General features: G+C 41.1%; 5 protein-coding genes across 8 annotated transcripts in view; 2 read left to right on the top strand and 3 right to left on the bottom strand.

Annotated features, from left to right (window-relative positions):
- The window catches only part of thbs2a (thrombospondin 2a), an 18,037-nt gene extending 9,967 nt beyond the window's left edge, over positions 1-8,070 (bottom strand). For both annotated transcript variants that reach the window (XM_041948237.1, XM_041948238.1), the window contains exons 1-9: positions 7,875-8,070; positions 7,530-7,601; positions 6,688-7,241; positions 6,146-6,230; positions 3,604-3,800; positions 2,055-2,195; positions 1,852-1,945; positions 1,275-1,445; positions 297-473 (exon numbers count right to left, since the gene is read on the bottom strand). In XM_041948237.1, the coding sequence (XP_041804171.1) occupies positions 297-473; positions 1,275-1,445; positions 1,852-1,945; positions 2,055-2,195; positions 3,604-3,800; positions 6,146-6,230; positions 6,688-7,241; positions 7,530-7,596 (1,486 nt within the window). In that variant the 5' untranslated portion in view covers positions 7,597-7,601; positions 7,875-8,070. The remainder of the gene's footprint in view (positions 1-296; positions 474-1,274; positions 1,446-1,851; positions 1,946-2,054; positions 2,196-3,603; positions 3,801-6,145; positions 6,231-6,687; positions 7,242-7,529; positions 7,602-7,874) is intronic.
- Positions 8,071-23,254: 15,184 nt separating this feature from the next.
- On the bottom strand, positions 23,255-63,978 carry wdr27 (WD repeat domain 27). Its single transcript, XM_041948076.1, has 24 exons — positions 63,841-63,978; positions 63,214-63,355; positions 62,792-62,916; positions 62,418-62,531; positions 62,216-62,267; positions 61,732-61,802; positions 61,529-61,637; positions 61,266-61,368; positions 59,334-59,425; positions 58,814-58,878; positions 58,201-58,313; positions 57,114-57,187; positions 52,872-52,941; positions 52,100-52,168; positions 51,890-51,993; positions 50,911-51,000; positions 49,920-50,041; positions 47,896-48,029; positions 46,624-46,721; positions 45,627-45,748; positions 43,258-43,355; positions 38,557-38,659; positions 35,707-35,805; positions 23,255-23,368 (listed from the first exon to the last, which is right to left on the bottom strand). The coding sequence occupies exons 1-24, from the start codon at positions 63,976-63,978 to the stop codon at positions 23,255-23,257; spliced, it is 2,421 nt and encodes an 806-aa protein (XP_041804010.1).
- Positions 63,979-65,174: 1,196 nt separating this feature from the next.
- psme4a (proteasome activator subunit 4a) lies at positions 65,175-92,011 on the top strand. 2 transcript variants are annotated; one of them, XM_041947585.1, is made up of 48 exons: positions 65,175-65,819; positions 67,311-67,451; positions 67,721-67,837; positions 69,132-69,188; positions 70,684-70,728; positions 71,877-72,026; positions 74,683-74,746; positions 74,837-74,911; positions 75,323-75,445; positions 75,541-75,633; positions 77,282-77,547; positions 77,697-77,883; positions 77,994-78,083; positions 78,183-78,247; positions 78,786-78,936; positions 79,062-79,160; positions 79,254-79,323; positions 79,445-79,512; positions 79,631-79,846; positions 80,776-80,933; positions 81,070-81,165; positions 81,603-81,658; positions 81,775-81,831; positions 81,977-82,032; positions 82,396-82,494; positions 82,670-82,732; positions 82,813-82,908; positions 83,107-83,238; positions 83,370-83,579; positions 84,684-84,820; positions 85,042-85,095; positions 85,195-85,324; positions 85,436-85,517; positions 85,647-85,800; positions 85,950-86,019; positions 86,130-86,255; positions 86,348-86,500; positions 86,712-86,816; positions 86,924-87,015; positions 87,098-87,229; positions 87,348-87,556; positions 87,711-87,796; positions 87,940-88,068; positions 88,606-88,761; positions 90,200-90,362; positions 90,459-90,592; positions 90,707-90,847; positions 90,946-92,011. In XM_041947585.1, the coding sequence occupies exons 1-47, from the start codon at positions 65,623-65,625 to the stop codon at positions 90,839-90,841; spliced, it is 5,544 nt and encodes a 1,847-aa protein (XP_041803519.1). In that variant the 5' UTR covers positions 65,175-65,622; the 3' UTR covers positions 90,842-90,847; positions 90,946-92,011. The 2 variants fall into 2 exon arrangements, with proteins under 2 accessions (XP_041803519.1, XP_041803520.1); XM_041947586.1 differs by lacking the exon at positions 69,132-69,188.
- A 1,429-nt stretch (positions 92,012-93,440) lies between these two features.
- Positions 93,441-95,084, top strand: gpr75 (G protein-coupled receptor 75). The gene has a single exon (XM_041948190.1). The coding sequence runs from the start codon at positions 93,441-93,443 to the stop codon at positions 95,082-95,084; it is 1,644 nt and encodes a 547-aa protein (XP_041804124.1).
- A 2,536-nt stretch (positions 95,085-97,620) lies between these two features.
- erlec1 (endoplasmic reticulum lectin 1) lies at positions 97,621-103,851 on the bottom strand. 2 transcript variants are annotated; one of them, XM_041947758.1, is made up of 14 exons: positions 103,550-103,851; positions 103,311-103,415; positions 102,504-102,584; positions 102,240-102,317; positions 102,105-102,168; positions 101,936-101,982; positions 101,613-101,836; positions 100,848-100,989; positions 100,591-100,752; positions 100,447-100,506; positions 99,799-99,923; positions 99,627-99,704; positions 99,462-99,537; positions 97,621-98,260 (listed from the first exon to the last, which is right to left on the bottom strand). In XM_041947758.1, the coding sequence occupies exons 1-14, from the start codon at positions 103,688-103,690 to the stop codon at positions 98,189-98,191; spliced, it is 1,455 nt and encodes a 484-aa protein (XP_041803692.1). In that variant the 5' UTR covers positions 103,691-103,851; the 3' UTR covers positions 97,621-98,188. The 2 variants fall into 2 exon arrangements, with proteins under 2 accessions (XP_041803692.1, XP_041803693.1); XM_041947759.1 differs by having other exon boundaries at positions 102,105-102,165.
- Positions 103,852-144,179: the final 40,328 nt, after the last annotated feature.

Raw genomic sequence — 144,179 nt, 5'->3', positions numbered from 1 at the left:
ATATCAAACAAATTTCTTCCAAAAATTGTTTGTTTCTAAATAAAAATATGTCAACACTCAAAGTATGAAATCTGAAGAGCAGCCAGAAAAATCAGAAGCCTGGAACTTAATACCCCAAGAGAAAACATATTGAGCTGATTTGAGTCAACATTTCCTGAAAGACAGTCAGGAGGTCAGTCCAAAACACATGGGGAATGTCGCCTCAGGGGAGCCATGAGGCATGAGGAAGTTTGGTTGTTCGACACGGGCACTGCTGTAGTGGAGATGCTGCTTTTGACTGCAAGTGAAACACTCACTGGGGCACGGCTTGGCAGTGCAGCGCTGAGTCTCTCTCCCGCTTCCCTCACAGTCTTTCCCTCCGAGTTGCGGCACAGGAGCGTTGCAGTGTCGTATTCTGGTGATCTGTCCTTCTCCACAGGTCACTGAGCAGGACGACCACGGCGACCACAAACTCCACCCTCCGTCCTGACGAACTGGGTATCAAACATCAAACATATCAGGCAGAGATCACCAAAACACATGTCATGTATTATCTTCTGGATTTCCACTCAGTCAAACGGTTACAGATATGTATAGTTTGGAAAAGTAACAACAGCAGAAAATGGACACCGCATTTTGTACAAGTAAACATTCTGTGGTGCTGGTGACAATGGCTCACTTTCAAAGATGTTCTAAGATGCTTGCGCCAGTATTTATGTCACTGTGGGTAAACTACCCGCCAGCGGTTAGACTGATTCAGTCACTCACACAGATGCAGTGTAATGCTAGCTGCAAGCAATAACACATGCTAATCCCACAATTCATGAAACACCCAATTCATCAAATTCATCAGTTTTAAAGCTAGCAAAATGTCCTGACATCCCACATCTTATATGGCACATCTAATGATCAAATTCATTAATATTTTATATTTTTGCATGACAGGCGGTGGTGAGTCATTGCATTGGTGTGGAACACCCTCTCAGCCAGTGATTTATTTGGAATTAACTGGACTGGGCACACCCTGCAACCCGACCATGAGATCCAGCTCTTCAGTGGGATTCAGTCTCACTCAGATGGATCCATTTTCAACAGATTTATGGAGGCGTGAACTCTGTCTTTTGCGATCTCATATTTAACTCAGTACTGAGTTTTAGAACGGTTCCATCATCCCTGCCATATGTCATACTGTTGTTTGTTTTAAATTATTGTGCAATTGTGGCAATGGCAGAGACATACTCTAACCAAGCACTACAGCAGTTACTACTTCATATTTAAATGAAAATACCACTCACCACGGCTATCGCATTTGCCTAGGCTGCACTTGCGGGTCTGGATGGAAGGTCCAGTGCAGGGGTTGCTGGTTGCATCACATGATCGACCCCTTTGTTGAGTTCCTGTACCGCAGGTGACTGTGCACTCGGTCCACTCTGACCATGGGGACCAGCCATCCTCACTGTCTTTAGCTGGCAGACATGAAAACACAAAGTCAACATGTTCCTTTTTTTTTATAGAAGAAACACTCCCATATCCACTCAGTGTTAAAACAGAATAATAAAAGCTCTAGCAAGGGTCAAACTACACTGTTTTTATTCTTTATGTCAGCCTGTTTATCACATGACCTCATCTGAAAAACCCACAGTAGCCATTCTGTGTGTCTTATATTTTGACCAATAAATATGTGGTTCGCTCACAAAGACAAACTGGCTGCAACAGTCCTGTGGTATTAAAATTTAATACGTGTGGAATATTGTTTTTACAGCACATTGAGCCATTAATTCAAAATAGCATGCATGCATAAAACTGCGTGTGTGTTTCTAATTGCGTTTATATGCTGGAAGCGTCGGCTAATAGGAAGTTCCGACTACTTACGCAAACACACGGGGCAGCACTCGCCGTCGACAAATGAGGGGCTGGCACAGGCCACTGGGGGGCATGTAATTTGGTGACACACGATCTTGGACTCCTGCCATCAGCGAATATTAGAGATACTGTATATCAGGGTCATTGGCATCGTAGATGCAGTAAATCTGAAGAAGTAAATCTGAACATATTTCCATATGACTTGGCACTACCTGGCAAGTACATTTGGTGCAGCTGTCCACAACCCAGTCCTCCTTATCGTCAAACAGGCGGCCATCCTGCCAGCACATGTTTTTCTCTTTAGAGTTCTTCATCCTCCCAAGGGTGTCCTTCATGGCTGTGTTCTCCTCCGTCTGAACATAGAGACAGATTTGCACTCAGAAAGCAGACCAGTCAGAAATGATTAGGACACATTCACGAGAAAGGTACGCTGCATTCCATTCAGCATGTGAAGGTACAATACACCTGCTGACAAGCCGGTTCTTTCAGAGAGCGCATGTGAGGAACAGTATATCCTGCGCCAGCTGGGATGCTGTTACTCATGTACGATCTTTATAGAAGTAAGATTAATTATGTTGAAAACTAGTCGCGTTAAAGCACAAACATTGCAGTCTGAGAAACACAACCACCATTATAGAAATCATCATGATTAAGGGCTAAATGTAGCACACAGTCATCCTTTCAATGAACCTGTCCCATCGACATATATCTTTCTCCAGCTTAGTGATGCATCATACCATTCTGACATCTTTCAGCCTGATGAGAGAAAAGAGGTCCAGAGAACACAGGCCAGAAAGATGAATGACTAATTTTTAAATGAACTCCAAAAAGTACACCTACACAAAAAAGCTACTCCATTGTATTAACGAGAATACTTGTAAAATGGTAATTTTAAAATGTGCTTCTCATTACGGCAAATTGCAAACACTAAATTTCTTTATATCTCAAATGTTTCTAGGAAAATATCCCATGGAAAAGCGTTGCTTAGTTATGCACTTTGTAACCTCCAACCCACTTGGAGACCAGGGGATCTCTGGCTGGACTCCTGAACACTTGGGAACTGTCAGTCGGTAAACTACTGCCAATGGTGTGTATGTGTGTGTGTATATGCATGTGTGTGTGTGCATGTGTGTGTGCGTTGTCCTCCCGTTTGGAAAAGGGAGGCAGCAACGTGCAGCACTAGAATCTAAGACACCACTCGGTCTGGAAGAGCCTCAGGGACCCTTCTCATCCCAGCCGTGTTTTTTTTCCCTTCCCAAGGTTCATGCCCAGACTCTCTTATTGCTGGGAGGCTCCCAGAGGAAACACATGGGCTGTTTAAACACAGCCAGAAATTAGACTGGACCCCATAGCTGCCAGGGGAACACTTCCTATATCCACATGTAACATGTCATAAAATCTGTCTGACTCACGCTGCCACAGATAGCGGGAGTCAAACGGGTTCAGCCATCGCAGGCGACTGTATAAACAGTCCTGCGGCTACTTACTGTTTGCTTTCAAACCAATGTAGGTTACCTAGTAACCTAATTCAAACCTCTTACCTCCTGGCTGGAGCTATGTGGATTGTATCATTTATTTTCCTAAAATGTCAATTTCCTCTAAAATGTGTATTTTCTTCCCTCACACAAAGACAGATTTTGGCGATTTCGCATTCATCACTGAAATTGGGCAGTAAAGTACAGCGGAACAGGCAGCAGCTTGTCTAAAACAAACACAAGTCAGGATTGTGTTGATTTACACTATGTCACTTCTGCTACTTACCACTTTTTGCAAGCCATCAATAAGGTTACTGACAACGACACGGAGGCCTTTGAGCTCCTGGAACATGGTGCTAAGTTCCTCACAGGAGCGTTCGCACATTTCTGCACCCGCCTCGTCCGTCTTCTGACCGATAATGTTTGTAGTGATGGAGGGACTCACGTCCACAATTTCTGTGCTCTCGCTCACAATATTATCATCTGGAGGGGCAAAAAAAAAAAAGAGACATTAGGAAAGCAAAATGAATGAGCAACACAGACAAGTGATGGAAAACATGTTGGAGAGATATGATGATTGAAACACAAGGACTCTGATTTCCTGTTTTCCTGTAGGCATCCCAAAGATCACAACAATGCAGTGATTACAATGTTTATTATGTTCCCAAAAACAGATGTTCAGTCAGCGGTGTTTTATTTGAAAAATGTATCTGTTTGAAATGGTGACAGTAACTCTTTCCACCAGAGATGACAGCAGGGTTGGCTGTGGGAGGGGGTGGCATTGCAGAGTTTAAAAAACAGAAATCTGGGTGTTCTTTGTGTGAAACCACGCTGTTGTCATAAATCTCCACGACCTTTCAGATAAGTGGACACTTCTAGTATGAACTGAACAGACTGGAGCGACCACACAGATGGATTTACAAGGAGCCTGTGAAGCTCACGGTCTTGTCCTTACAGCTGATCAGTAGCAGAGGCACTACAGATACCCTCGTCTAGATGTCAACACAGTAGAATAAAAGTGTGTGAAAATCCCTTAATCATACATTACTAACACCAAAGGTTTGACACTTGAAATTCCTTCAGTGCATAATGTAAAGAGGAAGGCAATCTGAAACTGCAGGTTTGTTTGAAGGGCATAATGAGGCTAAACGTTGAGTTTGTGCACATCTACAAATCTGCAGCAGGAAGTCCAGCCCAGAATAACGTGTCTGCCAGCTGTGCTCTTTGTGCAGCGCAGACAGGCGAAAATGCAAATCACTGAGCAGGACGGGGCATCTTGTGCGGGGCGGAGTTTGCATTAAACCGTATGAAATTATGAGTATTTATCCCTTAAATTAAACTTTATGAATTGTGATGCTGAAAACAAACACACAAGACACATATCAAAGCTCCATGGAATGCCTGTCATTCAGCCAGAGCACAGCACGTATCTGCAACTGGTTTGGATCTTGCTATGCAAATTGTTGAAGATTAATAGCAGGCCGGGGACTCTAAATCAAGAAGTCGTTCAAATTGCCCAATGATATCCCACTGTAGCCAGTGCTGTGTTTTCTTTCCTTTTCAGTCTGCTGGATTCATTCAAATCTCAGGAGGGCTTCACGCTGTGTGTGCATGTGAACGCGTGCTAGCTCGTCTGTGAAAGCATTTACACATTCTTCTCTCCCTGATAGGCAGTTTTCTCAAAGCAGATAGAGGAAAGACTTGAAGAAAAAAGGGCAAACAAGATCGGGTAGTTTTAATATTGCTCATTAATGTCCAACATGACAGCTTTTATGAGCGTGGGTTGTGTGGGTTTATGGGTTACTTTTGGCATTGAGATTGCTACCAGTGCAGAACCTCGACTGGTACCAGCCAGCATGGAGAAAACTTCCAGGCCTTGGTGACATTTGTTAAACAAATAAACTCATTCAGCTGGAATTCAACACCGCTTGTGGCAACAGAAATGAAACAACCTCTCTATCACGGACGAATACACACACGGCATATGGATTTGCTTTGTCACACTGAACCAAAAACACTGTTTCCTGGTCTGCTGCCCCTTCAGCTTTGCTTTAAAGGATAATTATCTACATATTTACTCGGATATCTGTGTTTTTAGTTGCAGCCGCTCTTCACGTGAGCCCCGCTGATGATCACGAGATACTATTCCTCATGTGAGCAAAGCTTCAGCTGAGAAAAGCAACCCAGTCAGCCAATTCATGACTTCATTGTGTGTGTGTGTGTGTGTGTGTGTGTGCAGCTGGAAGAGGAAGCTCCCCACTCCGCAGTATAGCATTCACTTTCTTTTTTCTATTTTCTTTCCCAAGGCATTATCCAGAGTCCCCTGCCAATGGAAATAAATGTAAGCATCTGTATCTCCTTTTGTTCACCACGCACATTATTCGACCTCAAGCCACCGCATGGACGCGGCTGTTTCCGTAAACATGAAGTAATGGTGGGAGATCTTGCCACATATCAGATCTGCAAGCTTTCTGACCCACTTACAATAAAGAAAAGGACCAAAAGAGTTAAATCCATACAAACGGAGTCAACTGAGAACGCTAAGCTGTTTGGTTTGTAGAGTTTCCATGGCCTGACGCTTAACAAAACACAGATACCATGCTTTGGAGGGTTGCATGTGAAAGAGTTTTCCAATCACATCTGCGAGGTATCGGGCTTGAAACGGTTTGCAAATATAATTGGTTTGACTCATCATTTGGCTCATAAAAAATCACATAAAAAGAAATGGTTCCCTCTGACAGAGTATGGCGGGAGCTTGAGGTTGAGAGCTGGTTTAACCACCTTGAAGATAACCGCAAAAGAAAAAAACTAAAGAAAAACACTCCCACCTTGTTTAGTGACCTCGCAGTCTCTGCTCAGCAGCACGTCTTCCACTGTGGTGTCAAAGATGAAACGCACGTTCTGCAGAAGGCCCTGTTGGTAAGATAAAATGTGTCGTTATTGCATATTTTGACTATTTCAGAACTGACTTGTGTTCATTTTCTCTACCCACTCACTCCTATTCATGCATGCATTGGGATAGAGTCTAACAGACAAACACACTCTTGACCTAGTCACACACATTCACACTCAGTTTTACACACAAGGGGCAATTTAGAGTCTAAATTTAGAGTCCTTTCCACTCAGAAAGGCCAGGGCAATGCTGAGCCTCTCTGCCATACTTTGATGAGGGAGTATGTTAGTCTCTGCTCCTGGAAACTTAGTTAAGACCACAATTCAGTTGCTTGTAACACAATATCGTAGGGCCATTTAACTCTCCCGGCACAGCTGGAAAAGTCACAAAGAGACTGAAGTAGGAAGGCAAATACAGGTCCCACATTTTGGGGAAATCCCTGGTCTAGCTACCAAAAAGCCACAGCCTCTGTCTTACCCTGAAGTGGTTCTCCCGAATGGATCCCTTTGCAACATACATGCGGCTTCCTTCAGCCTGCAGGTGCTCGTAGAAAGGCTCATCCAGGATGAAGCTGTCCATCAGGCTGCAGCCCACAAACAGGTTTGCATTTTCCCCATGAATATGAAGGGTGATATTCTTCCACTGCGAGTCAGACAGGTCCACGTCCTCGAATGAAACAATGTTCTGGGAGCCGTCCATCATGTATATCAGGTCCAGAGTGTTGGCCCTTCCGTTGGACACAATCTCAAACTGCCGGCGGCCATCGGGGCCCTCCAAACCAATCAGGGTGCCCCGCGAGGCGCGGTCCTGCCGTATGCTGGCCACAAACACAAAGCCCTCATTGTTTTGGATCTGTTGTAGTATTTGTTTTAGTATGGGGGGGCTCACTGGGGGCAGGTGGTCAAAACGGATGAAGCGGTAAGCAGGGGCATCTGAGTTTTGGCCCCTGAACTGTTTGGCCCCCAGAGTCTTGCGTGTGATGTGGCTGATTTCAAACAAATCAAATGACGTCTCATCCTCCTGCTCGCCATCTAGAAATCAGACAAGAGGAAAAGCAACTGCACCGTCAGGGGAGAGTTCAGAATGCCTTTTAGAAAATGGAGCGGCTGTTTTTAGGAAAATGAAAAGAGGGCAAATGGTAAACAAATGGCAAAATGTTCAGAGTGTTAAACTCCTCACTTTCACCTTTTCAGCGTCAAAACCTTCACTGCAATGGATGATTGCACCTCAAGATAATTTAAATCATCACCATCATCTTATCAATAACTCCAGTATTATTACTAGGCAACCTCACAGTCATGCAGAAGTTTTCCACTTACCTTGAGTTAATGCGTGGAGGAAATGAAATGATAGGAGCAGCAAGAAGAGACTTCTCCTGAGTATCATATCTCCTTTAAAAAAAACGACAGAAATGCTTTGAATAAGTTTTTATGTCCCTCTTGTCATCCCGGGTCATTCTCAAATGTGGAGTTTGCACACGAGCCTCTCAGCTACCCAGAGAATAATTAGAAATAAACACATAAATGAAGCGAGATAATAACGCTGCATTAGAAGACACACTAACGTCCCAGCATCATGTGGTGCTTTCAGAGCTCTCAGCCATGAATTACTCTCCACGCGAAGAGGTTCAAAGAGAAAAGCTGCTGCGCGTCCATGCAACTTACCTGATGAGTGAACTTTCTTTTTGCTTTTAATGCAGTCAGATATCCGACAACAAGAAAATGATTAAAAAAAAAAAGTTTGAAAACGCGGATTTATTTGACGATCTGAGCCGATGGTTAAATGAATGAGAAGCGGTATCCCCTGTAAACCCCGTGCGTAAAAACCGTACAGTCCACTTGGGTTCCCAACATCCACAGCCTGGAGGACTTGAGGCACAACACTGACTGCGGCACCCACCTCCCTCCTCCTTATATAGAGGCTCGCAGAGAGCCTGTCAATCAAAAATCTTTCGGGGTATGAACAGTTTGAGGACGGTTGTTAAGAGACAGAGTTACATAATTATCTTCCGATGGCGTAATTTTTCTTATCCGTGCTCACACACAGAGGCTGGTATGGGGGGTTCGTGACCCCTCCCCTCCACTCTCCCTCTCTCTCTCTCTCTCTCCTCGGGATGCCCACCATCCCCTCCCTACATCAAGCACACCTTCCCTCTGTGTCTGGGGCCAGCTCACACTCACTGGAGAGGAGAGATGGAGGGAAGTGGGCTGTTCAATGTGGAGGGACAAAGTGATGGTGGTAAAGGAACCTAAACTATCATTAGGTGCCCTTCATGCAGTTTATAACAGCAGAGTTATCATACATTCAGAAATTTGTGGAGCTTAAAACAGCTTTGACGTCCAAATCCCTGAATATGAAATGTGTTTTTTTTAAAAAGAACTTCACATCAGCGTAAAGACTGTGAATACATGGGTAACTGTATTTTGACTGTCAGCAAAATATAGCAATAACTCAAAGTGAGAATCCCAGCAATGTCTGCAATGTGAGACAAAAACAAACCATGAAAATGACCTCTAATACAATAGATACTTTGGATGCTTCCACTACGCTGGCAAGCAGTGTCACACGTCTGGAGATCGTCAGGCTTTTGCCAAGGCTTCCCTCTGCGGTGTCAGGGGAAGAAAAGCTGATACAACGTCTCTTTCTTGGAGCCATGCAGAGGGATCGCAGGGCTGGATGTGGGTAGGCCTTTGTGTACCAATAGGATACGTCTCAGGGATGGTTTGCGTCAATTGGAAATGTGCATTCCATTTAGGGGGGGAAAAAAAGAAGAGGGGGTGAAGAGCAGACGGTTTCTAACCAAGTGGGGCGACTGCCTTTCAGCGACATGGATTCACAAACCTGACAGAAATGAAAAACAGTAGTGAACGGTGAGTCAGACGTACAAGAATATGACAATGCTCGATGATGATAAAAGCATTCTGCAGTGACCAGAGACCATCAGATTAAAACTGTCACGGGTGGAAAAAGCCAAAATACTCCACAGACTTGCGCTCATGAAACGTGGTAGTGCAACTGTCAGTTGTACTTTCTCAAAATGGGTTTTAATCAGTTTGAATATGTTCCTTTTAAATCATCAACTGGGTCACAATGTCAGTTATGGAAAAAAGATCCTTCATTGGCTGTTTTAGTGTAATGTTGGATCTGGCTGCAACCTCTTTTAAAACTTTTAAACTACTTGTAGATTTTTAATTGCAAACTTTTAATACAATAACCATTAATCTAAGAATGTAATAATAACCAAAGTGCCTCCATGAATTCCTTTTTATTTCTAAAATCTCCATTTACCCAATAGCAGTACTGAGCAACGAGGCTTTTAAAAAGTGCAGGGTTACTGCAGACCAAATGTTGGCAGTGAAACTGTGATGTGGTTCATCTGCGCAAAGTCATGTCATATCTATAAATGAGAAGAGAAAAAGAAAAGGTAGCCACAAATCCATGTCAGACTTGTTTACACCAAACTGTGCCATAAAGAGAGTCAAGAACTCTCTGCTCGCATATCTCGCTCATAACACAATTTGCACAGTTCAAGTCTCCGTCACTTTAAAGATATTTTTGAAAACTTTCTGGGTCGTTTGGATCGCACCGTGAGCCAAAGCTTACCTAGCAGGCAGCAGAGACCCACACATGAACGTGGACTCCTCGATTAATGCTACGAATACCAGAGATCTGGAGAAGCCATGAAATGAAGGTGATGGATGTCAGTTAGGTTGATAAACAACTACAGTTTCCAGCTCTCTACTCCAAACTGTGACTTCACCATGGAGGTTTATGTGTTTTTAATAAAAAAAAAAAGAAAAAAAACGGGTTCAGTGTGACTCAGGAGCAGAATCCAAAAAGGAAATCTGGCACCTGAAATGTTTCACGTACTGAGAACTGGAGAAAGTGACACATGTAACATGCAAATCTCACATCATCTGTAAAATACAATAGTTTTGGGAATGATGAAAATAAGGGGTTAGGTGGAAATGTTTTTCTTAGTTAAGATTTACTTCAAATAGCCCCCTTAAGTTGATCTTGCCAAATGCTGAGTCATGCCAATGAAACAAATTTGGCCAGAATGGTTGGCATTGTAAAATGTCCTTGCATAATCTCCCAAATGGACTGACGGCTCTGTTTTCATGACAATTGCACTATAATGTACAGTTCGTATTTTAAATATCTGGAGAGAAGCAGCATTTTCTTTGGGATGTAACTGTTGTCACTGCTTGTTCAGTGGGCTCCTCACTTCTGCAGTAGTTACTGGTGTTAGTTTGCTTGTGGTTATGGCTTCAAATGAATCTGTATTTCTCCAAAGTCAAAGTGGCTGTAGCCTACTCTGGAGGTGAGTTTAAACATCATCATTGGTAGCCCCCAGCTTGCGAGTGCTTCTTTCAAAATGTTACAGAGGTCTGCAGGCCCAATAACTGGCAGTCTTGTCAAAACAAATCAATAAATCCATTTTTTCTTTCATATAGCACCTTATGTCTAAAATTGTAAGTTCATGTATATTTGTTAAGGGGGACTAGGTCTCCAGGCAGGACCCTTGTTGCAGCCGGATGCTTTGAGGCCTCCCTCGAACAGGAGCAAGCTTTTCAAAGGTAGTATTTAGCCATGCTAGCATTGTGGTTTTGGGGATGATGCAGTGTTGACCAGTTGCTCCATCGCTTTGGTTTTAGGTGAAATGTCTCAACAACTATTGAATGGATTGCCATGAAATTTGGCTCATGGATTCATGTTCATTGGCTCAAAACTTCAATGTGCCCAATACTTTTCTTTATGCTGCAAAAATAAAGACATCCCTGTGCTTTGTGTTCTTAGCAAATGTTAGCATGCAAACATGCCAAACTAAGATGAACATTATACCTGCACCAGCATATCAGCACATTAGTATTTAGCCAAAGGCACCACTGTGCTATAGACACAGCCACTGAGCCACACAGAGCTGCTAGCATGGCTGCAGACAATTGTTCAGTGATGCTGCCTAAAAAAGAAAGATTGCAGTTTCAGACATTGCCTTCAAGAGTTCTCACCATAGTAATTTTCACTGTCAAAATATTGTAGTGTTTCCATTGCCAAACACAGGTCAGTTAAATTTCACTGTCACTGACTTCATTTGTTTTTGTCTCTTCCCTAAATTTAAACACTTGTGTGCCCTAGCTTGTTTTCTTTCTGCAAACTTTAGTCCAAATGTGTCTTCCTACCATCCATGTTCACTTGACCTGATGATACAGTTTATTGTTTTTTAGCTGATGTATTGAGCCACATCAGAGCGTCTGGGCTGTGGAAAGCAATGGAAAGCTGAGTTCTTGTACAGAAATAGATCTTCACTAGCAAAATAATAAAAGTTTATGTGTGAACTAATGTCAGTTTTTACACGTTTCATGACAAAAGCACTGAAGTGTGCAGTGGTGCCATTTCATTACTTCAGTCTGTCCTTGAGTCTTCTTGATTCATGCATAAAATGACAGCATGATGATGCCACATCCCTCTGCTTCGGAGTATCACCAAAACGTTCTGCCTTAAAATCCTGCGTCAAAGTCCTGATCTTACTTCTAATACAGGATGTGCAGAGCATTTCCTCTCATACTGAGATGGATCGTTGCAGGTAGCAATTTACAATAACACTGGAGTCACTCAACAGGCCTCTTTTTACACAACAGAGATCCGTAATTTGTTCTCATAGGTTTGGTGAGGCAATTGAGAAGTCAACAGGGGAGCAAGAAAACTGGGGAAAACATTCAAGCTGATTTGTACACACCATTAATCATCAAATCGCAACACTGCAGGACTTCTACTTTGACTTTCTGGCTTTGAAGGAAATTTTAACTATCGGCACACTAATGCTGCCCACTTGTAATGCAACACTTTCAACAAACTGGGACTGATATGACAAGAAGGTAACTTTTACGGTGATCTGGAGCACAGGCATCAGAAAAGTGTGCATTGTAACCTGATAGTACATAATGTCTACACAATCTTGTATGTAACAACCAAAAAGAAGTTGCAAAGATGAGTACTTGTTTCCAGGATACTACATGTTTGCTTTCAAAGCATCCATTTCGAGTTTTCATATAAAAATGGCTAACATACCTTGGCTCAGACCAGGCGTTGCATCAAAGTGAGATAACCAGTGTTTGACTTGTACTCCTCTCAAAGGTTAACATGTGACCTCCGTGGGTGGGATCTGTTGATACGTGATTTGTAAATTCAACACAACTGAATATTTCCTGGGTGATAGTATGCTTGTGATCATAACAGCACCAGGGGAACACCTTGGTATTATTTTCACAAAGATTACAAAATCCGATCATGCTGCTCAAAATGTAGACCTGCCAAAGCTTTGTTTGTGTGCTTAGCCAATATCCTAAGCGGAAGGATGAACAGAGGGAATCTTGTGTGCTTCCTTTGTTGCCTGCAGGACTGTTGGAGGATGGCAGGCTGTGAGAACCCCATTAATTGCCTGCTGGTTGCTCATGTTTAGCGAAGGTCAAACACTGCCAGCTTTATGTAACCTTGCTTGTCACAGTGATGTAATCAGGCCTCAGTCAATCCAGTGGGCTAAAACTTATTCCCAGATGTGTATTTGAACTGTTGGACCTGAACACAAGCAAAATGTCCCCAAATTGCAGGTCTGAAATGCAAGGTTGAGTTCTGAACTTCAAATAAAAATGAGACAGCACATAAAATCAAAGGAAGGACTAGTAATAGGAGTGTTTTCCTAAATTTACTTTGACTCATACTTACCTACATTTAGGTTAATGGGTGGGGAATTACAGAACAGTGAGCATTTCACTTCCACCCTCTTTTCTCACAATTGCATTTTCATTTCTGAGATGCAATCGTTTGGTAATAACTTCCAGATTCCCATTTTCCCTCCGTGTGCTGATGGGATGCGTAGCATTATGGCAGAGCAGTAAGATATATTGAGCTAATTTATAAGAGCTTAAGAACTGGCAAAACTTCTGCGCTCATTTCACTGTTACTGAAAAGCATTGCAAAGAAATCTAGAGGGAACAACAACGCAGGACCTAGAGAAAGATGGATGTGTACGGACGGTGAAAGCAAACACCATGAACAGTGTTGTGAGAGAGAGAACAAAGTGAGAGTGAGGTCTCCTCAGTGTAGTGGAGAAGAGGAGGAGGAGGAGGAGGAGGAGGAGGAGCTCTGGCCTTGGGTCCCTGGGCACAGAAGGTGCTGCAGCGAAGCTGAGGCTCCGCTGCCTATACAAACTCAACCTGCATTGTTGTGGCTAACGGCGGCAAACTAAACAACTTAATAATTATGTTAAAGTACCACATCAGACTAACGCTCCCTGCATTTACTCAAGGACAGTTTTAAGGTACTTGTGCTTCATGAGTATTTCCATATTTCGCTGCTTTGTATTTGTACTTCCCCACATTTCAGGGGTATTTATCATACTTTTCACTCCACCTCATTTATTTGGCAGTTAGAGTTTCAAGTTACATCGCACATTAAGATTTCAAATCAATGTTTTTAAAGCCTAAATTGTGCCCAAAATGTGGTATTCATTCATGTGCTATCAAAATAACTTCACCTCAACCAGCTATGCCTTTAAAATACTGCTTACACATATACAATGCATTGGTACCAGTAATCCAACAATACAACACTGTCCGCATAATGAGTGCTGCTATAAATTCTGTACTTTTACTTACAGCTGCAGTAGTCAATATTTTGAAATTAACAACCGATCAAACAGCTTTGTATAATGTAAGAGGAGTCCCTAGTAATGACAAAAGCACTCTCTGCAGGTCCCATTAGTGCTACAGAGCCTTTCAGCATCTGTCAGCTCATTGTTTTAGTCTTTACAGCTCACAACTGGACTGTTAAGTTTCTCTCTCTCCGCTCTTATCAGCACTGTTTCCGTCCGCTGCAGGCAGCAGTTTGCAGAGGCTCTCGACAACGCTCTGGTGAACATGGCAAAAAAAGAGCATGAGACATTTTCTCAGACCAAAACAGGGCTAAAAGAGAGTGAATACTGGACTTACATCACATGGTCAAAATCAAACATTGTGCTAATGTTGCTCTCTGTGTTTGCTTTATCAGCTTTAGAAGGTATCATTGTTGAGTTGGCAGCTTGATGCGCTGCCAGCAAATGGTCCAACAAAATCACACACTGAAGGATCTAAGTTCTTCTCACACCATCACCCAGCACTCTCATCTTACATTTAACGTCTTGTCTCCCCAAAGTCACTTTATCTCTACCAATTTTTATCCCCTAAAATGGATGTTGTCTTGAAGCACATATCAAAACTCATCTACCTCGGGTCTCACAGTTTGAATTTGAATTGGCTGGCTAATGTATGCGACCAGCTGAAAGATATGTGTAACTACTTCAGCTTATGAAAGACCCTTCAAGATCCACCCTCACAGCTTTGATTCTGTCCAACAGAGATGATAAAATATAGCCTCTTGATACTGGACCCAGGTATCAGTGACAATAGCTTGTGTCCTAAACTCAAGACTGACTACATCACAACTCTGAATGCTTAACAAAAGACACATAAAAAACCTAAACAAAGCATGATCTGTACTGGCTTTTCTTATGTAAATCTGGCTTCAACCCATTCCTCTGAGACCTTTGTTGCCATAGTAAATAAACAGGCAGCCATTAAAAGTTCAGAATAAAAGCCTTAGCTCCTGCCTGGGCAAAAGCCAGACATGCACAGGACCCAGCCCGCTGGTCAGCTTTTAGGCTCCTATAAGACTAAATGCACGAAGGCTTTCAGAGTGAGAAGGTCAGGATACCACTCGACCCACACCTACTTACCAGCTCCTACTCAGACCTGGCTAGATCCTGGAAGACAGTCAATTGTGATAAAAAAAAACCCCTCCAGGCATTAACTCTGACAGTCAAAATGAGATCTGTTCAGTTCACAATAAACGCTTTTCTGCAGCTGGCTATTTATTTGACACGACAGGGTCCCTCCTCCACATAGCAACCACATGCACATGGTCACCTCCGGTTCTTTGTTCATTATGCATCTTTTTAGTGCACATGCTTTCTTCAGCTGTCTACATTACATATGTTCTAACCTCTTCATTCTATCTTTCACAGTCGTGTCTGGAATTCGGCTCACATGGCCATGCACAAAGGAGGAGATTGAAGTGAACCTAATAACTATTGTCCAATATCCAAGTTGTCCTGCCTGTCAAAAATCCCCAAGGCACCATTCTTGGGCCTCCTCTGATCAACATGGACACGCTCCCACCAGCTCCGAATATGAAAAGCATCAACGTAATCAAACCATGATTGTGCAGATGACACACAGATTTATATAATGATATCATCAGGGGACGATGGTTGCATACAAGCACTGAGTGGGTGCATTGAACAAATCAGTGATTGTGCCAAAATTCTCTTCAATTAAACAAAGCTAAAAAACTGAACTAATTGTCAGTGGAGCCAAGCAAGAACAAATAAAAGCCAGTGCTCTGCTTCAGTCGCTAACGTTAAAGACAACAAACCAAGCCAGAGTTCTTGGTGTGGTGATGGAGTCAGGCCTACATTATAGCTACTCTAGTAAGACAACTACAAAATCAGCCACTATCACTGTAATAATATATCAAGAATTAGCAGCATATCTCAGCAGGATTTAGAAAACCTTGTCCACGTGCTTATCTTCAGTAGGCTTGACTAATGTAATGCTGTCTTTACTGATCTCTCTAAAAAGTCCACCAGACAGCTGTGGCTGATTTCTCACTTAGACCAGGAGACTGGATCACATCACCCTAGTTCTCGGATCTGCGTGTCAAAGAAAGGACTTTAAATACTATAATATTGATTTTTAAAGCACTGAATGGTTCAGGGCCAAACTACATTTCTGATCTACTGCTCTGTTATGAGCCATCCATCCTCTCAGATCCTCTGGGACAGGTCTACTTGCTGTCCACAGACTCAGAACTAACAGGGAGAAGCAGCTTTCAGTTTATATGCACCACATATGCGGAACAAACCCCCAGAAAACTTCTGGTCCAACTCTCGGTCCTTTAAAATTGAGGCTCAACGGTGGGATGAGTCATTCTGGAGAAAGATTGTTGATGTTCACTGAATTTCAAATTCAGCGAATATCTCCTCACGGTCCACTAGCTGTCCCTTCTGTGTGTGCGCTGAAACAAAAACCCAGTTTATGTACCTGGCTCTGTAAATGGGAAACACACAAAGTGGCTCAGAGCCACACAACACTGTTCCAGCCAATCAGCAACAGGTGGCCTTCAAGGGGAAAGGGAAATGGGGGGGAGTGAGAGGGACGGTAAATCTGGCATGCTAATGTGTAATATCAACAATCTTTCTCCAAAATGAGTCATCCCACGTTTAAGACTTTTCTGTTTGCCACTGGCTTTAATTACACGGAATTTGGAAGTATTTTCTGGTGCTGCGCTATGATTTTTATTCTCATGTTTTATCGCTGATGCTTTTTTGTATTTTCTGTTTTCTTTTACTCTTAAATCCTACATGTGTCTTTTAATACTGCCTTTCTAATGCCTTTTATGCAAAACACTGTTGATTGCCTTGTTGTCGAGAGGTGCTATACAAATCAGCTTGCCTTGTCCAATCAGCTGTTGAGAAATTACAGCTCTCCTTTACGCGACTTCAAGAAGTCAATCTTCAAATAGTACTCCATCAGTTCTCAGTATCACTATTAGTTCTCCTCTGCACTGAGGGGATGTCATATATCAACATGCCACCACCTCCACTCTGAGGTCTCCAGACTCAATTTACCATTCTGCCCTCAAATCTGTAACTGGAGATAAATTACAACACCCACCACTTCATCTATATGATACATTCGGTTGGCCTTCCCTGTTCGTGAGAAGTAATAACCACTGGTACTTATTTATCTCCAAAGTCCTTATTGGAAAATTGCCATCCTGGATCTCATCTTCGCTGCTCTGGAACTACAGCTCATACTTAACACGCTCCAGTGATTGGTCTCCGGCGACCTCATGCCAGAAGTGATTTAGGAGAGATTTTGCTGTCAGTGTCTCATGGAATAGGCTGCCATTTCAACCAAAAATCAGAACCCTTCAAGAACATTTTCATTCACCCTGCTCGACCTGCTCTTCCTGCTCTCACTGAGCCTGCACGCTGCACGTCGTCTGATTTCAATTGTAAATGTGAATCTGTCTGTCTGACCTAATTAAATTCATTGAACTGTTACCAGGGTGTTGCTACATAACAGCGTGTACGCTCAGCCAACCTACTCTGTGTAAATAAAGGTTAGATGAAAGTAAAATAATACATTTGGTGTTTGAGTGAGTGCTATTTATGGCAGCAGGGTGATGCCAATGCAATGGCTTGGCTTGTTAATGTGTTTTTTAATTGTTTTTGGCTACACAGACAACTTCACGGTTATAAAATGAAGCACCTGAGAGTTACATATTGTCAAGGCAAGAAGACAATGTACTGCACGAAAGACTTTAAAGCAGGGGAACGCTCACTGAAAACACACTGACGATTAGCAGGGAGGATTTGTTGAAGAATATCAAATGTTCCAGGGGAGAATTTCCTGCTCATTATTGACTCCAGGTTTTGCAGCTGGCATCCTGCTTCTGTGCGTACACCGAAGGTTTTAAGCATTCAGGGTATGATGCAGCCATGGTGAAGGAATAACATTTGTCTAGGTCCCTGCGACGGCCAGTGCGTTCAGTGCCGAAGCGAACTCGAGTTTGAGACTTTTTCCCTGCTGCTGAATTGGAGTTCATTCGAGGGTATGAAAACCTGGCACAAAGCGAAATAGAGTCATGCCATAACCTCAAGTTATTGCTCAAATTTAAGTTAGTCAGGCAGGTGATAGCCATGGCTGGTTGGCAACCACACAACCTGAAAACTAAGTTCAAGAACAGAACGACAGATGATCTATTTGGGCTTTTATATTGCTCTCTTTGATGCTTTTCAAACGCTGCCGGCACGCATAAGCAGAGCAGGAACTCTGATCCCATCATTCTCCACAGAGCTGTTCTGTTTGTTCATTTTATGGCAAAAGTAAAATATCAAGAACCAGAGCTAAGTTTTATGCAACACCAGTCATATCACAAATTGATAGCAGAAAGATTAATAAGCTACACCCGGAGACATGTGTACCAATCACAACCATACCCTGGAGTGGAGCTCGACCACATGTGCTGTTAATTCTCCAGTTTGGTTAAACATGATTAGAGTGGAAAACATAAAATCGCCTTGTTGAGGAAATAAATTCAGTCATAAAATCACAGGAATTCACTAATGGTAGAGGTTGATGTTGAAATGCTATCTTCGTGTCCGTGAAAGGTTGGACTTTAGGTTGAGGGGGTGAGCTAATGGAGCTGAGAAAGATGCTTTATACTCAAATGCCAAACTATCATCTCATCGCACCCATGCACCTTGGCTTAAAGGAGCTAAAGAAGTGTCTTAACTTTATGAAGACCTTGAAGAAAGACTGCAGGCTCAGGAAAGTGGTTTGCTAAAGAGGACTAAAACAGAGTCGGGAATTAATGGAGCATGTTTCAGTTTTTCTAATTCAAGATTGTTCCTCAAAGAGTTTCTATTTGAAGGGATTTCGAAAGCACGACAGCTCCTAAGTGGCCCCGGCAATCGTTCAGCGATCTGGCACCTCGTGTTACGTGCTCCTGTTTTCCCCATTTTTCCTGCTAACTCCATGAGGGTCTCGTGTTGATTTATCTGAGTGTTAAGCACTCGAATGTTTATGCCTTGTACCCTGGATGACACCATCTGCTATTAATCGGTATTTCCGTCGCTGTCTGCACACAGCATCCCAGAACATCTCGGAACAGAGTCGAGCACAAAGACATTGATTTTCGTGTCTGCCTCTTCCCGAGTGGCTCCATCTCGATATTACACCAATATTAACCAGTCACTTTACAGCTTAGCATCCATGTTCATCCTTCACAGTTACCTTGTACAGTATACTGTAGTCAGAAAGCCTGACTGTGAGCGTTACTGATAACTGGGCCATGTGCTGTGCCATTCAAGCCAAAAATATGACTCTGTGTAATTTGTAGACCACATAAGGTGAAACACAGGCTGGCTAACACTTCAAGATGTAAAAGCTTTTTTTTCACATATGCACAAAGAAATGTAAGTGAATATTAACACGGACATGAGTATGATAAGATGTAAAATGTTCCACATGCAGACTTGTTGGGAGAAAGTGTTCTTGTATTCACTGGTTTGTTTCTCTGCCTTCAAGACTTCTGCTGTGGTGACATCACTGCTCACTGCTGTGGCTTTTCAAATATTTCTTTTGGGCGCAACAGTGACAGCACACTATAGCTTTTCTATGGAGTTTCTGTTGATGGAGTTTGACATTCTGCAGGTGGCATTTTTTTTCTTCTTTGTTTAGCTCCAGTGGCCATTGCCGCTCGTTCTAACGACGAGTTTCCAAGCAAACTGCTGGTGCTGGTGTTCGTGCTCTAAAATCAGTGGTGGAGGAAACGTACTAAAGTAAAAGTGCATACAGCATTTTATCAGCAAAATGCACTTCAAGTGTTAAGAGTAAAAGCACTCACTCTGCTGTATACGTTATCGTAATTAATACATGAACTAAACAGCATTCTTTTATTGAATTTGGTCAAGATGGACCTAATTGTGACCAGCATGATGTTTTTCTTGTCTTTCAAGATGATCATGTTAGATTCATCAAGTTCATCAAAGAGGCATAAATTGTTGCCATGAGTTGGCAGAGTGATGCGGCAGACTTCATGTTTGAGCCTGACCAATCATAGCTTGCTGTCTTTCATGACTCATGCGACACTGGATCAGAAAGGAAAAGGAAAGCACCACGGATCAACTCCACTGTTCATCACCAACATTATACTGCTTCTGATTCACAATGTGCACAGTTGTGGTGCATTAGTGCTCTGTGCTCCTGTGGGTCAGCGTCATGCTGTCCTATGCTGGTCTTTGGGACTGTTGGGAGGTGTTCCAGATGCTGCCTCTGGTGACTTCCACTATAACACACTACATGGGATTTTGGCACCTGTCGCTAAATTTTATTCCAGATGTTCCTCATGACCCTCATGACAGGCCATTATCGAGCTGACATATAGTCTGATCATTACTTTACAGCAGGTGCTTAAGGCAGTGTTTGAAAGCTCTCATCAAGTAGGTCATCTATAAACTGAACCACTATAAAAGCGTTAAAAACTATGCATGCTTCATGCCAAAGATGCTCACTTTAATATCCATCACTCTGGCTACTTCTTTTAAATAATTCATAGTACATTATATGATATTCAGAAAAGGTCTGCGTTAAGACCTGCATGAAGCACAGCTATGTGACAGCAGTGTTCGACACGTGTACAAATATTCCCCTCCTTTTACTGTGGCTTGCACTGGGTTCATGAAAGCAAAAGAGCAGAGATCCTCAGAAGTCTATGGGGGTTCATTAAACTGCACATGCATCATGGTGTATATGTTGGTTTTCTCATGAGGAAAAGTAAAGGCCTGCGCTCGGAGCTCAAGCCACAGGCCAGAGAACAACCACAGCTCTTAACAGGCAATGTCGCAGGCATGCACACACCATACTTGAGCTGAAGATGATGCTGAGATGGAAAATGAATGTCTTGATAGTGTTCTGCACATCTTCCCCCTGTGTGACACTCCGCTCTGTTCAGTGCTGCCATATTTCAAAGTTGGACGCAGACTAAGTTCTTTCTGTCAAAGTGAATGACAAAGTATTGTGAGGGATGAAACTTTGGACCAGGCTGCATTCTGATGTACGGGCGTGGCCATCCTCGAGATCCTTTTATTCGCAAGTATAAACGCGTCATTCTTTACTCGTGAGATCAATGCAGGGAGTGCATCCAGAACGACCTCACACAGGCGAGGAATGTGTGTGTACACCAATGCAGCCCTTGGGTTCGTGAATGTGTGCTCACTGAGTTCTAGAGTAGCAGGTTAATTCATTGAAGAGGAGATACTGACTCATAAGCACACACACACACACACACACACATTTCAGCACATTTAAAAAGGAGAAAGAACATGGCTACATAAATTTACTCCATAGACAATTTATTATGTTTTGTTCCAGTTGAAAGTCTCTGCTGCTTGCAGGAACACTAAAGCTCACCATGACAGGGCGGACTCAGCTTTGCCAGTACATAGCTATCTTTGTCGCATAAAAAAACACACACAAAAAAAAAACATGCGCGCGCACACACACACACACACTAGTCATGTTTCCATCACTTTTGGGGATATTACATAGAATCATATTCATTTCCTGGAGACTTACCCTAACCATAACCACTACTTGCTAACCCAAGTCTTCACCCTTAAATTTAACGATTTACATTGTGGGGACTTGTGTTTTGTCCCCACAACGTGACTGTGTAAACAGATTTATGTCCACACAAAATGAGTAATACACATCCACACACACAATGTATTGTATGACAAAAGAATCACCCCATAAATCCAACGCAGCCCTCACTCTGCTTTCGTTAATGTATAACATCGGTTTTTGTGATAGGAAACCTGGCAGCTGATACTGCGCAACTTCAAAGCTATATTTCATCTGACCTTGCTGAAGCTGGTGGTGCACAGAGAACAGTCTTCTGCCTCTGTATCAATTAGAGTACACCGTCCAAAAAGACAGAGAAAATCCAACACAGAGCATTGGACAGGGGACAAGGCAGAGACAAGCAGTCTTCTGAAAATTCACCATTTGAGGGAGTTAAGACAAGGCAGCCTATCAGTGGATTTATCATTCTATCAGGAGCGTCAACGTCAGATAATGTGTCAAATACAATATCTTTTCCGAATGGACGGGGGATGAGAGACGCTTAAAATTTCATTCCATTACAGATAGGTAGAGTTTTCCTTCAGCCTCTTTTGAGACAGCTGTGGGTTGGAGCATGTCAGCAGCGATAATGGCGGCATGGTGAATTAATAGCAGGAAGAGGTTTTTTTCTGGACAAGACATTAACAACATGAACTCAGTGACACAGCAAACCAGACCTGAAAAATGATAAAACTATGAGCGACAGCATCACTGAAAAGAAATGCAATTTGTTTTAAGGTTCAAGAATAAGACTGCTCTTACACAAGCCAAATGAAATCAAACAAAGCAAACATGTAGAGGCAAATTATTCCAGTTGGAAGGAGCAGTACAGTGATTTTCTTTACTAATTTAATTTACTAATAAGTTGAATAGATTCACTGCATACATTGTAATATTAGAAAAAATACTTCTAACATTCATGGACATGCAGTGACACAACCAAATACATAGCATGTAGAAAATAGACAAGTACTTTACAAGGAATAATCTACACAGGCATGTAGCCAAGATGTAACAATTTATTCATACTTCATAATGTATTCATACTTGACACAGTGCAGCCCTTTAAAATGTTAAATTTCAGTGTCAGAGTCCTACATTTTCAATCTGCTGTCGTACAGTCGAGTATAGCTGACATTTTGTGTGACTGGGGAAGAGAAGAGTAAATGTACAATGGACGGGTGTGTCAGTGTGAACAGTAGTAGCATCTGTGTGTCTGGCAGCCAAAGAGGTCGCACCCAGTTGATGTCATAGCTCTGTGTGCTGATCTGTTAAGTAGCGGCCGCAGCCAGTGATATAGAAGTGCATCTGTTCCACACAGTGAACAAACAAAATCTGGCGCTACGACCATCCAGAATGTGGAAGAATGGACGGTGTTTTTTTGGCAAATGTACCTACAATCATCTTTAAATGAATACATATAGCATCAAAATAATGTGGTCAAATGAACACATGTTCAATCAATCCACTGATATCACTTTGAACGTCAGTCAGAAGACATCCAGTGAGGTACACACTGGAAGGTCAACAAAGATGAGTGAGTTGAAATGGGCGGCTCCTTCTGACAATTTGAAAAGTACACAAAAGGCAACAAGAAATACAAAACCTCCTGAAATGTATATCTATTTTTGATCTTCATTTAACTACCAACTAAAAACAAACCCCTTGCGTTCCCCTTTCTCAGTGAAATCCTAGCCGGGGGGTTGGATCTGCGTTAATGAAACCTGCATGGTCTTTGCAGCAGCCTGCTGTCATTACACAGTCATGCTGGGGACGCTCTGCACAGCAGCACTGGTGTCGTGAGACAGACGGGCCCCGCTGTTGGACTGAAAGAGTCGCAGCTTCCCATCCAGGGTCCCAGTCAGGAGCTAAGGACAGACGGAGAAAAAAGATTACGTCATGTTCATCTTGTGGATGATATTTCCCAGGAACTGTGTCACACATCCCTCTCCTTTTTACAACTCTGTATTTAGGGGACCGAGTTGCATAACAGCACACCTGCTTCCAAGGTCAAGATCCATACTGTGTTTCTCTTAGAAATTCTTGATTTTCCATACCTGCCATTTATCACAAAAAACACGAAGCTGCCTGGCCTGAACTTTAAAAGTTATATAACTCTGTTTAATCAGAAGGGGAGCTTGGGGTTCTTGCCAGTGCTAGTCAGGGTGAGTCAACTGTTTACAGATTAATAAGGCACCCACATGTCAATAAACTAACATCAACTCACACACTGCACACCCTTTTAAACATAGGCATGTGCAAACACGCACGCCACGCTCTAACCAACATGTGGATGTGGCACAAAGACAAGCACGTGTAAACAATCATTTCTTAACTATATTTCTTAGTGAGAAGGGAGGATTATATCATCTGTTTCTATCAGCCAGTAGAGCAGATGAGTGTGAGGGAGCATTACCTCAACACTCTGACAGCCAATCAGAGGCAATAACAATAGGAAGCCCTCTACAGAATGAGGCTTGTTTCACATATTCATATCTGCAGCTGCTTAAAGGAAAGTATAGGATATGACGGAACAATTATAATTCAAGACAGTTGTTCCCTCTATTTTCACTTTATTTTCAAGCATATGTGATGTGTAAGACCAGGGCGAGTAACCCATTTCATACTACTTCAAGACATGGTTATTTGTATTACCCTTAATCCCACTTCAAGTCTTCAAGGACTTCACAAATCCTACATGATGAGAAATAAGTGAAAACAACTCAACAAATAGCAAGCTGAACTGGAAGGCTTGGGTGACTGTCCAGATCTGCTGTGGAGCATCAGTGTCACTTCTGGTGATTTCAGAGATTTTTAGGTGGTTGTAAAGATAGAGTATCTTTTTAAAGTATACTAACAGTGGGAATCTTGGGAAACAACAATTTGCCAAGCAGTGATAAAAAACACATTTGGTGCAACAATAGTCCAACATTTTTCCCATGTACTAAAGCTGTTTTATGCAGGAGAAATCATCTTTTACCAGCAAGCAGATGTCTGTGCTGGGAAAGGGAGTCACAATAGCTGAGGTCTGAGGATGACTAAAACACACAATGACTAAACTGGGGTGGATTCAATCGCCCTTTTAAGGATGATTGTTGCAGCCTCTCTCTTATAGACACACAGAGGATTTCCAAGTGTGTGTGGAACCCAAAGACAAGAGGAATAAGCACACGTTACACCTACATAAGCATGTGTTTTACGGGTGTTTTCTCATGTATAAAAATGTTTGCGACGTCGCCACAAAACTGTTTGATGGTCCTTTTCACTAGCTCTTCTATTTTCAAGCAGTCTTCTCTCGCCGTGACCTCCTGCTCATTGACCTTAATCAACAATAGCCAAGCTGTCTGAGTCCTGCCCCCGAGACGCAAAAATAGCCACTTAAAACTTAAGAGGGTCAGAGAGCAGCTCCATTAGCAACCACAGCTCTCTTCATCAACTTCCATCCAAAATCATTAGACTGTGTAATCTCCGAGGCATTACACTCCTCCCTGCAAACATACAGCACAGGGCTGAAACTGAATTAGATTTTCTAAAACGGTGATAACAACATTAATGGAATTTCTGCATCATACGCCTTCAGTAAACATCTGCAATCTGACACATTCCATCTGTGCAACCTTCAACCTCTGTTCACTGAAGCTGAAGCAGGCTAAAGCCGGTGAGGACCGGAGGTTTTGGGTGACCTTCAGGGTCAGAAGTCAGAACTTGTTGTGAGCCGATTCACTGTAGACATATTGCACGGGGCCATGATGGGCCATTACAAGTTAGGCATTTGGCTTTCCTCATCAACATCCCTCTTCTAAGAAACACAGTTTGAGCTCTGTTTAAAGATTTGTTTACAATGTCAGATGGCTTTATGCAATCCTGTCACCACTGATATGCATATCAGTTTTCAAGACTTTCAATAAGCATATGTTTGCCACTTTTTTAAAAGAAAAACATCTGACCTTATATAATCTCAAACACATTGGACAGGCACGAGACACAAAGTTGTTGTTGTTATGTGTAATATATTAAAGTCTCATTCAAAACTTTTTAGGAACTCTGGGATGACAAATCAGATAGAGAATTTGCATGGTTTGCAAGTTATAGTCCGGCATGCTGGCTCAATACCACGGAAAAAAAAGACCACAAATCAACTGTTCAAAGCAGTCTTCAGTGGGGAATGCTTCTGTTTAATACTGGCACACTGGACAACAGACCGTGTCCATCTGCACAAACTCGGTATGAACAATAGCTGAGACTTTGAAGATATGAGGAGCGATGTGTTTTTCCTCCCAAAGGATATCATTCATCAGCTGTAGAGCACAGACTTGACAAATGCCAACATAGCAGGATGTTCTGTACAGTACATGCTGAGAGGGGAAGGAAGATGTACATAAGTGTTGGAAAAAGAAGCAGACGGTGACCAGGGTCACCTATTTGATGAGCTTACAAGTCCACAGACTATCTGTTGCTAGTGGCGATAGTATTGGTGGTGACTCATGTATGTGATCCTATGATCAGATCATTTTAGCCATGTATTCATCTTTATGCATTCTTGGTATTGGTCTTTAAAGTTGTACATAAACATTCCAACTAAGTTTTTATTTCTGTTGTAAGGCCTCACTCCCTCTTGTTTGTAACAAATAGCAATTACTTACTCAGTTGGTGGTTGATAGTTGTCAAAATTGGCAACTGACAATGCAATGACAAATGACAATGACTTTTTTTTCATTCAGAAACAGTGAAATGGCAATAAAACCTTCAGGAACACGAACCACGTCACACTGGAGATATGAAATTGGGCATAATGTTGGCATTAATCTAACATTAGCTCTTATATATTCATTATTATTGAAAATGAAAATTATACTCTGTGGCTATTCATCTACCTGCCCTCTAGCCAATAGACAGTCTGAGTAGGTAGGAGGTATAAATAATAATATATTACTAAGGCCCTGGACAGGCGCATCTGGGGGAATTTGACAGAACCCAGAGAAGCACAGATACAATCAGACTCACAGCAATCCATGTGTTTGCTCCAGAGGCTGCATGTGGAAATTCTTTCTTCAAGAAAAATGCAGGGAACACCCAAAGATAAAAGGGATACTGCATGTTTGTTACGGCTGACACAGTCCCAGAACACATTATTATTTCAAGGTGACAGTGTTGGAACACTAGCTGTCAATATCTCCACCATTTTAATACCAAGTGCAACGCCATCATTAAAATGATTGTGTAACCAATGCAAAATACTGTCTTGAAACCAGGTTTGCACCTACAATTTCTGCTGTGGTAGCTTCAAGTTAGGTCAATGCTGCTCGACAATGATAAATATATATTCTGTATTTGTGTATCTGTCTGTTTTGAATGTAATGACACTTATTTGAAAAGAATAGTTTAACATTTTGGGAAATATAGTTTATTTGCTGTATTGCAAAGAGTGAAATGAAAAGATTGATTCCAATTGCTTGTATGATGTATATGTACTAGGGGCAGCAGCCGATTAACTTAGCTTAGTTGGAAACAGGGAAAACAATATTATTGTCTTTGGCGATGGTCACAGTGTCAGATCTAATGCTCACAGTGCCTTAAACCGTTGCCATGTCTTGGTCGGGTGGCTGGCAAGACTACAATTAGGGCCCCGACCAATCATAGCACGTCTTATTTCACGATCACGCACAAGTTCAGATCAGGATGATCAGGAGGTTCAGGAGACGGGTGAAGTAACTGTCAGTCATGGCGTCAGAAGCATTGTGTGTGATGCTGGGGTCTTGAGTATCAAAAGAAAAAGAAAAAGAAGGAAAAAACTGCTGTGGAAAAACTGAATGTATTAAAAGCAAAATAACAATTAGGACAGGTACGAGTTTCACAGATAATATTTTTATTTCTACATTTATTTATTTTACAAGGAGCAGGCTTGGCTGTGTTGCTACATCAAACAGGCTACTTTGACATTATATCTAGAATTAGCAGCTAGCTAACCATATGCTAAGGAGTAATGATAAGCATATTCCCGCAATTAAGACCAGGGATAAAGGTAACCAAATCCACCTCACAGTACCTTTAAAGCTCACTAAATAACACATTAAAGCCCAATTGTTCAATACTAAATTCTACGTGTTTTTTTTCCACAAGAATCCCTCAAGCTTTTACGAAATACAGTATGCTTGTTTGCTGTCTTACATGGAGTCAGATGTGAAAGTAGTTATCAATTTGCACTCAAAGTGCTCAATCATAAACCCCCAGGATGTGTAATTTTCAGTCATTAAAAACATAATATGAGCTATTTAATAATTCTGCGTTCATGCCAAGTAAATATGTATATCTAAGCCACCTTAATTTACTGAAGCAGCACAGACTATAAAAAATGCAGTATGTCATTCCAATTTCCTGTACTCAGTATCGCTCATATTTAGCGTTATACAGTCAAAGAAAGGAAAACACTATTAACTAACACCACGGCCAACTGAGAAAATGCTGTCTGCTGCAAGTGAAAGGTTGTGATACTTAAAAATGCCTCTTGCGAGTTTGCAGCTGGACCCAAACCCTTTATATTCTCACTTCCTGTTCATTGCCATTTCCAGCTGTGCTGAACACAGGCCAGTTGATTCCAGAGAGGCTGTCTCAGCTTTGTCTGTGTCTCACTCTAATGTGACATTCTGGAGCAGAGAGCAGAGTCCAGCTCTCTATTTGCTGTCTGGCCACTACGGTACGAAGAGAGGGTCCGGGGTCAGGCGAGAGGAAGTGAAGAGATAAATAAATAAATAAATATACACTAAGGAGTGTGAAATGGCCACAAATGAAAGATATCGTAAAAAGATCTAGTGGGACGCCAGCTGCCTTTTTTGCCGGCCTGCAAAGAGCAAAGATGATACATGCTGACATGCGGAGACAAGAGTGCACTGAGCTTGAAAGCCAAAGAGATGATTCACTCATTGTTCATCTTCCTATTTAGGACATTCGAACATGTTAACTTTTAGAGACAGCTGCTTGTGTCAGTAAGCGGTCACCGTCCTGCACTTACTCAAAATGCAAATTAGTGCAAATGAGGTCTAAAGTACTTGAGGGAAACAGTTCAAAAACTTCTCACTTAATCAGAAGACTGAAACTTAACACAGTATTGAATAGTTCTTCTTTCATTCTGATTCTACTGTTGAAAAAGGAGGACTTCTTTTCGTCTGCCACAAGCAGACACGTGTGTGCATTTAAATCGGCCAGATATGTCAGAGTGGAGACACTCTAAACACTTCTTAACTGGATGTTATTTTTTTATACAAAACATTGTTTTTTTTGGGTAGTTTTCAAACCTATTTTCTCTTGTCTCTCACTCTAAATTCTTCGTCAATCATCGAATTTTCTTTTAAACAAGAAACAAAAAAGAAGCCTCTTTGCTTTTTAATTTGATCTTTTTTGCAATTGTAGCCAGCAACTGAAGTGACAACTGAAATGACACAGCTAAGATGACAACATGTGCCAAATTCTTGATCATAAGCTGATTCAGTGAGCACTGACACTCAGTATAAATATGTTTAAAACTCTGCCTGGAAGAAGAACCACCTGGTTTAGGATATTTTCATTTGACGGTTCTGGCTTGTAAATGTCTCCTATTGCACCATCCTGTTCGTGTCTACCCCACAGGCGAAAGCTACAGCTTTTACAAATGTTCCAATTTGTGTAGTATGAGTCACATCTAATATGGACTGAGCCAACATATGGAGACTTTAACACCAATGTAAAGCTTTTTTCAATTGTTTTCCTACTCCAATTTGTAGTTTGTTTTTCTTTAAATTTGCTTAACCAGAAAATGGTCATTAAGTTTAAAAACCTCTTCTTACACAAACCAGGTCACAGAGTTGGACCATACAGAGAACAGTGACAGAAAAGGGCTTTGCCATTTGCGATTAAATGTGATTCAATATCCAAAGCCTCTCAATCATAGACACAAAGGTAGCACAAAAAAAATCAGAAATAGTTTTGCCAGCATTCAAAAGGAAAAAGAGAGGGCACCCTACTGTCCTCTCAAAGAAATCCACTCGCCTAATGAGCTGATCTTTGGCAAATTCCACAAAGATGTTTCCACTGCCGATGTGGAACAATGTAATTGGAGCTATCGACAGCTTGGAGTGACACAGTACAGAAATATGAGTAGCCTAAATACACCGCAGACCGATGACGTCTATTTCCCTAGTCTGACTTAGTAACCTGTTTTTCTGAAGTCACTGTTTATTTGTCTCTGGCCACAGCATTTTTCTTTGCCTTTACTTATGACCCTGAAGATTTGGAATTCCAATTGGAGGAAGTCACTTCAGATAGAGTATCACCACAGCCTTGTTTTCAGAAACTACTAAAATTAGACACAGCTTAGCTTGCCTCACACAAATCTAATCTGAAAAGTAATGAAAAAGAAGACATCCTTGTGTGTTGAACCTGCAGAGACAAAATCCCTCCTGTTACAAGTGTGAAAATGATTCTTCAAGTCAACTTTTATGGTAGCACATGCAGGTCCAAGACAGTGGAGCTTACAGAACTTTACAGAGGTATGCCGTGTGAAAGCCCACAAGATTTTACAAGACAACAAAGTGAAGTGACAGTAAAAGTTGGGATCTCTCATTACAGACTAAAGTACAGGAATAAACCCAAGGGAATGAACCCCGGAGGTAGATATGCCTGCTTGATGGTATTTTAAGTATCAGGATGGAAAACGTGAGAGAAAAATGAGTGGAAAAGGAGTGCTGTTCTCACAGCAGTAAATATAGTGAACATCTGGCCCTCAAATGTGGCCAAAAGGAAGGTGAGCACAGGTTGGGGACACTTTTGTCAGTATTTTTTATGTCTTGGTAAGCACAGGCTCAAGAAATACAGCATTGTTACCGATATGGTATCATATGCTCTTAACTGTCAGACTGACCAGCCATTTCCCAGGACTTCTTGAACTTCTTATCATTTTTTCATCTACACGTCTCTGTTTTGGCCACAAAAAAAAGAAAAATAAAGATAGATATGCATCCATTCCAGTCAGACATTAGATCAAGTGGATCAAGATTAACTAGAAGCAGCCTCACAAAGCTGAGCCAGGCCCAGAATATATCAGTAGAAGATCAACTGTCAGAGGGATAGCAAAGAAACACTACTCAGTTATTATGAAGGAGAGTTTTGTGTAACTCTTGATATATGTATGAGAAATCTTTCACTATACACTCTCTGTAACGTTAAGAAGAGTGCTCATATAAATGATTGGGGCTTCAGAGTTGAAAGTGTGAGATTCTGGACTCTGTACAGCTCAACTCCTCAGCATCTTGAAACACTTACGAATCCTCACGTTTTCACAGATACTGTACAAAACTTCTCTCTGACACAGACTGAACTATTGTTTCCCACGTCCAGCCACTTCGTGAGGCTGAAATGTTGCATAAGGAGTCTGAGATTATTTCATCACTGAGCTTCATCCAAGAGCAGTATAACAGGACTCAACCGTGTCTATCAGCAACATAAATCTAAGCAATCAGCAACATTTCACTAATTCTTTAAACTGCAGTATTTCCATCAAAAACAGGTTGGCCTGTCATAAACTGTAGGTTACCTTTCATTGGCAACCACATCATTAATACTTTATTACAAACTGAGTAATGAAAAAAAACTTTGGTTAAAAGTCAATGGAAGATGTCTTTATATGATTTTAGTATAGATACGATGGGTCAGGAGGAGATCTTCCATCTTAAAATAGTCAACCTACATGACAAGTAAGCAAACTGCGTGTGCTGATGAAGAGCTGGTGCTATAACTCTGGAGAATGTTTGGGAGTGGACCCTGAGTTGGGACTGTTTTGTCAAACTACCATTTCCAAGGTAAAGAACGAGCTGAAGAATGAACCTATTCTTAAATTTAAGATACTGTAGATGAATCTGTGAATCTTTCAGTTTCATACAGTTTTATCTTAATTTGCTAAGAATTTCAGAGGTAGTCCCTCGAAGAGATCCTGAGAGACTAACTAGGCCACAGTGAATGTTGATTTAAGTCACTGATGAAGAACAGCTCAGTCCCTTTGGGTGGGCATACAAATGGTAGCTATGCACTGGTGAATGGACAAGACTGTCTCCAGCTGTGTGCTAATTGCATTCAGACAACTGCTTGACAATGACTGGGGCAGACAGTTTGACAATATAGAAATGCTTCAATAATTCAATAAACTACAGGATTACTGGATACTGGGTAATGTGACAAGACATGTTTATCTGAAATTTAAATGTGAAGTAGACAGGCTACAGTAACAAAGTAAACGTAAATCCTGAATAAATAGTAACAGTATATTGAAAGCATGAGGCCCATTAAAATCCTACTCACTCATAAGGCCCAGGTAGTGATTTTTATGAATCAGTGGCTTTCATTCAGTCAACATATGTCAACACAACATAAATATAACTTTTAGCATGCTTTGAATCAGAATCATGGGGACATCCTGATTTCCAGGGTGGGAAGACTTGTCATGGCTCTTTATTTAGCTGCAGACCCTCTGGAGCCCTGCAAATGTTTCATACATTTGTGACTTTTATGACTTCAATGTGGCCAAATCTTGGCAGGTTCTTGTAGTATGAGATGGTCAATGACACAAATCTGAGAACAGAAACAAGTAATGGCCAATAGGTGATGAAAAAAAATTAGATTGATATAATTTGATAGATGATATTACACTGAAGAGAAGGGGTTTCGCTTATTAGTACAAATCTGAAATAATTTCTCAAAGTACTACTGCAAGTATAGCAAGTGTTCATATTTGCGTCCTAATATATCATATAAATTTTCAGTTTGATTAAAATATATCTTTATTGATCACCTGACCCCTGTGGTGGAAAATACAAAAAAGGCTCAGCCAATGGTGTCAACTTTTCTTGATTTGTTAGAGTCTCTGCTTTGACCACATGTCCTACCAAACAAAGCAGAATGTGCAGCAGTAGGGATGGGGAGCGAGCATGCTCTGACTGATGAAGTGTGTCTTCAACTCTGCAGATTACTGTAAAGCAGCCAGTGAATGGCCTTGGATCAAACTTTCCACTTTGAAACTTGGAAATGTGAATGTATCATTGTGCTGCAAAGTTTAACTGAACGGAGTTACACAGATGGACATGCAGATTTAAAACATGTGCCTTGAGTCCAAAAGACAGTCAACAAGAAGTCTCAGGAGACGTCCAGCAGAGGATGTGATATTATATTTTAAAAGCTGTCTTTTTCAGATCAACTTGCTTTGAACGGTTCCAAAGGAAAATCATTAACTGGACAATAAAACATTTCCAAAGGGAATTGTTTCTCTGTAAGAAATGCTCGGGAGATTTTGTTGGAGAGTTGGAAAGGATGTGGGGTTGAAGCACTTTCACTTCTTATTTTCCTGTAATGGCAATTCAAGATAAACACAGGTCATTGTCCAATGTAAAGCTTTACTTAATGTTTTCCTTGGCAAGACTCCCTTCAGCCCCTGTATTTCTATGGATATCTACCAGTTTAGATTTATAGCAGGCCAAGCACAGAAAACAGTGAAATAAAGAGATTACAGCAACATACTGAAGCATTGGAAGAATTTTTGACATTTGACACTCCTACTACACCTACTACCATTAATACTGACCCCGTTGCTTCACTTTAGACAAAATGCACTAAAATAATATAACATTAAACTACAGAGAATCCAGTAAAAAGTTTGATAAACAGTCAACAGGAAAGTTGGAATGCTGCTCCTGAACTGAACAAGCACAACCCTGCATGCATCTTTTGTTGACTGTGGAATTGCACAGCCAATCACAGGCTGGACTAACCCTGCAGGAGCCAGTCATAAAAGCGGATCAACGCAGTGCATGAAGCGAGTCACTAGATCCCACAGGGTTATGGCATGGAAGAGCGGTAGTTATTATCTGATTGGACTATAAAGTGGCCACCACTGGTTAAACCCGCAGAGCGATTTGGGGGATATTCATTTTTAATGAAAATGGTATTGGTCCAAGAGGGTAACACTCAGAAAAAAAAGCACTGCTTGCAGATGCAAGAAGCATTTCTGTTTGTGTTTATACACACTGAAAGCCAAGGTTGTTCACATTTTTGAATGACAACAACGTGTTTTGTTTGCAATTTCAGTATACTGAGCCAGTACAAAAAGATACAAGCCTACACACTGAAACACCCACCAACACTATGCCTAATTACATTCAAGTACACTCTCCCACACATGTGAAATGCTACGAAGAGTTGAGATTCTTATTATTTCTAGCAAAATCTTTCCCGGCCACTAGCAGAAATTCTGTGAGGTCACTGACATACAGGTCCACCCACCCTGAACTTTGGGATGGTCTCACTAATCCCTGCTATGTGACCTGAGCCTGAGGATATCATTCCTTCTTTACAAACACTTCAGAGGAATGGTCCAGACCTGAGTAACCAACTGACTCTGAAATATTAGTGAAAACTATTTGTATATGACTTTTAAACCATGCAATGTGATTTCTTTTATCATGTCACATGAGGTTGACACAAAAACAATATACCAGTATTTCTGTTTGTAAATTACCACAAAGTGTTCGCACTGTATCCTGACTAACAATATTCACTTTGGAAGAGTGAATTTTACAACATTTCTGAAGTGAAACGTCTTAATTAAAACTCCTAAAATGAGATGAAGTAGTTTCTTGGACTGAAGAGAATGTGACCACTGGTTTTCAATGTGACCTCTTACTTTTGCTTTTAATACCTGTTTGAGCTGCTTGAAATAAAGAACAATGTTTGGAATTACATCAAGCTCCACACATTAGCATTAGGTGTGTTGTGGAGTGGTGCACTCTTACTTCTTATTAAGGCCAGTTTGTTGTTTGGCAAATGGTAAATGAAAATTTGGAAAATAAATGTTTCAAAACTCTGTCATCCATACGCTGCATTAAGCAGGCCTTGTGTACCTGCAACAATGGATGTGTATGCTTAATTGGGGTGTAGTGGAGGGTAAACACATGTTAATGTATGTTGCCTGTATGTACATCCTGTAGTGTGTTTATGGGCTAGGTAGATTTCAGAGGATCCATAGGCACAATCTGGCAGAAATGGAATAATAATATTTGTGGATATGTTTTCATTAGTGTATAATCATGTCGAAATAAGAACTGTTGCATTTCCGTTACCTACACCTATCACGCCGTGGTGAGGTTTGTCTCGTCTTGGGTTTTCTGTCTTGTCATTTCCTGTTTCATTTTCTAAGTCTAACTCTCCTCTCCTTTCAGAGCATTTGCCCTTCCTCATGTGTCACCTGTGTGTCTGCCCTGATTACCTATTGTCTCCACCTGTTCCTGATTACCCTCCACGTGTTAAATAGCCGGCGTCTCCCTTGTCTTGTGCCAGTGTGTCTTTGTCCGATCTTTGTCACCCGAGCCTGTCCTTGTTCCTAGCCCACGACCACAGAATATTGTCTATGTAAGCCTTGTTCCTTTGTGAGTCTGCCTTCTTGTTTTGTTTATTCATAGCTGATTCCAAGTCCTCTTTAAGAGTGTTTTTTGTTAGTTAGTCTTAGAGATCAGGTGATTGTAAGTCCTCCGTGTTTTAGGACTGAAGATTATTTTGTTATCTTTTCTGGTCAGGTTCTTTCCTTTGTGTTTGTCTTTTTCATATCCTTTTGTGTTCTTCCTCCCACTGGAGTGATTTTTGTTTAAGTTTTGTAGCCATAGTTGTTAGTTTCCTTATCCTCCGGAGCGTTTTTTGTTATATTGTTCTTTTCATTTCATTAAATACATTAAGTCCTCTCTTGTTTAGATCAATTAGCCCTAGGTTAATTTCATAGCTTTTGTTTCACACTCAGCTAACAGGTCTCTGGGTTGCGTGTTAATAAACCTGTGTTGTTTGACATCTCTGCATGTGAGTCCTGGTTTGAGTCCCAGCCTGACAACACCATCATTCTTCTACAGTAGCCCACAACAGACAAACCAAAGGGCAAGGAGAGGGTTTGGTTGCAATCAGCAACCTCACAGCTAGATGCCACCAAATCCTAAACACTCCCCAAATCCCCAACACAGCTGTTTGATATCTGATGCCAGTTAATGAAAGTGAAAGTAAGACTTTTACTGAATCTGTACAAAATGCTGTGCTTACTCTGGTCAATCGCTTACTGGGATGTGGAGAAATTGGATTGATACTATATTTAAGATGTCTTTCAGTTTTGGTATATGGACAGAGAGAAAAGGTAAAGAACTGTTCTCACCTCTGGTGTGGCAGGGTTGAAAGCCACACTGAGCACGGCGTTTGAGTGTTTTTGAAGCTTGTGGAGGTAGCTGCTGCTGCGGATGTCATACACATAAACCTGAAATAATTCAGATGGATTATGTGAACAAAAGTAGGCATGAACTGTAACCATGAAGTGATGTACAGATGTGGGACGACGTATATAACGTATATAAAATGAGTTAAGTTGACCATCCTAGTGAAGCTCATGATACATGTATAAAACCTTGAATACACAAGTGTGTTCAAAGCACATATCAGAAGTGGTATGATTACACACAAAGGTGACACATACACAAGCAGATGCAGAAAGATGCACATTTGCTATAGGGACATACAGGCATGGAGTCAGTGTGTGTGCAGCTAACATCCATACTGTCACATCCATTGGTTGTTTGGGGTGAACAATAGAGTATTCAGTCTCAATACGTCACATCATAGTTTACTGTTAATATCATCACCCTGATTAAAGCTTTCTTGATGATCACCAGGGCTTTGTGACTACGTTCAGATTGGCTAGATAGTGAGACTTGGCTCTTGTTGATATCAGTCATCAGACACATAAAATGATGGAATATTGTGCCAGAATCGGTTATCGCAAATGACTCTGGAGATAAGTTAAACAGTGTACTTAAAAAGAAATCTGGGCCGGGTATCAAACAATATTTGAGTGATAACGTCTGTAGCATTGGAAAATGTTACATATCAAAAGTTAATACCACACAGAAAGGTGGTTGAAAGTTTCAAGTGAGATGTATCCAACATCGCTGATGGACGTGGTAAGAGGTAAACTCTGTTGGACGCTCAAAAGTGATGTCACAGCATACTGACACACCTTGGAGTACACTTTTACACCACTGCAGCAAAGCGAGACGGTAACAACTGGAGAGCATAAACAAGATTCTCAGCTCATATATTAAAGTGTAAATTTAAAACACTAAACTCACAGCACTCAAAGACTGAGCACTTCAAAATTAAGTGGTCAGTGAGAGTGATTAACAATCCTAATGAACCGTTGCTGATATATAATTTCTGTTATTTTCTGCTTTGAGATAGTAGAAGCCTTGCCATGTAGATTTTGTATAATACTTGTGTACAATCTTAGAAACAACACTTAAATCTGAAATCTTAGAATTGATATGTAAATGTATTGTCAGCTTGTTAGCACAGTTTTTTTTTCCTAATTACAATCAGTGAGGTTTAGGATTGTCTGCTTCAGTGCCATGAGCACAGATAAAAACAGATGTGGGGATGTTTGTTACCAGACGACGACTCATCAGATTCCTGCAGCTGTTTTGTATTATGTTTCCCTGCAAAATGATTCAAGTGAGCTCTGTCAAATGGTCTATGGGTATAGTGTCTCTTGTCTAACGCACATGACGTGTGTGGTGCCTAACAGGGCATTAGATTCTTGGAAGGAACAATTTCTTTCAGGAATGCTAAAACATCACATGGATCTCCAGCTGTATCAGTTTATATTAACAGTAACTGAAGTGGAGAGCAGTGGCAATAGAGTCTGGGTTATGGAAACTGACTCACCTGGCATACGTCTCGATTAACAATTAAAAAAAGAAACTGCTGTCTTCTCAATAATCACTTTTTATGTCAGATGATAAGAGGGGAAGTCGAAACAAGTGAAAATAATATGTATTTCAACTGAACATACAACAGGTTAATATTGACCACACTAAAATTCTATTCCACTTAGATAGTTTTTGGCGTGATGTTCTTTGGAAAATGTGTAATATGATCTAGGGAGTCTTTTTAGAGAATTTGGGTTCTTTTTTTCCATGATTGCTTTTTGATATATTAAGACAAGTACAAATGCGTCTGGCTTATGGAAGTCTCAGGGCAGCTACAAATAAATATGGTGTAGCTCACTACCATACACTCTCCCAGTTTCCAAGAAATGCTGGAAATGTCCGATCTCGACAGAGATGCTCTCAAATGTCTGTGCTGTGCTGAGTCCCCATAATTAATAATAACCAGCAGCATGCATATATTATTCCACTGCTTTCAACAAGCACGCACACCAGAAGAAAAGAGAGGTGGATAAGGAGAAGGGAGGCAGTCTTCTGAAAATGTCTTGAAAGTAGGTATAAAGCACAGTCTGGAAAAGTAATTAAACAGTGCCTCAACATGAATGCTGAATTTGACTTCTATGGAAAAAGGCTTGAGTCCAAATAGAAATCTCTGTCAAGCACAAATAGTCTTCACCTTAAATGGAGGTGAAACTGATAAAGATATGCTGCTGTTTCCCTCCTCCTTTAGAGTCAAGCAAGATCTAAATAATACAAATTCTGTTGAAAATAATTCACTGTGGTAAGTCAGAATACTTATGCCTCAGCTGCAGCTACAATTTAACACACATGGCTGCGGACACAAAAATAACATAAAAATACTCAGACAGGGTGATCTGCCCCTTTGCATTATGGTATTGCGGGCATGACTTAGCTGTCAGAATTTTGTGAAAATACCACAAGCTGCTATGTTTTGTTGCTTTCTTGACAGCAGATTCACCAGAGACTCTAGACTGTAAACTGGCCACACACTGATACACAGTGACACATGATCAAGCCTATATTCAGTCTCTTGATGCTTTTGAATTGCCACATCAACTTTTGTGCAATTTTGTGATTATTACTGCTCTGAATTCAACACTGTATATACAGAATGTGGCATTGATGGACAGCCTCCTTAATTGCTTTGTCGTCCCTTTCAGTTTTACTTAAATAACCTGACTGTCTGAGATACAGTATTACTAGAGAAGCGTATACAGTGGAGAATGAAGCGCACACTGTATATGGACAACCAGAGTATTATAACTTACACAGTTATCCTCAGATCCTGAGGCAATGAACCGGCCACATGGTGAGATGGCTGACGAGCATGGGTGGCAGCGATTTAGATGGTTCTCATAGCGCCGTACACACCTGAGGAGGACGCGGACACAGTGTGAGAAATCAACAAGTGAAAAAGAGACTGAATAACTGAGCGTGATGTCGTAATACAGTCTTAGTTTTACTGGGTCTCTGTGGGATTGAATCAGCACATATCATTTCTGGCTTGTCTTATTGCAATGGTTATATTAAGGTGACAAAATATTATTCTGCCATTATCGTATAAAAATAATCTAATTTAATCTATTGTCAATTATTTTACACTGAACTCTGTGCGATATACTTTACTAAGATATATCATGAGCTAGAGCAGGACACCTTTAACATGAACAATGTTATCATTTTTTATCATTTATCAAAATAGTGCTTGAGAAGTAAGATGTCTTTGGCACGGGCATGATTAGTGTTTCATACATGAGTGCAGCCATTTTTCTGCTGAAGTGATTTGTTGGATCAAAAGTCTATTAGTGTACAATACTCGCTTTACAAATGCCTGAACGAGCTGTGGACACTGAGTTGAGCATGACTCAAGCAAAGCACAGGAAAGAGAAGGTAGTGGATGACGAATGGCCCCCTAATGCAACTTCTGTGCCGTTTATTTTGGTTTGCAACAGCATGTAATGTCTTTAAAATGCCAACAGCTAGCTGAGCTGGGGGCTCTATATGGGCGGGGTGTTGGCAGGGCTGGGCTTGTGGACAGGATCTGGTGAGAGCATGTCTTCGACATTCAAATGCTAATGTCATTAAACTAGACTAAAAGTAGGTCATTTTCACTGGTGGCCATAAAGAAATTTGATATACCCAGTACCAGTGAGCAAGTTAATACAATTGCTAAGCAATAAATACAAACCTTTTTAAGGCTATAATGTTGAATTGGTGTTAAGATTGTGTCAACAATTTTTCCGTTTTCCTTTGCAATGTTATATTTGATGGCATTACCGTATTTTGTAAGGTGTTCCAGTTGATAATGCTATCTACCCACACAGCCCTCAACACAGTAAGTCTCAAAGCCTCACTGGTTGCAACTGAACACCTCATTAGATTTACGTAGTTGGTTCAGCCAAAAACCTAGAGAGTGTTGACAATGCTTCAAAAAGGGCCACCTGACTGAAAAGCAAAGAAAACTTGCTGGAGGGGTCCTGAGGGGAGTGGAGGCAACACCATCCATCCATGCATGCTGGCAGGAGTTTTTGACCATACTATGGACTGATTTTTTAAGAGAGAAAACAGGGGCTGACAAATGAAAATTGGGCATGATTGATAGCTAGTGCAACCAATCAAATGGGAAAAAATAGAGGCGACAGAGCCTTGACTGTGGAGCTGATGGAAAAAAAAAACAATTGAAAAAAAAAAAAGTTTTACCGTCTGAAACAATTCCATTGCATTTTGTTAATACTTCTAAATGTGTCCAGATTAGCTTGGATTTAAGCAAGATGAATGAGTTTCTAAATCCCCCTCAGTACATCTGGACAGTCAAGTCTGCAGCTGAGCTGTCACAACCGGTCGCTATCATACTGATAAGAAGCAGTTTAACAAGTTACAGTAAATACTCGTCTGGTTTTCTAGGTCAGTATGTGGATCTAATGTTTTGACTGAGGGGACACAAGATGATGGGCCGAGTCTCCACACACACAACTCTCTGTGTTGTCTGAGTGATGACTACCTGGCATTTGCCTGATGACTAACACACACTGCAGATATTCCTGAGTGGGAGACTATATGGTTACTGAATCCACCTGGGTATTCAGTGTCGTCATCAAAGTAATCAGCAGGCTAATCATAGCTCATTATTTGCAGCCGATGTATTTCACCCAATTTAACCGTGTCAGTGCAAATCAGGTGAAAGCTTACTTTTTCTTGTACTATTTGATATTACATAATACAATGTATATAATGTACAGCTCTACATTAATTTATCAGATGGAAATTCCCTTAGATTGAAGTGGAATACATCACTGAACTAAATAGATCCATCTGCTCTCTCCATCCTTACAATCAGTATCTCTCTGGGTCTGATTTATGCTGGAAATGCTGAACTGGAAGCTTGTACACTTAAACACATCATTTGGAAACACAAAGGGTGAGTGAAAGGTGTGGGCTTGCAGTGGTTTACATTGCTTATAAAACTCTTTAAGTGTGGCAACCGTTCAAAAAACCTTAAATTACTGTCAGAAAGGAAGTACCGAGAGGTGCTGCTATTCTCTGGTGACAGAGCAGAACAAAATTAGGATTGAGTTTCAGAAGTTTCCACTGAGTGAAATGTACATTTCCCATTGTGTTTTTTTTTTTTTTTTTGGAAGTACTCTGGTTTGATCAAAGACAGAATACACTATTAACCCAATTCTGTCCCAACTTAGAGCTTTTGTCAATGGAGTTGTGTGCCTAATAAGAACACTATTCCGTTAACTGTGCTGAACAATGGCCATGGGTAAAAACGTCTGGCTTTCATCCAGACAGTCATTCATCAGCAGGGTTTATGGACAAGCACAATGAAGTCATAAAATAACTCAGTTAATGACTCTGATTGCAAAACAATTTATTACATTGTTCTTGATAAAATGGCAATGACCCAGGCAAAATTGGGAATGTCAAACTAAACTTGATTGTTTATTTAATCAGCCAGGTTTTGTGAGAGAGGGCCTGATCTCATTGATTTCCTGAGTGATTTTATGCTACTCTCTGCCTGCCAGCAGAATTTTTATGCACTTATGTTTAACTAAAAGGCATTAAGTTCCGTTTCAATTAAGTTTGCTCCTGGTTTGATTAAAATCATTACTATCACTAAGATTAGGGACAAACAACATTACTGTATCTTTATGTATCTCGTGCCTCAAGTTCATTTCAGAGTTTAAAGGGTCAGTTCAGCAAAATCACAAAAACACATTTTCTCTCTAATCCCTTACAATATTGAGCCATTCAAATGATTTTGTGTGCAGTGGAGATATGGTCTTCTTAATTCTCCAGCATAATAAGGAAAACTGAATTTTCATTGAAAATTTGTTTTTGGGGAAATATAACACCAACATGTATGAATGCACTTAGTAGAGATTTTGGTGTTGACAGATTGCATTGAAATGATCAGAAATTGAACCTCCAAGTAGACTCATTAGCTTGATTTTACTAATCTACCAGGAGTTTCAGTTAGTGTAATGCCACTAAGATTTGTTTTTCACAACAAATAAAACTTTCTTCACGCTCTTGTGGTCAATTCCGGAACAAAAAAATCAATGAAACGGTCACTGAAAGTACTGCTCCATTTAGAAGAAAAAGCTACTCTGAATAAAATAACCTGATTATCATGACGAGCAGTCTCATGAGCACTTTATGCAAACTCCGCTCATGCCACGCATTGTTCCAAACATTTTTATATTACCTTATTATATCACGTGGAGATTCCGATGAACATAAAACCTAGAGCTGACTAAACTAGTTCCATTAGCAGAAAGCCTCACATAAAAAGAAATTTATAGAAACGTTAATTTAGGGGAGCTGTAACTCTTTTTGCGGTTAGTACTGGCCACAGAAACAGACACATACGGTTTATCAAAGAGGGAAATAAAATTAACAGGGCCAACAAAATGAAAAAAGTGTGTCTACATATTGTTTTCATTCATCCATATGTTTCACCTCAGAGGAACTGCATCTGCTGAGGGATACTTGATGACAGCTCTCAGAACCAGAAGTTGACCTGGAAACCAGGCACAAATATTTTTCAGATAACAATAAGGTTTTGATGGAGTCTGGGATGAGGAGTTAAACATGGAAGGAGTCTCAGACATGAAAGAATGAAATACTCAATAATGCCTTCTACTGGGCCAAAAAGAACATTTTGAAATCCAAGAGAGCCTACTTGAATTATCAGCCTTATATGGATATCTGTTAGTAAGGGCCAAAGAAAAATATTCTTGGCTACGTGCTTTGGAAATTTAACAATTGCCGATTCACTCATCAACTGAGGAATGTTTGTGTAAGAAAGACTGTCTATGTAATTTGAATATAAGGCAATTTTGCACTTCCAGGAATAGCAGAGGAATAAAAAAAAAATCAATAATGGTTTCTTCGTTAATGTGCTCAAACATTTATTGCCCTTAGGTCATTTTGACTGATTTGATGAAGCAACCCTTCAGCCAGACTGGGGCCTGGGTTTAGAGATTAAGACTGTAAAGTGAGCAACTGGGGTACTTATTACAGTTTCATATAAGTTACTTATTACAGTAAATGTAATAGGTTTGTCAGGCCAACAGGTGTTACAAATCTGAATTCGTGCCAAAACACAATTATTTCATAATGGGGAAGTAAATTCAGAATTGTATGCTAGTTGCTCCGGATAGCACTATAAGCCAAGTGCCCAAAATGTCATCAGAAAAGTTAAAGTAATAGTTATTAGTCTTTTCGGTTTTCAATACGTTTTCATACAGTACTGTAGTGCCACCAATGTTTTGTTTAGGGGCTTTGAACACCTTCTGAAAAGCCTGAAGAAACAGAAGCAGTACAGGAGTATTTAGCATACATACATGTAGACACTTAAAAAGTGACTTGACATAGATGTTCGATGGCACCACTCTGGCCTGATTTTCACATCAAAGGTGCATTGGCTACGAATCCAACAAAATAGATTACATCAATAGTACCTAAGTGTGCGGAGGTCCCAAATCTTCACCCCATCTGTGACTGCACTGGTGAGGAAGAGGTTGTATGAATCCGGTGCCTGTGTGCTGAACATGGAGCCCTGTGAAATATGCATGAAAAAACAAAAATGACTAGTCAGCACATGCTTGACTGAAATAGGTTGTAAATCTGCTTCTCCTACTGTCCAGTACTGGAACATTTTGTTGCTGTATATCCTGTACTGGCAAATGTTATTATCATTATTCCAGGTAGCATTGTTAGTACTCAAAAGTAGGACATGGCATTTAGGACAATCTAAGCTTGTTGGGGCTGGAAAGAAAACTGCAATGGAAGCAAAATTCTTGTTAATTTGTCTTTAGGTGTCATTTTCCATCACTTATTTTCTACACTGAGATAGGCTTCAGCTATAAATATATAGAATTTCCGCTGCACATCTATACATAAATTCCATACATGACTTTCACACCAAGCAGGAGAGAGCAGCGGTGGGGTGTTTTTTGTTTAGATTTCCATTAGGAGTGTGAGAACGGGAGTCTGAGAGGGCATTTCCAGTTCCATTTTCCGAGAAGTCCTCTGCTCTGATGAGTTCCAGGTGAATTGTGCAGAGGAGGTGATGGAAATTTGAAGTGGGAAAAGCTGGTTCACATGCTGCACTTCCTGCTGTTTGGTCCGCATCGGGGCGAGAAAGCAAGAGGGGAGGGAAGAGTGATGTTATGAGTGCAGTCTCCAGGCAGGGGCAATCCCTCTGATCCGCAGGTATTAACCCTACAGGCATCCAAAGGCCCTCAGGCATCCAGGCGGAGGACACCACATTGACGCAACAGCCAAGCTGAAACAACACACTGCAGGCTTTCCACAATGTATGGCACACAATAGCTGGCGTGACAAAGACCAGACACCTCTGTGTTGAAGGAGTACAGGCAGCTGTGTGTAAGAGTGCATCGCAGTTGGATGGGTTAATGCATTTAATCCATGGCACTAGCTGCAGTGTGTCCAGCTAATCCAGGCTGGCCTGAGTGTCAAGTATGCACAGGTCAACATGCAGAAGTGACTACAGTCAATACCTCAGGGTCACTGGGTACAATCCTCCCCCGCACAAATACACACGTTTCTGTATTCCAAAAAGTTACATAAGCATCTGTAAGATAGGTCAACATTTCCACCGTTTTTATGATTAAAATGAATGGTTTTGTTGCTATTACAAAGATGGCAAACATTCATATGACTATATATGGAGAAAAACCAGGACCGTCATTTCTCTGTAAAAATGTAATGTGATAGCTATACAGAAACGTAAATTATATGCAGAAAACCCAGTCCTGAATGCATGAATTTATCATTGATATTTATAGTTAGATTTTGTGTGATGCAGTTCTACATTATTCATCAAACTAAAATGAATGTGGATACAGGCCTAAGCCGTCTACTTGTTAGACACCAGCAAATTGGGCCCACAATGGTCCAAGATACTGATGTGGGAGTAAGGCCACATAAACCCAAACTGCATCATGGAACAGCATTACTGTGAGGCCTTCATCCAGCATGGAATCTCCTCCTGCCATCTCCTATGGCAGTCTTAATCCTGATGCACCAGGGATTTACATTCAAACACTCAGCAAGATGAATGATACTGATGATGGCATGTCCTGTCTGTCTGTCATGGAAACTTCTGGGTAACCATGACATTTTTTTGAACCACAACCTTCTTTATTCACACCACAAACTAACACTTTTATTCCCTCAAAGACGATCTGTGCCTTATGTAACCCGCGCAACGCTCAATGATGTCTTATGTAACGCTATAATATCTGCCAAATAGTAGACCCTTCAAGAGTAAAGTGGAAGATGGGGCTCACACCACCAAATGATGCCAAGTCAAGCAAATTCTTCGTTGTGTGGGTGAGGTCGTAAATCAGTCTGCCTGTGGAGTGATGAGAGGTCTTTGCCTCTATTCATTCACAAAGGGCAGAGGTTATCGTAAGTTTCAGGTAAGCTATAAATGAGGAGAAAAAGTCTGTGAAGCAGTTTTTGCAAACAATGAACATGTATCTTTAAGAAATAAAAATGATTTTAAAGAACAGAGTTCAGGATACCAATGTGCAGGGTTTAAGGCAAACTTTCTCAGCTCTTCAAGCAATAAGACATTTTAAAATTTACATAATGACTCTGACCTTAAACTGGGAAACAATCAATCATAATAAAGATAATACACTGTCAAAGTCAAAGTCAGCCTTATTTTCGATTACACTATATGTACAGGACATATAGAGGTATCGAAATAATGTGTATAGAAGTAATGCATGATAGATGGAATTTTTAAATTCTTATTTGGATGATTTATTTTTTCATAGGAACATTTAAATGGCCTGACCTTGTTTTGTGTAACGCAGTGGACGGCTCTGCTATGGGCATCGGGCAGCTCCGAGGCAACTGTACCCTTGTTCATGTCAAATACTTGAATGGAGCGGTCTGAACCACACACCAGGACGATGTCTGAGACAGCTTTTAGGAAAAAAAAATTACAAACAATAGAACTGCTGCAGAGAAGCTGCAGAATATAAGTGTTTATGATGTAATGTGTCACTCTTCTAGGACATTTTTCTATAGGACCAGAATCTAATGTTATATATATATATATATATATATATATATATATATATATGCACATCTGACCAACTTTCCCTCATTGTTCATGGGCAAGCACTAGAAGCTAGCACTGAGTTGAGCAGATAGTTGAATCCATCAGTTTGCTTTTTTGCACTCAGCTTCTGTCTCTCCATGCTGAGGTGTAAATGTCAGCAGCTGTCTGCAAGGTTGCCTTCTAAATAGTCTCATTGCATAAATAGTGTCCTTTTAAATGGCATCCATTAAAAAACCCTTACTTTATGTCTCTATAACAATACACAAAGTACTCTTTCCTTATATAGAAAATCCAGAAAAATATCTAAACTTTTTTTGATTTTTTGTAATCACTTTGTATCCATCTTCCATTTGGCCAGTGCCAAGCACAGTGGTGTAAAATAACTCCTGACAGGATCTCACTCATCCCAACGCAGCTCAGTTCAGTGGAGTTAATGCAAAGTAAATGCACTGTAAACCCTAACAAGGGGTTGGAATGCAGACATTCCTGAAAAATTAAAGACACCTAAATGATTTACAGGTAAAGTCGGCAGTGGAAACCCTGAGGCAATATGTGTAGACTTTATGAAGCACAGGCTGATTGCTGTGGCTGACGTGAAAGTGGTCCAATAAGAAGCTCTGAGTAAAACTACTTAAGGGATAGGTTCACTTTGCCCTCCACAGCATCAATGCAGTAAAAACTATAACATTTCCTGCTGCAAGAATAATAATAACAAGAAAAAGGATACAAGAAAAGAAATCACTGATTGCAGACAAGGCAGTGATGTCTGTTGCTGATGTCATCTGGAAGCATTTTGCCAATTTGACGACACTCTGTTGCTGATACCTAAGAAGAAAAAGACATTGAATCATTCTCTAAACCGATAAAGGTTAATATACCGTCAAAATTTTAAGATTAACACTCTGCACACCTATCATTCTTGGGCTCTAGGAGAGATTACATTAAGAGGCACTACCCTTCAGAACTGATTCCTGATTTTGTTGTTACAAATAACCACCTCAAGAGGAAAACAGTGCACTACTAAAAGAGGGTATGGAGGCCATTTTTAGTTACTTCCCTGGCCTCCAGAATAAACCCTGACAGTTTACAGTGCACAGTAAAGAAGTTTGGGTGGTAATGAGTCTGTGGTACTGGGGTAGTAGTTAAATAAAGCCAGGCCCTCCATCAAATCAGTAACAAAGCCAGCTTAAGTAACAAAGCCTGCATTTGAGACACAAGTCTTAAAAAAGACCAATCCTTTGATCTATTTTCCCATTTTTACCTGCACTGCAGTGTTGTTGTAATAGGTGTACTTGCTGTAATTATTATAGTAGCTGGGTGACTGGAGACGTAAAGTGGGAGATGATTGGTTTAAATCTGTGAAATATGGCCTCTCTTCCCTGCAAGAAACCCTTGATGTGTGAACTCCGACTGTGCAGCTTTGAAGTTTGACTGTATGCCATTGTGATTGTGTAACACAATCTAATATAGAGAAACTGCAGTTGTCTGGACAAAAACACAATCTGTGAGGCCAGTACCATGCCCTGCATTTCTTTCAGCTGTGTTCTCCCTATGACTTCTGGGGAAGGTGATCTAATAACTACTAAATACAAGAAGCACAGGTAGTAAAAACAGTGTATTGATATATTAGTAGAATATTATAATTATATTACAATTATATATTATATTACGCACAATGTTTGTACAGCCCAAAAGCACATTTTGAGATCATAAGAGCAATACAACAACTAAGATGTTGACATTGTAGGTTAATGTTTGGTTTGAGGCATTATAATGAAAAAAATATTGTTGATTCCCCATTGATACACTGCCTTCAGTGAAAAAAGACACCTGAATTTTACATTTTTGAAAAACTGAGATTCAGCCTGACATCAAAAGAGTTTGCCCAAACTCTAGTGGTATTAGCATTTTCTTTGCATTGTGTAATAAATAGGTAGTTTATGCATCAATATCAACTATACATGCTGAACTGTTCTGTATAACACTGACTTGTAATTACCTTTTGATGTCGTCATGTGTGATGTCCACATTATACAGGTATAAGTATAAAGATGGACCAGATGCCAGAAGCAAAAATTTGTCAAGGTAATAAAACTGAGCACCTCTAATGGGTTTGGAGAACATCCTGTTGCCCTAAAGGAGGAAGTAAAAGACTAAAATCAAGCTCATCTCTTAAAATTTGTGAGGCATTCATGATGCAAAAAAACACATTTCTAAAACAAAAACAGAACTGAATTTAATAGGAAGATTAACTAAAAAAGATACCTTTTATCAAAGTTCCTCTCTTCCAGTTGTCTTTTTTTTATTATTGAATGTCATTGATGCTAACAAATAATAACTCCTAAATCCCAAATAATTTTGTCCAACTACGTACTCCATGTTGCCCAAAGGTACTGTAGACTTATATAGTTTTTTAATTGCTCAAAATGATACACACAGCACCCTCAGTTGTGGAGTGACAATCTGCTGCACATACTGTATTGTCTGTGTTATCCCACTAAACATATGGCCATTAAAGGTAGATCATGGAAATCTTGAACGTCTGCTCTAACACTCTAACAACCAACTTCTCCTCATCGTCATAGTTCATACAAAAGTATTTCACACAATGTTCAAAAGGGTACTCAAGACAATCTGTTCCACAAAAGGAGGGAGTGAACTCAATACCGAACATCCTTATCAGAAAAGTTCTGAATGAGACATTAACATCGTCCTTCTTAAACCCCAAACTGCATAGTTAGAGTCTAACAAGGTAAAAACAAGCAAACAGGTGGGCTGTCCTGTCAGATCTACCTACTATCTATCACCTAAGGGCTTCCAATGACAAGAAATTGCAAGAACACTACGTGGTCAATCGGGGTTATTTCCTTCTAGAGTTTTCAAGTATGATTGCATAAAGCTATGTGTACTTCTGGCTCACCCCAACAGAGCTCCTGTCCCTGACATGACTTAGTATTTGTTGCCAAGCTGTTTCACAAGAGCACCAAGCAGTCAAAGGCTGCAGACCCGGCCAAGCTCAAAACAATCTCAGTGAGTGGAGTAAAGCAGGTATGGTTAGTATCAGCAATGTGGAGACCCCAAAGTTTTCACTTGGCATGGGGAAGTAGACACACTTCTGACTGTCCCATTAAATGTGATACCCAATGAAGTAAGGAGCTTCTGCATATGATCAGAGTTTTGGATGTCCAGCAGATGCCTAGAATGACAAAGTCTCTGAGCCAAGAAACATATCATTTCATCATCTCAATTAATTTGGCTTTCTCTTCTTTAATTCCATTAGCTTATTTTCATTAGTGAAGGAAAAGGTTAATTTAGGAAGTTTTATATCAATGTTGCACTTTAAACATAACACAGAGCTTTCCCTGCAGAAGTTAATAAGGTGTGCCATGATTCACTTTCTAATGAGTTACGGACAAAACAAATCAGATCACTTTCATTTTAATCATAGCATCTCTTGCCTGCGTTGCAACAATATATTTAATAATGTGATGCATCCTTTCCAGCACCCTGAATAAACAACACATCTCTTAATACAGAACGTAAACATGAGACGTTATACTTTGAGAGCAAATGAAAACACGAGGCAAAACGTTGTGGATACAGTAGCAACCACTGTTTTACTGTCATTCAAGTGTGGCATCATTTACAACAATGCAATTAGGGACAAAATCCTTGCAGCAATCACGGCCGTCTTAGCAGACAGGAGTGAGAGTGAAAAATGTGTGCGGCATGTGTCTTTAGTTGTTTGGTCCTATTTCTAAACCAATTTGAGATTTTAGATCTTCAGAGTGAGGACATTTTTGCAATATGAGGTCACTCTGGCTGGTCCTCATTTCACTGCTTTTTTATGGTTCGGATTTAGGCTTAGAATAATGAGAGAGTGAAGGTTTGATTAAGGCTGAAGGTATGTAGGCATGTTGTGGTGATGGTTAAGATTAGGCTGACAGGGACTGAACAAAAATCCATAAAAATAGAAAAAATTATATGTACAAGTGTGTGTTAGTGAATGTATGGGGCATTTACCATGATAATAGCAGGCTCTGGACTGCCATGGGTCCAGATTCGGAGTGACCGGTCTTCTGACGCACTCAACCACCACTGTCTGTTGAGGCTCCAGCTCACACTGCTCACTAGCTTATCATGGCCTGCATATAAAGAGAGGTTTGAAACCAACCTCGAAAGACAGTGTGCGGCTGCAGCATTTCTTTTTATGGTACTGTTCAGAGAGTCAGGCAAAGTGAAGAGAAGGGGCTCTCTGTGACCCACTCGTCACCTCAACTTCTGTCCTCTTTTCTCTGCTGCCCCCTTGTGGAGACTGTGTTCCCGCTGTACTTGAGCCATCAAATGCGAAACAGATAATTGACATGCATGGATATACTTCCTTTACCTGTCGTTGTTTACGGGCCCAAGGATCGCTCTGAGTGATACTTCAACAGTGTGTATGAGAGTAAGAAATTTTATCAGTTCAAACCTAGTTGCTCTCAAAACACAATGTGCCCTTTTCAGCTTTCTTTTTCTGCTATCACCAAGGTTTTACTGACAAAAACAAAAACCGCATGTGCCAAATACTTGTGTTGGAATATAACCAAACCATGCTTTTCTGGTAAAACAGAACTCTTTATCTACAGTTTTTGACAGTGATAGCTGAGTAAGTGAATATTTGGATTTTCTCGGAGTCTTTCATCTTAAGCCATGGATCTATTTCAAAGTATGTTAATCGGAAAAGCCTGAATAAGGCTGAGGATGACCATCTTAGTATTTAAGTTATTGCTGTCTCTTAAAAACATCAGGAGTAAGATCTTAACCTTGAACAGCTCTAAAATGTGAGCAGAATTTGTGTGTCAATTAATAAAGCCCTATCATAAAAAACATCATGAATATTGCATAAAAAGAATCATTCTTTTATTCTTTTTGTTCAAATATACTGCTGACAAAAACACTGAGGTGACTGAGGGCAAATACTGTAGAACCCAGAGGTTTTTAAGGTATAATTTCTCATGTTAACTTCACGTACCTGTGTAGACGGTTGGATTGCCACTAAGGGAGGACTTATACAAAAACACTGAGCTGTCTCCAAGACCACACAGGACTTGTTTTCCATCACCTGGAAGAGACGAGGAAACAGAAAATCTTTGTATGAGGATTTTTCAGTCAACAGCTGAGTTATTATTACCAAAAACATGAAATGGGCTTTTAAACAGTGGGGAAGTGAAGATTTTGTCTGAAGCAGGAACATCAATAATAAAATGTAATATAATTCTGTAGCAACAATAAATTGTTCTTAACTTACTGCCAGTCATGATTCATATAATATTGTTTTACCTTAATTGACCCTTCCTGTAGAGGATGGACAAAGCTGAATTCAGTATATAACTGTTTCTGTTTGCCAGGCAATGTCTCAAACTGTTACTGCTGATAAAATATTAGGAATTCAGGCTCCAGTGGGTCACCACAATTTAAATAAATGCTAAATGCCTGTTGTATCATCATGGAGGACTATCCTGCGGTTCTGACACATGACTATGGGATGGTTCTGGGTAAAGTGAGAGCTCATGAGATTTTCAAGCAGTTCAGACTTTCCACAGACGTAATCAGAATCTAGTCCGTCTTTGGGATAGACAGACTATTGTAGAGCCCGAATAGTGTAGTTGCAATGACATTTACTGTGAATTCAGTAAAAGTATCCATCAAGCCATCTCTATTAGCGACAATTTACAGTCTCCGTATCTCACTATAAAACCTCAGATCCTCAAACATTTGCGCCTGTCTACTCACACTTCTTATTATTATTACTACCTTGGCTGAGTTATCAGTATTCACTATTGATTTATAATGTTTGAGCAGACGGTTACATATAATAATATATGGGGATACATTATTATGTTATGTTTACACAATACAATTAACATTACTCACAGACTACTCACATAAATATGTGATTATATTATGTTTTATAAATTATGGTCAGCGTTGCAGCAGTAAATCTGCCTGACCTGAATACTGAAGGCAGTAGATTGGTTTGTTGCCGGTGCTTAGATCAATGTGTGGAATAGTAGGTGCTGGACTGTCTGCTGGATAATCTCTGAGGAGTAAACCTCTAAATGACAAAAAAGACAAAAAAGAGGTTAGTATTTATACCAAAAAAAAAAAAAAACATTTGAAAACTTTCTCCACATTGCATTTTAAATGATGGGGTGGCTTACTTATCTTTGGTGGTCCTTTTAGAGGAAGGATTCTTCTGAGTATTTGTTTTAGGTGAAAACATAATTCTTCTAAAAAAAAACAAAAACAAAATGAATGTGAGGTTTTGTGTGTCTAGTTACATGATTCATCAAACCTCATTTCACACTGTATTATTTGGATTGTTGCATTAAGAAACGGGTGACAAGCCTGGAGAGTTAGCTAGGAATGCCGAGAGAACTCTGACCGCAAAGATTGTAACCATTGCTTCCAAATGTCTCCTGGCGAAGGTTAAATAGACCCAGTTCAAAAAACCTGTCACTGAAATAGCTGCAAAGTGCTGCTGGCTGAATGTAGTTGGTGTTCATCGTGATCAAAACTTAAGAACCTGCTAATGAAAACTGGCAATGAAGGAAGTCAGACCAGGAGGATCTCAGAGTCACATCTGCAGGAAGTACATCGACTAGCTAATTCTTTGAGTGCCTGAAAATCCTCAGAAGGTTGCCTCTGCACCCACATTAACCTGACCTGGATGAGTGTTAAGTGGCCTACACAAGTCAAGTGCTATGACAGACAGAATTTTGCGGCTACGTTTTAGACATTGAAACCATAACATTGGTGCAATGCTCCGCCTGGTGAGGTACGAAAATAAAGAAACCCAAGGAAAAACAAAATTCTGTCAAAATTCCGTTCCTCCTCTCGCTTAAATTTAGAGTTGCTCTTTACCCTCATCCATTTTTTGGACAATGCAGTGAAGCACTTGATTTTCTATTAAAAGGCTAGTTGTGAACTTACCTTGGGGCACTGGTATATCCAGATGACTTCACTTTCGAGTGGAAGACCAGAGGCTGCTCCTTTATTCCTCCTTTGTAAAACAGATAAGGTGGTCAAGTAGACATAGAATGACAAACACAAGTACCTGCATGAGTACAAATTGTCTACATTATGTATGCCCAAAACAAAGATTCCCAATTATAAAAAAGCAGATGTTACAATATGAGTCAGAGGTCCAAAGGGAAGTGCTGTTCGTTATTTTCCATAATTAGGATAGAACTACTCATTGCACTGTAGTGGGTTTACATTGGATTATACCAGGAAAGGAAGATACAGTATTACTGTGTGACCACTGCTGTGAGCATTAGCATTAAATGCATCAGCTGCGAACTGGGAGATGGTTCATTCTGCTCCCTGTTCCCTGTTGGTGCCTTCACTACACACTTCACAATGAGCTCACTTTTTCCACAACCATTAAAATGTGTGAGGCTCTCCAAAAACTGTTCTCCTGTCAAATACAGGCAAAGTAAGCAAGTCACATAATCTCTGCGAGGCAACCTAGGACTTTAGTTGCATCAGAAAAAAGTATGTAATGTACAGATTTGGTTTACAGCCTTGATTCCAATTCAACATGAGTTTATCACCTCAGCAGACCTTAACCTGTAACAATGTAATGTCCCTAGCACTTATCCCACATTATTTCATTAATGAATTTAGCTGACTAACAAAACTGCAAACCACAAGTAAACCTGGGCAAGTCAGCTGTGTGTTTGAGCTCTTAGGCATAGCTCTTGAAATTCTTTCATGCAACAGTATATTATTCACAGCCTTTGTTTTTCAGTAACAGTAATTCCTTTTGCAGTTTAGTGACAGTGTTACTGAACATGAGCCTGAAAAAACGGATTGGTTGATGCTGTAAACACAGTCAATGCAGCTAATCGGGCTCCCCTAATTGTGATGTACCAAGTGTTTGACTGCTAGGTACTATCAGTTGTCCTGCTTAGGCTCTTGTACAACTCAGTGTAGGCACGCTGCCAACATTATAATAAATTCAATGCAAGTGAAACCAACCAGTCAAAATCAAAAAGAAGCACATCTGGATCTCTTTTCAATCCTTTCTTATCTGGAAGTGCTTTTCATCTTTGAACAGCAGTGCCAATGTTCACTCGAGTTTTGGCTTGAAGGGTATTTTCCTGTAAAGTACACTTAAAAACCTCTGAACAATTACTGATGTTCCCTTTTCCTTGGATTTTGAATTGTAATTTGAGTTTTCTCTAGGTACATGTTGTTTCTTCATCTGTTCAGCCCCACAGGATATCACTGCTGACACTATTCATTTTGCCACTATTTTGCCTCTGTAAGCAATAGTGTTATATCCTTCCTTAGTTCAACTTTGTAACAGCTTTCGTGAAACTGGTATTTCACTTAGGTCCCATTGGTATTGCATGGTATCAAGCAGCAAAGACAGTATAAAAAAGAACATTTAGTTTGAGAATGAAAGGTCTTGTGACACTGGTTGCTCACATGTAGCACCATCCTCCACTCCCCCATTGCATTGTGTGTGAGGTGTTGTACCGGCAGTATATTCTGACACAGAACAGATTATACGTGTGCGGGAAACTAAGCATTTTAGGCCAGAAATTAAATTACCTGACACAATCACTTGGCAATGCTCAGCAGCCCTATTGACCCCCTGCTGATATATAATGGTCATTTTGTTTTATAGGGCAGTAAAAATCTCATAATTTATGCTGACTTGAGACTAGATGCTATTTGAAGCAAAGTGAGAGTTTCAGACAAATTTCCATGTCGAGTCATCTGCGTGAAATCACAGCAGCGCTCATTTTACATCTTACATCTCATTATATCAGACTTAGCCTAATCTGTCTTAACCATTGCAGTAAAAAGGTTTCACAATATTGAAATTCTTAGCTCAAAGTATAGACACTAGCTTCTGATGCAACACCATAAAGAGCAAAAAATTATTATTGCTATAATAAGGTGTGGCCTGCAGTCACAGAGATCACGAGGTAGGCTATCTGCTGTGATTGTATCGGCACCTGTACGACTAAAACCGGGAAGTGACTGTTAGGACGGATGTTAGGATCAACAAGATTTCAAATGTGCATGACTTTTTTGGTTTATGTGAATTTAAGAAGTGACAGTGATTCCTTTTACAGTTGGTTTGCCTGCATTAGAAGAGACAAAGCTCAGGCGAGCCCCAGAATTTATTCTAAAGTCAACCACTAACTTTTGCTCTCAGTCGGAGAAAAGGAGATGGCAAAAGTCAGACCTCCATCTGAGTTAGCTGCTGAATGTGGCCCAAGAAAAAGACCAAATAATTCAAGCTTCTAAAAGTGTATAAACCATAGCAGGTATATATGTCTTTAAGATATTATTTTGACTGTAACCAGACTCTCTGGTATGAATTATTGCCTTACTGACCTGTGAAAAGTGGGGCACACAGTAGGAGAACAGAGCGAGAGCAGAAGTAAAAAGGTATCAGAGGCACGGTAACCGAATACTGGCAGGAATTAGGAACATGGAGCCAAACTAAGGGTCTGACAGCAATAGAAATCATGTTTCACCTGAAGAATGTGTTGAACATGTGTATAGCACACTGTAGGGAAATGTAGAGAGGGCAAATAATGTACTACTACATGTAGCTACGCGAATAAAACACTAACCACAAAATCAAACTTTAATCGAGAGCTCGAAGTGAACTAGATTCACTAAACAATAAGGTACTCTGTACTGTAGTTACTGTAAAGCAGTGACTAATGGAATAATAGTTAGAAGCATGAAACACTGTCCTCTTTCATTCAAACTGGACTAGTCAAGAGCGCACAGTTGCCTGTTTTTCCCATCTCGCTCTATCCAAAACTAGCAAAGGAGCTCTTAAAAATGAGACTGATATTGATGCTTCATGCTCTATGTCATGTCAGAGTAGGTTGGTGTGTTGCAGCACTCATTCAGACGATATTGTAGATGAGCCGCCAGTGTTTTTTCACAAATTGTCAGTCCTTTCAGAGTCGTTTCACGTTTTTAGACAATGGTGACATTTAAGGACAAAGTGAGGAAATTGTTTGTTATCATATCAATTTCATCTGTTATTCTTACTGTTATTACTGACTTGATCACTTTAAAACGATTCAAAGTGAGTTCTGATAATGCAATCAAGGCCATTCAGCACTAATTGCTGCTTTAGTGGTCCCCTGATATCCTAACTATAAACAACTTAATCCAGGCAACTACACTTCAGACCAGTGACATCATGCAAAAAGTAATTCCAGCTGATTGTCATCATCTCAAAAAGCCAACAGTCCTGGTTCATTTCACGATTATGTTACAAGGCAGTTTGACATGACAATAGATATCTAATGTGCACTCACAGGTCTTTTAAAAAAGCTTTGTCAGACTTGTGCCAGACTTTACAATTTTCCTTTCCAGGAGTCTCAGAGGTTTATGGTGCTATTTGTATACAATTCTGCAGATATCCTCACAAATACAGAGATGCATGGGGAGCAGCATGGTGGGTTTCACTAGTCCGTAAATGTCTGTGGTTTTCGGTCTGACATTGCAGTCACGCAGCACCACTAGACTCCCCTGAAGATCTCCTACAGTTTGGCACTGGCAGCTCCCTTCAGTCCAGCTGTGGGGAGTCTGGCTAATACTGGCTTTCTCAGCGCTAATCTCAGTTAGAGCAACATTTAAACCACAGTATACTGCACTGTAGGTCTCCAGCAGAATAGTTCCAAGCTGCCAAATCCTAATGATACGCTGAAGAACCACAAATAGGCTCAATTTACCTCAGAATCCACTACTGCAGTAAGCAACCATACAACAAAATGGGCTAATTAGTCAGAATTTATCAATCTACTCAATCTACTCCTACTGTTGCATCATTTGAAGTACCTGCCCATGTGGTAAATGAAAACTGAAGGGCATCTAATTATGTCACATCAATACCCTCAACAATGCAAATGACCTTCTCCAGCCTCTGTATTTACAGATAACGAGGAGATCCTCAGTAGCGCTTGTAATGGCCAAACAGACCTTCTATAAACCTACAATAAGTACAATTTAAGAGAATCTTCTGTGTCCAAGCAAAACAACCACAGGCCAGACATTGAGTGAACTATAAAATGGGTCATAGTTTTAAAACCCAGAGTCATCAAACAGCAGTAGCTCCCTTTTTTATTTTATGTGCATGAGCATAAGTGAGAGGTGAGTGAGTGCTCAGACAACGACAGCGATGCTGACCTTTCTTTTTAGGATGGCTGGGCTCCTTCTTCTTAAAGTCAGCATTCAGAGGAGATTCAGGCACTGGAGGAGAACTGAAAACAAGGGAGGGGTGAAATGGGGGGGTTACTGGAAATAAGGGAGCACAGCATTTTCCACTGTTGTGGATTATTAGTCTTTCTAATTCTCAGTACCATGATATTGTTGACTCATGAAAAACCAGATGGCAAAAATGGTTGTAATAGGCCAAGTTAATATGGAAATGTCAGAGTGAAAAGAAGTTACAGGCAGGAGGCCAACTGAAAAACAGAGGCCACTCATCTGTCCCACTGCTGATGAGGTCAGGTGACGAGTGTCTGAGAGAAAGCAACATGTCTACAGTTGCCGTATTTTTGCGAATTTTAACAAGCTGACATGATTATGCTTTGGCTCATAAACTGCAAATTTGCTTAAGCAGAAAAATGCAGAACATTTATTATTATTTCAATTATCACTATTTATTGGTGCTGCTGGATTTTGCTAAATAATCATTTATGGAGGTACGGGTAATACCTTTCATTCCCTCCCCAGAGGACAATTCTAAATTTCTGGCATTTCTAAAGCAATGTTATTGTGAAAGTAATAACTATGATTTTCTGGATTAAGGAGCACATCCAGTGTGGGGAGCTTTATTAAAACTCATGTGGATTTAAAAGCTTATACATATAAAAAATGTTCACAGAGTTTAGTCATTCACTGGGCAGAGCAGATCGAGGCTGGACCCAAATGATTACGTGAGCTACAGAAAAAACAGTTGTGTTATCTTGTGTCCTTGTGTTTCATGATATAGGATGTACCATTGCCACTGAATAAACAAATAACAGAATAACATTATTTACAATACAAGCGACTGAGATATGCTCTATTGTATTTCAGGTAGTCCTTTAACAAGAAAACCTGTGTATACAAAACTAGGCTGAAGTGTCCCTGAGAAAATTAGACGTTTTACTAATTGAGCTGATTTCTTCCTTAGATTTCTATATGGAAGGAAGGAAGCAAAAAGGATAATTTGTCCTCTTGCGGTCAAAATGTAGCATCAATAAATATCTGCCTTTAACTCCAGGTTTACCTTGGGAAAACTGAAAAGCCTTCACCACAAGTCCAGATCTGCCTGAGGTCACAAAGACCCAACTCCAACAAGAGCACGCATGGAGTAAACAAAGCGCTCACTAAAAACACCATCTGTGTGACATGGAATTCCAGAATTAATTCATATCAAACAACAAGCATGAGTCCATAAATGTTTTAAAAAGAGAAATGAAAAACACAATGCTGTGACTAATGTTCAGGAAAATGTAGAAGACAGTAAATCAGGGTGTTTATGTGTTTATGTTACAATATAATACATAGTTGCTCCTGTGTAGGAACAGAAAAATACCACTTTACCTCAGGTAGCAAACCACAATCAAATCTTTATGCATAACCAAAACTTAATTCGCAGCGTTACAAAAATACCAATGTCTCAGTTCAGGAGCACCTTAAGACAGTCAAACTTTTTGAAGGAAATAAAATACACAATAAACAAACAACCTCCCCCCAGTTTCTTAATAGAGAGTGAGTTCAGTGGTTCACATTAAAGTGACATGGAAATTTGTATAAATTCAGTAGTTAAACTTGTTAAACCATCAAGTTGAATGGACAATTCAGCACAATGTCTTATTCTGGTTTATCAAGATACTCACAGAGTTATTCCACCCTGGAGAGACTGACCATGACCCAGCCACTGTGATGCTCAGGTTGGGGTAGTCTAGAAGAATAAACATCAGTCATGGGCTTGGATGTATCCAATTTCCAGTTCATATGCATCAGGTGCCATACATTATGCAAAGAAATTGACATCAAAAATAATTTGGAAAATCAATGCAAGACAAAACACAAGCTATTGTTACATACATGCCATTAGAAGATATAATGTATCTACCTTTGCAGAGTTTCCACTGTTGATTATTTGCTGAACGTCTGCAAAGTGTTAATTCCACACTAATGTTCAAGCTGTTGTTAGTGCATTATATTAAAATGTGTCTGTAATATGATGTCCAGTTGCATACATAAGGGTCACTGAGTGACATGAAATTTTCATGTAAGCTATTATCATGCAAGTCAACCAAAACGGTTCTTTCGTTAGCTCAACATGGGTTTAACTCAAGAGAAAGCACAGGTTTTACAGCGGGAAATTATTTGCATTATTAACCTAATGCATACCTTTGAAATATAGTACTGTTAGGAGTTCTGAGGTAGCCAGATCCACCACATACAGGCCATCAGAGCTTCCAATACATAACCAGCTGTTGTCCCTGCAGGGGCCCACACAGAAACGTATGGAAAAACAGTGTTAGAGGATTTCCCTGAAAAGCTTTTTTCAGATCGTTTGAGGAAAGATGGTGTAACCACATACTAAAGGAAAACATACTAATGTGATGGAGTGGTGAGGAATGCACACCATAGGACTATAGGCTTTCATTCAGGTTTCCTTTGACTTCATGTAGTCTAAACTATGTACATGCAGCGAGATGGAAACTACCGCCACACAGAGTAGAGAAGGAGAAGTTGAGTTGAAGGGTTCCTTTTCATCCACTTCCTGCACAATGCTACATGCTGAGGTTATGTTATTGTTAGACAAGTTCTACATTACAGTACATCATTATTTTCATGCTGGGCAGGATGGTGTCAATTAAATTTATGTGTGGAATTTTTATGTGATTATTGCATCGTTCAAACTGTTCTGAAGGTATATGTTTATGCTTGTAAAAAAACGTGAAGCATTCATTGCTGAATGCCACTGTGTCTTTTTTGATTCTACCACAGGGGGAGCCAATGTCTAAACTTTACATTTTACACACGCCACCATTAGCAATGGACCTGATAGTATTTTGGATGAAAGGGGTTATAAATATTTAGATGACAACAACAGACACAAAAGTAGATACTGAAAATATCATGTTGTCGGATGGTTTTCTGACTTATTTGAAACATCAGAACCATGTTTAGTCCTCGGGCATATCCAAACTATCATGCACTGATACTCTGTTATATTCCATTTTAACAGTAAGAGCTCTGTTGGGCGTGAAGCCAGTAACTCTTCCAGCTTCATAATTACTCCATCACACACCGGAGCAAAATTATTTCATTTATTAAAGCCTGTCAGATGGAAACCAGTAAAACAGTATTTGCACACAGACATCATGCAGTTGATGAACTAGATTTTACGCTAAAACGTGCTTTGGTCAACAGGTAAAATGATGCAGCTCTGAGATCATGTGCTTTCTGTAGAGCAATGAGGAATCAATGTCCATTTCATTCCAGTGGTCCACAAAATACACAGAGTTATGTCTGTGCTTTTTAAGTACCTGCTTCCTGTCATAACATCAAATATTTTAACAGCCTGAAACAGTTTATGATACGAGCCTGCAAAGTTTCCTGTGATGTGTGAAGTATCCTGTGACTGTGTGGACATGTGCAGCAATTAGTCAATAAAGATGCAGCGTTTTTTCCAGGCTTTTAACACAGTACAAAATCAATATAGTGTAAATGGCAGAAACGTGCAGCTTTTGTTGTTGTTTTTGTTGTTGACACTGCAAACTGCGTTTGTAATATTTTCCTAGACGCATTATTTTTCCCCTTGTGGAAATAAAAACAAAATGGAGCTCTTGAGAATGGCCACAGTAAAACAGTTCTTCCTCATGGTGAAGTCACATGATGAGGTCCATTAATCCATTCGAGCACTTGAGAGTGAGACTAGTCAAGTCCACCTTGGACCTTGTAATTTCCTTTCACTGACGAATAAAGTAACAGTTGTTAAGCATAGCAAGAGCCACCCCTCTATCTATCTAACCATCCATCCACATAAGATCTATCTGTCCTATCCAGATAAGATTTAAGGTATGTGGCCTTCCATATCAGATTATGAATTATGCAATTACCCCAGACAAACATGGAGTAATGGGGCTTAAAGCCAGCACTGAGTCAGGAGTCTCAATTGTTTATTAGGCCCAGGAACCCTCCCTCATTAGTGATGTAAGAACCTGCAACCCAACAATAAGTGAGTTATTGTGTTGACCAAATGATGTCAGACATCATGTACCTACTATAAACATGTGACACTGTTTATGAATGCTATGGAAGTTATTTACTTACTTTTTATGGTCACTACTGGTGTCAGTCGATGAGCTACAAAAAGTCATCTTGAGGACAGGTTTTGAAGTCTCCACTTTATCTACAGCTGATTTTTCTGTGACACCTGAAAGAAAAAGTAGCACAAAAGGGATACATCCTACTCAATTTTCTCTGTCAATAAAGAGGTTTAAGATTTATGAAAAGTTGTTTGATCGAAGCCATATCCACAAAGCCTGTATTGCATATTATCTGTTGCTGCTTGTCTGACCGATCAGTAACGTCACCTGCGTGATGATTCCCTCGGTGCATTACATGACTTTTTTCCATCTTGTGAAGGTCCATTTTGGTCACCAGGTGACACTTGTGATCCGCAGGGAGAGAAAAACACCACACCTAAACCCAATACAAGTGGGTTACACAGCTTGTGGAATTTCAGTCTTTGATAGTCATTATGAGCAATTAAGGGCTGTGTGCCTTAGTCACTAACCTGTCCATCAGTTGAGCCAGTGATGAGATGCCTGTTCTCCTCCAAAAAGAACACACTGAGCAGTGGAGAGGCTAAAGAATTGAATATGATTTAGGCAAGTTGGCAAAGAATATGATGTTTTCAATCATTTTGCAAGGCCTCACTCCTCTACAGCAGTTACTATAAAAATAAATAAATATTTTTATTTCTTTCTTGTAAATTTCAAAGAGCTTGTATTAAGCTTTACAAGTGCTTAAATCCAAGTCTTGACACCTACATTTGGATAGTTGTTACTAATTTATATACTAACAGTTTCTGATTGCAAATAGATCCCACTAAACTTTTTTTTTACTTTTATTTTACCACCTCTGCTGTCCAGTGTTAATGGAAGGATTCAGGCCTTTACGTGTCACGTTAAAATGAATGACTCTTATTGTGGAGAAGCAAATTAATTAGCTCCAATAAGAAATCTACATAACTATAACAATAAAGAGCAGTATCATACCTGAAAGCACAAAAGATTGATAGCAAACAGCTTTAGTTTTTAAATCCCACACCTGAAAAGAGACAAGGCAAAGCACTGTATAGTAATTACGCTGTGTGTAATATTTGGTATTTGCTCTGTATACCAATACACATCATCATCACTAAATCAAAAGTGTGACAATAATCTTTGAATCTATGGTTTGTGAATCTTGAGTCAGGACCTTAAAAGTGCGGTCCTCTGATGTGGTGACAAGAATGTCTTGATTCCAAGGACAGAACTCTGCTGATGTTAAAGGTCCGAGGTGACCGGTCAAGGTGGAGATCACTTCATGGCTCTGATGTGGAAAACAACAATGAAACAATGACCTTTGATGAATACGAAACCATCAGGAAGAAAGATTACGACACATTTTTTTGACCGAGGTGTGTTGTGATGCACATCGGATAAATCAGAGCAAAGTACAACAAAGCGCAGTCTTTAACTCAAATTAGCAATAGAAACTTACATATTAAGCCAAACCAGTAGCCTGGTCACATATGGCATAAGTGTTAATGTGAACCAAGAGAAAATGAGAAAACATGTCTCTTCTTGTACCTTTGAGCTGAGAACATATACAGTTGCTCCTGAGCATGCAGCCACTCGTTCATCAGAGAAACAGAATGAAAGATGGACGACTTCACCCAGCAAAGTCCCAATGACTGTTCCAGCTGCAACTTTACCTGCAAGAGAACCAATAAGTCTGTTCATATTCAAGGCAGAAGAAGTTCATGAGCAGACATGAGTGACCTATCTGGTAATATTTCACTAGATGGCAGGCTTGTCAAGATTTTCACTCAGAAAATGTATCACCCTCAGAGCATATCATATGAGATATGTGCAAAGGTGTCCTCTACAGTTTAATGTGAGCAAAATAAACAACAGTGAATTAAATTCGTGCTGAATACAACAGGCCAAACTCTGACCATGGGAGCAAATGCACTGCACACGCATGAGCACACACAGAGCTAATTCCTTACCCTCACGTGCTCTCTGCTGGCACTGCTCAATGTCCCAGACAATGATATAATCAGCAGAGGCAGAGCAGAGGAGAACAGGTCTGCTTCCGTTTCCAAAAGTCATGGCAGTGACCTCACCATGGTGGCCAGTTAGCAGCAGGGGCTGTAGACAAACATTTAGCAAAATAAACAATACATTATAACAAATGAATCCTGCCTGTGGTTCCTGTATGAGCCTATAAAGTATGAACAAACTATGCTTAAGGTCATACGGGATTTTGGTTATGATTAAACACGGCACTGTAATTGATAGATTGATCCTTTATTTCCCTACCTTAAAAAATCTATATAAATTATCACATTGTAAGATGTTTTGTCTTAACGTTGCCAGGTTGTGGTCCATGTTTAATATGACATACAAAATAGTCTATACTAAACAAATAGGCTATACTTAATGTTCAGATGCCTACTACACATGAGGAGTAATACTTAGATACAGAAATCTTATGCAGGTATGAGTCACTGTGGCCCGCACGCCTTCAATGCTGTTTACGCTTACAGTGCAACGAGCTAGCTAACTAATTGATGACATTCTTAATACCTGGGAGGTGTTTTCTGCACACACCAAACAAAACTTTGTTAACAAACCTTCAGAGCTGTGTCCGAATTACTGTAAATCAGCATTTCCTTGCCATGCACTGGTAGGCCACAGTAAGAGTGGCAGCATGCGAGTTGCCGGTGAGATAGGAGTCGATCACAAGTCAAACTAAGCTTTTCAGTCATCATCTTCGCTCCTGCCAGGCCGGACCGTTTGTGTGGTTTGTTGCCGCTAGTGAATATAATGCTAATTAGGTCAATTAATTCCCGTTAAACGAGACGGAGGAGTTATCCTTTAGTTCAACAAAAGTTGAGTTATGCTGGGCTACAGTTGTTTAGAGAGGGGCTTTCTTCGACGCAGAAGTTTCAGGTGGACAAATGTAGCAGGTTGCTAGGATACCGACACCACACCAATTTCCGTTACAACAGACTGTTTACGGAAAAGCGACGTTTCACGCATAAGTTAAAAAATTAACCTTGGTCAGGTAAATGTATGCGCTGCCCCTCAAATGCTTTCTTTCATAAACTAGGCATCATAAAATCTTCACACTTCTCTAAAGGTAAGCGGTACATGTTTTTGACGGATGCTATGTAGTATTTGACCTCAGCGATACTTGGAAGTACAGGCAGAGTGGGACTTCCCTCTGACTTCTTGCTTCTTGTACATCTGCGTTTAACCGCAAGATGGCGGTCACTGTTCACCTGTAGCACCATCTGTACCACTGGTCATGGACATGTTACTATTTGTTATTGCCATACAAGACAAGTCTACAGTAATTCATAATAACGTTCTTCTTCACCTTCTTCATAATAATAATAATAGTAGTAATGTTAATAATACATGATAATGCTATGAGAGAGTCGGGGAAGTGCTGCCTATTAATTCCTCTTCTTGTTGATTTTCTTCTTATTAAATCATGATAAAAACATTTTCACAAATATTTACTTTAATGCTAATTTACTGGCCTATTTTATGCGTGTATAGCCTACGTATGCGTGTTTTGTGATTACTTTGGCAGTTTGTTATAATACCAGTTGCAGTCCTAGATAGCAACGGTTAGTCTGTCACTGATAATTTATTTGCCAGACTATGTCCGATAAAATACCTTTTCAAGATAATATTTTTTTCTTGAGTTTTTGGCCTAAACGAACAGCAAATTAACTCCAGTAGAAAATACATCCGATGACACGATCTCTTAAGTGGATTTCAAATTATCCTGTTCGAGTGGCTAAAGGATAAGCTCTTATAAAAAGCATGAATGGAGAGGGCGATGCTGGGAAGTGTAGTTCTCCCTGAAGCTAGCGGATATGACGAATGTGTTGTGTAGGTTGTAGCTGGGTGTCGTCTGCAGTCTGCTTTGCCGTAGTTGGATGAATCAGTCGACGTTGACAGTCCTTGGGATATGACTGTGCTTTTGTAGTAGAAAGCTAACTTTAGCTAGACGGTTAGCTGGTTGTCAGGTTTTTAGGATTACGTTAGCCGAAAGAGAGGAATCCGAGTGCCAACGCGTTCTCTGGACGAACTCGTGTTTTTCGTTAGCCTTAATATTTTTATACGATGACACCGATAATGTGAACGTTAATGTTTTCCGGCAAAGGAATCTAACTGAACTTAGGCTAGATGGCTAGCTACCGTGTCATCAACTTGTGAATCTCTTAACTTAGTCACTGTGCGGGCCATAACAACCTTGCGATTAATCAGAGAGGGTAGCTAGCTGGGGAATTGCTATCCGTTGTATTAGCCAGGTAGCATAACAACGTGCACCGGGAACCCGAAGTTCAGAAAGAATCAAATTTGCTAGCTTATTGAAGCTAGCCAGGTGGAACTGTAATATGAAAAAGGCACAGTCTGACATATTGGGATTTGTTCCTCAAAAAGATATTGTATACAACAAACTTCTACCGTACGCGGACAGGCTAGATGATGAATCAAATGATATTTTGAGTAAAATCAAAGGAAACTTGAGCCGAGCTGTTCAGCTCAGAGAGATATGGCCCGGTGTGCTGTTTTGGACAAGGAAACTTTCCACGTAAGTAACACTAATCTTTGGTATCCTAACCTAACATTAACAGTTGATGCTCACTTCGTCATGTTTTTCAATCTTGAGCCTCTTAAGTAACTAAACTTCTACGCATTATTATTACGTATTATGCAACGTTTCTGTATCTCCGTTATTTATTTGGCAGCAGGGCAACACTGAAGATACACCGTTAGGAAAGCTAACAATTTGTTCTAGTTGCAACTGTACACACGTTATGATCAGAAACTCTCTACCGTTAGCTTATCTTTTGAAAGTCTGTATTGCTTAATAGCCTGACATGTTTTTTATGGGCGATTAAATGTTAGCTAACCTAGATGTTTATGCCGAGGAACTACAAACAGTCTAGTGTATCTGATTAGGGACGCTCTGGGTTTCATAATCGGCGCAATAGAGTCAGATTCACAACTTGACCCAGCCAGTGCAGCACAAGAGTAGGTCATTGTCATTGCTGTTCTGCTTGAAATTTTCACTTTGACTTTTTCTTTTTGAAACAGCGAGTCAGATGATAACTTACCAAATACGTCAAAGTAAAAATACCAAATCTTGATTTTATGGTGGCATGAGTTTCCTGTGAAGGGTTTCGTTTTTGTTTGTAGAGATGGTTACATTTGTTTGAACTGGTTTTAGTTGTGCTGCAAGTTTACTGCCAAACACATAAGTTAAGTTATACCTAGTATTTAAAACTTGACTACATCCAGTATATTGCAGCATTATATTTTACCCCCTTTGCATTTACCTGTCAGGTATTTGGTAATGAATCACACAGCGGCAACAGACACACTGACAGTGTGTCTGTTGCCGCTGTGTGATTCATTACCATGACTAGTAGCATGACTAGAGCCACAACCATAATTTGACTAGTTCTCAACTATTTTTCAACAAAAAGAAGTGCACATTCTCTGATTCCAGCCTCTTAAATGGAAATATTGTATGGTTTTTCTTAACTCCTCTAAGACAGTAAACTGAATATCTTTGGAATATCGATCAAGCAAGAAAATAATCAACAGAATAATTGACCATGAAAATAATTGTTAGTTGCAGCCATAAATACTGTATGACTGTGGATTACTAAGAGTGCTGTTTCATTTTGTTGTACTTGGTTGCTGGGCTGCTTTTAATCCGTTTCAGTCCCGAATGCTGGCGCATTGCTCTGTCCAAGAGTGAGTCACTGCCGGCTCAGAGAGATGGAAAGTTTACTGTGGGGCTGACCCAGATTCTGTTCACTGGTATTTTGGCATTTTAACAGCGATACAGACACTTTGTAGTGGTCAATTTCAAATGTCTCAACAAAGCTTATTGAGCCGTGGTTGTGTTATTTAAAAGTTGGATGCCTGAGTTTGTTATAATAATCCTCCCTTTTTTTACGCAAGAGAGGACATAAGCACCTTACGTTTGTGTTCATGATGCTCACAGGGTTACTGACCACTCATACATATTGAAATTGGAGCAAGTATCTCTCAAACTGTACTTGTTTTTTAGGTACATGAGGCTGTATGGGCGGAAGTTCAGCAAAGAAGACCATGTGCTGTTCATCAAGTTGCTCTATGAGCTAGTGACGATCCCCAAACTGGAGATCAGCATGATGCAGGGCCTTGCTCGGCTTCTTATCAACCTCCTCAAGTAAGAATGGGCTCTAGGTGTTATACTGAAGGACTTGTCCACCTGTTAAGAACTGATTTATTTCACACTTTAAATGCCACAGTAAAATATCATGTTGAGCAGTTTTTGTTTTCTCCAAGGGATAAATTAGAGGTGCTAACAATGTTTCTATCTCACTATTTGATCATAAATTGTGTGATCTTGGGGCTTTTTTCAGTAGGACGAGGCTATGATGAGCTAGGATCTGTGTGTTTATTCTTATCTCTCTGTATGTCTGATTCATCTTATAGGAAAAGAGAACTACTGTCAAGGGAGGACCTTGAGTTGAGATGGAGACCACTGTATGAGCTGCATGACAGGATCCTTTTCTCCAAGACTGAGCATCTGGGCCTCAATTGGTTTCCCAAGTATGCCTCTGTTCTTTACTGTACTGCTGTTATTGCTTTTATTGGTATTGTTTATTTTCTAAAAGCATGCTTAATTATAGAAATTTAGGAAATGCCACTGAGATACACAATGAGGAGGGCACACTCACTACATTTACATTTCACGTAGGTGGTTGTGTGGTACATCAGATAATGTTTAGTAGCCACAGTTGGCAATGAAAGTGTTTTCATTTTTCATAATGTTAAAGGTAATTAATGAAGAAAAATACTGTTGAAAACAGAACAAACATTTTGGCAGGTCTGTACTGTCCCACAGAGAAAACAGGTGTCACATATCAAACGACAGAATTCCTTTTCCTGGAAAAAACTAATGGTGATATGAGTAAGACTAAAGTCACCAAAAATGAAATGTCATAGTGGGTAAACAGTATTTAATCTTGGACCTGATCAAAAACAGGGATTACGGCCTTGTTGGCCTTGCACTGTGTTTCCTAATTCCTGCATTTCCTTTTTGTCCAGATTGCTTTTAGAGTATCGTATAAAGGCCCTTTCATTTGGACTGGGTTAGCTGCCTTTTCATCCTAATTATAAGTTTGCCAAATCTTTTAATTTAAGGAATCCATCACCGATGACATAAAACATTCCATTGAATAGCAACTATAATAATGCCCGAGTGTTAAAATATAAGGTTGTCCAATGTTCACTTTTTTAACTTTATGCTCTGAAAACTTTACTTAAATGCGAACAGAATATTTTAGTCATCATAGATTTATTTATATTCCAGGGGGGAATTATTATATATATTTCCACAAACTCATTTTGTTATAACTTAGTTTACTCTTCAAATTGCATTTGTGTAATTGGACCAGTTGTTGGAGAACAAAAGGAAGTTGTTTTTTTTTCTTTTACACCACATACCCTTCATAGCTGTACTTTTGACAAGGAGCAAGGACCTTTACACTTACCACAGTTATGGAGAGGAGTTTAAATGTTGGTATACCCTGTGCAACACCCTTAGAAAGTCCCCATGAAGTTCTTAGCAAGCAGTGCGAGATGCTCTTTTATGGTGCTATGGCAACATTGTTTGTCACATGAATGCCTTGCTAGCACATCACTTTATGTTATCGAAGCAAGCTGCTTTGGCTGATTGCCAGCTCACCTCAATCAAAACTATACTAATGCACACAGAACATTGTACTCTGAGCACATGATAAATTGTATAAATTGATGCATAGTATGTTCATATTTTTGAGTGATTGGCACTTTGTCGTGTGCTGAATGTGTTCTTTATGCCTTTGTCTCCTTTCACATTCAGTTCTCCACGGCCTCGTTCATCCTCTAAACTCATAATGATAAAATTGGTTCAGAGGTGGTAAGGACAATACTTCTCTTTGTGTTTTACTTTGAATTCATCTTTTGAGGCACTTGTTTTTTTTTCCATTTTTTATTATTTTGAATACATTGCATGTGAAAACAAAAACTGGACACCCCATATGCAGCTTGTGACAGAAGAAAAATCAAGATTTAATCAATGTTAACATTTCACTCATATTGGAGACTGTCGCACTGCAGCTAAAAGGTTTTTTGTTTTTTTTTAACCCTTCTCCTGTCCCCATATCAACTATTAGAGAGTGACAATAGGCTGTGTAGTTTCTTTGATATATAAATATATATATTGGTTGGTTGTGGTTCCCAGTATTTAATCAATGGTGGAGTATGTGACAGCAATATAGTAACAAAATGATGCTGACCATATTTGGAAGTAATATTTTATATACATTCTCAACAATTATCTATGTTTTGGCCCATGTTCAGGGGAGTTTTTGGTGTTGAGTATCCCTCCTCGCAGCTTGCTTTAAAAGTTAGCCACACCTTCACTACTACTCAGCATTTTCAAGAGTCACAGAGGAGCTCAAGCACTTGTCACGTTTCCTCCCCTCCTGGAATGTGTTGGGGTGAACGTGAGGGTTCACTTGAACTCAGATGTAAAGGTCATGTAGTGTCGTTTGGGGTTCCCTATCCCTGAGTGCCTCAGCTCTTTGTAAAGGGACACTCAGTTTGCCTAGTTCTCGTTGTTGTTGGATTTGCAGTGCATGAGTTTGACCCTGCTCTGTGGCCTGTGTGTTGTGGACTTACGGTGCTAAGCTCTGGCCTAGGAATATGCAATTAGATTGTCAGAGTATTAAATGTGGAATATGTCAGCTACAAAAAGGCTTGAATGATGTGGAGCTAAATAACCAGTTGCTGAGTGGGATTGGCAGGGCATTTCCAACAAGGCATGGCTTGAGCTTGCATGCGAGCAGATAGGTGGGATTGTGGGTGGGGAGCTCAAAAGCTGTGGTTATATCGGTCCCAAGCTTTCAACACTGTTATGTGACCACAGCCCTGTGTTTCCAGTCTATATGTGAAGATAATCATGTCAGGAGTGTGCGATGTGTAAGATGTTGTATTCTTAGTTGCAAATCCCAAGCCTCCTCTAACAAACTTTCAAAGCAGATTGAATGATTGAATTCAAAGTGACAAGTTGTGAACAAACAGTTAGTGGAGCTATAAACATAGAAATGTGGATATTGGCATGAGGCCAGCCAGGGAGGCCAACCACCATTGGCCACAATTACAGTGTTTAATTTCATTGAATTTAATAAAAGTTATTGATGCGTTATTACACTTTCCTCACTACACACCAGCCCTTTAAGGTTTTCGCCCTCACTTTACACCAGTCAGGCGTGTGAAGAAGTTTCTGTGTGCATGCAATCAAAGTCAAGTTGCATTGGTGTGAAGACTGTGTAACTCTAACATCAGTGTTTCAATGTTTTTTATGTTTTTTAATATGCTTTGACATTCTGTTTCGGTTTTGTTTATTACAGCTCTGTGGAAAGTGTGCTGAAAACACTTGTGAAAAGCTGCAGACCGTAAGTACAATTGCTTTATCATTTATATGTCTTTGTCTGACAATGTAAACTCCTAGGGGGCTTTAATAAGATACTGGGGATTTCTTTCTAATATTTCATTAATTGTATCAATAATTATTTTAATGACCTGACCAAAGATTAAATAATACAGAGAGGGATATATAGAAAATTAATATTATGTTGGTAATATTTTGGATGCTGTAGTGGGTGACATAGTAAATGCTTATTAGGCTTCACTAAATTGCTTTATCATGTCACTGCTTTGCTTTCACCAGGAGGTCCCCGATCGTGTTCATGCTAGTTGTACGCGTGCAGATATCTTAGGCAAGCACAGGGACTTGTCCCTCAGTTTGCACTTAGGGAGATAATCCTATTATCTCATCTAATTCTGTCTTGTGTGAGAGTTTCCTGTTTCTGTGTGAGGGGAGAATGATTTGTGGTCAGCTGCTGAGACACTGTGGATCAGCACTGAGGCAGAGGGAAGTGCCCTTGGTTGGAAGTAACAATTTTTTCAAGGCCTCCAGTGGATTTGGAATCTCTGAGGAGGCAAGGCGACCTGAAATAACCTGCGGGGTTTACACAAGCACTTAATGAACCATGAAAATCCCCCTGTGGGGCTGTGAGCCCAGTGGAACCACAGGATTTACCCTAACAGCTGAAATGTGCCAGGTGTATGAGTTGTAATCTCCCATTTGTGGAACATTGCGCTCCAACATTGAAATTTTAGTTGCTGCTGGTTCATGTGTATTTGAGTCTCCTTTCTGTAATGTGAACATAACACAGCCATTCTGAATAGAATAGTAACTAAATGATTCCTATATGCTGTTGCTTTGCAGCTATCAAACACAGTCTTGCATATTGAAATGAATGTACTTTAGGGTTTTCTTGAAGTCTGACCATTAAGTGTGGTCGTCAGTCTTCGCACCTTCTGAGTGTTCAGGTGTGTTAGGATTTGATCTGTAAGGGACCTAAGAGGCTTGTCCATGTTTGTGGAGCTCTTTAAGCTGCTCTGCTGGTTGAGATGCCTCAAATGTCTATATATACCCATTCAAAAGCTGTTGAATGATATCCCTAACATTCTTGTCATCACATGTCACTGGCTTACTTCACCCAAAGAAATCTAATTATTATTGTCTCTGTTCATACAGATACTTTTCAGAGTCTGCTACTCAGGAGATGCTGGATGAGTGGAGGCCACTCCTCTGTCCCTTTGATGTCACCATGCAAAGAGCAATCAGCTACTTTGAGCTCTTCCTACCCACAACTCTGCCTCCAGAGCTGCACCACAAGGGGTTCAAGTAAGAAACTTCTTATCCTCTCCTACGTACGGTTGTGATCCAAGATATTGCTCCAGTCTGAGAGCAGTGGACCAAGTTAGCCGTGAGATCTGGTAAAGAATAGCTTGCCTTCTGAGGAGAACAGATGAATGACGAGTGCCCCTGTGTGAGCCATATACAGTAAAAAGGCAGAGGGATCCAGCACAGACGTCACGACTGTAAGCCACGCAGTGCTGGCAAAATATAATAAGTGACTCTGAATATGTGAGTGGGTGTATCCCATAGTGACACACTGAAGTGCTATAAAAGAGAACAAGACCCAGTTCCAGTTTTTTTTATGTTTTCCCAACCAATAAGATTAAAAAACATGCATTGATTCCTGTTATTGATTCCCAGTATTTTTACTAGTGGAGTAGTGTTCTATACAGGCAGGGTATCCGTTACTATGTCACCACCCACCTACCTAATGCCTGAACAGTATTGCCAGGTGCTGACCAGATGCATCCCTTCATGGGGAACAAAGCAAGTGATCGCTCCAAGATTTTTCTGGGATCATGAAAGTGGCTTCAGAGTACAGTTCAGATCTCAACTCAGCAGAGCTCATTTGGGATGAGCAGCCATTAGCAGCAGGGATGCTGGGCCAACACTGTGTAATGCTTTGGAGTTAGCATGGACATGAATTTCTGTGCAGATGTTTTTAGCATCTTGCATGCCTTGAAAAATGTTGGTGTTTCTGGAGGAAAGGAGAGTATGTGCTTGAGTATATCTTTGTTTTATGGGCCCATAGTTTCCTGATGATTTCCATAAAGAACTACGTGATATGCATATCGGGGAAATAGAAGTTTCCTTCAAAGAACTGCTTCATTTCAACCTCAAAGCAACTACAAGGATCTTTTCATTTTGTATTTATTTTGGTGGCCCCTGTGGTGTGAACACTACCGCCTTGTGTCATAAAGATCTTGATCTGGCCTAGTGGGAGCATTTGTTTTCATTAGTTTTCCTTTCTTAAACACAGTTGTTTGCAGGATGCATAGTGATTATATAATCTGTTTGTGGCTGTCTAAGATTAATGTCACTAACATGACAATGGTGAAACAAAGTAAACTTTATTTTAGTATCGTTCATACACCTGGGTTACATGTAAGCCTACAGCGAACAGGTTTCTTGGTAATTGTAATTTTGTTGAGAAAGCTAATGTTCATCAACATTCCCCATATTACGTACCTGCCTATGAGGAAGAGGACCAATTCAGGATTAGTCAGAATCCATTCAAATCCCACAATTCTTTCCATGCCGTGCTTTATCACTGTCCGTTTTTATGTCTCCACGCTGGTGATGGCTGTGGCTTCAGACATTATGTTTTCGGGTTGTTCGTCCGGACGGACAGATGGATGTACAGCAGGGGTACCTTCCTCCATCTGGCTGTCCCCTTAGTGAATGCGATATCTCAGGAATGCCTTGAGGGAATTTCATTACATCTGGCACAAACGTCCACTTGAAATTAAGGGTGAACTGTGTAGATTTTGGTGGTGAAAGTTAACTGATGTGATCTCACAAAACACAATTTTGACCATAACTCAAAAATCCTTATGCTAATTATGATAAAATTTCACACAAATGTCTCGTAGGTTAAAATGTGATGAAATTTTACATCCAAAAGGTCAAAGGTCAACTTTACAGTGACATCATAATGTTCTGAAAAAACACTAGTCTTGGGTGTCCACCCTGAAGCTGTGCTGATTATGTAGAGCTTCTGTGCTGCCAGGTTAAAGATGTGTGTGAAGCACCTACACTTTACAATTTGTAGCTTCTTTGCAACAACATCCATATCTGAATCATTGCAGTCCACCACAAACTCATTGGTTTTACTGATAGTGAGCTTCAGGTGATTGTTGTCGCAGCATGTGATGAAGCTCTCCATCAGTCCTCTGTACTCCTCTGCTAATATAGTCTCCTAGTGAAGACAACATGTTTCTCACTGGAAATTATTCACTGGAATCATGTAGTTTAATATAATGATAACTTCTGTTTCCCCCAAAAAAACATTTAATACCTTTTATTGAGTCTTCTCTAGATATATGAGTCTGGAGAGACATGGATACAGACTGCAACTAAATAGAAACAGGCACTTTTCTTGCTGATGTATTACTTATGTATCTCGTATAGAGGCAGGAATCAATGCAGACTGTTTCATAATCATTTCAAAACTCAACTAAGTAAACATTAATGTCTCATTCATTTGTTTTAGGAAACTTGATTTTCCATGTTCAGTTGGATGCCAGCCCATAAACACATTTCACATTTTAGCATCTTATCTGCTGTGCACTGAATAAAAATCTCTAAACCTGCTCAAACTATCAGTTAATTGTAATGAATCAATTGTGAGTTTACCTGTTATAATCAACACCAAATTACAATAAATCATCACAGTTATGGACCCATAAAATAAAGTGCTACCCTAACTGGTTTTACGCAGGTGTACCTATTAAATAAGTCAGTGAGGAGTGTAAATGAGAAGAAACGCACTCATAAAGGAACTGAGTTTTCCAGCCCCAGTCTTCCCCACCCTTAACCCTGCTTTTATTGAAATTTCCCTCGGCAACATTCTGTTAAATATCACATGTATTCACTTAGTGGGATTTTCTTCTGCCATCGTAACCATTTGTTTATGTGACAGGTTGTGGTTTGACGAGTTGATCACCTTATGGATGTCTGTGCAGAACCTTCCAAGCTGGGAAGTGGTGAGTAGCCTAATTTGTTTAAAAATGTCGAAATGTGGAAAAGTCAGTATTTCTGTGTGTAGTGTAACATGTTGTCTTACATCCTTCTAGCATCTGGTCAATCTCTTTGCTCGCTTGGCCAATGACAACATAGGCTACATTGACTGGGACCCTTACATCCCGAAGGTTTGTTGCCTTTTTTCTTTTTCACCTCCACTTCACAATGTAGTGCTCATTTGTTTCGAGATTTGTGGAACATTTGTGGAGCTCTCAAGTGATCATCCTTTCTGGTACTGGCTCATGGTGTGTGTTTCATGGCCGCCGCTGCTTGTCAGAGAAACAAACTATCAAGTTTCCTTGTTGATCTTGCTCTTGGTGGGGAAGTGACTTGCATCATGCTTGCATTTCAGCTGAGTGACTGTTTTGATCCATGCTTTTTGAAAACACCAACATGTGTTACTGATAAACATAAACATACACCCTTGACCTGGTAAGCCCAATTAAATGTAGTGGGCTTTTGATCAACAAATAAGTCCACATTAAAGTAATCATGACATGGAGTATTCCACCATAATTGATCTGTTTTTCACATTTCAGATTTTCACAAGAATTTTGAGGAGTTTGAATCTGCCTGTGGGGACCAGTCAGATGATGGTACCACGATATGTCACCAATGCCTACGACATCAGCCATGTTGTGCTTTGGGTCTCATCCCTCCTGGTTAGTTCATTCTTCAGAACATATGTGTTTGGTAAATAATTGCAGGTGCAATTAGTATAAGAATTATTGTCATGGTGACCATATGTTGATTTCAGGGAGGACCCAGCAAGCAAGCTCAAGCACAGCTCAGTGGCCTTTTCAACAGCATTGGATCCTTCTTCCACCCATCAAACCATGGCCGCTGGTTGGTGAGTCACTTTGTACTTCTTTTGGATGATTATGGAATAAAAGAAACCACAAAGAATGTGGATTTTTTTATTAGGCCATCTATTAGAAATTCAGTATTCAGGAACAGTAGTTCAGTATAATTGCCAGCTCAGCATCAACAACTTTTTTAATGACCCAGTAGAGTTAATAGGTCAGACGTCTACTTTTGTGGAGCATATAGATGGTACAAAAATAGTTTAATGTCTGTATTATTTCTACATACATTTAGATATCGAATTTAAACTTTGAAAGAAAAAAATATCCTAAATATTATTTATTGTGTGTAAGAGTTTAATACTACAAAACTCAGCCCCTCAGCTTCATCAGAACTGTATAGGTGTGGTTATATTAGGTTTGCTTTACAGTGGCGGCAACATAACCTAACAACTCCAAAGGGTCGTCACCCTTTGATTCAAATATAGCTCAACTTTTCAATTGAGGCCAGGCCACATCAAAAACTAATAAGTACGAATAAATACAGAAATCTCCTAATAACCAGTCGTGACAGAGAACCTTATGTTCATGTAGGACCCCATCACTCATAGTGAAAGGGTTATTAAAAAAAAGATTTTCAGGGCCTTTTAAATTACATTCTGTACTATTACCAATATTGGAAGATAAAAATATTGATTTCATCAACACACAGCGTGGGAATATGTTAAACCATTTGCACTTTACATTTGAAGTTATGCTGTGAAATAGTTAGTTGACTCGATGTCTTACTGAGTATGCGCGAGAAGCGTGAGATTTATTATAAACAACTAAAGTCATGGCAGTTTGCGTTCGCACCAGTGAGTTTAGATCCATCACTCATACAGCTTGTTCCGGCATTAATTCCTGCATAATGTTAACACAGCCCTCCTCGGCACACAGCAGCAGCATTTACAATGACACACCGAGTGCAGTCACTCGTCATCAGTTTTCTAGGAGGCTTCCTGAATCGTGTCAGCCGTCAGGGTTCACGTCAGTACTGACTTCAGAAATGACGAGAGGACATGTGAGTGAGACGCTTGCAATGCCATTAAAGGTCACTGGGCACCGGCACGCATGCCTTTCTGTTTTGAGGATGCCCCTGTACTAGATTTGAAGCACCACAGGCAGCAACGTGTCCTCATACACAAACCTTTATTTTTGGCACGAGGGGGATAAGTTTGTGTGTATTCTAGGCTGTTGCTTGGATACACGTGAGATATTCAACCGCTTGGCTGTAGTTTCATTGCACGTAAACAGTGTTTAGCAATCAGCTAAGACTAAAAAGTAATACTGGAGTAAGGTGATATATCATGGGGTGCACAAGCACGCTCATCTCTTTTCAGAGCCTCAGCCTTGGCACTCAGTGGAGGACAAGTGAAAATTATTGACTCACAGTGTAACAAAAATAGTTTTTTGTCTCATGAAATCTCATTCATGAAATCCAAGTGACTGAACTTAACAAAGCTGTGTTCACAGTGTAGTGGTTTGTGTGTGTGTGGTTTGTGTGTGTATGTGCGTGATGTCATGTATGTCTCTAGATGCTCCAGACACCCTCTTCCTCTCCATTTGTCCAGGCCACATGGAGGCACATGGTCCACCTGTGTGTGTCCTCTTTTTCATGTATCTGTCTTTCTGTCCCCCTGTCCTCATGTCCAGATGAAGCTGATGAAGCTGCTCCAACGTCTCCCGGCCAGCGTGGTGCGTCGGCTGCACCGGGAGCGCTACAGGAAGCCTACTTGGCTAACACCAATACCAGACAGTCACAAGCTCACGGAGGAGGACATCACAGACTTCGTGGAGAGCATGATGCAGCCGGTTCTGCTGGCCATGTTCAGTAAGACGGGCAGTCTTGATGCAGCCCAGGCCCTGCAAAATCTTGCTCTAATGAGGCCTGAATTGGTCATTCCCCCTGTGCTGGAGAAGTAAGTTTGCACTGAGCTAAAGAATTTCATAGACACAAGTTCTGCTTCTCCCAAATATGCAACGGATTTGCTCGTTTTCTGCTTTAGATAAAAGAGGCCACATTTTGAAATGAACACAAAGGGCTTATTGTTCTCTGTCTCTACCGTAGAACATACCCCGCTCTGGAGACTCTAACAGAGCCCCACCAGCTGACAGCCACTCTGAGCTGCATGATTGGTGTGGCACGGAGCCTAGTGTCAGGTGGGCAGCGCTTTCCTGAGGGGCCCACTCACATGCTACCCCTGCTCATGAGGGCTCTGCCCGGCGTCGACCCAAATGACTTCAGCAAGTGCATGGTGCGCTCCAGCGTTATTCACCTCTATCTGTTTACTGCACTCTTGCTATATTTTTTGTGTTTCTGGTAAACTTCCTAAATCTGACATAAACACCATTGCTGTCCCTACAGATCACATTCCAATTCATTGCTACGTTTGTGACTCTTGTGCCTTTGGTGGACTGTTCGTCTGCCCTACATGAAAGAACAGACTTGACAGAGGTGAATCACTATTATCTTTCCTCCCCTTGTCGTAATTAAGTGCAAGGTGTTCAATGATCCTTGTATATAGCTTTTTCCTAACTTTCATACGACTTTTAGGTGGAGAGAGAGATGTGCTCAGCCTCAGCTGAGTTTGAAGACTTTGTGCTTCAGTTCATGGACAGGTATGTGTGGAGTTTTCTGCATCAAAAAAAATCATCAGCACAAGTTGCAGCTGATTTAAACCTTTCTTATCAAAAATTCATTGACTAGAAAATATTTACATTGTATTTTGTTAATGTGAACATCCATATTTTCACAATTTTTAGTTATGATTTATGGTTTAGGGGATTGACACTGCTCTTTTGTTCAAGAATAAGTAAATACAGCAAAAGTACTGCTCTGTAAGACTAGTTTATTTGAGTACACATGGATATGGCTCGAGGAGAAACCAAACACTTCATTTTTCACCTCAAGTTTCACACCTATCGCAGGAACAAATTCATTTAGTGACTGTCAGGATGTGTTTTAAAATTATTTATTGGTCTGTTCAGGTAAGTGATGATTGATGGATGTAAACAAATATTACAATATTTACATATTTCATAGCATTTTGTAGCATACTTGGATCAAGTCTCATTACTAACAATATTTTTTCTGATCAGTATTTGAGTGAAATAATATCTGAACATTTTAACATAAGGGTTTTTTTTATCTACACAGATGCTTTGCCCTGATAGACAGCAGCACTCTGGAACAAACACGGGAGGAAACAGAAACAGAGAAGATGACTCATTTGGAGAGTCTGGTAGAGCTCGGCCTGTCTTCCACCTTTAGCACCATCCTCACACAGTGCTCCTTGGATATCTTCAAGGTTAAGACTTCACACACACGAGTCTCATTTCACATTTTTCATTCTCTCATTTGTGTGTGTGTACAGTATATGTAGTAGCTATGTACACATGTGCACGTGACACACGTGTCACCTTGTTTTAACAGGTGGCTCTGGAAAAAGTGTTCAACTTTGCGACCACCAACATCTTTGAGACACGAGTATCTGGGAGAATGGTGGCTGACATGTGCAGAGCTGCTGCAAAAGTGAGTCTTGTCTATTCAAACTCTTTATGTGGACCCAAAGCATCAACCTCTTGTAGCTTTATCAATTCACCATTGCTGTGCTTCTGTTTTCAGTGTCACCCCGCAGAGTCACTCAAGGTGTTTGTGCCACACTGCTGTAATGCCATAAACCAAATCGCTGTCAGTAAGTGTTAACCACACAGGGACAAGTATTTCCATGAGAGAAGGTTTCCAAATGCATGACACATGTTTTCTTCCATAAGCCTTTGTCATTTGCCTGACATACACTTTTCTCTTTTGAACAGACGAGGAAGTGTTAAATGAAGAGGAGCTTGACAAAGAGTTGCTGTGGAATCTCCAGCTGCTGTCTGAGGTGATTTAGACCACTTATGACTAACTAACGTAACCCCTGTGTGCCCATATTTACCAACACCTCTCATTTTAAAACTGTACTTCACTATACCTTCCCCTCTTTGCCATGTGCCCCTCAGGTGACTCGGGTAGATGGCGACAAGGTCCTGCCCTATCGTTCAGACCTGGTCCAGATTTTGCAATTGACGCTGCACCTCAAATGTAAGCAGGGCTACACTCTAGCTTGCAATCTGCTGCACCACATCCTGCGCTCCTCAGCCCTCATCTACCCCACAGAGTACTGCAGTGTGCCAGGAGGCTTCCACCAACCAATCAGTGACTACTTACCCATCAAGGTACTAGTATTGATTGGTTGTACATTTTAGAATCATAATCAGTAAATGAGGATGACCTTTTTTTAAGTAGCAAACAACAGTCTTGCTTCAGTTATGTGTTCCAGGTAAGTACTCGTATCATCTGCCCAAACTAGTGAGATTGACATTGAGTGACATTGATCCTTAAACCAGGTATACAACTGTCTGTGGTGCTTACGGTGACCTGGTTTGATTAATTGCTCCTCTCTTTAGGCTGTTAGTCAGAGAAGACAGCCTTTACTTTGATCCAATTAAGTATCTTCCTTGGTAGAGACATGGATAGTAGATCACTTGGCTGGATTACTGTATCCTATAAAACAGGACACAAGAGATGTCTCACTTGTAGTTGCTACAGTTGCCAGCACTTGTGCAGGCCTGCAGGAATTTGTTATGTGGTGCATCAGTCTTTTAAGTGGTCTTTGATTAATTCCACATGCATACATCGATTTCTTTTTAATGCAGCGATATGCCTTGTACCTTTTACTCTGGACACTAAAGGCTCAAATAGTAGTTTCAGTTGAGATGTAGTTTGGTAAATCATGATTTGATTCATCAAACTGTTAGCCAAAGCTGTATTAGAATGAGTGAACAAAAATAAAAATGGCCCTCTCTAACTGGTGGGAATGCCCGGGGTTTTCTTTTTCTCATATTAAAAATTTGCACTGAATATATGAGTTGTGCCATGAAAAACAAATGGGTTCACTTTTATCAAGTAGTGTTAATGTAGACTGATATTTCTTAAACTAAGTCAAGTGAGTTTTATTTATAGAGTAACAATATACAACATCCTGTATCCTTAAACCCTTGATTTGGAGAGAAACTCCCTTAAACAACCCCTTTAGTATGTTTTTGCACAGAAGAGCAATATAGACTAAGCAATAATTTTTGCTCATTGTGTTTATCCCATGTAGGACTGGGGTCGACCGGGGGACCTGTGGAATTTGGATATCCGGTGGCATGTGCCCAGCGTTGAGGAGACCTCCTTTGCGTTTTATTTACTGGACCTGATCCTCCAGCCTGAACTTCAGCGCCTTCAGAGATTTGCACAGGGAGAACAGGACATGAGCAGGTGAGGAGGAACAAGTCTGAGTGTTCACATGTGAAATAACACTCTGGTTTCTGCTGAAGCCACCAGCTGTTGGGCTCTAATGTTTGTGTGTGTCTCTGTGTGTATATATGATAAATGCTGATTTTGTGTTTTTCAGAGATGATGTTCTACAGAGCCTGACCATTGTTCAGCACTGCCTCCTAGGAGCTGGTGGTCTGATGCCTCCACTGAAAGGAGAGCCTATCCCTGAGCTGTGAGTAGTTGCATTCACACACGAAAAATCTGTCCTGACCAAGACAAGAGAAGAGACACTGCTGGATAAAAAATGTCTCCTTTAGGAATATGGGTCTTGGATGTGTGTATGTGAGTTCTTTGTAAGGGAGGAACCAAGGAGCGTTTTGATTTCACATTTGATAAGAAAGTAGTAGAAGTAGAAGTAAGTGAATCAACCAGTGATAGCTCTTATTCCATTGAAATACATGGATGGAAGTCTACTGGATTTGCACATTTGGATACTGAAATCAAAGAGAAATCCCAATTAAATGTATGAGTTACTCTTAGACTTATACTAGTTAAATTGAAATCTTACTGATAAAGACTGCATGAGGGATGTACATTTTTATTTGTACTACATTTGTTTTGAGACAAATTTCAAATGTTAAGTGGCTTTGAACCTGCTTTTCCCCTCAGGGTCCGTAGCATGGTGAATCTAGATGAGACCACCCTCTATACAGGAATGGAGTATGGTGCGTGCATCACTTCTTAAGAACTGTTGGATGATAAAAGTTTTGCTCATGATAGATGCACATTATCAGGTTTGTTGGAGTATAATCTGACACTGTAATATCATCTCTACCTGCAGATGAATCCAGAGAGAACTACAGAGATGCTGTCTGTGGCGTGATGAGACAGCTGCTGCGTAAGTGTTCACTCGCTTGTAATCTATCTTTATTCTACAACCGCATCCCTAAACAAGTTGTAGTCACTCTCAGTTCAACAGGCAAACTCACAATACAGTGGAGGTCTGTGTCCTGCCATCTGAGTTCTTTTACCTCTTCTTGTAGATTACATCCTGGAGCACTCTGAAGATGACACCAAGTCTCTGTTCTCCATCATCAAGGTGAGCAGCCAGTAACACAATAGCTTGTAAACATTTAAGTCTTAACACTAATTTTTTTTTAATAATATGCTAATATTAGGGATCAGACTATATTTGACTCATGTCTACAAAACCGTTGTATACCCTATCCTTCACACAAACCACACACACACACAATAATTTTTGAAAAGCTACACTGGAGTGGTGTGTGTGGTTATGTGCTGGGTGGGACTTTGCACAGACATAAGCTATTGCTGATTTTATTTTAGTCACGTTTGTCGTCTTGAATCGCACTCTTCAAATCCACACAGGCTGTTGCTGTAGCTGATGTATTGATCCTATCGTCCAACATTAATCAATATTTTTGTCTGTGATACCTCCCAGATTATCAGCGACCTGTTGCACTTCAAAGGTTCTCACAAACATGAGTTTGACTCGCGCTGGAAGAGCTTCAACCTTGTGAAGAAATCAATGGAAAACAGAGTAAGAAATCTCACATTTTATTGCACTTTGGTTACTTTTGTGCAATCATTGCCCTGAGAAGACATCATGCACTCTCTCCCTCAAAGCCTGCATTAAATGCATTTGTGATGCTGACATGTGATGCTAATGTTTAAAACGGACCATATAACCGTATAACGCCTTGTCGTATTTGCAGCTTCATGGAAGAAAGCAGCACATCAGAGCTCTGCTGATAGACAGAGTCATGCTCCAGCATGAGGTACGTTGTTAATAGAGAAATTGCTGTTTTTTGTATCATTGTATTTTACCATTTATAACTTTGAATCTTTATTTCATCAGCTGCGAAAGCTGACAGTGGAAGGATGTCAGTACAGGAGCATTCACCAGGAGCTGATGAGAGATCTGTTGAGGCTCTCCACAAGCGCCTACAGTCAAGTGAGTTCCACAGGACACTCCACGACAATGCATTATGTACATCTAATTAAGGCATTTATTATCTTCCGGTTTTGTTTTTGCCATACAATCACAGACAAGCCATTACATGTCCTAAATCCAAAAAGACATTTTACTCATGTGCTTAGTACACCTGAAGTAAAATAATGCCACAAACTGAGACTTTTTATTACCTTCCAGGTTCGCAGCAGAGCTCAAAATGTTTTGTTCACTGCACTGGGAACCTACAATTTCTGCTGCAGAGATCTAATCCCCCACGTCCTGGAGCTCCTCAACCCGGACAACAGCAGTGTCACACAGCAGCAGTTCAAAGTATGACTGTCCTCTCTGGCATGGCTGTGTCGTGCTCTTCACTTTGAGCTCACAGAAACTAAATGAAGTTTTCACATTTTCAAGAATTCAAAATTCCTATTTTCTCATTAACATTCTCTGTACATCTCCAGGGTGCCTTGTACTGTCTTCTGGGGAATCACAGCGGAGTGTGCCTGGCCAATTTGCATGACTGGGAGTGCATCGCTCTGACATGGCCCGCCATTGTACGCTCTGGCCTCAGCTCAGCCATGTCTCTGGAGAAGCCCTCCATTGTGCGGCTCTTCGATGACCTCGCAGACAAAATCCATCGCCAATATGAGACCATTGGCATCGACTTCTCCGTAAGAAAACCACCAAGAACCCTTTCACAAAAACATCCATAGAATCAGAGACAATGTGATATCTGCCTGCTGAAAAAGTAGAAGCTCAAAATCGGTTTGCTCTGAGTGACTGCATTGTTAATTTAAACACAAGATACTTGTGCTCAAAAAGAGGATTCATTCTCAGTGAAGAACCTTGGAGCTCTAATCTGCCTCTATACCTGCCAAAGAGCAGTGATTCCTAACACGTCTCTGGGGGTCATCAGGTGGAAACCTCCCTTCAACAGTGTTTCGCCTACTTAGTCCCACTACACCTCCAGGAGGTTAGGCAGTGAACTCCGGCGTCCCAGAGTCACCCCCCCTAGTGCCAGTTCACACTGCTCCTACACAATCCAAACAGCACCGCCACGTTCAACTGACCCAGAGATGCTCCAGGTAGTGGCCAGTACCGATGCTACCATTTAACTATTGCTAATGCTAATGCTAACCGCTAGGAAGAACAGAAGAAGACAATACAGTTCCGATGCTACCATTTAGCTAATGTTACGTGCTAACCGCTACCTGCTAAGAGGAACAGAAGAAGACAATAAAGCTAGATTCACCTATACTGTTAATGTTAATTGCTAGCTACCAATACTAACTGCTAAGATACTATCATACTCTCACCGCTTTAGCTATTGTTAGCTGCTACAATGCTACCACAGGCCTAGATGCCACATGTAACTGCCGATTGCCACACTACCATCATCTACCACTGCCTCTCACCAACTGCACCAAGAAAAAGCGGGGTGGGAATACAAACCCTAAAAAATAAAAAATAATCTATGTAGATTAAAGACCATTATCCTATAATTTCCATTGTATTTTATAGACTCAAATAAACTGAGTCAAAAACCAATTAAAAACACAAAATAATGTAATGAAAATATGTTTTTATCCTCTGACTCTCAGCCTGAACCTGCACTCCAACATAGCTATGCGAGAAAAGGCATTATTTTATCAGTCCCCCCTTACACCCCTGTCTGCTCTCAGTTTCTCAGAATTTAAGAGATGACTTCATGTTCCCTTCCCTCTTACATATTTGAACATATTGTTTCTGATGTTTTATTTTTTTCACCCTGTTAGATCCCTGGTGAGTGCTGTGCTGTGGCCAAACAACTTATGATTACTGGCAATCCTTTTCCTGAGGATCCTGTTCCTTCTGAGGAAGAAGCAGCAGAGGGTCTGAAGAGGCAGGAGCTTAAGAACTCCGAGTCTGTGGAGTAAGTTCACGCCAGCAGCAAGACAAAAGAATCATCACCATGCCAAAGACCTTGAAGTGGCTTAACGTGGGGTCCCCACTTCACGTCATGGTGTTTTGTCGTCAGAGAATAAAATATTCACACATAACCAAACTGTAGAGATGGCGTGTTTACTCTGCATACGACCTTAATGTGAGCAAGATAGGTTGTGCAAATACTAACAATGTTCTATGTTTTTGTAGGAAATACAAACAGCTCATCGGTGATCTGCTGGACTGCATCAACAACAGGAACATGTAGGCTAATTTACATGGATTGTTATTAATATACTTAATCATATTCTGTTTCTGTGTATTTATTACTGTGTGAAACACCTGCTTTGTTTAACATCCCAGGCCTTGGAAGTTTGAACACATTTCAATTGGCTTCCTGTCATTGCTGCTGAGAGATGACCACCAACTCCCACCACCCGCCATCACGTTCTTCGTCAAGAGCCTCAACCATGACTCCCTCTATGTCCGCAAGGTGTGGCATACACTCATGTAGTGGTTCTACTGTGATCCTCAAACAGTATATAGATGCATTCCTGTGTTCTCTGTCTACATTTTGCTTGAAATGTCTTATTTTGTCCATTAGGTGGCGATATCAGCCGTGGCAGGGATAATGAAACAAATAAAGAGACCACACAAGAAAGTACCCGTCTGCCCCTCTGAGCTCTGTAAGCATCATGTGATTTTGTTTGTCTGGTGTATCTTGTGTGTGGAAGTGACAGCTTTTGCATCTTGTTTTCATTCCAGTTATAGTTTCTAAAGCTCATCTCAAAACTCCTCACGTTATCTTTTGGTAGGTGGAGCGAAGGAGCTAAGTGATATGATAGCAGGGGACCGGCAAGACAACCAGTGGCTCCAGTATAACAGCAGCAGCCTGCCGCGCACACAGCAGGACTGGGATGGTTGTGTGTTTGTAGAGAAGACTCACTGGGGATACTACTGCTGGCCAAGGTTCTCATTTTAGAATGCCTGTTCTGTCTTATTTTGTTTACTGGACTGTCTTTCTCTGTCTTGGTATGTTTGTCTGTTTCTTTCGATATCTGTCTGACAACATCTTTCGCCTTGTTTTTATTTACCATCGTCTCACTTTTGTTTTCCAGGAAACTGTTGATGTATGCACCACTGGAGGAGCAGCCCAAACAGAACCTGGCCAGAGAGGAAATGACAGAGGTTTGTGTACAGTCATACACACACTCACAAGAAAAATATAACACAGACAGTAATGTGAAATAATGCTGACTGCAGCTATTAAAATTCATTTTGCATTTGCATTTTAACAGCGGGAGCAGATCATCTTTGACCATTTCTCAGACCCGGTGTTCATCAACCAGTTCATCGAGTTTCTCTCTCTCGAGGACCGTAAGGGCAAGGACAAGTTCAGCCCTCGCAGGTTCTGTTTGTTCAAGGTGAGTGTCCCTGAGAGCACTGTTTAAATGCAGAAACCGACTTAAGTCAGCCAGTAAAGACATTAATCTGATCCCTTCTCCTGCCCTGCCAGGGATTGTTCCGCAACTTCAGCGATGCCTTTCTCCCTCTGCTGCGGCCGCACATGGAGCGCCTGGTGGCCGACTCCCATGAGAGCAAGCAGCGATGTGTTGCAGAGATCATTTCTGGACTGATCAGAGGCTGCAAGCACTGGAGCTACTCAAAGGTACATATTTGACACACTCACACAGTAATGTGGCTGGATGTTCCTCGTTCTTGGGGTCAATCTCTTGGCAATACCACTCTTGGAAAAGTCACATGAATTTGATAAAATAGTACAATAGTACGTATAATTTAATCTTGTCCTGGCATCTGAAGGTGCTTTCCAGACCTCACAATGCCAACAAACCAATATATACACTTGTGCTCTTTTCCAGGTTGACAGCCTTTGGGAGCTGTTGTGTCCACTGCTCCGTACTGCCCTGTCCAACATCACAATAGAAACATATGCAGACTGGGGTACCTGCATTGCCACAGCCTGTGTAAGCTTTTGCTCGTTTGTATCCATCATGTCTTTATGCTTCCATCTGTTCAACTCGTGTCGCTCATCCTTCCCTCTGTATGACTCTGTTGCGTCTGTCTCGTACAGGAGAGCAGGGACCCACGCAAGCTTCACTGGCTGTTTGAGATGTTAATGGAGTCTCCAGTCAACGGAGAGGGGGGCTCCTTTGTCGATGCCTGGTGAGTAGAAAGGTTGCTGCCTGAAGCGGAAGTTGCCGTGACTGACAAACTGTGATGATTGTGCTTCTTTTTCTCTTTGCAGTCGTCTCTATGTGCTGCAGGGAGGCCTCGCTCAGCAGGAGTGGCGCGTTCCAGAGCTCCTCCACAGGTTGCTACAATACCTGGAGCCCAAACTCACGCAGGTGTACAAGAATGTACGGGAACGAATCGGCAGGTGAGGGCCTTTTCACACCTCCAGTGTACATGAATGTGCTGTTCATCATTCTAAAGGTTTTTAAACTCTTTCTGTATTTTTTTTCTGTCTCATCCTCCCTGATTTGATGTCCTTCCAGTGTGCTCACATACATCTTCATGATTGATGTCAACTTGCCATACACCCAGCCGACCACCTCCCCGCGCATCTCCGACTTCACAGAGCGAATTCTGTTGCAGCTGAAGCCTCTAACCGAGGGTGATGAGGAGATCCAGAACCATGTGATTGAGGAGAATGAGGTGGGAGAGCAGGATGAGAGGACGCAAGCCATCAAGCTACTCAAAACAGGTGGGTCGAGCGTCTGTCATCTGTGCTCAGCTGTCACAGTGAATGCTTACTGCAGGAATGGAGTTAATTTTAAGTTGAATTCCATTTTTGAAGGAATTGAAACAAAGGATCATTTTTTTGAACATAAAAAAATCCTGTCTTCATACGTCTGCAGTGCTGAAGTGGCTGATTGCAAGTGCTGGCCGCTCCTTCTCCACTGCTGTCCCAGAACAACTACGGTTGCTTCCCCTACTCTTCAAGGTGAAACACTCATTCATTCAAAGCCTTGATCTGCTGGCTTCATCACTTCCGACTTTGATTTTTTTTCTCGTAATGTGCACACCATAATAGGAGTGACAATGACGCCTGGCTTCCCGTTAACCTCTCTCTGTCCTCTGTTCCAGATTGCTCCCGTGGAGAATGATGACAGCTACGATGAACTGAAGAGAGATGCAAAGACCTGCCTGTCTCTGATGTCTCAGGGACTCCTCTACACAGAGCAGATCCCCATGGTTCTCAGTGCCCTGCAGGAGGTGAGTTATCTGCCAGCTGTGGCTGTTATTCCACTTTTCACCTGCATCACACATGATTGGGCTTTTCACAGACCCTCCCACTTTATAACTCATAATATTGACAAGCAGAAGGATGAAAGGTTCAAGGGGAATGACAACTGGGTGAGAGTTTTGAGTCTGCCCTGCTGAATATTCATTTTTATATTAATCTGTGACATTATATATATTGTCAGTACAGTAGTGTGTAAATTCACCTGAAACTGTCTTGTGGATTCTCTGGGGATTTTCACAACTGGTTGTATTAATATAACAAATTTAATTTCACATGAAAATAAAAAGAAATAACACATGCAAGGATGGACTGCTTGGATTTGTTTGTGCTCAGAAATTCTGATTTTCAGTAGCTGTGTACAGTTTTTCAAAGTGGGTACAACTCTCCAAAAAAGGGAACTGCATTAATAAAAGCCTAATCATCCAGGGCATGGTCTCTTCCTCTTGTGGAACAAATGCTCAGAGTATGTTACTGATGTGGGATGGGTTTGTTGTTGCGCGTTGCAGATTGCTGGCAGCAGCTCCTGGCACGCTCGCTACACGGTGCTCACATACCTCCAGATTATGGTTTTTTACAACCTGTTCACCTTCATGAGTGACCAGAAAGCGGTGAATGACGTGCGGGCACTGGTCATACGACTGCTGGAGGATGAGCAGCTGGAGGTAAAAACAACCATTCACTCACAGCTGTTCGACATGAAAGCCATTCAGAATGTAAAGATGCTGTCAGTCTGGCACAACTGTCACTGGAAGACGGTTGAACGATGAACAAACATATGGCAATCTGATTACATAATAATCGCCGAGCTATTGTCCAATACATGATTGTTTATGCTAGCTGGCACTGTCGCTGTCTTTTCAGCTTCACTGAAGTGATTCAGCACTCTCTCCTCCTGGCTCTCCACTCTCTTCCCCCCTCTGGTCCTCTAGCTGTTGCTATGGAAACCACAGGCTGCAGTAATCTGTTGCTATGGAGATAACGTCCAGATTGAAGGAGGATGAGAGGGAGAGGGATGGAGTAGAGACAAAGGAGAAGTGGGGGATGGATTGAAGTAGCCATTTTTATTTGGCCTTTCAAACTGACCTCAGCCTGATTTATAGGCCTTGGCTGGGTGATACTTTCATCGCTCTCATTTATTCTGAATCACCTATTTTGATAAATACATATGTTCACAGAATTTGACTGGTGCCAAGATATATTTTATGCTACGTATCCTATGTTACACATAAGATACCCTCCTTTTTAAGAGCAAAAGCTGTTTATAGAAAACTGAAAAATGTGTAACTTGAAATAATGCACCTCAGAGGAAGGCTGTAACCACTTTGCCCTGGTGGTGGTCCTATTTAAGTAACCTTTCCTCAGGAGAACACTGCTCAAAGATCTGCATATTACCCATTTAAAAGTTTACCTTTCTTGCTGAGAATAGAGACATGAAATGTGCAACAGACCATTTTAGCTCACATTATAGAGAAGCACCCCCCCGACACACACACATACACACACATCCACCCCTGATCCCCAGCTGGCTGCTGTTTCCATCCAGCTGGCCAGTGTACACACTAGTGGAGCACCCTGCCTAATGACATTGTTGCTGTGGTGTGTCTTATGCATTGAAGCAAGAGGTTGTCAGTAAGGTGCCGTAAGGGCAGTAAAAAGATCAGACAGAGGTGCCAGCTAAATTATGCCATGATGAACTATAGAACACCTGTGTTTGGGAAACATTTTGAGGCTGAGAAATACTATGATCAAAGAAGGCAGATACAGTCTACATGTTTGACCTAATGCTAAATGCACTGTCACATTTAAGTAGTAATAAAATATAGTAAATCAGCCAAAATAAATCTATTAAATCTATTTATACACAAGCTTCATGTTTTCAACACACCACACAGCAAAGAAGGGCACCTCACTGCTGTAATTCCTCATTCCTGTCAGGACATTGTGTTCATCACTGGCAGCAATTTCCAGAATAATCATCTTTTAAATCCATGTACTCAATTGGACCATTATAGTGTGTGTTGAAATTAATACTGCACAGTGGTGACACAATGCACTTTGAATTTCAGCTTCCCGTCCCCTCATTCTGCCTTTGTTTTCCAGGTAAGAGAAATGGCCGCCACTACACTCAGTGGCTTCCTTCAGTGCAATTTCCTGTCCATGGACGCCCCTATGCAGGCACATTTTGAGGCTCTCTGCAAGACTTGCTTGCCAAAGAAGAGGAAGAGGGAGCTCGGCTCCATAGTGGACACTATACCCTCTGCTGGTAAGGAAATATAGTGAACTACTCGAGAATATGCGATGACATGTTCAGTACGTTGTTCTCTGTCATTTGAATGGAATCCTTCTTGTGTTTTTGTAGACCTGGTGCGGCGCCATGCTGGTGTTCTCGGCTTGAGCGCTTGCATTCTCTCCAGCCCATATGATGTGCCCACCTGGATGCCCCAGCTGTTGATGGACCTGAGTGCTCACCTCAATGACACACAACCCATTGAAGTATGTGCAATTGTCTAATAATCACCTTATATTGCTTCTGTGGGATTATTTTTCAGGTGCCCGGCTCTTCAACAGAACCTGTGCAATGTAACCACAAATTGTTTTTGATTCCAGATGACTGTGAAGAAAACCCTGTCAAACTTCCGACGGACTCACCATGACAACTGGCAGCAACATAAGCAGCAGTTCACAGATGACCAGCTGCTGGTCCTGACTGACTTACTGGTCTCCCCCTGTTACTATGCCTAAAACCTGGTAAAGCATTTTAACACTGTTCTCGACACATGAATGTCACTGAATGCGCTTACAAGCCCACATTTTTACAGTTTTGTTTGCTTGTGTTTACATTTCAGTCTGGGGTGAGCCCAGATTTACAGACACCAGCCTGCGTTGGGGAGGAGGCTCCAGTTCTGGACAGATGAAAGACACAGCTTCACCCTGGAAGAAGAGTGGCACACAAAGCAACTGAATTGTGGCACACGGAAGGATTGAAAAGTTGTGTATTTATGTATTTAGCTCATTTACATTTCTACTATACTTAATATTTAAGGATCAATCATAGCAGGGATGAATGACCTGCAGTTTGTAACATTATTGTACAGTTTTTTCCCCCCCTTCTTTTTTTGGTTTGTTTGAGTGCATGTGCACGGGTGTATGTGTGTGCGTGCGTTTATGGGATGCCTGAAGACATCTGCCAGTGTCCCACACATTTCTCAGGGTTTCTATCCCAAGTATCAACTCTGAGCCAACACGTTGTCCAGTGTAGGACACTTGACTATCTTACAATGGTGAAGTGTCTGTTCCAAGCCACAGAGAATTGACTATTTAACAATGGTCTCTTTAGGTTAGACTTACACCTGCAACACACAGTGTTTGTGTGGCTCTTTGCTCTATATATGATTATATGCATCAACTATGTGTATGTCATGGTACAGCAAATATGCACAAACATATTTATTTATTTATTTGACTTTTTTGAAGTGCTGAGTTTTAATTTTTTTCATAGAAAGTATGTCTGATGTTAAGTAGAGGACTGAGCTTTTAGCAATGGAGCCTGTTCTCATCTCCTGTCGCAGAGAAAGGGAGAGGACGAGCTTCCCCGCTGCTGTGCTGTGTGACTTGCTGTGAGGACCTGAGCCCAGTTTGATTAGTGTTTCATGTGTCATGGTGCAAGAGAAAACAACCAAACCGCCTGTCCATAACTGTGACCTCTCCTCTTAAAGTTACATTTCCCTTTTTCTAAAAACCCAGTGGTTTGAATCAATGACTTTGGTTTGGTGTATGTTTTCCCCTGATGACTTGAAATCGGTGTAAGCATTGAAGCATTTAGTACCTCACTTATGTATAGTGTAGTGCCAAAACTGCAGTGATTTTTTTTTTAGATTTACTGTTTGCTTATTGACTGAGATGACAATAAATTGTTTGTAACAAAACCTGCACTTGCTGTTTTGTTTTGAAGTCGTCTCACCATATTTCAAATCCCTTATGTAGTAAAATATAAAAAATGTGTTGACTGCTAGGTGATTTCTTTTACAGTTTATTTCATTAAGTCAGGCCTTATGAACATAAGCCTGCTGAAAGCGCACCTTGGCTCTCCATGGCACATGAATACTGTCCCTAAAATATTCTCAGAGAATCGTGACCATTACTACGCTGTTGAGCTGCTGCTCTCAAGGACGGCAGTGAAAATCGGGGAAAAAGGAAATTGAAATTATTAGAAGAGATTTTATTAGATTATTTTGCGAGTTCACCATGCCGAACCGCAGCCGTTATACAATCAGCGTAAACACCTATATGTTGCACCTTATCTGGCTATAATATATATAAATAAAGCCATTATTTGTCGTAAAAGCGACATTTCTTTGCCATGGTTTGGTGCAGTAATGTGTCACTGAATGTGGCGTTAACTGTCCTTTTCAAATCTCATAGTGTTGTGAAACTGGAGAAAAACGGCCTTTCTCGCTCTGTACAATGATTAAAAGCAGGTAGAAGTGAGTCTTCTTGAATGCGGTGCTTTTGCTCATGCCCAGAGACGTAGGCAGTGACTTCATACTCATTTTTCAGCGCACGTCCAGCGGCCGTCGCTCCTCTTTAAGAATGGATATATCGCCAAGAAAACGAATATGCTGTGATGTGTCTGCAACGCGGACGCATTAAAAATTCTTCCAGACATGTAAGGAAACGTATTTTGCGTCTGTGTTTGTCGATGGACTGCTCTGGCTCGGATGATTTTGAAATACGTGTGTTTTTTCCAACGCCGCGGTGCGTTCACTTGCTATCATATGGCTTTAAAATGAAGACGGGTTGTATCAAATGATGAAGACGATGGACTCACCATCGGCTACAGATGGTAGGTTATATTTACTCATCGTGTGTGGGCATTATCCAAGCTTGAGATTTAGATACATTAAGAAAACAGTGATTTGCATATTTCATCTGAATTTTAGCAGACGCTATGTGTGTGTGTGTACGTGTTTCAGCGCCCGCGCGCGCGTGTGTGTTGGGGGAGAGGGGTAGTTAGGTATAATTGGCCAAATGCAGTGGTGCATAGATACAGCATACTGTAGATGGTGTCTAACATGTAGTGCCTCACAGCTTCTTCTTAAATGCCCGCTCATTAATGGAAATTTAACTGTGCATTGCTCCCTTCAATCAGCTGTGAGTGTATTAAATGTGATCCACTGCTTTGTATAATCGCTAATCTGTGACTGTATCCTTTGAAAGGCTCTACCAAGGTGGCAGCAATGGCAGAAGCAGCAGATAAAGTGATCATCATGTACTCCTTCTGCGCAGAGGAAGAATGCTCAAATCGCTGACTTTGGGATGCTTATAAATAGTTAAAAATACAATGAACACCACTGTTTCACCAGCAGACCTGGTGGATGTGCCGAGACAGCAGAACTTCAATGGCACCCTGGGCACGCAGACTCCGTCAGGTTGGGCCGTGATCCACACTGCTACCTTGACCTTTTGCTCCCTCCTCCTCATCTTCATCTTCTGCCTGGGCTCTTACGGCAATCTTGTGGTGTTCCTGTCCTTTTTTGACCCAGTGTTTCGCAAGTTCCGCACCAACTTCGACTTCATGATCCTCAACCTGTCCTTCTGTGACTTGTTCATTTGCTGCGTGACAGCACCCATGTTTGCTCTGGTGCTCTTCCTGGATGCGGGCGGAGGGGACGGCGTGTCGAAGAGCTTCTGCTTCGCCTTCCACTTGACCAGCTCGGGCTTCATCATCATGTCCCTGGAGACGGTGGCTGTCATTGCTTTGCACAGACTGCGCATGGTGTTGGGGCAGCAGCCCAACCGCACCGCCTCCTTCCCCTGCACGCTGGCCCTCACTGCCCTGCTGTGGACATCCAGCTTCACCATGGCCGCCCTCCTCACCATGCGAGCGTACCCACGTAGAGATGGACCCTGCTTGCCCCACTTTGGCCTGGGAGGCGGACAGGCCAGGGTTGTGTTGTATGTGTACCTGGCGGACTTTGCCTTTTGTGTTGCTGTGGTGTCTGTGTCCTACCTGATGATTGCTCAGACACTGAGGAAGAACGCACAAGTGAGGAAATGCCCCATCATCACGGTAGATGCCACGTGCCCTCCACCCCCACCACCTCTCATTGCAGCTGGCTTTGAGAGCATGCAGTGTGCTGTTCAAGGCCCCTCTCTGTACCGTAACCAGACTTACAACAAACTGCAGAATGTTCAGACACACTCTTATGCCAACAAGACCAGCCAGCCTCTTGTTCCAGGGGCTGCCCAAGGAGCCACCTGCTGTCAGCTGGTGTCCACAGTCAACTTGGCCACAGCCAAAGACTCTAAGGCGGTTGTCACCTGTGTAGTTATAGTGTTCTCTGTGCTGCTTTGTTGCTTGCCAATGGGAGTTTCACTGGCACAGGATGTGTTATCACCTGAAAGTAGCTTTGCACATTACCAGTTTGAACTGTGCGGCTTTGTGCTCATTTTTCTCAAGTCCGGCATCAATCCCTTTGTGTACTCACGCAACAGCGCAGGCCTCCGCCGCCGTGTGCTGTGCTGCATTCAGTGGGCGGCATTGGGCTTTCTCTGCTGCAAGCAAAAGACTCGCCTGCATGCGATGGGGAAGGGCAGCCTGGAAGTCAATCGCAATAAATCCTCCCATCACGAGACCAACTCGGCCTATGTACTGTCGCCCAAGCCACAGAGGAGGCTGGTAGACCAGGCCTGCGGACCCAGTCACTCAAGGGATTGTGCGGGTAGTCCAAAGGCCACAGGTGTGCGCAAACCTCGCCCCCCGAGTACCTCTACACCTATCAACACCCGCATTGAGCCCTACTATAGTATATACAACAGCAGTCCCTCTGCAGGGCCCAGCTCCCCCACCAGCCTGCAGCCCGTCAGCTCTCAGACATTTGCCTTTGCCAAGTCTTACGTGGCCATGCACTACCACACTCACCAAGATGCGCTACAAGACTTTGAAAGCACCTCAGTGCACCAGATTCCCATTCCCTCAGTCTAATCAAAGAGCTGCTAAACGGAGAGGTTTGGACGAACTCGCCATGGCTTTAGATCAAACGTGAATGTGAAACATGAAAACAGCCTGTTCTATGTATTTGGACTCTGCATTAACTTTTTGTTCTCCTCTACAGTGGAAATACATGTTCAGTTTTCTTGAGTGGAAAAATGAAAGAACCAGAATTATAAGCCTTGCCATGGATACTAAAGCCAAGCAATAGATTTGTAATGCAAGTTGCTTCTATTGAATGGATGTATTGACTTTTTCTTTTACAGATACTGCATTTTCACATAAACCTGCCTCTGTGTTGTGCACGCACGTGCCATTATAACCCAAGACTCTGTAGGTTTCCATTGCAGCCAATAAAGACTGCAGTCTCTGGTTTCACTGCTGCCTCCCCTCTGGTCGAAGTTGCTGAGCGCTGATATCAGCTGCTGTAATGTCGGGCTGCTGTGAAACCTCGCACAGGCCCGCACATGGCTGCCGATGGCATGTGGTTGCACTTTGATGGACTTTTGCTGCTTACGAAAAATATATTTGTGAACCTCATACACTTTTCAACACAATAAATGTTTGGCAAGTGCAGTGGATGTGTGCTTTTTACTTTTTTAAAGGGTCAGTGTGTCAGATTTAGGGGATCTACTGCCACGACAGGGCAGAAATAGAATATAATATTAATAAATATGTTTTCATTAGTGTACAATCACCTGCAAATAAGAACTGTGTTTTCATTACCTTAGAAGGAGTGGGTCCTCTTCCACGGAGTCCACCATGTTGCACTGAAATGTTTCTACTGTAGCACAGAAGGGACAAACCAAAGAAGGGGCACGCGTCCTCACCGCTAGATGCTACTAAATCCTGCACACTGGTCCTTTAACTAGAGCTAAAACAGCTGATTGATGAGAGAAAACTAATGGCCTATTTTGATAACAGGTTAATCGTTTCTTCTAAAAGATGTCAAGCTTTCACTGGTTTCAGGTATTCAAATGTGATCATTTGATCCTTTTCTTTTTCATAAACGGTGGTAAACTTAAATTTATAGGTTTTACTCTTAGTCGAACAAAACAAGACATTTGAAGACATCACCTTGGGCCCTTCCAAAGTATTTTTATACTATTTTCTGACTTTTTTCAGCACAATTAATCAGGAAAATATTGACAGATTAATTGAAAATGGAAATAATCGTTAGTTGTGGGCCTAGTTTCGCTGGAGCTGAACATTGGAGTCCGAGTCACAGAATGTGAAAACAACATGCTTGTGTTATCTTAGACCTACAAAGGGACGATACCTCAGATGACACCTCAGTTTATGTCTCACCATTAATGCTGTATTTATTTTTTTTGATGTATTCATGTGAAAGCGTTTGAACTGAAATCTTTTGCCTCAGAGAGCATTTCAAAATATATCCACACTCTTAGAGTTTAGCTAATACTCTTGACATTATACAGTGAAGTTACAGATGAAGCTTTGCAGAGCTTCAGTCAGTCTGCAGTCTTTTCAACTATAAATGACTTGGACCAGGAATGCAAACAACTGCAGTGGCCTCTTCAATACCACAGTGTAAATTTGAACTTAAACACCCCTGCCAGATATGTTTTAATATGTATATGAAATACCTTGAATAATAATTGTGTCTGATATGGCTTTTCCACAAAAAAGAAGTTCAATTATCAACATCTACTCCTTCTCCTTCAAAATTCCAGAACCTGTGAATATGTAATTATTTTTCATGTCTTAAGTTGGACAGCTGGACGCTTGTATTTCACTGAAAAGTCTCAGTGTTTGTGCACTGGAGGATTCAAGTTTGTAAATTATGCTCGTGGACTGGATTTTCAGTGAGTGCAGAAGAACTTTCCACAGCTGAGGCAGATGAACGTGAAATCAGCCTTCTACTATCAAGTTCTGCACGTAGGTCATCCTGCACTGTGAAGCTCAAACACTCAGCAGTAAGAACAAGAAGAAAAATAGATTTAGTGAAGGGGTTTTCATAAGAGATTATACAATATGCATAGCATCAGCACCCTCTGGTGGACGTAAAGTTACCATGGCAGCTTACTACAGTGACTTTCCTTCAAGGGGAGGATCATACTCTATGTTCTTTCCAGGAGGAAAATAACAGTGTTGGTAATTAATAATAGTGCACAACAAAAATATCGCTTTAATTATTATGCCGATGCCATGATGTCCCGATGTATGGTAATGCAACACTATCAATGAGGTGATCATGTTTTAGTTTTATTTTTTGCTGCAAATGCATTGGTTTTTATCCCTGCGATTCAGCAGCGATCACGATCCCAGTGTGCATCTCCACAAAACCACAGAATACCTCTTCTAGGACCCCACGGACATTCCTACGAATGCATCCTACGAACTTTGAGGAAATTTTTAATCATTCAATTTTTGTTGCTATTCCACAGCACCCTCTAATGCATAAGTTACGCTCACTCATCCTGTAAATTAACACAGCACACATTCTTACAGCTGTAAAACATTATCAGACTTGCTCCCCCCCCCCCCCCCCCCCCCCCCCCCATCTACAGGTGCTACAGTCCAGCAGGTAATCATTTCATATCGCTTGCTCTCTGTCTGACACACACACACACACACTCACTCACTCACACACACTCACCTTAAAGACAATAAAACCACCATGAATATTGTTGATTCCCCTGATAATTACAAATCCCCTGATTCATGACTTCTTTGCTTGCAGTTTATCAACATAAAGTGAAGCATAGATATGACGAACACGCAATGGATCCACCGCCTTGTGGAGTGAGGCGTCGGCCCCTTTGCACTGTGTTTTCATAAAGTCTGAGCTAGCCTGCTGGTTTAGGCTGTGACATTGCTCACTGCACAGGTCAGGTCAGGGCAGGGGCCGGGGCCGGGCCGTGCTCATGGCTACATGAAGTGCAGCCTCAGGATCAAGTTTAACCTCAGTTTAACCTCGGTTTTGGCTTTTAGCGCAGTGTCATGGGCATCTCTCTTCCTCCACCAAACAGGCTCCTGTTTTCTGATAAATGTCCTCCATCTTCAAGTGCAGCCTCTCTCTGTCCGTCCTCTCATAGTCCTTCATGCGCCGTTGCTGTCCTTCGATCTTTGTCAGTTTAGCTGGAGATCGACAGAAGTCCGTGCTCATCAGCGGTGTCAAGAATCCTGCATATGACCGGAGACTCAACCTAGGAGAAAAAAAACAAAGCAGATGTCAAACACCTTGAAAGTGGAGCCAGGTATTTCTTGCCATTCATTGTTTTTATAGGAATATATATATATTAACTTCTATATAAACAACTTGACAGGCAGACAGACAGGCTAGCCATAGTTTCTTTAGGAGCCGAAAGATTTTAATGCAGCAATAACGAACCATAGCTGTGCCAAACTACAGCTAAACTAGCCGACCGCCGGCTCAGAGGGGAATAGCACCAGCATATCATAACAAAATATTGGAATATGAACGAGTTTCGCGGCAGATTATGCGTTATATAGAGGCTGCGCATGGATGCCTCGAGTACTTGCATTATACGGATATACGCGCCGCTCCTCTGGGGCTAATTTCTTCAAAACGACTCCAAATGCCACCAAAGTTGTCTGGGTGAGTAAATGGTTGTAGTTAATGCTAGAAATAAGTTGTAAAAAACGAAAGTTATCCTTTAAATATAGATGTTGCTGCAAATAATCTACAAACAGCCAGGCAGCACAGAAGAGCTATACGATCAGCAGTTTCAAGGTGGATGCCAAAGATTAGTGTCGCCAATTCAGTATCCGATAAAGTATTTGTGGACAGTTAACTTTACCCAAACAGCCATCAGAGTTTTTACACCCACATATTTTGGATGTGAACGACATGTTTGCCCGATGAGCATTTTTCTTTTCTTCTCTGTGAAAATCATCCATCCATCTTCTACTGCACGTCATTTTTACTGACATAAACCTTGACAGCTCTGCTAACATTATTGTTATCATTTCCAAATGAATAAACCCCATTCGCAGACCTGTTTCCATTCAGACATTCTGACTTGCAATACAGGAAAAGCACAGCTGGAACTAATCAACACTAATGATGGCTCGGTTCCGTCAATTATTAGCATATTAACAATGAAGTGCAAAAAATTAGTTACACCTGTCTTAGACAAGTTAAAATGTCTGCTGTGAAACAGGTCTATTCAACCAGTTTCACTTACTAGATATGAAGTAGTAGCAAACTGAATGCAGTTTGGAAGAGCACTTCCCTTTAAGTCAGCAGTTTCCTTTTATTTAGCTGAAGCTCAATAAAATTAAGAGTCAGCAGCCAAACTAAGGGTCTGCATTGACCTGATACACTTCTAGTATTTTTTTTTTTTTTTTCAGTGACTGTGTCTCATTGGTTACTAGTGAACTTACCCCAAGGATGTACTGACAAGTCTGAGGCTCTAGCATGTAGACAGTGACGGCATGGGGGGACTCAGACTCCTTACATCTGACAGAGAAGAGGAATGAGATGAGTCAATCTAATCTCAAACATCATATTCATGTGTTCACCCCCCCGCTCCATGACTGTTTACTCACTTGAGCTTGACAATGACCTGTCTGGGCTTCCCTGTCAGATCACACACATCCCCATGGCCGTAAAAGTGGGAAACCAACCTATCATGGAGAAAATACACAGAGAGAGAAAAATCAACAACAGTCTCAGTTTACTTTGCATCCAGGTTGGAGTTCAACAATATGAATGGCCTACTTGACTTTCTGCACTCCGTCATCTTTGAGCTGGTAGGATCGGGCGACGTTCTTCTTGGCCCAGTCAATGTGCTCTTTGGCGTTCCAGCTCCCGACCACCACAATGTTCTTTCCCTGCTCTTTTTCCTGGCGGAACCGAGGAACATTTTCATCACTGAACAAATGCTAATAATAATCTAATGAACCTGACAATCGTATAACCCCTGTTCCAAAAGAGTTGGGACACTGTGTAAAACATAAATAAAACAGATAATTTGCTAATCTTTTTTGACTTAATCGCATGTTCAAGACACTTTGTTAGGGTTGTATAAAGACAACTGAAATAGCCTCCTGTGCAATTAAGACTTTTCTGTCCACAATTTATCCCTTATGTGCCAGCCAAGAAGAGCTAAAACAATTATGTGATAAATCAATTAGCAGAAACTTAATTGTCACCTATTTAGTCATCTTGATGACAAAAGTTCCAGCTTCCCAGTTTGCAACTTTTCTTAGCTTATGTAATAATAAACTGAACATCGTTGGGCTTTGGACTATTTAGTCAGAAAATAATGATTGTTAGTTGCAGCCCTACAGCCAAGTGTAAAGTGATATGAAAAGTACATTTGATGGTTTAGGTATTCCATGTTAACGACCCAGCAGAGACCCTTACCTCATGGTACTGATGAACGTGCTTTCCATAACAGAATTCATATTTCCACCACCCTACGCCCTGAAACACACACATTAAGATGATTACAAGTCACTGAATAGTTTATTAGACACTGCTCAGGTGCTGTAGGTGAACACGTCTCACCCCGTGCAGACAGTACGAGCCGCTGAGGAACTCCTTGATCAGCTGGTCATCAGTCAGCCGAGAGATGTGCGTGGTGCCGACAGTGACCTGAGTCTGCCCTCCAACAGTTATGGGTTTGTGAGTGGAGGTGAAGGCCTCCTCTCTCACTGGTGTCACCTCCTCCTGTAACATGTCACAAAGACATAATTGAGCCAGGTGTCGTCGGTACGTGCAGCACCTATTTCTCTCCCTCTGTCGTTTTCTGTGTAAGTTCTCACCTCTCTGATCTCGGCAGGGGCGCTGAAAGGAGGTTTGAGCTGCTCCTCTTGCTCCTTGTCCAACTGGGCGAGCCGCTCAGGCCGCAGAGGGGAGCCTGCCAGTGCCTGGCAGAAGATGGCGTTCACAGGGGAGGACTTGAACCTGCAAGGGATATATGTCAGGTTTGGAAAGCGGAAGTGTGTAGGGCCCTATGAAATCTGTATTAATTTTTCTGAATTTTGTGCTTTACGATTTAAGCATTTTGTCATCAGAAAGAGTGTTGAATCATATGGTGGGCGAAAAACACCACAACAATTCAGTAAAAAAAATGACTCAAAATGTCCTGAATATCAATGAATTTGATGTAACACAACATTGCTTGCATGTTTTCAAACAGATCTTGTGCAGAACTGGCTCCATATGAAGCTCGTACACACCAGGACCCAGGTGGGTCTGACTGAGGCTACTCTCACATATGGGCAACGCTCTTCTTTTCTTAACAATAGTAGACAGGAAACAGACACTTTTACTTGTAGAAAAAACCCTGATTTTTATACATTGCATCCACATTTCTGAAATATCTGTGATATTCCACGCTTTACACTTGATTCTGGTTTTATCATGAAATTCTGCGATTCCATGCCTGTTTTCTACATTGCAGAAACCACAGGGCCCATGATGTGAGTAGGAATCTGATTTGCTGGAAAACAAAATTCCCTGCTTACTTTTAGCATCAGTATTCCTTTGAGCACAACATTTAAATGCAGTCATTGTGGCAAATCTACCTGTACTTCGGGTGTGAACAAAGCAGCGGAGTCAACACCACCACCTCGTATTCACAGGTTGTGACCTCGGCGACGGACAGGATCTCATGCTTGGCCTCTGGATGACAGACGTACAGCACAGACGTGGAGCGGGCCTGGTTCTGTTTCAGCACACATGGAGTCCCATTGCCCATCTCCAACGAGAAGTAGGGAGTCAGCTGTCCTTCTATATTCTTAGTGGGCACCTGGACAACAGCAGAGACAGAAAAGAGACGACACATGTGATAACTGGCAGGCACACGGGCAAATCTGATTGGTTATTTAAGCTTTGTTATAATACTTACTTCTATGTCAGCTGCTGATTTGACATTTTCTGCCTCTTCAACTTTATCTGAAAAATGTATTCCGTATAAGAGTTAGCACGATGAGGAAAAGACTAATAAATCAAATAACATATAAAAAAAATAACAAAACTCCACAAACAAACAAAACTTCATTCACAAAGTCCCTCACCTGTCTCTGTTGACTGGCTCTTTTGTGCCGTATTCCCCAGGAAGTACTCCTGAACACTTATCTTCTATGGACAAACACATGATTACCTTCTCATTCATTGATCTGAACATGATTTTACCCACTCAAAACACTGACCTGTCCAGTCTCTTTCTCTTCATGATACTGTCTTATATGCTTTCCATGGCATACTTCATATGTCCAGTACGACTCAATCTGCAATGTTGGCAAGCCCAAGAGCAAGTTTAAGGTTCAATCCAGCAAACACCACAGCAGTAAAAATAACATGTTCTCGGTTGCGCTCTGCTAACGTAGCGTAAACCCCATCTGAACGCAGTTTCCACCACTCTCCGCTGAGAGAAGGAGGGAAATTAGCTGAGAATGAAACCTGAGAAGTCTCACCCTGTAGGAGCAGCTGCTTAGTTTGAATAGTGGCTCCAGCAGTTCAGCTGGACTGGGCCCACTGTACTCCTTATCATCGTCCTAAGACAACAACACACAACAAGAGTGAGGGAGATAAGGCAGCAGGAGGAGAGCAGTGTCAGTGAACACAAGAGCACGAATTTAATAAAATAGCACAAGCCAGAATATAACTGAACTGAATAAACACCATCCCCAGCAGCACTTCTCTCTTTCACTTCTGTCACCTGCCACTCTCAAATGAACGATACAGTAAAACTTGTTTGAACTGTCTGACCAGATGAGTGCTATGATGCTTGCCGCAATGTTTTTTTTTTCACCAATTCCTTTTTTTGCATCCCTTTATATCAACAGATAGATTGTTGAGTGCATCCTTACAGAACAGATGTGAATGACAGCCAAAACTACAAATATATGACACGCATTGATGCTAAATCAATGGAAGGCATAGGCTGGTCTCATACAACTGAAGACGGTGTGCAGACTGTAATGTTTAAAGAATGAAGAGGTAACATGACATAGCTTTCTTTCTTTACGTGCACATGAAACTGCTGTGCAAACCAGGCAGAAAATGCCTTGCATTAACCCAGTGGGACAAACTGAGCTGCTTTGCCTGAGATGTAAATTACTTATTTATGATTATTTTATATGGGAGCAATAAAAGAACTGTTCAGGACTATCTCTGTGAAGGGAAAAACTCCTCGCCCAGTCACAGTCCCTCATGCACCAGTGTTTAGATATAAAGCTAACAGTCCTGCACCTGTTCCAGACATTGGAAATCCTGCTCACCTCGTCTCCAGTCGTCAGGGAAGGCAGGAGACATTTATACTTTTCCTTCTCTGTTGTTGTCATGATGACAAAGTCATCTTCTTTGTAAAGTGCACCTGACGTTGGCTGAAATCCACAGACAAACGTTTGTTACTTTAACTCAATGAGAGACAGAGCAAACCAGCTCACTTCACAGCTGCACAGGTGACAGTAACAGCTCTTACAGCAAAATTAAGTTTTACTGAAAGGAGGGTGCTTACCAGCGTGAATTCAGGGCCTGGCCAGGTGATTTTGAAAGGTATTTCGTCTGTGAAGGAGGGATATCCCCCTCTGTTAGCCGAGACGCCGCTGCAGACCTCCAGCAGCCCCCCGAGAAAGACCATAAGCAGCCCTTCCATCATCTCTCCTGTCCGGCTGCTGAGCTCCTATAACCCGCTCCTCATGTAAGAAAACAGCCTCCTCACCTCACGCTAACACCGGCCTGAGTGCCGAATTAAAGGCTACTGCTAGGTCCGAGGAAGTCCGGTTTCACAGACGTCAGGTATGCTAGTGAGACACGGATGTCAACACTACACTAAATACAGGAAGTGAACTATCTACTTGCCACGTCGTGTTCCGCCTGATCGGTGGGCTGAAATAACAACAGCGCCCTCTGGGGGCAACACGAAATACTGACAGAGAGTTCGATAACTGCAGAGCAAGAAAACAAATAAAAGCCCTGAAACTCCAGGGAGCAGAACTAACATCAACTTTTTACTTGCCAACATACACTAAGTCAAGCAAAAATTGTGGCAACACAACTTGAAATGGCTATGACCAAGGTTTCCCCCAGGAATCATATCCAACATTTATTTTACAAGACAAAGTCATGCTACACAGGCAAACATTGATCAAATCCACTGCATTTTGCAATGCAAGTGAAGATCCCCAAATGTCCGAAAATACCAAATATGTTAAGCTAGATGGGAGGGAAATATGTACAACAGCTGTCTGTTTCCATCTGTAAAGCTAAAATGGAGGGAAACGTTGGATGTTAAAGTGTTAATGAATGCTGAAGTATGTTCAAAATAATTCAAATTCCCAAACAAATACAGCACAATATAACTTGAATCAAATTGCGAGCCAGTATGAAATGTATAGTATAATAATATTAGTGAAGTTTGAATGGCAGGCAAAGGCAAAAAAGATACATCTCCATTTATTTCTTTATTTTTGTGGTGGAATGATCTGGAATGATGTTGGGGAGAGTGAACAGAGCCACTATCATCCTCAGAAGTCTTATTAATACACAAGGCGACTGGATGTAGATCACCAACATAAGTAATTTAAGGCATCTGACTGAAAATGACTATAAACAAAGTATTGTGTCCTTCTCTAGCTGATCAAAAGCAGATCAATAATGTATTTCAGAAAAAATCTTCATGGGTGTGTTTTCATGGGTGAAACACAATTTCCCCAATGTCTTGCTAAATCCAACCACATCCTCATATGCTGAGAACAGTGCTCATAAAGTTGTTATTAAACGCAGACCACTGCACGCCTGAAGCATTTGGCTCTTTTTGGGTTTACATGCTTGAGAGAGGTTTCAAGATCATGCACAAAGGAGAGGCAGGGTGCCTCATCGCTGCCTCCCAGTGGAAGCATTTGGAAGTTGAATTATGTCAGTCTGTGTGCTAAAAACGTAGAGCTGATGTTTTAGGGTGTCTCATAGTTATTTTTATAGGGACTCCATGCAGAACTGAAGATGGAGGGCAGTACGAAGACACAAAGTATAATAAATTGATTTGAGAAGCTGATTTACTGAGCATTCCCTGGATATTACGTTGCAGCTCTGTGCCAAAGTGCAGAGTCCTCACTCTTTTACTGTGTGACTGTTGATTCAGCATTGCTGTGTGCTGAGTGACAATAAATAATCTCCCCCCACCTGAACAGCTCACATGGAAACAGCTCTCAGTTAACAAAAAATTGAACGCAGAGACCTTGAGAATATGTGGTGTTGCCTTTCACTGCCTTGGACTGATGGAAACTGTGCGTGTAAACCTGAGGTGGGCATTTCTCCACCTGTTGGTGGAGCTGTTGATGTGAGAATGTGCTGCACAGGAGCCAGGAGAAAGGAAAGAGGTTAAAACTGAGATTTCGAGACAAAGAGTGAGGGGATTGGGAGGGGTATGGAGAAACAGTAGAGCATACAAGCAAGAGAGTGTCCCACCAGACCATCCACCCTCTAAAACCACCCTTTCTCTGCTTACATGCAGACAGCTTCTACTCACACCTGTCTCCCAAGTACACACAACATATAGATGCAAATTTTCTGTATACACCAACCTCTGTGCTTATGTGTGAATATAGTATGCTGTGTATGTGAGTTACATTAGATAGACTGAAAAAGTAAAAAGACCAGTAGATAGGCGGACAGACAGACTACATTTAGTTTCCATGGTTACTAATATTATGCCTTTGAATTACAGTGTGTTCAAACAGGATTTTTTTTTTTGTCTAACAAACAAAATTGGTTTGAGTGATTGTATTTCTTAAAGCTTAAACTTCAAAACTAGAAATCTTTGCTTTAGTCTCAAAAGTTTTTTATTTTTTAAAAAAGAAGAAGCTTAACTCAAGGTCCCTTTACTAGTTTATTCTGGAGCTTTTAACAGCATCTCACTGTCTTCCTCAGCTGTCATGTGTTTTGATCATTTGTCAGTTCTCACAATTGTCAATTTGCCATAATAACTGAGCAAGCTACACCTGCCGAGGAAGACCACGAAACGCAGTTGAAAGCTCTAGAAAGAGGTAGTGAGTTATAGTTATAGCAATATCCGGCAGTATTTTGGAAAATACACTTAATCATTTTCTTGCCAAGACTCAGAGACGATCGATACCAATTTTGTGTCTGTATGATCAACATGAAGCAACAGCCTGCAGCCGTTAGCATAGCACAAGGACTGGAAACGGGGATACAGTTAGAATAGCACTGCTTAACAGCTAATTGTAGTTTTTACTGATTGGTTATTGTAGTGATTAAACAAACAAGATGCAATGTGTTAACTGGGGGTGCAGATAGGTGGATTGTGTTACTTTTGGACACTGCCAGGCTAGCAACCCCCCCACTGTTTATGCAAAGCTAAGCTAACTGGCTGCTGCAGACTCCAGCTACAGATTTACATGAACAGATGACATATAGCTGCGCCTCATAAAAATGAAGGAATAATGGAACGTTGAATGATTTAATACAGAGCAAAGTGAAACCTCTTCTTACACCTAAAACAAATTGGTATTTGAGATACAACCAGCTAATGTGAGTGGAAAACTTTAATGTCTCTTCTTCGATGGACGTTCACAAACCTTTCCGGAGCCCGGCTGGTGGGAACTCACCTGAACTCACCACTTTGAAATGAGCATTTTCATTTATTTCACTGCTATCCATGGGGTGAGCCTGATTTGCATAGATTCCTTCCACACACTCTCACCTTATGCATAATTGATACAACTGTCATCTCCCCAGCCATAATAACATCATTCCAAAGGGAGCAGAGAGGAATGAATCTTGACATTTGAAGGTCTTGAGCGAGATTATGATATCGCCTGAGCTGTCACACAAAAATACACATAGAATATGTCAGCCGTCAGATCAATATTGTCACTTTTACTAGATTTTCTTAATGAAATTCAATAATGATTTGAGTGAAGAATTTCTACCTGTTGCATTTCTGTTGTAATCCACATAGGCTTCCTGTGCTACAAGTGATTTTTTTTACCACTTCTCTCCTCAGCACACACACACGGCACTTCTAATTAATCAATTATGGTCCACTGTAGTGTTCACACTATTACTACAGATGTTGTTGGAGTGATGAAAACGAAATGTTAGGACTATTCATTCTGATTCCTGAAGGAGAAGAACAAGGTACAACACATGTAGTATGGGACACCACGGCCTGACTGAAGACACGTCTATTCACGCCTTCAGGCAGATGACCTTTGATGATGAGTTCCCGCCTGCACACACAACATCTGTCACCATGGTCATCCCTCAGTTCGATAGCCGCTCTTAACCGAACCCAGCTGTGCAGCTGCACAACCGTGCACAACCAAGCATTGTACCTCTGTTCTCTCTTTCAGGGAATGGAAGTTACTTTCATCAACATTTTGTTCCCTTTAAATTGATTTACCTGGTACAAGACATATAATAAGGGACATGTATTCATGCTGAACAGAGGAGCCGCCGGAGTAAAACCTCCAGCACTCGAGTGCATCATAGACCAGCAGGACATGAGCTATGGAAGGGGCTGTAACATCTAAATGGTTAAACCGAACAAAAGCAATCAGCGATGACCAGCTGGCTGCAGCACAGATATCACTCACAGATACCCATTTAACCAAAGTGCATGATGTCGCCATGCTCCTGGTGGAATGGAAAGGAAGACCAGTCATTAGCAAAACACACACAACTGGTCACACAAATGCACACTCTGAGTGCAGTCTATATAGGTGCATACACACACGGAGCACAGGCAACCTCTTCTGCTCGGCCTGTCAAAAGTTCAAGAGGTCAAAAGCCACAGAGCTGTGGGCTGCTGGGAAAAGACGAATACACCTGGGCGCAGTGTAATCCTGGAGCCATCCAAAGTGAACTGGGTACAAGAGGGATGCACAGGTAAAGCATGTAGGTCGCCCACCCGCCTTAAGGACAAAAAGAGGAGCAGTGCAATCTTGTATGAAAGAAATATTCATACCTGCAGACTCAATACACTGAAATGGGGGCCTACAAAGCACCTCCAGCAACAAAGCCAAATCCCAGGGGGGATGCTGGATTTATCCTCAGGCCTTAGCCGGCAGACTCCCTTTGAAAAACACATGGCAAAAGGATGAGCGCCTGGTGTCATTCCACCAAACCCAATTTGACAGGCTTTAGTGATAGCTGCCAAATAGACCTTAATCGTGAAAAAGGAGAGACCCTTATTCAACAGCTCCTGAATGATCATCTAAACATCCACTTTAGAGGACTGAAATGGGATTACATTTCTGTCCTGACACCACCGCTTGAATGCCTGCCATTTCTAGGCATATAAGCCTCTAGTCGATGATGACGATGCCCTCGCAGTTTGGATCATTGCCACCACATTTAGGGGCAGACCCTTAGTCATCAAATTGGACCTTCCAGCAGGTAGACATTCAGCCACCACAATTCTGTGTGCAGATGGGTCACCACTCCCCCTGCTCAAGAGAGGAGGTCCCCGCGGAAGGAGAAGGAGGCTTCCAGGGCGTCGCAGCCAGCAGACTGATTATCTCAGCATACCACGTCTTTGCCAACCACGGAGGATCCACCAGGATCAGGGGCAGCGCTGGTGCACCCTCTCCAGAACAGGCAGCATCATTTCCACTGGGGAAAACGCATAAAGAAGTGTGTCATGAATGATGGGTGCGCTGGTGCATCTATTCACAGAGGACAAGACCAGGAGGCAGTGGGTACATGCCCCCGTGTAAATGCCCCTGGAGGCAAAGAGGCCCACCTCCATCCTGCCAATGTGGGATTCATTATTTGAGTTCCCACCAATGGGTGCAACCTCCTCTTTTTCACAAGACATCCCCTCCTGGAGAGAAGGTCTGCTCAGGTTTGTGACAAATGCATAGGATTTGGGCTCAGTAGATATTTTCCTGGACAATCCCCAGACAGACATGTTTCATGCTGGTCCTTGCTATATAAAGGAAATGCACACTCGTGAGGACAGGAGGGGATGGAGGACTTCTCTTCTTCTTGGGCCTCATATATGCCACCATATGCCACCATAGAGGCGTCTCCTGTTCGGCCATGCAGGGCGCGATGCCAAAGCCACTACATGTGTTGTACTGACTGAAACGATGGAAAGGTGTCAGAACACGGACTATGCTTCCTGAGATGCATCTTAAAGCACGCTTGAGCTAACTCTCCCAGTGCTCTCTGCTCTGCATATACACAGTGGTCACTCATGCACCTGTTGTGTTCGAGTCAAACTAACACACTGTGTAACAGGCTAAACAAATCTTGTAAGGGAGGTACTTCCTGAATAAATGATGCAAAGAAGCAAAGCAACAAAGCAAACAAAGTCGGTCAAACATGAAAGAAATGGATTTAACCGTGCCAGTGGATCAGAGCGCTGTTCTCCACATCCCTGCAGAGTGTTTTTGTTTGGATTGATCCAGAAAGGCTCCAGATATTCACAGAGCTGGTCCTCGCTGTATTTGCCTGTGATTTAGGCTTAGCTTTTATATGATGATATCAGACAGGCGTCAGTGGAGACAGAGCATCCCTGTGGCCCTGAAAGCATTGTAATGGCACAGAGAACATGATTACATTTATACTGCATGGAACCAGTAGCCAAAGTTTTACATCAATCAAATTTTGAGGTTGCAATATGAAGTATGTTTGGGTGTTCTTGGGTTGACCCGATCCTTACATGAATACTAACTCTGTCTCTTTTTATTTCGATGTGTTATGTTGTATTTACAGTCTGGCTTTTCCTCAAGAAAGCTCCCAGCTTCGGGGAAACCTCCAATTACAGCTTTCTTCGCAACTAAAGCAGCCCATCCAACCATGACCACTTTCAAAGGTGACCATGGATGTTTATGCAAATACGATTTGTATTGTCTGAGCTTTAAGCTGTTTCGGAGAGTCTTGAGACGCCACGCTCGAATACAAAAGTAAGTGAAACCCCAGAAGTACATTTTGTCTATGAGCAAGAGCAGAAAGTGGGTTAACTACTTGAAAATGCATTCTAAGCAGTGAGCATAAGCTAGAGGAGCTTAGGGAAGCTAGGGAGACTTTGAGACTGAAAGTCAGTGAGTGCTTCTTCACAGTTTGAGGGTGATTGGCACAAATACTGCAAGGTAAGGAGCAGAGCTCTTGTCGGACTGGATGGAGAGTGGATGGAGATGGAGAATGGATCAATATCAGCACTTCAGTGGCTAGAAATGCAGGGAAATCTGAGCAAGATTAGAGAGTAAGCCAGATAACTGTGAAAAAGATTATGCTGCATTCTGCTATTACTGGAATCTTAAAAACAATAGACGAATATTCTTCCACCTACTACTCTATAGTGCATGTTGGTATTTGCTAAAAAATAAACGAATGCACACATTATCTAACGTGCTCATCCAGCTTTGTTGGCTCCAAACAAACAACACCTGTGCAATATTGGATGCAAGATACTCTATCTTTTACTGTTTCCTGTAAATTATCATATCTAAGAAAGATCACTTTCAGCATCCACAACAACCCACGTAAACAATTGACAGAGCAGATAAATACGTTCCTGTCTCAACGCGGTTCTTTATCTTGCAAATGAGAAGTACAGCATGCATTTACTGAGTCAGTTGCTTTGGCTTTAGTGATGCAAAGAAACCGTACACAATCCATCATCACTTGAATGCGGTCACAATATCTCTTTGGCACCAATTTGGTTCGCAGATGGGTTTAATTGGCTCAGACATAAGAGAGATGATGGTTTCTTCCATTTTATGTATGAGTGCACTGTCTGCCACCTGACTGATGTGTAATGCATTCAGTACATAAGACAAATGGATGACAGCTGAGATAGAAATAAAGTTAAGGCTATTGTTTGATGTGTTTCGTACGCATTTAATTATCAAGAAAAACAAGCTACAACAAAATAGATATTTATACTGAATATAAAAAGCGGCCATAACACATGATTGAACATAAAGGATTGAACAAGCCTAGTAAACCTTCATAGTGTCAGGTTATGATTGGACGTTACTGATTCCCACACAGCTGATGAATGAGCCACTGATTGTGAAGCATGAATGAAACAGCTGATGTCAATCAGCTAATAACCTAAAGCAGCAGATGGTCTGTTACACAGAACTATCTGGGAAGTCGTCCATGGAAAGTGTTGGGAAAAGGGCAGGCCCTTTCAAAAAAAACATTTGGCAGGTGATTGGACGAACAGTCTGTCCATCACTGTCTATCATAGGCTTAAACCAGTCAGATCAAAGAACCATATGTTGTCGTTGAAATCTTTCCAAAGTCAGTCGGGAGAAGAACGAAAACATCTTTTACAACTTGAAAATCCTCAAGTGTCGTTCTTTGCTCTTCTTTCACTGAAGAAATACTCTCCAGGTCTTGTGCTAACCTCTCAGGAGCAGCTATTGTTGCTTTCGAACAAAAAGTCGTACTACTTAAGTTTGTAGAACTGAGGAGCACTTGACTTGAGGTCTGGTAAGATGGATTGTCAGATCCAGCTGTTTTGCAAGGCAAATCAAGTAAAGCAGCAAAACTTAACAAAACACCCAAAGTATACATATCGCAACCAAACTCTATATCAGGATCAGGACTCCCAATTAAAAGAAGTCCAATTCCAGTTAAGCTAACTATGAGTACCTGGTGCATATTATTCTACCCTTTTAGATGCTTTCACATTTATATTGAAAAGCATGCATTTGTATACACATCACAAAATGACGTAGGCAATAAGTGATGCTTGTGCTGTGTACTTAGTATGCAGAGCATTCCCCTCCATTACACTTTGTTCTATTATTCTTTATCTACTGCAAGTTGAGTAAGTGGCTGAAATTGATTAAAAATTAAAGTTTGTGTCCTGGGGTCCGTTTCACAAAGCAGGTTCAACAAACTCTGAGTGTAACCCTGAACTCTGAGTTGATCTACTCTGAGATAGGAAACTCTGAGTTTTCGATTCCACAACAGCAGATTTGAGTTAGTTTGATTAACTCAGAGTAGGTTCACCTCGAGTTAAGCGCGTGCACCGCAACTTTAAAAAGACAGCATCAATGGAACCCCGATTTAAGGATTCACCATGGCAACGGGGAAACGGAAGGCTGCGTACTTCACGCCACTGGAAATTAGACATTATAATGCGCTCATACAGCGAATATGAACACGTTTTTAGACGGAAGTCCAACACCGCTGCAGCTGCGAAGGAGAGGGAGACGGCGTGGGAGAACATTGCTGCTCGGGTCAATGCGTGAGTATAAATGTAGTCCTTTGAAATCACAATAATATTACAGGGCAAAACTGCTTGAATGGTTGCCTATTAATTTCTTTCATTTAGGTGCAATCCCGCGGGGGAGAAGCGCACTTGGCAGCAGCTTAAAATGAAATATAAAAACATGGTTGAAACAGGTAAGACCTCGGCATGATCTCATGGAGGAAGCTACCTCATTTTGATCATGTTTTACATTGTAAAGTAAATATTAAGTGGCTCCCTTTCATTGTAAAATTGGTTATATTGTGTTCATATAATGTTTTGTTTTTTGTTAACGAATGAAATAAAATTTAAAAATGAAAAAAGTGTTCTCATCTATATCACGTTATGTTAAATAATTAAGCCTATATTTAAACTAACACAGACTTTTACTCAGCCAACAGAAAGAAGGCAGATGCACGAAGAACGGGTGGTGGCGTAAAGACGATAACTGTCTGGAAAAGCAAGAACATCGTGGTCTGATAACTATCTCCCGACGAATGTTTAATTTTCTGCGCAGTATCGCTGCACCTTCATCCACGGGATCATGATCAAAAGACGTTAACATGCCATGTTAACGAAAAAAGTCACCACCTACTGTGCCTAATGGACTTCCCACTGACTGATATTTTTAATGATTTTTTTTAATAACAGACGGCAGAACTATGCCAAAACTCGTCTGCCGACTGAACGAATGAATGAGGAAATGAATGCGGTGTGCGGTTGAAAGAGGGCGGAGACACAGAGAAACTCGAGGTTCCTTGAGTAAAACCTGGTCCCGACCAGGTTAGGTTCATAGAGTCAGTTACTGCGGTAACTGACTCGGAGTTTAACTTACCCCTGTCTGTGAAACAGGCTTGAGTTACCCCTCTTTCTCTGGTTTGACTTACCTTCTTATGTGAAACGGAAAACTCAGAGTTTCCCTCATTTCAGGGTTAACATACTCGGAGTTTTCAGTAAACCTGCTTTGTGAAACGGACCTCTGGCAAAAAATAAGCAGGTAGTCAGCAAAACACATTTCCATAATGTTTTTCCCGTCTGCCATCCAATTCAAAAAGGCGTATTTGGCTTCGTAAAAGTAAAAACGTGCTGCAGTCTTGCACTGTTGCTGTTTGTATGTAAGTCACTGAATGTCTCCCCCCAGGGGCCCACAACCTCTTCCATGAATCTTCTCCCCCTCTCACCGTATGCATTGTTTATTTACTTTCTAACTTGCTTATTTACTTGCTTTCTGTTCCACACAAGAACACAAAACACAGAATCTGCGTGGCTCGTTTTCACTTAGTGTGCACAACTGTCGCGGCTGCGATGCCGCTTTCAGTTCATTCTCATTCAACGCTGCACATCTCTCTTTTCAGCCTCCAAAGTTCTCCTGACTCCATCCCTAACAGCAGTTTGCCAGCAGTCCTGCAGTCACAGTCGTCTATTTAGTAAACAATGTATGATGTTAACACTCAGATGAAAAAGACATGCTGAAATTATATTGGCAGGTTGGTACCATGCTGCCTCTTTTCCAAATGGCACAGGGAATCTGACCTTTTCATGATCTCAGCGCTGTCAAAAGATGACCTTTGTGCACAGCATCACAGAGTCAGTGTGTATGTGTTAGAGTCTTTAGACAAGGCACAGACCTTGCCTTTTCAAAATCACTTGTCAATAGCGAGATTGTGGGCAAAATTCGGCAAAAAGCGGCAATTTTATTTTACATTACGTTATGACTTGACCAGCACCAGGAGTTATCACATCCCACGAGTCTGGTTTGTCTGACGGCAATTCGGTGTCTCAAGGAGTTCTTGGTTAGAATCACACAAAAAGAAAAGAGAAGAATGGTTCAGAGACAAATTTACTCCCAGTCATTTGGCATTAACAGGGGCAGCGACTGAATCTCTAGTGAATAAGGGGAATTCAATTCAAACACCCACATAAAATCTGTTAGTGTTTTTTTTTTTTCAGGACATTTTCACACCTCTCTTTTCGGGGAGTTGGAAAACTTAGTGAATCAATAAACTTCTGTTATACTTCTCGGTTTGTGGGTGTAACCGGAGGGAATTGTGGGAGGATGAGGTTGAGAATGGGCAGCTTGGCTTCCCCGGTGGGTCAAGGTGAGTCTGTTAGCCTGATGGCTTGTTCACTCTGCAGATGTCACCTGGTCATTATCCTGAGGCAGCCATCTGCCAGTTGGTCCTGCAGGGCCTGGCTACTCAGTCTTCTGGGCCCTGTGTGACTGGCAGGCTCCATGCTGCTTTCTCTTCTATCCTGACCTGCTACTCCACCTGCCTCCAGTGTCCAGAGGGCCAGGCTGGTCGGGGCCAGAGGGAAGACAGAGGACACACACGCAGTGAAACAAAAAAGCGAGCTTTGAAGTCTCTGCCACAATGTAAACTGGGATGAATTAATGATGCATCCATAGTTTTTACCTGGGCTCCCCTCACAGCTGACTGCTTGGCTCCTCACCCTCAGCTCTGCTGGGATGCAGAGGCATGCTGCCAAAATAAACTCCAACCTCCCAGATCCGCTCACCGATTTTGCTTGCCGGTGGTTTTACCGGGAAAGTGCTCGACATGATTATTCTATTTCTAAAAATCATGATATCGAGACAATCCTCAGATACCCTGCTAGAGCTAAAGAGGAGAGTCGTTGCATCACAAAGTTAATTATCAGCCCTCTCTTGCAGAGAGTGTCTCACGGCGGGTAATTATGTTGGAAAATTAGAGCCTTACTTTTGGACACACTTAATCACGCCTTCCTTCCAGGTGTTGGATTTGGCTGTGACTTCTGCTTTTAAGATGTAATTTTGACTTGATAGGGGTTTAGGCTAACCTCCTTGAGATTTAATTTCTGAAGTGAGGAAAGGAATCTTTTCGGGCATCACCGAGAACTGAATTAGATTCTTCAACACTTTAAGATTCAGTATATATTTTTCATTTGTTGCCCATGGTTACACAGATGAACGCGCGCACACAAATTGTTGACTTCATATAGCTGGTTCAGAGTAGAGAGAAATTTATAAGAGTGAGGTGAGAAGATTGATGGCACTCTTATCTGTCAGTGTTAAATATGATGATCTTAACAGAAATCTGAAGCTAATGTGAAAACTTGTTATTTTAAGGGCTGTTATAACTGAGTTTGTCATCGCAAGTGTCCAAGAATCAGCACTGAACTGCTGGAACTGTTGCATGCAACTCTTGCAAATGATCATTTTACATGTTTTGCACAAAAAAAAAAAGATATATAACGTGCAAATGTGTGAACTTTAGAGCTTCTGGTATTTGTATTTTTTTAACTGTAGAGAGCGCCTGGCTAACTGCTCTGCCCTGCTACCATACTAAGCTAAGATAAACTTAGCTAAGTAAGATAAGCCAAAATAAGCTAAGCTAGCCTGTAGATTTACTGAATGCACTGACATGTGAGCGGCATCAATCATCTCATCTTACTCTCAGAAAGGAAGTGCACAGCAACAAGCACATTTCCCAAATTAACGATGTCGTTCATCAAAAATATTTTAAAAAATCCGTTTATAAGAAAAAGGATAAAGCAAATAATAAAACACAAAGACACATGGAGAATAAATTCCCAGCAATGTTTTAATGGTTCTTGACTAAACTGAAAATAGCACACTCGTGTTGGCGATTGCTGAACTGCATTATATCAAAGGAGACACAAATGATCTCATAAACAGGCAGTTTGTATTGGAGTTACTGTAATTTTAATACTGCCAATAAGAGAAAAAAGCTCCTGAAATGAGAAGCACTCTTTGTCAAGTGGCAGCGTAAGTGAAGTGTTTAATCCTGAAGGAGTTCTTCGACCTCTTCGACCCGCTCCTCTCTTTAACGATGAACTTTGTTTAGGTCACACACTTTTTGCTCAGTCCTGCTGTGTCACACATGCTGATATCAGGGACTATTTGAGGACATATTCACAGGTCACCAATCAGGTAACACCAACAAAAACACATCTTCTGCCTGCCAGTAATGTCCAGGAGGCTTTCAATTTATTATCATCTCCACGCTTTCATCATTTTACCACAAAATACCTTTATCGGTTTACACACACACACACAAATGCACAGACTTGCACACCTTTGATCTTGTAGCCTCAGTGATTCTGCTATTTCATCCTCGACCCAGTTTGAACTCGGGACCTGCAGTAATGTGCTGGACATGAATGGCTGCGTGGGCAATCTGCTCCTCCTTTCCTTCTGTTGTTTTATTTATTTATTTTTTTTGGATCAATTATGCCGTTGTTCAGGAGGACGACACATCACAACTTGAGGCTTGGCTGTGTTTCCAGCCCCTGATATAGAGAGGAGAGCCATTATTGTGAGGCCCAGCCTCTAACCTGCCTGTACCCCTGGCAGCCAGAACGGGCCAGCTGGTACTGTCAGCAACCCTGACAGATGACCCGCTGAGCGGATACTTTTAGCTCATGATTCGCCCATCATTATACAAACATACAGTATATTGTACAATGCACTGAAACAAAGCCTTCTCCTGTTACAAAAGCATCCACAAAGTGTATTACATGCAGCTCTGGCCTGAATAGCTAAAAGATTTACTTAAAGGCATATCTGTAAAGGATCTTCTGTGTTCTTCTGAGTAAAAGGCACGAACAAATACGCATTTTCAACACAATTTGTGCCAGTTTTCATCAACCGTGCAGGCAGGAATCCATTGTTGAGGAGGGAGAGACGCTAAATTCAGACAGCAGCCACAAACAATAAAGCATAATGTGATGCAGCCACGAGCCATGTTGAGCACAGACTCATTTCCGTCACTGGAAACGTTCCTGCTCTCTTGCTCTCCTACAGTATGTTTTTGCTATCGCTGTTACAGTCGCCACCCACACAGATAACCTATGGCTGGATGCCATGTAGTTCGTGCCCATTCTGGAGGCTGTTAAAGGGCATTATGGGAAAAATATGAAGTATAATGCAGGTTGAGGAAGAGTGTTTAGATGCTAAAAAAAATGTAAATTAAAACGAGGCATGCACTCTGAAGGTCACAGATTGATTACATAAAGCAGTGTATAATAATGTGTTTAGATACTAACTGTTATTTGTTTCCTTCTTCTTGTACCTGAAAGCAAACTATATATTTGTCTTAAAGGGGACAGATTTTCTCATTTGCTGTTTAATTTTAATCTCTTTGGCACAACATAAAAATGTTCTAGATAGACTTTAACCTCCAAACCACTTCTCCGACATTCTTTAATCCTAATAGCAACTACATTTAATACTGAGTTAAATCAGAATTTATCTTCAACAGCGAGTGACGGTTCAGTCAAAAGCAGCAAATGCTTTGTTCGTAAAAATGTGTGAAAGTCGGATGGGATTGATTTATTAATCATTCAGTCTCTGCAGCACATAAGCACAAGGAGAGTAAAAACAGAACAAATGGAACAACTGCAACCACGCTTTATTCGATTTTTACAAGAATCAAGCCAATTAAGACTAAACTAAAAATTCTCAAGTGTATTTCACTGCACTTAAACCGCATGTATTCTGGCTGCTGCTGCTCTGTAGAAAGATCTCTGCCCTGCACAGTAGCCTTAAAATCCCCTCCTGTAATAGAAAGCTGTCTGTTTAAATAATATGCTGTCTGTTTGTATGCCATGATGTGATGTGACACTTCATTCGATATGAACGATCAGTGTGAGCGAAGAGCGAATTTGAACTGCGTGAATTTAAATTCATCGAGCTCACATTGAGCAGCTAAATTTAAATTTATTGAATGCAGCCAGTTGAAATTGAAAGCAAATACTTGAAATTGAATGTGACAATTACTGAAATTAACCAACTTTACCGACAATTACAGTCCAATTCATAATCAAATTTCTTTTATTCAGACCGAGCTCTGAGCGCCTGAACATCTGGAGGGAACTTTTGTTCCCTGAGTGACTGGAAGACAGCTGCCTCTTCCTAAGCCGCCGACAGTGGTCTGACACTCCTCACTCAGCCAAGTGCAAGCCATGTGGCACGGCGCCTTTCTCGTCTCCTCAGCCAACCAACAAGTCTTCTCCTCACTGGGTGAAAGGGATGCAAATTGCGTCTCATAGATGCAATGCTGTGTCGAACAGAGCGCTCTCGTGGGTTTATTACCCTGCATGTAAAACTGTGTCCTGCCTCGTTGCAGGTGCACGTTTTTTTGGTTTTGCCATTTTTTGGACAGCTCTAAGGTCGTGCAGCAAAATGTCTTGAGTGCACACAAGGACACCATTAACAGGATTTAATAGAAAAAACATGCAACCCCAAAAGTAGTCACTGATCAGTGTGCGCAAAAATACAACAGAGAGGCAAACTAAGTGTTGAGAGCAGCACACACTCACTGGCAGAAAAACGCAATGCAACGTGTTGAGGCTGGCGAGCTCATCCTCACCAGAAAAATAACCACATAGGTCTATTGTGCAAGCAGCTTACTTACATTTATTGCTAGGTGGCCTGTAGTGGCTGCAGTAGTTATCCGCTGACCCATTTTATGTTACTGACGTTACATCATGTACATAACAGTAACAGTACTTAAGTCACAATCTTTCGCTAAACCTAACCAAGAAATTTTGGCGCTTAAACCTCAGCAAACTGTGACCGTTTCACAACGTCAACGATGTGAGGACGAAGGTGCCGCTTGTCGCTGGTACTCTCTACTGACATTTGTCGTTTCGTGAGTCACCCTATTCAGTCGTTTAGGTGTTAGGACGTGCTGAATTGGCGACGTTAGCTCACAGTTGGCATCTTTGGAGGAAGACGCTGCCTTCAGAGTAACGGTTGCCATCCAAGGGAGGCCTGAGCTCAAGTCGCTCAGTCCAGCGGCTGGTCCTGCCAAAGTACTGAAAAAAACGTCGTATAATGCAACAAAAAAACATCCACTTTAGCTCTGTTTAGAATTTGAACTTGACCTCTGATTTAACTGAGATGTTAACAGAGAAAGAAAATACAACCTAAATGCAACCAAAACAGACAGCTGAGGACATGGAAATGTGTTAAAGGCTAGCAGAGGGGACCTTGGGATGAATACAGGTTGTCAGAGATAAATCACTTCATATTGAACAATATGACCGCTCTCCAAAATGCTAATAAAGTTGAGAATATTTTATTTTACAGCTTCTCAAACATTTCTTGTCATATATTTAAATGAGGAAATAAATGTTTTCCCAATATTTCAACTACAGATAACAAGTACAGTGCCATCACTGTGTCATCTCTCTGCATGTAGGTGCTCTGCAGACAGTAAATGTGAGATTAACTTCGTGTTTGTGTACACTTAATTTCACAGTAATGCACACCAACAGTTTTAAACCAGGGCCCAGAGCGATCTGCTTATAATTTAAAGATAAGACTTGCTGAAACTGATTTGACACAGTATCCAAAAAGTCCGCCATGTACCAAATGAAGCCCTATAAGAGCTGATTTACAGGCTGAGATTACAACACACAAAGAACTGACTCAGACTCACAGCGGGCCTTGAATTCTTTCATTCATGTGTGCAGATAGCATTCATACAGATATAGGAGGCAGTGAATAATAAATGAGAGCCGCACCGCAGTGAAACCACACTGCATTTATTTATCGTATGTTCTGTTTTTGTGTTTCATGTGATATCGACGCTCATGCGGCGGTTCTCTCCTTAGAAGCATCTGCATGTGAAAATGGTTTTCTTGAGTCGCTGAAGCCTCGAATCAATAGCAGAATTGTTAAATACACCCAGGAGTTGGGTTTAAAGAGCTTTCCAAGACCCTAAAGAAAGTTTCTGATGTGCTAATTTGATCGCGGCCGCACAGAGCCTCAGCAAGTGTCAGCAACATGAAAGCAACTGTCGGGAAAATCCTACACATGGAAGCTGCGGTTCGCAACTTGCATGTAAGTGAGGATGTGCGCAACACCTGTTAGCACAAGAATGTTAAATGTGGCTGCATGTAGAGGTTCTGCATAGAGGTGCCTACATGACGTGCAAGCTTTAATTAACACGACAGCAGATTTGGAAGTGACGACAAAAGAAATGCAGAAGCAATAGCATTGAATTCACGCATCGTCCTGTAAAACCAGGGAGCCACTTGCTGTTATGTACTGCCTGTTGTATGAGAACACACTGTGCAGGGCTTCTAGGGCTGTGCATTGTACAAAGAGCACACACTGTAATTCCCTTAAGCACTGTGCATTACAAAGGGCTTCATGAGTGAAAACCCCAAGCGATCCAACGGGAAAAACAATTCTCATTTCTTGTTGAGGAGCTGCGACGACCTAAAAACAAAGCAAAACAAGAGGAAATTTAATGAATAAGATATGCCAGTACAGTCACACCGGTCTGCGTTCTGTCTTTATATCGATTTAGGCTCTGACATTTAAGGCTGGCCAAGGGTTTATTTGCATTGCACCTTTCAACAACAAGGCAATTTGAAGAGCTTCACATAAGATATAAAAGGCATTAAGAGAAGAAACAGGGAGCAAAAGAGAGGAGGTAAGATAAAAAGACACATTTAGATTCATTTATTAGATTTAAAAGAGTAAAATAAAAGACATAAATAAACTAAATCGAATAAAACAGAAATGCAGGACAATGAATGAGTCCCAAATTCAATTTAATAAAAGGAAGGCTGGTGGCAAACAAAAAGGTTTGCCCTGATTTAACAGAAGTGAGACCTGGAGCAGATCTTGCATTTTCTGGGAGTTTTGTTCCAGATCTGTGATGCATGAAAACTGAAAGCTGCTTCTACTTGTTGAGTTTGTCTCTGTGGACGGTGAGCAGACCTGCCCCAGACGACCGGAGAGGTCTGGACTGCTAATGACGCAGCGGCAGATCAGAAAAGCTTTCACTGCTTTAGAAACCAATAGTGGCATTTTAAAGTCAAATCTGTGACGAAAAGAAAGCCAATGCAAAGATGTTGTCCTGGTCTGGAGTTGGTCTGAATCACCTGCAGCTGTCTAATCGACTTTTTAGAGAGATCTGTGGAGTCGGCATCGCTGTAGCCTAGTTGATAAACGCAGGGACAAGGTTTTCTAAATCCTGCATAAATCCTCTAATTCTTGATATAATCTTAAGGTTGGTAGCAGGCTGATTCTGTAATTGTCTTAACGTGGCTAATGTAATGTAGTTCATGACTCCACCAAGATATATAGATTAGCTTGTGGTCTTTAATGTTAGCAGCTGAAGCTGAGCACTGACTTTCAACCTTTCTTTAGCTACAAAAACAGTTACTTCAGCCTTTCACTTTGTTTAATTGAGGCCATCCACTCACTGATTTGTTCAATGCACCTGCTCAGAACTTGTACGGGACCATATTCACCAGGTGATGCCATTTTATATAAATCCCGATGTGTAAAGGAAGAATAAATAATAAATCTTATTTGAACAGTAGTGTAAATTCTACCAGCGCAGCAATGTTTGCCTCCAGTGCTCCCTCTCACTGGAAAATCCCCCTCTCTGTTTGTCTGCGCTCGGAGGCATTTTCTCTCCCCGTACCTTGTTATAGTCTGTCCTCAACATTATCATTAATGAGACATCAGTGCAATACCATGAACACACAACCCAACGAGGACACAGGCCTCGTTTCAGCGTTCGACGTTCCCAGTCTGTTGTGTCGCTGGCATCATTCTCAGAATAAGCAGATATTTACAAAAATCAATCAAACATTAAATATATGGTCTTTGCACTGTTTTCAATTGAGTGTATGTCAAAAAGGATTAGCAAACAATGACATTCTGATTCATTTAGCTTTTTCCAAATCTGGGTTGGACTTAAACTGGATTTATACTTGATGCAAGGGGTTAACTCCAGCTATGGTGTAGTTTTTTATTCAGTAGTTCAGCATTGGGCGTCTCCTGGCTGTCGGTACCACCACTGCAACACTCGACATACACACGGTTCATGGCCAGGTGCATTCACTATATTCCACAGTGAAGGTGTTTAAATTCTTAGACTGACAGGGAGTTTGCAGTTCAGATGGCTTTGTAAGATGTGTGTTACTGAAAAGGTGAACACATACGGTAAGTCTCGAGCTCATTGCAAAGGAAGATGGTGGGCAGCATGACAGGCATGTGGATTAACTCCTTTCATGATAGGTGTGAGAGTTCAGTCTTGACCTTGAAAACAGTGGTTTGAACAAAATGAGTAAATGAACAATGAAGTCAAGGTGTAATGGCACCATCCTCATGAGTGGGTCTCACACACATGTTTACCCTCCTCAGGGTTTAAGTGCTGGTCTTAATCTTTGAGTTTTTACATTTTAACCCTGTAAAATGAGGCCAAAGTGACTTCCTGCTTCTTCTCGCCGCTATGCAGAGAGCGAACACCTGCTTCATGAAGCACGGGGCGGGATGATCATTGTGACAAATGTCTCCATTCGTAAGCAGGATTGAATACCGTACAAAATTCAAGACGTAGGAATGTGTCTCACTTAATATGTTCCTACGGGGTGGTGTCCCTTTGTATTAAATGAGGCAATCAGTTAATTTAAAGTCAAATGTGTTTCTTTTTTCCTTTAAACAAGGAGAAGGTAATCTGACTCAGCAGTGATTCAGCATCTTACTGAGGTGTCCCCAAAAGCTACATATCTAGTGAATATCAGTAGGGAGCCTTATCCTAAATAAAATAATGTTTTTTTTAATTTTCAACTTGCTGTCAAATTACACTTCTATCAAATCTGATGGAAGTGAAATTTGACAGCCAGGAGAAACTTAATTTCATGGTCACTAACAGCTGACAGAGGGAAGGCGGAATCTATTCAAGCAGCCAAACGTGTGATCACAGATATTTAATGATGATATTGTTCAAAATGGACTTTGTTCACAGGTTAACTACACCCTCAAACTCAGCTAGGATCCTCCCTGCTGGTATATGATGAGGGAGCTGTGGTGTGGACGTAGTGTGTGGTGCCGGGGGTCAGGGGACACGGGGGACGCTGTCTGATCACCTCTCGGTGTTGCATGGACAGTGATATGGAGCTGGTGGTCAGAGCTAACCAGCCACGAGCAGAAAGAAGGGGCGGAGAGAGGAAAGAAAAACGAGCTACTGAGTTACTGTGCTTCTCACACCACGTGACATTTTTGTCACGTTGACGTGAGAAAGCACAAACCACACAACTGGTCTCAGGCAAAGTGTGCTGATTATGGGATTATTCCACTTAGACGACTCCCAGACTAATTTATCACATTGTTACAGGAAAATAACGTGAGAAGTCGTTGAGGGGGCAGATTGCGACGGTTTTTCAGGTGAAAATGTGATTCACTCTTCCCCAGACGTGTGTGGTGTTTGTGTCAAACAAAAAAAGGCGAGTGTAAAAATGGCACAGAAGAGATATACAGCAGCCACGAGGAAAAGACACGTGGGTTAACTTTTAATCTACAGGAATATCAAGAATATCAGACATGAGGTGAACACACCACACAGTTGTCAAGACTACTGTCTAGAACTCATAAGAAATTAACTAAAAACATATTCTTGGAAATAATTAGAGAAAAAGTGTTAAGTGTCCTCAGTCTCACTGCTACAGCAAACTACAGCAGGGAGTTTGTGTCGTTCAAATAATCTGAATATCACAGGCTGCAACTGAACCCTTTTCTATCATTATATAATTCATGATTTACATCAGTGCTGTGCTGAGACATGAGGTATATAAACACCATCTCACCTCCACCTGCTGCACTCGGAGCTGCTGGACCTCCTTCTCTGCCCCCCTCACTTTCTCTCTCTCTACCAGCTGTGATGGTTTGTGTATATTCTGCATGTCTTTGAATGCATCTCATTATGTCACTTCACCTCCTTTATATTCCCCATGAAGCTCACGTCATGACTTCTAATACATTGGTAACATAATTGTGTGTGTGTGTGTGTGAGTGTGCTGCCTCTCCCTCTCTTCCTTCCTGGTCTCCCGAGCGCTGTCATTGGATTTCTGCAGGAACAGGAAACAGAGCCGGTCTGAAAACTGCAGTAGCACCTGGGACATGAGGTGAAGACGCGTCTCTGAACTGCTCTAACTAGAGGATCTGTCCACGAGCACGCATTCTGTGCTGACTTGAGGTTTTTAGTCTCAGATCAAAGACATTTGAGGCAGGCAAATCGTGGTAAAAGTCTTGTAATTTGCAAATACCCTAAGCCACCAATCAAAGCTCTGCAAAGGTCAAAGCTTCCCGACATGAAATGTCACAAAAGCCCCTGATGATCACGCACATGAAAGACGTGCATGTAGGACGCTTAATGTCCAACAAAAGAAATGACTGAAAAGCCATTTGAAAGCTGACGGTGACGTCGTACAGAGGAGCCGCCCACCTCGATGGGTGTTACGCAAAGAATCCACCATGAAGCTAACTTTCTGTACAAGTTCATTTAAGGACTTAAACCTCAGTTTGAAAAGTTCTACTTCTGCTGTCAAAAAGCAATTTTCACATGTAGCTACTTTTCATATCCTCCGAGGTATGACTCGCCTTCAGACAAACAGAGCAGGGCTGCGGAGGGAAGGAAAAATATGAAGCAACGTGCTGGGGAAAAAAACCCCACGAGGTCCGTGGAGCTGCCTGGTGTGATTGGCCCCCAGTGAACAAACATTATTTCTGTGACATGTACTCTGCTAAAGCTTCATGCATAATTCATCGCCTCTCTCAATTTCATCGACGCTTGTGTTTTATGTGAACATACAAGGTACATGTTAACTCCATCAAATCTGAGATTAATATAAACAGAGTCGACTGAAAAGGGAGAGACGATGATAACGTGTTCACAGGAGGGACACATCTCAGTCAGTTCGACGCTGTGAATCCTCGCCCGTCTTTTTCATGGAAAAAATGTTCTGTTTTTGATAACATATCTATCTATTTGATGCGTGGCGAACTATGCAGGATGCATAGGCTGCCTTTTCCTGTCACATGGCATCATTCTCTCATTTAATCTCTATCAAAAACTCCAAAAAGCATGCATATCATATCACATGCATCATAAGGGGATGTATGCTACAAAACAGTCTTTATCACTAGATAAAGCATATGGCTGTCCGTGCTATTAGGATGTCATATCGAATGAGGAAGATGTAATTCAGATCGCAGGATTAACATTAAGGTCAACAGATTGCAGGGGAAAAAAAAAATCCCTACAAAGGGCCAGTTGTCCATTATTTCTCTTTTCCATTGGATTGTTTCAGTAGTTGAAATGAGCTCTGAGGTCACTTTTTTGAAAACTTTCCAGCGCAGTTTCAGTGATGCAAGTATTTAATTCATAAGATGACACATTATAGGATAAAAAAATATATATATATTAAATGATAGACTTTGTTTTCTGCCAATTTATGGAGTTCCAGGCAATGTTTCAGAGGAGAGAACAGTGTATATCAAAACACTGTCACCAGCAAGTCTGAAAGACAGAAAAGGGCATTTTTTATAATGAGTAAAGAGTAGTTAAAAGTAATTTAAATGCAGTAGGTCATTTTGCAGGATACAGCCAATTAATTCACAGATTAAAAAAGTACAGTGCAACTAATTTGATGTCAAATATGGCAGATAACGAATCCATTACAGTCGGCAGCTGAAGTCTGCAAACAGGGACCCAAAAGCTATCAGCTGGCCAGAACACTACACAGACATATGTTTCATGTTTCAGACAAAAATCCATCCATAATAATCCAAAAGCTTTCCCTTCAAGAATGAGACGGTCCAAGTGTGCTGACTGTTGAGTGTTGGTAAGAATAAAGCTTCATTTTGAACTCAGTGAAACTGAGGCTTTCCTGAATGTCTTTGTTATCCCTGCTGAGTGCAAACATCTTAACTTAGATGGAAGCAACACCTCTGACCAAAGCTAACAAAATCTGCCCCGCAGCACCTCTTAAGATCACTAATGAACACATCATTATTGATCTTCCTACTTTTGGAAAGAGCCAGTGTTTCCAGGCTTTATGCTAAGCTAAGATAGCCGGCTTTGGCTCCACATTTACCACACTGATGCGAGAGTGGCATCAGTCTTCTTCTCTAACTCTTGCAAAAGGTGAATGAGACTAATTCCCAAAAAGTTTAATTATTGATTTAAATATTTTCATTTTAATAATGAAAATTGAAAGTAGTGTCACTCATTATTGCAAATGTCTAGTTACATTAAATACATAAAATTTGATTATCCAAGGCCTGCTTCTGCTGCACAAAAGGTAGAAACTAAAGTGTGCTTAGCCACTACGAACAAAGATCATGTATTGTTTGAATAAAGTGATACATTAATTAACTGTTTTTTTTGGATTTTGAAAAGGAATTGCATAGGAAATAATTGCTTTCACACCCTCTTATAGGCCAAGATCTGGGATAAACAGAAACATCTAAGCATGTAACGTGCAGCAAGGCTGATTTGAAATAAATGTCTACACCTTGTTGCCGCAGGGCTGCCGACGTGTGAAAGATACAGCGTGACAGTTTAAGTTTCCCAAGACAGGCTTCATCAGTCAATCTGCTTGGGAAAGTTGAGGAACGATATTGGAGGAAGTGTTACAATTTTCATGCTTAACAGCATCATTGGCAGCAGGTGCTGTCTGCTGCACCAAAACTGTGAAGCCTGAGACTCACCAGCAGCTACCTGGAATAAAGCTCCGCTGTTGTGCTGAAAACCTGACGGGATCAAAGACTCCAACACTAACAGGTATCGTCACTTTCTGGCATCACCATGACGCCGAGGTAGAAAGTAGCATCCTGGCATGAAATGTTCATGAAGCCTGTACTCCAGAATCTGCTCTCACTGTCTAACTTCCACAGCCAGGAAGAAGTGCATAATCAGGCTTAGTAATATCACACATTGAAGTCCAAAGACAAAGACAGCTCACAGATAAAGAGGCTGAAATCTAACAAGAGAGTCAAAGAATGGGGAAAAGTTAGGAAAAAAAATCAAATGATCAAACTCATAAATTAAATATCCATTATGAGAAATCACATGCAGTGAGTCATATCTAGACTCTAATATGAAAAAAATAATATGCTGGATATTAACTAGGGCTTAAATGTTTGATTTGTTTGAATATTGAAAATTCACAGTGGCACCACATGCTCTGCATTGTTCTCCAGCAGCGGCAGTTAAAGTACAGTATCCATCTGATCCATGCCATGCGGCCTTAGTTGAACACAGGAATGCGTTCAAGCATGATATCGAGCTGTAGGTCATCTGTGTTTCAGCTAAACTGTAGTCAGGCCCATAAAACAGAAGAGGACTTGGAGCACAAAGCTAGCATTTAGCTTGAGTTAAACATGTGGCAACTGTGCAGACAGCTGGACTGAAAAATAAAAATGTTTGGATTTTCTGTTCTGTCAGACGTGCACAAGACAAACCAATGAAAAATGTAGACATGCATCATACGAAGGGGATGGAGGACATGCACTTACAGACATCAGATGAAGAAGCTCTACAACAAGAACAATAAGCAACTCCAAGGATGTATTAGAAGAGGGTTGGTTTTCAAAGCTGTCCTTTGAGCTGTTGCATCTTTCTGGCAGCTCCTCCATTTTTAACACACACATTGTGGGACAATAATGCCATACTCAAAAATGCCATGTTTCAGTGTAAAGAAAAAGGTGGAGCAAAACCAACGATCAATTTGAGAAGGCCTATAAATCCATATGTGAAACTTTGAGCACTGCGGTTCTTTTGTTCTCAGGAGAGCCGCGGCCTTGACTTCAGCATTGGAGAACGGCCGGAGAAGAAGCAGGCTCTGTTCCGCCGGGCTCCGAGAGCAGCAGACCCGATCGATGTCTCTTTGATCGCCTGCGCTAGCTCTCTTTTCTCCTGCCTCAGCTCACCAGGGGGGAAACAGGCTCCTTCATCTGAATCGCAACCGAAAGAAATGGCTTCGGCGAGGTGTCGGTAAGCTGCTGGTTCAGCCTCCTGCTTTTCTCATTTTGGGCACATAACCACTCCGCGCGCTCTCCCACATCAAGCTCAGAACCGCGGGGATCCCTCTAAATATATGCGCACCAAAACGTAGTGATGGTCTTCTGTTGCCGGGGGAATGCATGTGTCATCTACAGTCGCTGCAATTCAGAATGACATTTCTTCCAAAAGATTGCCCCGGAGCACACATGCCATGTTTGTTTACACATGAATAACCCATCACTCCTCATGTCTGTTCACTACATCAATGACGGCAGCCCCAACTGTTGAACCATATACAGGTACTGTAGACAGAACATGAAAGACTGTTTATACAGTATTATTATCTAAAAAAGCAGCCAGCATTGATGCTTTCTGAATGATACACTCCATTCATCTACTGGCAGGCAAACTTTAATTAATAAACATAAATAAAGTGATATTATATTAATGATTATTAAGTGACATTTTAGCTACAACAGCTAACACAGCTCATTTATGATTCATGAGTTCACATGTTGCTTACACTACATTATGGATGTAGGTGTCAAAATTCCTCTGGGTTTAAATTTATACATCCTAATAGAAAGTGTTACAACTTCCCAAAAGGTAATATTTTTTCATGTCTGTTGCACTGCAGCGTACGGTGCTTTCTATTGTTTTGGTCATTAAGTGTTTGTTTTGGAACTGTTGAGATATGAATCATCCACTGACTGAGCGAATTCCTGGGCTGATGTTTTGTTTTTTTTTATTCTTCACCTCAGTCTGACTGTGTGGTTTCCCCTCAGTCTGACTGTGTGGTTTCCCCGCTGTTACTTCCAACCTTCCTCCTTCATCTGATAAATCAAGTGCCCTTAATTCTGAGAAGCTTGTGAATCTGCTGATGCTCAACCATGATCTCATTTGTTTACCATTAATTAAAATCCACATACCGACCGCGCCTGCTGATGCGTCTTTGCACATTTACACTTTCAGTAATTCATGCGTTCTTAGATGATAAGGCTGGCGTTATTATATGCTTTTCATACTGTCAACAAGTGTGATTAAAAGACCAGAGAACAAGTCCATTTGTTCCTGTAAGACATGAATCTTGAAAAACAGGTCACAAATATATAATTTTATCTTTAAAAAGGGCAAATAGATTTTCTAAACCAGCTGGGCACTGTAGCTCTTAGCATATGTTACTTGATGAGGGTGAACAGCATATTTGTTGGGGACTATTTTCAGCTGTGGATTAATACACATTTGCTGCACTAATGAATTTTTACAGCGGCAGGAGGATGCGTGTGACTGAAAATAAACTATACAGCCCACTTTCTTTAATGAAGGAACGTGTCACCCAGTGCAACAGTGTTTCTCAGATGTAGCTGTTCATCAAAAAGTGCATGAATTGGTTATTATTCATTAGTTCATCACTGAAAGAGAGATTCTGCTACATCAAAAGACAAAAGCTATTAACAGCATACATTAATGATCAAATTTCACTTCATGTACATGATATGAATGATAAAGACACACATTAAGTAATTAATCATAACCTAAAAATCATCATTCTTTAGTGATCTTACTAGAAAGCATTTCTTAGTAAATGTTGTATGTCAGTGGAGTGTAAATTAATAATCCCCTGATTTTCATGAATGTGCTTTGTGGATGTAAATTAGCCATAATTATGTCATGTGTAGAGAATAATTACTTGAAGGAATGGAAGTAATGGTAAACATCAGCTCTTAAATCAGTTAACACAAACCACAGCAGTTTTATTTGCCCGTCGATTCTCGCAAACACAAACATGCCGAGAAACACAACACGGCAGCAAGTAGCTATTAAGAAGGAGCAAACACGATCCGTATATTCCCTTTGATCTCAAATGAGGTAGAGTCTGTGGGCTGAATACTGACTTGTCTTGCCTCCAGGCAGCACAGTTCATTTGGATAAAAATAGCTGTCAGCAATTTAAATAACAATTCGTATTGTTTGCAATTATGGAAATAGCTCCTTTGTATTTGTAGCTTGGGATTTATGTGAGATCAAATGTAGGTCCTGCTCCTGCCCGTGGTTAGTATGTGCTTATAGCCAATGATGTGTCTCTCTGCATTCATGTGAGGGAGCCTGTGGTGGGTTACTTTCTCGGGTTTGGTGACCCTTCTGCTTTCCCGAATAGTTGCTGTGCTGAGTTCAGTGGAGTCGAAAGCCTATCAGATTTAATTGATGGAGACCCTCCAGAATCAATGAGGCTAGGAAAGCAGGGCAGCCCCTCTCTTTGGCAAGCCAGGAGGCCATCAGTGGGGGGAGTCGGGATGAGGGCTGTGTGTGATGTTCATGCGTGAACCCGGGGCTTCAGAGTAATGGTGTGTGTCTACCCCAGCGCCACGCCACATAAACTTAGGACCTCCCCGTCAGATCCAGACACAGGGCCCACGGCGATGCACAGGAGGAGTCTGCAAAGAATAGACTCACCATCCAAAGTGCTTATTTGTTATCACGTGGGTGTCACAATTAGGACACATGCTATGTCACGAAAACATTTGCACTCTCTGTGATATAAATACCACTTGGCTTTGCTTGCATGCTCGGTCTTAATTCTATCAGGAGGCTAAATGACGTTTATCTAAATTAACATGGGAATGTGGTTTTATACATTATATTCATACTTTTCAAATATTACGGACAATATAATTTAAAATGGGTGTCCTGTAAACTTAAACGAGCCATAGTTGACTGTTTGTAGTCACATTTATCTTGCAACAGTGGGTCTCTAAAATGCCTAGAAGAACAAATGGTAAGTGGAGGACCCCCTGACAGTCGCTAAATTGAGCGAATTACAGAGCGAGCACAATAATCTGCTATGGTCAGAGGGCCAGTAAGCAGCACTGGCAGTATCCTTAGAGCTCCTCACTGCAGCATCAGCAGTGTCAATGGACTGTGCCCAGTCCTAACATTGGAGCATCTGGACGGCCAGTCACACCACATCAGAATGATCAACGAGCAGTCTCGACTGCACCAGAACCCTGACCTGTTCCACAGAGAGTGATCAGTCAAGAGCTGGAATCAAAAATGTGTCTTGTCTCGCTTACAAAGTTGGTAAAGTTGCTCCTCTCCTCTCCTAGCAGGGCCATTCTGACTAAATGTGTCAAAGAATTTCCGAGCGTGGTGATTGTGGGATGCACATGCACACGGGGGGAAGAAAACAAACCAGTTTTAAGGATCACTGACATTCCTTAAACTGCAAAAACTGCAAGTAATCATGGGAAAATGATCAATATCCCTAGAAGCAAACCTCCCTTTCAGCTCCAAGTGCATAATTAGCTATTAGCACCTAGTGATATATCTAGACCGGTAGACTGACAGTGATGGAAACTGTACCACGTCGTTACGTTGTAAACTAACTGAAGTATCGAAGCTAAAACAACAAATGCACAATTGGATTTTTAACGCAAGGTTGTACAGATGAAAGAGCGGGGAAGAAAATGAACTGGTCCGTAACCTGTGGTTGTTACAGTATTCTCTCCAGCAATGAACCCACCATGTGGCTGGAGGTGGAGGCACAAGCAGGCAGCACTACGCGAGTGGATGCCAGAACAACCAGTGAGCGACCTGTCACTGTTATTGAAGGAGAACGCTGTCTGTATCAGCACTGTGTGCAGGCTGAGCATAAAATAAGAAAAAAAAGTTTCTATTTTCTGTGTGTAGGCCTTTTTTTCCCTTTTTGCCATCAAAAGAGGTTTTTGGATTAGTTTCGTATCCTATTACTTTGTGTGCTAATATTGTAACTTTCAAATTGTGGGATTGTGACAACATGAGTTTGCATACGGCTGGCATAATGTTGCTATATTTGAATGGTATATATATACACACACTTCAGTGCTTTTCACTCATGCTGCCCCTGGGTGGTTTTAGACAAATTTCTCAGTACCTGCAACAGCTAATTTTGTGTAGTTAGCATTATTACTGCTACTAGCTGGATAATAATAGCCTCCGTATTTTATGTTAAATAACGAGGATTCAGGTGGTTCTTGGCTTAAATATGCAATTTTGTGACAACCCCAACAGACCATCAAAGTTTAAAATCTCTGGTGTCATCTTGCAGAGCAGAACGAGTAAACTATATGCATGACATCCGGAATTACCATACCACAGCCTGAGGCTGACATAGAGTGTGTATAATCTCCTGTCTGCTGTGTAGCTGGTACAACAGCCACAAGGAAAACCAGAATATTTTAGAAAAGTCAGTAATGAAGCACTGAAAGAAAAGGACACCTTGCAGGTGGTTGCTAAGGCCAGCTGACTGTACTTGCAACATATAGTTTCATTTGGTCCATTCAAAGAGAGAAATGAGGCTGAAAGTCGGATGACAATCAGCCGGAAATCAACCTAATTTGTGACCCTCGCCATGAAGCCTGCCCACACCTCCATGCATGATCAGCACCAATCACATACAAGCATTCAGCGGTACAGCAATCAGCAACAGAACCAACCCAGCTGGTTGAGAGAATCTCTTAAAAGGAAACTAAAGCTTTCTGATGAATCTACTATTAATTTGTTCACGTCAACATAAGCAGATTTACGTGCTGTTCAAATAGCATCTGCTGTTATTTTTAGACAACTTCAAATGAATTTTTCTGCATGTCATGAATTACATTTACATAAAACTGAAATGTCTGAAAACCTTCCCCGACCTTGCCGTCGCCTCTCTGAGTGGGTAGACAAATACACCCAACCTCTGCATTGCCAGAGGTGCTCCTGAGGTTGAGCTTAATGTATAAAGATGGGGGATGTGGAGAGCATGTAGGATGAGACGTTTCTGAGTTGCACTGGGCACATAAATAAGGGAGCAGCACAAAGCTATCCCTCAGGACTGCTGTCAGTTGGCATCTTAACACGCTGGATACTAATGAGAAACAATGCTGCATCACGCACCTTATGCAACATGCAACACACAGATGGACTGGGTCTTTTTTACAAGCTAATAGTAAGATGGAAGTCTGCAGCATGTTTGCAAAGGACATCTAGCATATAATCAACATGCAATTACCAATACAATTTTACCCCAGTTCTTATGAGCTAGACGGAAAGATTACAGGCAGCTTTTTATGAAATTCTCTTCTATCAGTAGAGAATGAATACACAAATACTTTGCACCTTTCATGAAAACACACTTTAAATTCTAGGTTGGCGCTCCCTTTGAAAGCTAAAGAGACTGTTTTAAATTTAGTTGTGAACTGTCCAAAAGGGTGGCTGCTCTATGCAAACCGTAGGAAATGAAATTCAAAATTAAGAATAAATGAAGTTATGTTATCATTGCAGGAGTGGTTAAAGTCCAATTACTGCTAGTGTGGTGTGTTTTACTTTTTTCTCAGTTGGATAAAGTTGTCACAAATCATTATACTCCAGAGCAGTCAAGTCTTTTTGGAAAAGATCATTTTTACTTTTAGAAGAAACTTTAAACTTTGAAACTTTACATCCAATTAAATCCACAATTTAAAGACACCAGCTAGGCAAATAATAAAGTGTTGAATGGATATTAAATATAGATATGCAATCAAAAGACTCCATTTTATGATTCGCAAACTAAGTTGAACTAAGTTGTTTAAACATGAAGAAATTGCTTGCCACATAATGAAAGTAAAGCCTGGTGAGACATTTACAGATAGTAGATGATTCCAATATATTGTTCAAAGTCAACATTTTACTGTGTAACTATTCTAGATTAGTTGTTTGAAAGAAAAAAGGTCCCAACGTGCTTCATCTTTATTAGGAAAAACTTATTAAAAGAATAGTGACTAAATATAAAAATACTTAAAAATATGTGTTCCAGGTAATATACGGGTTCTAGCTTTCAGCATTTTGGTGAGAACCCAGTAGTTGGATATTTTGGGTGATACGCTTATTGCCTGTTAGATGAGAAGACTCATTGTGTGGGTGATATCAATCCTCTTGACAACTCATTGCAAGAAAGCAAATAAATGTATTTGCCAATTGTCTTATCATTTTGGCTGCCCAGTGTCTAAATAACTGCTATGGATTTGTTGTTCGAAAGATGGAATATTTCAGAAACTTTATTGCGTAATCTTTGAAACATATTAGGTGACACTTAAACACGACTAGAAAGTGGGACTAGATGACTTCTTCAAAATGGGTATAACTTGTATACCTGTCTCCAAAGTTTGTTTCAATAAAACTAGTTAACGTAAATCTGTCAGAAATATGTTGTGCGCACTAATGCCACCTAACTATTATTTTATCCCAAACCATGACCTTTTTTAAACCCTAATCAAGTAGTTTTGGTGACTAAACCTAACCAAAATGTGACTGTTTCACATGCTGTGCTCATTTGTAGAAGAATACATTTAGTATGGGTTTGAACTTTCAATATTTTAGTCAAAACTCTCTGCTTCACTGAATCTAGATCTTCGCTTTCGCAACATTTCTGGTAGTTGTAGTGTTCAGTCTGAGAAAATTCAGCAGGAGTGAGAGAAACGTTGTCTGCAAACTCCGACTGTGTCCATCTAATGCAGGCACTTTAGTGTGGCACATCTGGTCGGATCAAGCTTTCAGGAGCAGACAGGGGTGGCGGCGTACTCCCAGTTACCATGAATGTGCGGGGCCAGCGTGCCAGTCCCCTGCATCCAGCCACGCCCTGCCGACAAGGGAAATATGACGGCAGATGCTGAAATAAAATGGGAAGTTTAAATTTACATCCGCATCCACAGATGAAGAACATGTTCAGCCAAACCGTAAATTTCTAGTCAACATTGAAATCTGCACACAGACATGCATTAGCATTCATTGTTGTTCTCTCTATGTGCAAATTAATCAGATCAAACAGTAATAACGCAATGGTGCCGAATCCAAGGAACAGCTGTAAACAATGGAGAGACAACAACAGCAGATCAAGAGTAATTCAATTTGAATGGAAGGCTTGGCTTAATGCAATTAGCATAACCTTAATGCTCACTGTTCGATGGGCTCTCAGAGGGCCTGAGTCTCCTCTTCTATTTTGTTATTTGAGGCTTGGAAATTCCCCAGTGACGCACAGGCAATGGAAGAGCAGTAACTGCTTTTCACAGCTTCAGATGAGTGGAGCTCTGACGTGCCAGATGACTGTGGCAGAGAGGGCTCTGTGATGGGAGGGGGCGAGGGCTGCTTACAGGTCCGTCTGAGAACAAGCAACAAATTCAACCTGAGGCTTCACGGGAGAAGGTTTGCGAATGCGAATGCGAGCTTTATTTTGAGTTCATGTTGGTGAAGAACCCGGGAACTGTTGAAGTCCAAAGTCAGAAATTAGTCAAAATAGAAAAGAGGTAAATATGAAAATCTCACAATTTATAATTAATAATAATTAATTGGAATTAATGGCCTAAATAATAATTCAAACCAGCACTTCACTTTAGGAGAGAGAATGTACAGTCCATATATTCATAAACAGTCTGTATCTAACATTAGTCACCAGTTGTTTTACAGTTTCAATTTGTACAGTCTGACATGTAAAGCACAGACAAAATAACAACATCCAGCTATATGTACACGTCCAGAGGGACAAAAGAATTTAAATCTAGAAAATGCTACGACATCAAAGCCTTGTTGTTATTGCGTTGGCTTATTAATATTTGAGAAAAACTGAAGTTGTTCTAGGATGAATTCTAGTTTTTCAGTAGGTTTTAAAGTCTTTTAGAGCATGCCTTAGTTTCCCAAAGTGAGACGAAAATACTCTTTGTGACAGACCTCCACCTTCTTGTGCAGCATCCACTTCTATAATGGAAGATCTTTATCTATTTTTTCCCCATTGAATCTTGTCTTTCTTCTTCTTGTTAGAGCTTGTGGGATATTTCCTTGATGACTGATCACCATCGAGTGCATTTGGTTGCTAATGTACACCAATGTTTGGTTAGATAGGTTTACCTCATTGTACAGTGTTTCCTAGTTGTCCTAGTAAGATGTAACATGTGTATTATGTTTATATAGTTTCATAGATATTTTAACTAATTCCATGTGTACATGTTGACGCATGAGTTGAATCAGGTGAATGTGAACTTTTTATGCTTCACATGTGGTGCACTACCTGATCCGGGCATAATGTTGAAACATCAGAACTGTACTGTGAAGATTCATCTTCATCCTGTCTGTTTCAGTCGGTTTCATACTGCAATTGTTGAGGACTCCTGAAGTAAAAAGCTGACATCCTGTGATATAATTTCTGTGTCTGACAACCGGCAACATGAAAAGTTGTAAAGTGCAGCTATATTATGCCGCTGACTTGCGTTGGTACAAAGAGACAGCGTGAATACAAACGTACAGATAGGAAAGAGCAGCTGCAGATCTCTGGATTTGTCTTTTTGGATGCAAACTTGCACACTGCTAACCTTTGTGTCTTTAAAGCGTAGTGACACAGAGAGATGGAGCCACTGGCAAAGACCAGGTTTTGCAAGCAGAGAGTTGCTGGAGTGTGGGATGCAGAGAGCAAACACAAAGGCTACATGCGCGGTGATGCGCAATAAAGACATGTCAGAAAAAATAAACGTTACATCTGATCGCCAGATCCTGGCACTGATGCTCGTCTGCTAATTAAATATAAAAGGATTTCCTTTTCTGCAGATTACAGGGATTACAGGGTACACTAGGCAGGCAATCAGATGACACATCTAGCAGTCGTATCAAGATAATCCATAATCGTCTGAACAGTGCCAACTATCCTTTGCAAAGCACCATTGAAAAATATGAATAAAAGAGAACTGTCAAACTGTCCGCAATTAGAGTATCAAGTTTCTTTAAAAAAAGTCATAACACTCCAGACAACTTACTGAGTACTTTAATTTATGTTATTTTATATGTATACAAAGTGCAGCATTCAGTACAAGTCATTTTGCACCACAGCTTCTTACAATAGCAGCAGCTTCATATCATCTAAACGCTCGATTGGGCAGGACATGATTTATGTTGCTCTTGGAACTTTCAAGGAAAAATATTCAGTGACATTAGTTAAGAAATTAGTCGCAGGCTTGTGCATTTACATCGTTTTCTAGTAAATCAATGCTGAATAAAAATTCATTTAAATTAGAGTCCCGCATCCGAAACCAGCATGCACACATATTCTTTAATGTGCAACCAGAAACCAGAGAGCTGTTTCAGGGCCGCCGCTTGTGCGCAGCGTTGTGAAGCGCTCCCAGCTTACAAAAAGGTCGAGGCGGAGGTTGATTGTCAGCGCTGAGGAGCGTCCTTATGAAAAAATACTTATGAGATTAGATGAAAGTGTTGCGAGCTAAAACTACTCTGATGTTTCATAGTGGAATGCCAGTACAATGGAAAGATTTTAATCAGAAGCAGGTTGATTGCCAAGTCATTTTTCACATACAAAGAATTTGTCATGGTCTTTTTGGTGCATGAGAAATGTGTGAGACCTTCAGCTGGAACCCATACAGAACCCATGTATACTCTCATCATATGTAGGACAAGATTTCCATTTACATCATTCACTAGATTTGTCAACAGCTGTGAAATGGCTTGTATGCATCTGCCTACAACTAAGGTTGGGACCAATATGGCTCTAGTTTTCCCCTCAGTGGCAACTTACTGCCATCATGTACTATTATTTAGAAGAGCAGGAATGTCCCGGAGCTAAAGGGAGATGATTCCCTCAGCACAGCTTTGTTCCATGTTTACAATGATTTCTAAATTTAAACTCAAAATAATGTTCCATCAGCTAAGATACCTCTGCTGCCCCGTCACTGCATTTCTCCGTCTTGTGTCTGGCTTGTGACTCAGTCAACATTTTCATCTTCCAACTTCCACTCTTGGATGGCACTCTAATTATAGCACAGAAAAAAAGAGAAGAAAATCTTGAATGTCTTTAAACAGTGTTTTAAACCGCAGTGGTGTGAGTAATTTTAATTACTCAGTTTCAGTTCATTACTCATTCATTTATTCATGTATTCACTGTCTTTACCTGATAATTACTTCACTTGTTATTAATGGTCGTGTAGGAATTGAGTCAAAGCCAGTATGCAGTGAGGGAGAGAAAGGAAAGCCAAAGATGACAGACTGCCAGGCCAGTGCAGCAACTCACTGGTGATGAGGCCTGTTTGATCATGAACAAAAAAATCTTCATCGGTCGATGAGGTTGAGATGATAAAAATGAGCGAAATCCATCACTCTCACCCTTGAACTGTTGCAGGCCAGTCTCACCGCAGATTGTTAAATAGTCACAAAATTTCATCAATAGGATTCGTGTACATGAACATGAACTTTCCATTTTTCCTTGACACTCAGCATGACTTTTAAATGAAAGTTTTCCAACTGGAAATTGCTTTCATGATAAAAAGGCTGCTGAGAAATATTTCAGTTTAGGCACCAAAACTACTTGCTTAGGTTCAGGAAAAGATAGTGTTTTGGGTCAAAACAACTACTTCCTTGAAACAATCGGAGATGACTATTGGTGTCAGGAATCAAACCACAGTCTTTTGTGTAAAAGTCCTGTGTTTGACACATCCATCCAACCTCCCTCAGACTCTCTCGCTCTTTGTAGCCCACTACATTTGCCCTCACTAATTTCAAAGCCGTCTCAAAATGAAAATAAGAAATGGAACGTCCGTGTCTATGTACACAAATCTAACACTAAATGTAGTGACTATTTCATGAACTGCCCTGATGCTGTGCAAAAAAAAAAAAAACCCACAACAACATAATTTATACCTTCATCTCTGAACTTCTCCACTTTTATCTGACACCAAGGGCATTATAGATCAAATAACAATGACTCTCCCTGATCAGTAGGCAGAATGCACCACCCAGGAAGCTAAGGTGTGACACCTGTCAGTGGCAATGCATGAGCAGTACTGGTTATAAACCGTGGACTGTGAGAGCTGGGGCTGCTGAGCCACCATGTTCTGGAGGCCTTTGATCAGTCTGCATCCCTGGCCAGCCAGATGAACAGGCACCGAGGCAGAACAGGCGCTTTGAAGATCTCAATCATCTGTTACTGATAAGGATATTATGTTGTTGCTCTTTGCCTTCAAGGCCATAATCAAATGTGACAGAGGCTGCCCTGCTGCTGCTCCCACAGGGAGGCAATGAGGTGTATATACCAGCAGGATTCTGACAGGGAAGGCTGAGGGCGGGGGCACCCAAAGAATTATTAGATGTTTTCATTTGGGGTTGGAAAAATCTGGCAACCAGCTGTAGAGCTAGCAACCAAATTATGCTAGTGTCTGCAGGCAAAATCTAGCAAGGTGTCAGATGGATTCAGTGGCGTTTCAGTGATACATGACACATGTGGCAACAGAATGTCTATGTTCCCAGGGGTTGCAAGAGGAAAATTGACATTTTCCTGTGTTTAATATATGCTCTGCTGTAGGCTGTTTTGAAGGCAACAGGTGCAACGTGTTTGAGCTCACACACGCATATCATTACACCAAATGCCTATCAAACAGTTCCCTTTATGTTTATCTGTCGCCTTTAAATTGTCAAACCCAAGACCACTAACCCCAGAAGAGTACATTTCCTTCAGGAGACTCAAAGCCCTCTGCAGAGGGAAGGCTTTTATTTTGAAATGACAGCCTGAATAAATCATGAACCCCTCTTAATGAATATGCCATACATGCGTTGGGAAACTTGTGCTCAGCTGCCTTTAATGTGTTATTAGTTGTCTCTCAGATGAAGCCTTATGCATAATTCTCTCAGCTACCGCCGCCTCTCTGTGTAAACATGAATCAGAATCAAACAAAATCAGTCAGATTACGACTAATTACTGGCTGTATCTCCCTGACTGTGTGTTATATGTTCTGTTATTACTTTAAAGAAGGGGAATATTCTCTAACTGGTGCTTTTTGCTGTCGTATGTTTCAGGTGGTTCATGTGGTTTCCATGACGGTACACTGAGCTTTTTTTTTTTTTGCATTAAAATAAATCATTCTTCCTGACATCACAATAAGCCCACCGAAAACAAGAGGAGAATAACAAGCACAGGGAAGACTAAAGAAAAAAAAGAAAGAACCAGTTTTCTCTCTAATCTCCTCCATCACACTCCTAAAATCCAATGGATTAGGCCCTGCACCCCTGAGCTCACTATCATAGAGGAGACCGTTGGTGCATGAAACATCTCTTATCGCCTCTGTTTCATTTCTGCTATTCATGCCAAGCTTTCTCGCTCAGGCTCTTTAAAATTTCAGGAGGTTTTTCAGTCGGGCACATGCAGGAGTTTTGTGAGGAAGGTAGCAATGTTTACTTTTCAAATTAGCGCCTTAAAGAGCGAGAGAAAAACAGACGAGTTCAAATCCCCGCTGAGACAGAAGGGATGACGGTAGTCAGTAAACAACAGTCAGGACAGACAAACACGAGTTTAGGAAATGGGAGAGAAGACAGACAGGGCAGAGCTGAAGGTCACCAATCCATCATCTGCTTGTTAAATAACTAAAATGGAAATCAAAGAACAATAAAACAGGGAATCAATAGTGGCTGAAGCTCAGGGATCAGACCCACTCCTTTGACAGGGATTATCAGCCGAGCTCACTGGCTTTTAAATGGCAAGCAAGGCAGAGTGCTCTCTCCGCCAGCGATGCAACTAGCCACAGCTATTTCACGCACATTTCTCTCCCCTCTGCCTCGCCGTTCCTTCAGGCAATGACCTTTGCAGTAATATTTCCATAGACATGCTGTTAATGGACAGGGCTGACATATAAGTATGCTTTGACATCAAGGATTATATAACAACCGCAGTCACTGACAGCATGTTCAGGGGGAAAATGTGCCCGTGTGTCTGTTGCAGATTTTGGTCTCAGGGCAGTTGTTTGCTCACTTGATTAGATGATTAGCAGCAATTAGATAATGACATCATGTCATTGAAGTGTAAATAAAGAGTTGAACCACTGCAAAATTCAGTCATGATGGTTCTATTGATAGTGACTGATTAATTGTCCTCTTATTCCCACTGAATATATATATATATATATATATATATATATATATATATATATATATATATATATTTATTTTTTTTTTTCTCAAATTGCTTCATTTAGTTGAGAACCCAATTTCCTTCTTTTTCTATAAAGGCAAACATTTCTGAGAGCAATTTTATTAAACATTACGAGACATTACTCTTCATTTTATTAACTCTTAATTATATAATGTGATATGTTTTCCATTTAAGAGACTAATTAGGTTGAAGCCAAAAAGTGATGATTTTGCAGCATCATAAAGGGACTTCCATGTGTTTGAGGTCATGCATTTACTGTTCTATTGTTCATACTTTGCAACGTACTTACCATTTCATACAAACATTTGTAACTTCATGGGGCATTTAAATGTCAAGTTACACCAAATACACTTGTCTAATCAATTATTATCATGTCATGTACAACAATGAGTAATGGATTTTACTAAATTGTACAATTTTGCCATTTTATTTTCATCTCAGACTAAATGCAGCTAAATCAAGTAATTTTTCATTTTCATTTCATATATGATGAAAGTTTACCCTTCATGGTCATAACATAATTCATCCAATTTATCAAGACCCGTGCTCTATCCCTATGAGTAATGGCTAATCAATAGCAGTAATGATCATTAATAGTTCACATTAGCTATAATCTCATATTGGTTTGGTTGAATAAGCCGCCTAAATAGGCATTTGAAAGTTGTTGAGAGTCCAAACCCTTGCAGATATTGCCTCCATCTCAAAATGTACAGTTTGTTTTTCTAGTATTTACCATGTTTTCAGTGCCATTCATAATAAATACAGACCAAAAAACAACCAACAGAACAAAGTACAATGCGCAGCATATCAGAAATTTACACATAAACTAATTTTTGTTTGTCAATTTTAGTTTGTTTGAAAACGGTTTAAAGTAGGTCCAAGCGGTCTCTTCTGTTTATTCACCCTCAAGTTACTTAATGCTGATGCTCCAGTCAAAGTGTCTGGTCAACAGTTCCTCAACATTCAAGTGAGAACGCAACGCTTTCAGTATGCATTCAGTTTGATTACCAGAAACATGGAAACTTAATTGCACTCATCGTTATGCGTTGTCACTTCACTGGTCAACATGCTGCTGAATATCAATGAGCTCCTGATAAATCGTGTCGGCGCTAAACACTCCGAGGAAGAGAAAGGCAATTGCCCAATGTTGCTCCAAGGACACAAAAATCTAAATTAGACTCTAACATGTGCTAAATGGAAATAAGACTGAGGATAGATGGAAATTGGGATCACAAATTGTTTGGCAACAATTCACTCCTGTCACATTAAGTTAAATTTGGCCTACATTGCCCAGTTTAATGTCTCTTTTCTTCTGACGTACATGGTCTTCATCATTTTTGATTTACCAAGGCTAATAACTGCACACACAACCCTAACCCATAGTCAAGAGACTGGAATGATTCCACTGTGACTGTTTCAATGCAGTTACTGAGCCTACAGATGACGATGATGCTTGAGGAGGAACAAAAGTCATGCTTCCAATCTACTGTTGCTATACTTTACTTTCAAAAATAACTTTCAACATTACATATAGTAAGTTAAGAAGAACGAGTTTCATTAATAATTCATCTGTGTGTCCCTTCTGTATGGCGGAGTAAACAAAGCTTTTAACTTGCACACTTGCATGAATGGAGAGAGACGCATATTATATGTGTTGATCAGGCTGCAACTCTCCAGCGTGATTCAGTCAGTCAGTCACTCTAGATAGAAGGTTGCTGGAACAATGAAGTGAGACAACACAACAATATACAATGACAGTTTGAAAAGTTACAGGTTTAACTTTTAAGTGATTCACTATGTTATTATGGGTAGAATTACATATTTGAGTGTAACAGCAATTTCATTTTCATCTAAATCTGGGGTGGGGATATATACGGCCTGCAAGACCGTTTGATCCAGCCCCATTTTTTTTTAATGCAATTTGAAAATACTGAGTGGTGCCGTTTGATATCACCTGTCAACAAAACGGAAGCAGACAAAGTGTTTCTAAATGAGTTTGTGGGGACAAGCTCACAGTTATCTCAGAGTTTTTACAGCTACAAACATGGTAAACTGAAAGAGCTGCGAGGACAAATGTGCTTGGATAAAGTTAACGCTCTTCGGTGGAGTTTGGATGCCCAACAAGCTGAAGCCTCATTCAGAAGGAGTTTGTGAAGGTGCGACTTATTGCTGCTGTGGAGCTGCCAGCACCAGACAAAGTAAGTCCTCTGCAAGAACTGAAGCTGCTGTGATGTCTGAATATGCTGCTGAGTGTGAAAACTCCTTCAGGCATTTGGTGAAAGGTTTCAGGACATGAGCAGGAAACTAAAGGAACTGAACATATTTGCTGTTTAATGTGGAACCGGCTGATGTGCCTGACAGCCAACAAAATCATTGAACTGCAAAGCAACGACCTGCTAATGAGACTGAGACTCCATCCTGCTCAAGACAGACTGACCCAACCCTGGAAAACCAGCTGCGAGTAGCATCATTATCATCATCATCATCAGACGCCTCACCAAAGAGAAGCAGCTCCAGTCATCGCAGAGGTTAGACTAATGTATGTGTTCATGAGCTCAAAACCGAGCTGATGTTTTTCTCACTGAGTTATTTTCTATCACATGCAAAGTTCTTCTCCCGGCCCAAGCCAGCTGAACATTCACCCGTCCAAGCTTGGGGTAAACATTCAAGTGAGGTGATTTAGTTGGCTATCCGAAGCCTTTTGCAGTACAGGTGGATTACTATGCAGTGGAATTCACGGATTTACTGTAGCTGCAAACACACAAGAAAAATATAATATTGTCAGCCATTTCCTTTAAATTGGGTGGAAGTGTAGCAGCCACTTTATAGGAATATATCAGGGATAATGCAGACCATCTGAGAAGCAGTAAGGTCTTTGGGCCAATGGTCCATGAGCTGTTTAATGAGAACTCAGGGATTCTCCCTCCACAGCTCAAAGGGCCATATGGCTTACAGCAGCTGCTCGCTATGACTGCTGATCGCATGTGGCGCTCACAGCTCAGGGCAATCGTAACTATAGCACCGCTTTATGGTAGCCATACAATTAAGTGTTCAGAAAATATGCAAAGCACTCACATTCTGAAGTCTCAGAATTGTCAAACTTTACTTTTCAACAGCATACTTGGATGTCTGAT

Source organism: Chelmon rostratus, chromosome 11 (genome assembly GCF_017976325.1).
Source record: "Chelmon rostratus isolate fCheRos1 chromosome 11, fCheRos1.pri, whole genome shotgun sequence".
Classification (NCBI taxonomy): domain Eukaryota; kingdom Metazoa; phylum Chordata; class Actinopteri; order Chaetodontiformes; family Chaetodontidae; genus Chelmon; species Chelmon rostratus.
This window is presented reverse-complemented; position numbering and strand designations above follow the sequence as displayed.

Excerpts from the sequence above, each read along its gene's own strand:
- gpr75 (XM_041948190.1), top strand. The coding sequence starts at position 93,441 with ATGAACACCACTGTTTCACCAGCAGACCTGGTGGATGTGCCGAGACAG.
- wdr27 (XM_041948076.1), bottom strand. The coding sequence starts at position 63,978 with ATGATGACTGAAAAGCTTAGTTTGACTTGTGATCGACTCCTATCTCAC. Across the intron at positions 52,169-52,871 it reads GGATATACCAGTGCCCCAAG|AAGAATTATGTTTTCACCTA; the intron begins GTAAGTTCACAA and ends GTTTTTTTTTAG. Across the intron at positions 48,030-49,919 it reads CAGAGCCTGCTATTATCATG|GGCAACAGGATGTTCTCCAA; the intron begins GTAAATGCCCCA and ends TTCCTCCTTTAG.
- erlec1 (XM_041947758.1), bottom strand. The coding sequence starts at position 103,690 with ATGATGGAAGGGCTGCTTATGGTCTTTCTCGGGGGGCTGCTGGAGGTC. Across the intron at positions 100,507-100,590 it reads GCTCGTACTGTCTGCACGGG|GGCGTAGGGTGGTGGAAATA; the intron begins GTGAGACGTGTT and ends TGTGTGTTTCAG. Across the intron at positions 99,538-99,626 it reads CAGGTCATTGTCAAGCTCAA|ATGTAAGGAGTCTGAGTCCC; the intron begins GTGAGTAAACAG and ends CTTCTCTGTCAG.
- psme4a (XM_041947585.1), top strand. The coding sequence starts at position 65,623 with ATGAAAAAGGCACAGTCTGACATATTGGGATTTGTTCCTCAAAAAGAT. Across the intron at positions 79,324-79,444 it reads CATAAACCAAATCGCTGTCA|ACGAGGAAGTGTTAAATGAA; the intron begins GTAAGTGTTAAC and ends TCTTTTGAACAG. Across the intron at positions 90,593-90,706 it reads ATGACACACAACCCATTGAA|ATGACTGTGAAGAAAACCCT; the intron begins GTATGTGCAATT and ends TTTTGATTCCAG.